The 141,815-nt window shown below is 44.4% G+C and overlaps 3 protein-coding genes and 4 non-coding genes across 7 annotated transcripts; 2 read left to right on the top strand and 5 right to left on the bottom strand.

The window, feature by feature from the left end:
• Positions 1 to 4,927: 4,927 nt before the first annotated feature.
• NKAP (NFKB activating protein) lies at positions 4,928 to 24,438 on the bottom strand. Its single transcript, XM_060003048.1, has 9 exons — positions 23,923 to 24,438; positions 20,880 to 20,960; positions 16,330 to 16,400; positions 16,011 to 16,148; positions 13,475 to 13,538; positions 11,422 to 11,531; positions 11,249 to 11,324; positions 9,741 to 9,890; positions 4,928 to 6,692 (listed from the first exon to the last, which is right to left on the bottom strand). The coding sequence occupies exons 1-9, from the start codon at positions 24,309 to 24,311 to the stop codon at positions 6,518 to 6,520; spliced, it is 1,254 nt and encodes a 417-aa protein (XP_059859031.1). The 5' UTR covers positions 24,312 to 24,438; the 3' UTR covers positions 4,928 to 6,517.
• Positions 24,439 to 69,557: 45,119 nt separating this feature from the next.
• TRNAC-ACA (transfer RNA cysteine (anticodon ACA)) lies at positions 69,558 to 69,630 on the bottom strand. The gene has a single exon. It is a non-coding gene; the product is annotated as a tRNA-Cys (tRNA).
• A 4,733-nt stretch (positions 69,631 to 74,363) lies between these two features.
• On the bottom strand, positions 74,364 to 84,786 carry LOC132418469 (homeobox protein ESX1-like). The gene is made up of 4 exons (XM_060002339.1): positions 84,681 to 84,786; positions 84,150 to 84,525; positions 78,062 to 78,107; positions 74,364 to 74,906 (listed from the first exon to the last, which is right to left on the bottom strand). The coding sequence occupies exons 1-4, from the start codon at positions 84,784 to 84,786 to the stop codon at positions 74,364 to 74,366; spliced, it is 1,071 nt and encodes a 356-aa protein (XP_059858322.1).
• A 7,991-nt stretch (positions 84,787 to 92,777) lies between these two features.
• On the bottom strand, positions 92,778 to 92,922 carry LOC132419090 (small Cajal body-specific RNA 20). The gene has a single exon (XR_009518103.1). It is a non-coding gene; the product is annotated as a small Cajal body-specific RNA 20 (non-coding RNA).
• Positions 92,923 to 100,686: 7,764 nt separating this feature from the next.
• LOC132418860 (homeobox protein ESX1-like) lies at positions 100,687 to 137,021 on the bottom strand. Its single transcript, XM_060002917.1, has 4 exons — positions 136,916 to 137,021; positions 136,424 to 136,760; positions 135,384 to 135,429; positions 100,687 to 101,130 (listed from the first exon to the last, which is right to left on the bottom strand). Exons 1-4 carry the CDS (start codon positions 137,019 to 137,021, stop codon positions 100,687 to 100,689), a joined length of 933 nt encoding a protein of 310 aa, XP_059858900.1.
• Positions 103,617 to 103,761, top strand: LOC132419089 (small Cajal body-specific RNA 20). Its single transcript, XR_009518102.1, has one exon. It is a non-coding gene; the product is annotated as a small Cajal body-specific RNA 20 (non-coding RNA).
• LOC132419092 (small Cajal body-specific RNA 20) lies at positions 133,782 to 133,926 on the top strand. Its single transcript, XR_009518104.1, has one exon. It is a non-coding gene; the product is annotated as a small Cajal body-specific RNA 20 (non-coding RNA).
• Positions 137,022 to 141,815: the final 4,794 nt, after the last annotated feature.

The following is a 141,815-nucleotide window of genomic DNA, read 5'->3' as shown; positions in this document are numbered from 1 at the left end:
CCTAGGCAGTGAAAAACGCCGAGTCCTAACCACTGGACCACCAGGGAATTCCTAAGAAAATTTTTTTTTTTTTTTTGGCAGTATGCGGGCCTCTCACTGTTGTGGCCTCTCCCGTTGGGGAGCACAGGCTCCGGACGCGCAGGCGTAGCAGCCATGGCTCACGGGCCCAGACGCTCCACGGCATGTGGAATCTTCTTGGACTGGGGCACGAACCCGTATCCCCTGCATCGGCAGGCGGACTCTCAACCACTGCGCCACCAGGGAAGCCCTGGGTCTTCTTTTTGTATCCATTCAGCCAATCTGTGTGTTTTGGTGGGAGCATTTAGTTCATTTACATTTAAGGTAATTATCGGTATGTATGTTCCTATTCCCATTTTCTTAATTGTTTTGGGTTCGTTATTGTAGGTCTTTTCCTTCTCTTGTGTTTCTTGCCTAGAGAAGTTCTTTTAGCAGTTGTTGTAAAGCTGGTTTGGTGGTGCTGAACTCTCTCAGCTTTTGCTTATCTGTAAAGCTTTTAATTTCTCTGTCAAATCTGAATGAGATCCTTGCTGGGTAGAGGAATCTTGGTTGCAGGCTTTTCTCCTTCATCACTTTAAGTATGCCCTGCCACTCCCTTCTGGCTTGCAGAGTTTTGGCTGAAAGATCAGCTGTTAACCTTATGGGGATTCCCTTGTGTGTTATTTGCTGTTTTTTCCTTGCTGCTTTTAATATGTTTTCTTTGTATTTAATTTTTGACAGTTTGATTAATATGTGTCTTGGCGTATTTCTCCTTGGATTTATCCTGTATGGGACTCTCTGTGCTTCCTGGACTTGAATAACTATTTCCTTTCCCATATTAGGGAAGTTTTCAACTATAATCTCTTCAAATATTTTCTCAGTCCCTTTCTTTTTCTCTTCTTCTGGAACCCCTATAATTCGAATGTTGGTGCGTTTAATGTTGTCCCAGAGGTCTCTGAGACTGTCCTCAGTTCTTTTCATTCTTTTTTCTTTATTCTGCTCTGCAGTAGTTATTTCCACTATTTTATCTTCCAGGTCACTTATCCATTCTTCTGCCTCAGTGATTCTGCTATTGATCCCATCTAGAGTATTTTTCATTTCATTTATTGTGTTGTTCATCATTGTTTGTTTCATCTTTAGTTCTTCTAGGTCCTTGTTAAATGTTTCTTGCATTTTGCCTATTCTATTTCCAAGATTTTGCACCATCTTTACTATCATTATTCTCAATTCTTTTTCAGGTAGACTGCCTATTTCCTCTTCATTTCTTAGGTCTGGTGGGATTTTATCTTGCTCCTTCATCTGCGGTGTGTTTTTCTGTCTTCTCATTTTGCTTATCTTACTGTGTTTGGGGTCTCCTTTTTGCAGGTTGCAGGTTCGTAGTTCCCGTTGTTTTTGATGTCTGTCCCCAGTGGCTAAGGTTGGTTCAGTGGGTTGTGTAGGCTTCCTAGTGGAGGGGACTAGTGCCTGTGTTCCAGTGGATGAGGCTGGATCTTGTCTTTCTGGTGGGCAGGTCCATGTCTGGTGGTGTGTTTTGGGGTGTCTGTGGACTTATGATTTTAGGCAGCGTCTCTGCTAATGGGTGGGGTTGTGTTCCTGTCTTGCTAGTTGTTTGGCATAGGGTGTCCAGCACTGTAGCCTGCTGGTCGTTGAGTGAAGCTGGGTGCTGGTGTTGAGATGGAGATCTCTGGGAGATTTTCACCGTTTGATATTATGTGGAGCCGGGAGGTCTCTTGTGGACCAGTGTCCTGAAGTTGGCTCTCCCACCCCAGAGGCACAGCACTGACTCCTGACTGCAGCACCAAGAGTCTTTCATCCACACGGCTCAGAATAAAAGGGAGAAAAAGTAGAAGGAAAGAATTAATAGAAGTAGAATAGAAAGAAAGAAAGAAAGAAAGAAAGAAAGAAAGAAAGAAAGAAAGAAAGAAAGAAAGGAGGGAGGGAGGGAGGGAGGAAGGAAGGAAGGAAGGAAGGAGGGATGGAAGGGAAAAAAGGAAAAAAGAAAGAAGTAAAATAAAATAAGATAAAAATAATAAAGTTATTAAAATAAAAAATAATTTTTAAGAAAAAAAACGGATAGAACCCTTGGACAAATGGTGGAAGCAAAGGTATACAGACAAAATCTCTCACAGAAGCATACACATACACACTCACAAAAAGAGGAAAAGGGGAAAAAATCATAAATCTTGCTCTCAAAGCCCACCTCCTCAATTTGGGATGACTCGTTGTCTATTCACGTATTCCACAGATGCAGGGTGCATCAAGTTGATTGTGGAGCTTTAATCCGCTGCTCCTGAGGCTGCTGGGAGAGATTTCCCTTTCTCTTCTTTGTTCTCACAGCTCCCAGGGGCTGAGCTTTGGATTTGGCCCTGCCTCAGCGTGTACGTCGCCGGAGGGCGTCTGTTCTTCGCTCAGACAGGACGGGGTTAAAGGAGCAGCTGTTTCAGGGATGCTGGCTCACTCAGGCTGGGGGGGATGGAGGGGCACGGAGTGCGGGGCGAGCCTGTGGCGGCAGAGGCCGGATTGACGTTGCCCCAGCCTGAGGCGCGCCATGCGTTCTCCCGGGGAAGTTGTCCCTGGATCCCGGGACCCTGGCAGTGGCGGGCTGCCCAGGCTCCCCGGAAGCGGGGTGTGGATAGTGATCTGTGCTCGCACACAGGCTTCTTGGTGGCAGCAGCAGCAGCCTTGGCGTCTCATGCCCGTGTCTGGGGTCCGCGTTTTTTTTAAAAAATTAATTTATTTTATTTATTTCTGGCTGCATTGGGTTTTTGTTGCTGCACGTGGGCTTTCCTCTAGTTGCGGTGAGCAGGGCTACTCTTCGTTGTGGTGTGCGGGCTTACTGCTGTGGCTTCTCTTGTTGCAGAGCACGGGCTCTAGGCACACGGGCTTCAGTAGTTGTGGCACGCAGGCTCAGTAGTTGTGGTTCCTAGGCTCTAGAGCACAGGCTCAGTAGTTGTGGCACAGGGGCTTAGTTGCTCCATGATATGTGGGATCTTCCCGGACCAGGTCTTGAACCCGTGTCTCTGGAGGCCACGGATGCTGTCACCACGGAGACACCCTAGCTCCCACCGAAAGCCAACTTCTAGCAAACCCCTCACCCAGGCTCTAACCCGCTAGCTCCGTCCTAGTCACAACTGAACCCATGGAACCCCGAGGCCATTGAGGAGCAGCCGACTCCTTCAATCGCTGGCTAGAAGTGGGATGGGTGTCTGCGCTTTTAGCCGCGGCTCGCGCCCATCACTGGAGCTCCTTTAAGCAGCGCTCTTAATCCCCCTCTCCTCGCGCACCAGGAAACAAAGAGGGAAGAAAAAGTCTCTTGCCTCTTCGGCAGGTCCAGACTTTTCCCCGGACTCCCTCCTGGCTAGCCGTGGTGCACTAACCCCCTGCAGGCTGTGTTGACGCAGCCAACCCCAGTCCTCTCCCTGCACTCCGAGGGAAGCCGGAGCCTCAGCTCCCAGCCCCCGCCCACCCCGGCGGGGGAGCAGACAAGCCTCTCGGGCTGGTGAGTGCCAGTCGGCACTGATCCTCTGTGTGGCAATCTCTCCGCTTTGCCCTCCGCACCCCTGTTGCTGTGCTCTTCTCCGCGGCTCTGAAGCTTTCCCCCTCCGCCACCCGCAGTCTCTGCCCTAGAAGGGGCTTCCTAGTGTGCGGAAACCTTTCCTCCTTCACAGCTCCCTCCCACTGGTGCAGGTCCCATCCCTATCCTTTTGTCTCTGTTTATTCTTTTTTCTTTTGCCCTACCCAGGTACGTGGGGAGTTTCTTGCCTTTTGGGAGGTCTGAGGTCTTCTGCCAGCGTTCAGTAGGTGTTCTGTAGGAGTTGTTCCACGTGTAGATGTATTTCTGGTGTATCTGTGGGGAGGAAGGTGATCTCCGCGTCTTACTCTTCCACCATCTTCCCCGTGTCCACTAAGAACTCCTTTATGGCTCTTCATCTTTCGAAAGGACGTCTGGTCTTTGCACTGGGCGCAGGAAGGAAAAAACTGAAGCTCAAAAGCAAAGTGCAGTGATGGGAAGTGGCACACGGTGGCATTTGGGCAAGATGGAGAAAGGGGGCGCTTGGTTGTGGATGGTCTGAGGGCCCGGGAGGGAAGTTTGCCCGGAAAATCCACCATCAGCCTCAGAGCACCAGTTTACCTGGGATCGTCTCCATCAGGAAAACCAAAGACCCTCCCCCAAAACAGCTTTGTGGGATGCCTGAGGAACTTTCAGTTGGATTTGAAACCCCTGGACACCGCTTCTGCAAGCTTTGGGGTGTCTCCCTGCTTGGATGGCTCTTTGGAGAAAGGCATCTATTTTTCTCAAGAAGGAGGTCATGTCATCCTAGCTAACTCCGTGCTTTTGGGGCCAGAATTTAAGCTTGTTTTCAGCATTCGCTCGAAAAGTCTCACTGGAATTCTATTTCACATCGGAAGTCAACCCAGGGAGCTCTTATGTGTTTATATGGAGGCAGGAAAGGTCATGGCCTCTGTGGGCAGTGAGGCAGGTGGGATCCTGACATCGGTCACACCAAAGCAATCTCTGTGTGACAGACAGTGGCACTCAGTGACAGTCACCATAAAACAGCACATCCTGCACCTGAAACTGGACGCAGACTATAGTTCCACCGCTGGACGGCACCCCCCATCCCCACTGCCCACACGCAGGAGCATCTGCACATTGGAGGTGTCCCAGCTAATTTGAAAACCCTGAAGCTTCCTGCGTGGAAATCTTTTTGGCTGCCTGAAGAATGTTCAAGTCAACCACGTTCCTGTCCCTGTCACTGAAGCCGCAGAAGTTTGAGGGACTGTCAGTCTGAATGACTGTCCTGACCACTAACTCAAACCTATCACAAGGCAAGGAAGTTCACCTCCGGAAGCACTGATTACCCAATGCCCCTCCCTCTCCCCTCTCAAGGTCGTTCTTGACTTAAGACACCATCCCGATAGGTTTATTAACAAGTCTCATTTTTAATTCCAATAACACATACCCATCATTTTGGCATTCAGTGCTACATATATATTTTACATAAAAATCCCATTTCTTGAAGAGGATGAACAAATCCTTACATGCTTCTGGTAATATCATTTTCCACTAAAAGTTTGATGTATTTTAAAGAACATTATTTTCCACTTGTTAAAAAAAATATATATCTTTCAAAGCACTTTACAAAAATTTTACATGTGTTAAGATGTTATAATTTATGGGGTTAAATAAACGCAGTGTACTCTTCAAAAGAAAAAACTTTTTTTAAAAAAAAACTTTAAACTATTATAAGGAGAGAGGGCATTTTATAACAGCAAAGTCAGAAATTCCCCATCACTCGGATAATTTAAATTTATCCTAGGCACATAATAATGCAGCTCAAAACAACCTTAACAAAAACAGTCAAAACTTCTACTATCCCCTCCCCCTTCGCTCGTATGTCCTAACAACTAAACTTTAACAAAAGGAGGGAAGGAAAAAGATCAGGATCTCACAGTCCCAGAATTTTCCATTTCCTCCAAACTTAAAAGCCAACAGTAGCCATAAAAAAGTGAGAAAGTGAGGGGTTCTATATGAAGTTACAGATTAAACTGAATGACAGATGTAAAAAATAAACTGAAAAGTTTAACAATGCTTAAAATGAAATCTGCTTATTACAAAGGACAGACTTTAAAAACGTTTAACATCATTTTAGCTTCATCCTTATGAAGCAATCAAGTTAAAACAATGAAAACAATGACTCATTATATTTTTCCTTATTAAACTCCTGATCATTGTTGACTCCCATCCATTTCTAGTATTCAAATAATGATCTAAACACAGCTCAGATGGAAATAATGTATACTTACACTGGCACAACAGGAGACTTCCCAATATTTTATATTTGAAATAACCATTTTTAATTAGCCTATTAAGAATTTTAAAACTAATGTTCACGTTTTCAATTCAACAAGTCTGTGGGTTAGTTTGCTTTTTGGTTTGTTGGTTTTGGGGTGGAGGTAGGGACTAAAATCAAAACACATTACTTCCAGAGCTGACAATAATATTGTAATATACAAGTCAACCTTCAAATTCCAGATTTGCTTTTTTCAGCCATGCCTTCATTTTGTTAACAAAAGTGGCCTCCTGTGTGTTTCTATCAAGTCCATTTATAACACCTTCAACATAGAGGAATGATAATTTCTCCCAAGTTCAGTTGGTACGGGTTGGGGAGTGGGCACCATGTAGAGCTAATGGGAGCACTGTCCCGTGGTGTGAGAGTGCAGTTTCTCACCTCACCAGCACCTTCTCTCAATGCCACCTCCCCCAACACAGCAGAGTTTCATTCATAATTTGGATTTTTAAACCAGAAGGTTGTTCTGGTCAATCCAAAATAACCCAAAGAGCTTGCTAAAGTTACATCAATAAGCAGCTTTTTATAGAAGGACTGAAAGAATTAAATAGAAGGCACAGTAGCACTGTAAAGCTTTTTCAGATCATGATAATCTTTTTGTGTGTATATATGGAACCCAAACTTTCTTTTTTGTTGTTAAAAATGTCTGATGAACAATCAGAAAATCCTTATTTGTCCTCTTTCCCTTTAGTTTTTCTGTATACCATCTCTCGAAAGCTGGCCAGAATCTTGTTTTCTCTCTTTCGTCTCTCTTCTTGGTTAAAGGATGCAAGGGCTCTCTTCTCATCAGCACTATAGATCTGGTTCTCTTTTCGCAGTCGCACAGCCTCCATTCGGCGATGCCTGGAGATAATTTTTTTTTTTGGCTTAATTTCTCAGTAATTATTTTCATAGTGCTTCCTCACTAATCCTTTCTTAATACAGAGTAGTCTATTTAAAAAGCCGACAAATAGAATCTGTTTCTGTAATGGGTTAGATTTTCAAAAGATCATTCATTTTATCTGCTGACATGTCCTTTGATTCATTTCTAGTATTCAAATAATGATCTCTGCGGTTCTGTCAATAGGGTGAATGTTATTAATTTCAAATACTAAGGGCCTAAGTCTGGTTCTGTTATTTCCAGTAAAACAACTAGGAACAGGCAAATTATTAAACTTCCTAAGTGATATGTAGACTTGATAGTAGGATAAGATTTAAGTTGTCATCTAGCAGGTGGAACTTCTCCAAAGTTCTAATTTATCATACAACCAAAAGAACCAGGTTTAAATTTACAACTGAATTTTTGGGTGAGTTTTGTGGGTGGATTTAACTTCCTTAGAATTCAGTTGCAGCTCAAAGAAAAGAAAGAAGGGATTTTAGCACAAGGACCAAATCAGTAAAGTATAGGGGTCAAGGCAGAGGGAAACTTTTACATCATCTTCAAAAGATCTGCCTATTTAGAAGGAAAACTTCATGAAAACCTGCCTCTTTTATGTATATGTACCCAATCCTGCACAATCAATTCAAGATGAAGCTTCAACTATGCCTAGAAAAACAGAGCAAACTGAGTAAGGAAAAGAGGGGAGAATCATTCAGGTTAGTGTGAAGGTGGAGGAGTGGCAGGTGGTAAGTCAAGGAGATGACAATGTATTTAGGTTGCTCAGGGTATAGTGAGTAGTTTATCTGGAACGGAAAGTGCCATGTGAATGATGCTGTAATAAACATCAATGTCCACATCTCTTAGTACATGGGAAAGATTCTCTTGGGTATGTAGGTATGGAGTTGCTGGGTCATAAAATATGTGAATGCTCAACTTTCCAAGATAATGTCAGAATGTTTTCCAAAATGGTTGTACCGATTTATACCACCACTGGCAACACTTAAGAGAGCCTGTGGATCCACATCCTCTCAAATGCTTGGAATTGTTAGAACTTTGAACTTTTCTCTATCAAATGGCTGTAAAATGGTATTTCCATATGTTGATTTCCATTTCCAATGATAACAAACATCTTTTTTGTATGTGTAGGCCATATATTTTTTCCTTCTGACAAATGCCTGTTTGTGTCATTTTCCCACTTTTCTTTTGGATTGTTTATAGATATTCTTTAAATACTCTCAATACTAACTATCAGTTGTGTGTATTACAAGATCTTATCCCAGCTTGGAACTTGTCTTTTTTACTTATTTTAAGATGTCTTTTGATGAACAAAAGTTCTTATTTTTAACTCAGGCAAATTTATCAATATATTATTTTATTGTTAGTGCATTTTTTTGGTCTTCTTTAAGAAATGCTTCCCCACCCCAAGATCTAATAGAAATCTCATTATTTTATACTAAGAGTATTAAAGTTGTTTTTGATGTTTAACTCCTGATCTAGCTGTAATGATTTTTAAATATGGTGATACGGGGTTCTACTTTCAGCTTCTTCCATACAGATAACCATTTTCTTCCTGCTCCATTTATTGCCTAGTTCATTCTTTCCCCACTGATCTGACATACCAGCTCTTTCATATAACGAAGTTCCATACATGTATGGCTCTGCCCCTGGGCTCTGTATTTTATTCCGTTGAACAGTTCATTTGTTATGCCACTCTTTCCAAAGTGCTGCAAGCTTCATAATAAGCCCTCATATATGGTAGGGCAAATCACCTTCCTGCTCTTCTTCAGAGAAGTAAGATGGCTATTCTTGGCCCGCTAGTCTTAACATATAAATTTTAGAACCATCTTATTACGTTTCATGAAAATCTCAGTTGTGATTTTGATTGGAACTGCACTGAATCTACAGATTAATTTTGGAAGAACTGACAACTTTACAATATTGCCTTCCTATTCATGAACATGATACCTCTCCATTTATTTAGGTCTTCTTTAATGTCTCTTAATAATGTCTTATAGTTTTCCCTGTAAAGGTCTTGGACATCTTTTGTGAAGATTTATTCCTAAGTCCTTCATATTCTCTGATACTATTATAAATGTTTTCTTTTTATTTAACTACACTTTCTAGTTCTTTGTTGCTGGTACATAGAAATGCAATTGATTTTTGGGTGTTAACATTATATCCAACTATTCGTTAAACCTTCCTATTATCTGTAATTCATCTGAAGAGTCTTTAGGATTTTCTATGTAAAAAATCATATCATTCACAAAAAATGACAGTGTTATATCCTCTGTTCTAATTCTTATGCCTCTAATTTCTTTTTCTTGTCTTACTGGTCCTTAGATATAATGTTTTCAAATATCAGTCCTCAGAATTCCAAGATTCTGGAGATGCTTCAGGGGTTCCACAAATATTTGCCTCCAATTTCACTTAAAAATGTTTACCCACTTTTAAAAGTTTATGAAGTTTTAAAAAATCCAAAATTCAGTTTGATCTTGGTACTGATACCCTATTAGTTCACTCTCCTTGTTCTTCCTGGGACTTTGCTTTCTCTTCCCAATTTTGTATTCCTTTTCTCATGCTAAAACTGATCTCTGTCATAATCCTTTTCTGCTCTTCATTCTCAGAGTCCAGAGAACTAGAGAGTCCAAGTTCTCTGACTCCACAGAGAACTAGAGGCAAACTCAGAAAACAGGAAACACTGTCTTATGTAAATGCTTTCCTAACTACCAGAATGCCACATTCCTCGTGGGGCAGTGATAAATAGCTGAATTTAACTATATTCTCCGGAGGATAAACTATCTGTACCAAAATATGGATTAGGACACTGAAAAGACTGATTCTTTGAAGTTGGAGACACAGCCGAGTTGCATACCTACTTGGAATTTTAGACAACTACATTTATACTAACAAAACCAATATTAAGCCTATATTTATACTTTTCTTTTCATTAGGAATGGTCACTTAATGAAAATGTCACCAAAATATAATTTTGGTAGTGAGAAAGGAAACTGACCTCAATGCCAAGAACATACCTGCTACCACTCATTACGTAACCCGAGCATTCAAATGATGCAATTTCTTCACTTGTCAAGCCAATTTCACCTCTTCGTGGGATACGTTTTCCAGCTTTTACATATTCAGCCATAGCTGCACCTTCACCAGGTAACAGAGCATGGCCATAGCTACGAAGTAATATAGAATTCAGAAAAGGTTCATTATAAAAAGTTCATCATCTAAAGAGAGCACAAAAAACCATTTCTCTCAGAGAACAGTAGGAATAACAGTTGCTGGGCAGCATGCTGGGAAGTCCAATGTAAATTACTTCAACTTAACTAGGGAACACTGCACTGTGACCTATATCACTAACCCAGAAATGCAGAGATACTTTGGAAGAATAAAAGAACTGATGTTAGTGAGCATATATTCATGGTTTACAATTATGGATCAATTTTCCCCACAGGTATTGCCTTTATTGCTTCTGCCTCCAGCGAACTCCTTTTACCTTTTTCCCTTTAAAAAAAAAGTAAAGAAATAATATATCTCAAATTAACATATTTATTAGACTTATAACCAATAATAATGCTATACAGTAACGGTTCTCAAATAACTTTCATTCAAGGGGACTTTGAAAACTACCATCGCTTCATTCAATTCATTGAATTCTTCTTGAATAGCTATTAAACTCAAAGCTTGTAATATAAAAATAATCTCTGTTCTTATGGCACTTACATATTAATAAGGATATAACACTAATACAATGTAGAATATGTAACACATTGCACAAAAGAAAGAAAACGCTATGAGGACTAAAGGATTAAAGAGGGGTAGGAGGACTTCCCTGGTGGTGCAGTGGTTAAGAATCCACCTGCCAATGCAGGGGACATGGGTTCGATCCCTGGTCCGGGAAGATCCCACATGCCGTGGAGCAACTAAGCCCATGCGCCACAACTACTGAGTCTATACTCTAGAGCCCACGAGCCACAACTACTGAGCCTGCGTGCCACAACTACTGAAGCCAGTGCACCTAGAGCCTGTACTCTGCAACAAGGGAAACCACCGCAATGAGAAGCCCGTGCACAGCAATGAAGAGTGGCCCCCGCTCGCTGCAACTAGAGAAAGCCTGCGTGCAGCAATGAAGACCCAATGCAGCCAAAACAAACAAACAAACAAATAAATAAAACAAAGTAAAAAATAAAGAAATAAAAAATAAAGAGGGGTAGGAATCACACCTACCTGTGGAGGGACGATATCAGCAATCAGCATATGCCCCCTCCTTTTGAAAAGGGCTTTGAAGAATGTTAAGCATTTTAACAGGAAGAAATTGGGGGTAGTAAAGAAATCAGGACTGGGGAAAGAAGGGAAGGCACATTGGGGGAAGAAATAAGGTGAAAGTGCACAGTGAATACAGGGAAGTTTTAGTTCAGCTCAGTTGGAACCTGGCGTCTAAATAAGGGAGTAGAGGAAGATAAGCTTGGAAGAGGACGTTAGGACCATACATTTGGGAAGGTACTTTAGAGATTATAAACACACTCTTACTTACTTCAAAGGTTTATCATCTTGAGAGGCAAGTGTTTTGGGAGCCTCTGGGCCAATCAAATCTGAGGGTTCTTCAGGCTCTGCACAAAAGATGTTCAGAAACATATTCACATTTTGACTAATCAGTTAATTTAATGTTTTATCTGTTCTGAGTCGAAGTCTAGCAGAAGAACCTACTTGATCGATCCTTCCAGGGATTCTCCAGAAACTCTTCTTGGGACTCTTTAGAACTTGAATCACTGGAATCTTTTCTGCTCTTCTTAGACTTCTTTTTCTTATATTTCTTCCTGTAATGATTATAATTTGATATAAATTGATTTAATATTCCCATGCTAAAGGGCATCTTATTTTTTTCAAGGCAATGAAGGACTGACTGAAATGATCTTGATGCTCAGCTAATTCAAACTTATTAGAGAAGAACTTTAATTAAAAAAATCTAACTTATTTAACCAAATCATGTTTCACTATAAAAAAAAGATCCTGGGGCTTCCCTGGTGGCACAGTGGTTAAGAATCTGCCTGCCAATGCAGGGGACACGGGTTTGAGCCCTGGTCCAGGAAGATCCCACATGCCACAGGGCAAGTAAGCCCGTGCGCCACAACTACTGAGCCTGCACTCTAGCGCCCATGCGCCAAAACTACTGAGCCTGTGCTCTAGAGCCTGTGCGCCGCAACGAGAGAAGCCACCGCAATAAGCCCGCAGGCATTGCAACGAAGAGTAGCCCCTGCTCACCAAAACTAGAGAAAGCCCGCGCGCAGCAACGAAGACCCAATGCAGCCAAAAATAAATAAATTTATTAAAAAAAAAAAGAAGATCCCTAAGGGAACAATAAAATACAGTTCTCATGTTGTAGAAAGATAGCAGAAATAAAGCAGTTTAAAAAATAGCTCTTGGGTTTCCCTGGTGGCGCAGTGGTTAAGAATCCGCCTGCCAATGCAGGGGACATGGGTTCGAGCCCTGGTCTGGGAAGATCCCACATGCCATGGAGCAACTAAGCCCGTGTGCCACATCTAGTGAGCCTGCGCTCTGGAGCCCGTGAAACACAACTACTGAAGCCCGCGTGCCACAGCTACTGAAGCCCGTGCGCCTAGAGACCATGCTCCTCAACAAGAGAAGCCACCACAATGAGAAGCCCGCGCACGGCAACAAAGAGTAGCCCCCGCTCACTGCAACTAGAGAAAGTCCGCGCACAGCAACGAAGACCCAATGCAGCCAAAAATAAATAAATAAAATAAATTTATTTAAAAAATTAAAAAAAAAACAGCTCTTACCAATTTGAACATCAACAATTTTCAGTGTAATGGATTAAAATACATCAAATGTTTGAATTCTTGGGTTCATAATGATACTAAAAAACCCCAACTCATTTATTTGAAAACTCATAAAACGAAAAAAGGAAGCAATTATTCTGCCCTTACTATACCAACTATACTTCAGAGTAACCAAATAGTTAATAAGGGTAGGTTTCTCATATAGAATTATTCTACCTAATACATGAAGAAAGAAAGCCAGAAGTAGACCATCACCATTTGGCAATGATATAAGGGACCTAGACAATGACTAGTGATGCCAGTTAATATAACAAAAAGAGACAACCAGACATTATCTGCCTCCTGCTGCAAGTACACAGCACCGCCTATGAAGTATTCCTGCCAGAAACTCAAATCTGAACCTTATCAAGTGTCTAGACCTAACTGTCAATCTATAGGAAATACAAAGGACAGAAAACATGTGAAAAGAACACTGTAAGAATACAACCAGCAAAATCCATACCGCAGGAAACCCTCCAGGACAAATGATTTTGTTTCTGCTACAAAAAAACTGCAGGAACAAAAAGGGAAGGGGAAGCTACCTATTTCAGGAGATGTAAGAGACATATCAACCAATCACAATTTATGTACATTGTCTGGATCCTAATTTGAATAAACTACACCAAAAACTACTGAGAATTGAATGAACAATTACTGTTAAACATTTTAGGCGGATTAACAGTATTGTACTTTTTTTTTTTTTTAAAGAATGCCTATCTTTTAGAGAAACTCGCAGCTTTATGGATGAAATGATATCTGGTATTGGTTTCAAATAGTGGGGGGGTAGGCAGCAGAGACTGCCAATGAGTTGATAATTGTTCAAGCTGGGTGATGGTTACATGGAGGTCCATTACACTATTTTATATAATTTTCTATATTTTTGAACTTTTCCATAATAAAAATTAAAGAAAAAAACAGACGATCTGCGTTTCTTCTTCTTTTCCTTTTTCTTGGCTTTCTTTGCTCTCCTTTTTGTATCTTCATCTGCAAATTAAAGCACATTATAATTTAAAAAATTTTTAACTCTAAAACCCCAATACTCTTGAGTAGATAAATATCTTATTACTCTTCCATTTGTTGTTACAGAGAAATTAATTCATTCAAATTCATTCAAACATTTATTTCTACTTGTTAGGAAATGTGCTAGGCACGGGGGACATAGAAATTAAAGTTGCATTTGGTTATATAGGGTATTATTATTAACCTTATTGCATGAGATAATAGTATTGTGGTTAGATACAAAAATGTCCTTATTGTTTAGAGGTGTATACAGAAATATTTAGGGTGGCAGTGTGATATTTGTAATTTGCCTTGACTATCTCAACAAAAAAATCCCTATCTGAAGCAAGTATGTCAAAATGCTAACAAATGTTAAACCTGAGTGACAAGTACTGTACATGGCATTAATTATACTACTCCCTTTAGTTTTCTCAATGTTTGAGTATTTTCATGATGTGTGTGTTTGGGGGTTTGCTTTCCAGGAGCTCATTCTAGTGGAGGAGACACAGGGAAAGAGGCGAATCTGAGTGAGAGGGAAGCATGGGGTGCTCTGGGCATACAGAGGAGTCTCAAAATCAGGCTGATTTGGGGATAGTGGTTGAGGAATGGTTGACCAGGAAAAGGTGACTCTTAAGCTAGTTATTTTTAAAATCAGTTTCATTACAAACGTAATGCATGCCCATCATAGCAATGAGTAAGCCAAGCCACGTGCAGGGAGAGACCAACATTGTAGGCAGACGGACTCTCTGTATCAAGCGACAGAGTCAAGAGAAAGGATGTGCAGTATCAAGGAGATGGAAAGTCATCCTTAGGCCAAAGAGGGCGCTGCAGGAGAGCCACAGGGTACGTGTGATGTGAGAGATCAATTGGGATCTGACTTTACCCTGAAGGCCATGGAGAACTGCAGAAGGATTTTAAGTAGGGACCACCATGCTCAGATTTGTGCTTCAAGAAAGCTCAGGCTTCTAGCAGTGAGGAAGAAAGGTGACAGTGAGGGCCAGGAAACCCAGGTGACATCAGAGGAAGGGGTGCCTTAATGTAACGTGTCCCCAGAGGAGGCACCCTCTGTCAGTCATCAGCCAGGCATTGTAGGCAGACGGACTCTCTGTATCAAGCGACAGAGTCAAGAGAAAGGACGTGCAGTATCAAGGAGATGGAAAGTCATCCTTAGGTCAAAGAGGACGCTGCAGGAGAGCCACAGGGTACGTGATGCGAGAGATCAATTGGTGTTGCAGTTTTCTTATGACAGGGCTGAAAGTAAGCTCATCACACGAGATGAACTGTGCAGAAGCACAGCAGTAGAGGGCTGCTGCTCGCTCAGGCAATACAGCGCCGTCTCATCCTGCTGTGGTGACTTTTATTTAAGCATTATCTATGTTTACATCTTAAGACTTAAAATTTTAACATTCCAGAAATGCCAAAGCAGCAATATATGCTTGTATTGATTAGACAAGCAACAGTGGGCTTTCTTGAAGACATGCCGTGCTTCATCCTTGAGCTCACAAGCAGCACAAGGACATCTCCTTGTGTTCCCATCATTCTGATTATACTGAGGTCATTTCATGGATCAGCGCCCAAAGTATCCAGGACTGCCTGCAGTTCTGGCTTACTCGCTAACCCTCGGTCTGCCGAGGGGTTCATGGGTCACGTCTCCTTTCCATGTCCTCAGTTATTCCTCTACAATTGGGATCTGACTTTACCCTGAAGGCCATGGAGAACTGTGGAAGGATTTTAAGTAGGGACCGCCATGCTCAGATCTGCGCTTCAAGAAAGCTCAGGCTTCTAGCAGTGAGGAAGAAAGGTGACAGTGAGGGCCAGGAAACCCAGGTGACATCAGAGGAAGGGGTGCCTTAGTGTAACGTGTCCCCAGAGGAGGCACCCTCTGTCAGTCATCAGCCAGGAGAGGGCACAAAAAGGTGACTTTTTTGTGATGTGCCGCCCCACAGGAAGTGTGATACATAAATCAGCTGCTGGCCAGAGGGAGTCCCCTATGGTGCACCTTTTTGAAAATTGCACAAAGGTGCCCACTAAGTGTGAGAATCTCACAAAAGAGCTGCTCCACTGGGCTGAGGCAGCCCCCTGTGGCTTGGTTTAGCACCACACGTCTCACAGACTAACCCCAACATGGTTCGGTGCCACATGCCTTGTACAGCTACACACAACCAATCTGGAGTCACACGGCTTAGGTCTGAATCCCAACTGTGTGGCCTTGGGTGCGGTACTTATAACCTGCTCTGGGCCTCCATTTCTCCATCTCTAAGATGTGTCCTACAGTGACTGTGTGGATTAAATAGCAATAATGCATATCAAGCACTTAGCAGGGTGCCCAACACAAAGTCAGTGAGTGTTCAAAACTCTTGGCTATTATTGTTTTTAAGAACCTGCTTCTAAAATAAGCTTTCAAGAAGTACAACTAGTTTTGAAGTAAGGCTCACAGAAGGATGTTGGCTTTCTTACCACTGGAGTCTGTTTCAGAATCAGAGTCACTGTCACTATCATCAGAATACTTCTTGTGTTTTCTTTTAGATGATTTTTTCTTCCTCTTTTTCTTGGACCTTTCTTTTGAATGACTAGACTTCTTCTTCTTCTTTTCTTCTACATAAAATACAAATAAAAAACTAACTTCTAAAGAAGTATTTCTGAGCATCAATTTTATTGTATTAAAAATACTGAAAAGGAATTGATGACAGGCGATTTGAGTAAAGTCTAATGTTCAACTATTTATAAACGTATTTTTTAAACTTCTCAATAAAAAAGTCCTATATTTAAAAAATACCTTCTGAAGTAGAAGCTGAAGTGGTACTTTTCTTTGGCTCTTCGTCCTCTACTGGTGTATGTTCATCAGAGCTGAATTTAAAGAAAACTGTAGTAAGAATCAGGAAAGTGATAAAATATGGACCACAGAGTATAAAAATACATACTTAAAATTTTTCAGTAACAAATTGATTGTCCAAGAACCATTCAAAGCCAGCACCGGACTGCTTTTGTAACAGTACAGCTTATCGGCCAACCACCTTCATAATAGTAGAATAATCATTTACATTTGCATAAAGCTTTAACAAAATGCTATTCACACTGAAAGCAGCATGAAGGATTTATATTTTCGAAGAAACCACAAGGCAAATGCAGGGAAACAGGAACCATAAGGAAAGAGGAGAGAAACTGGAGATAAGAAGGCTGAGGGAAGACTTCATAATTTCATTCTACTTGTGGAACAGACATACGGTAGAGCAGCAACTGTTCTGTCTCCCCAGAGCAAGAATCTAACACACTACAGCTACAGAGATTTCATCCTGTTGTAAGAGAATTCTGAAAATGAGTGTTATTAACATTCTACAATAGCTTAAAAAGGGAATTTCCATATCACAGTCTCTTCCTCTGAAGATCACATCTGGAATAATTTAGAAATTGCCTAGAAAATTATTTTTAGGATTCCTTTCAACTCTAATTCTTTGAGTATTCTTTTAAAATAAATAAATTTATTTATTTATTTTTATTTTTGGCTGCGTTGGGTCTTTGTTGCTGCGCGCGGGCTTTCTCTAGTTGCGGCGAGCAGGGGCTACTCTCTGTTGTGGTGCGCGGGCTTCTCATTGCGATGGTTCCCCTTGTTGCAGAGCACAGGCTCTAGGCACGCAGGCTTCAGTAGTTGTGGCTCATGGGCTCTAGAGTGCAGGCTCAGTAGTTGTGGCACACGGGCTTAGTTGCTCTGCGGCACATGGGATCTTCTCGGTCCAGGGCTCGAGCCCATGTCCCCTGTATTGGCAGGGAGATTCTTAACCACTGCGCCACCAGGAAGCCCTCTTTGAGTATTTTAAAGGCATCTGTTAGAACAAGTTTCAGTATCTCAACATAATAAAGACAATATATGAACAGCCCACAGTTAACATCACACTCAATGGTGAAAAGCTAAACAAGACAAGGATGCCCACTCTCACCACTTTTATTCAACATAGTATTGGAAGTCCTAGCCAGAGCAATTAGGCAAGAACAAGAAATAAAAGGCACCCAAATTGGAAAGGAAGAAGTAAAACTGTCCTTACTTGCAGATGACATGATATTATATATAGAAAATCCCAAAGACTCCACCAAAAGACTGTCAGCATCAATAAATGAATTCAGTAAAGTTGCAGGATACAAAATCAATACACAGAAATTCGTTGCATTTCTATACACTAATAACGAATTATCAGAAAATGAAACTAAGAATACAATTCCATCAAAAAGAATAAAATACCTAGAAATAAATTTAACCAAGGAGGTGGAAGACTTGTACACTGAAAACTATAAGACATTGATGAAATAAATTGAAGAAGACACAAAGAAATGGATTTTCTATGCTCACAGATTGGAAGAATTAATATTGTTAAAATATCCATACTACCCAAAGCAATCTACAGATTCAATGAAATCCCTACCAAAATTCCAATGGTATTTTTTCACAGAAATAGAACAAACAGTCCTAAAATCTGCATGAAACCACAAAAGACCCTGAATAGCCAAAGCAATCTCGAGCAAGAAGAACAAAGCTCGAGGCATCATGCGCCCTGATTTCAAACTATACTACAAGGCTACAGAAATCAGAACAGCATGGTACTGCCATAAAAACAGACATATAGATCAATGGAACAAAACAGACAGCCCAGAAATAAATCCATGTATATATGGTCAATTAATTTATGATAAAGGAGCCAATAATATACAATGAGGAAAGGACAGTCGGTTCAATAAATGGTGCTGGGAAAACTGGATAGCTACATGCAAAAGAATGAAATGGACCACTATCTTACACCATTACACAAAAATTAACTCAAAATGGATTAAAGACTTGAATGTAAAACCTGAAACCATAAAACTCCTAGAAGAAAACATAGGTGGTAAGCTCCCTGACATAGGTCTTGGCAATGATTTTTTGGATTTGACACCAAAAGCAATGGTAACAAAAGCAAAAATCAGTAAGTGTGACTATATCAAACTAAAAAGCTTCTGCACAGCAAAGGAAACCATCAACAAAATGAAAAGGCAACCTACTGAATGGGAGAAAATATTTGCAAATCACATCTGATGAGGGGTTAATATCCAAAATATATAAAGAATTCATACAACTCAATAGCAAACAAACAAACAATGTGATTTAAAAATAGGCAGAGGATCTGAATAGACATTTTTCCAAAGAAGACACACAGATGGCCAATAGGTACATAAAAAGATGCTCAACATCACTAGTGATCAGGGAAATGCAAATCAAAACCAAAATGAAATATCACTTCACACCTGTTAGGATGAATATTATCAAAGAGACAGGAGATAACAAGTGTTGGTGAGGATGTGGAGAAGAGGGAACACTTGTACCCTGTTAGTGGGAATATAAATTGGTACAGCCATTATAGAATCCAGTATGGAGGTTCTTCAAAAAATTAAAAATTGAACTACCATATAATCCAACAATCCCACTTCTGGATATATATCTGAAGGAAATGAAATCAGTATCTCAAAGAAATATCTGCATTCTCATGCTCATTGCAGCATTATTTAAAATAGCTAAGATATAGAAACAACCAAATATCCATGAACAGATGAATGGATAAAAAAGAACTGTGAGAAATACACACACACACACACACACACACACACACACACACCACAGTAGAATATTATTCATCCTTAAAAAGGAAAGAATCTTGCCATTTTAGACAACATGGATGGACTGTGAGGGCATTTGCTAAATGAAATAAGTCAGACAGAGAAAGACAAATATCATATAATCTCACTTATATGTGAACTCTAAAAAACAAAAAACCAGCAAGCTCACAGATACAGAGAACAGAAGATGGTTGCCAGTGGGTGGGGCATGGGTAAAATGTGTGAAGGGTATAAAAAAGTACAAACTTCTAGTTATAAAATAAATAAGTCCTGGGGATGTAATGTATAGCATGGCAACTACAGTTAATAATGCTGGGGCTTCCCTGGTGGTGCAGTGGTCAAGAATCCGTCTGCCAATGCAGAGGATACGGGTACGAGCCTGGTCCGAGAAGCACGTGCCGCGGAGCAACTAAGCCCATGCGCCACAACTACTAAGCCTGCGCTCTAGAACCCGCGAGCCGCAACTACTGAAGCCTGCACGCCTAGAGCCTGTGCTCTGCAACAAGAGAAGCCACCGCAAAGAGAAGCCTGCGCACCGCAACGAAGAGTAGCCCCCGCTCGCCGCAACTAGAGAAAGCCCATGCATAGCAAAAAAGACCCAACTCAGCCAAAAATTAAAATAAAATAATAATAATACTGTATTGCATATTTGAAAGTTGCTAAGAAAGTAAATCTTAGAAGTTCTCATCACAAGAAAAAAAAATTTATAACTATGTATGGTAATGGATGTTAACTAGACTTATTGTGGTGATTGTTTTGCAATATATACAAATATCAAATCATTATGTTGTATGCCTGAAACTAATACTGTATGTCAATTATACCTCAATAAAAAAAATAACAGGTGGGCTTCCCTGGTGGCGCAGTGGTTGAGAGTCCGCCTGCCGATGCAGGGGACATGGGTTCGTGCCCCGCTCCGGGAAGATCCCACATGCCGCGGAGCGGCTGGGCCCGTGAGCCATGGCCGCTGAGCCTGCGCGGCCGGGGCCTGTGCTCCGCAACAGGAGAGGCCACAACAGTGAGAGGCCCGCGTACAGCAAAAAAAAAAAAAAAACAAAAAAAAACAGGTGGTGGGAAAAATAATTTTTTTAAGAAGAAAAAAGAACTTTCAGATAATAATGCTTTATCACCCTGTTACAAATAACAGGTTTACCTGTCAAGCACATTGTCTCAACTCAATCTAAAGAAAACACAGAAATAAAGGAGAGGGAAGAAGCAGCTTATGAACAACACCAAAGAGAAAAAAAAATAGGCAAAAAGAAAAAGCATTAGGCCTTCAACAATACTGTATGCAGGAAACTAAACAAACCCATATCAGTATGTTCATTAAAAAAAAACGCTTTGTAATGCTAATGTCTGACATGCAATCAGTTACGGGATTGAGAAAAAATAATTCAAAATAATATAAATGTATTTGTTTCAACACTGAACCCTTCTATGAATAGGAAATTAGCACCTCATGAATTACAACTTAAAGAGAACAATTAGCATGCTAAAATCCACTAGGAGCATGTTTTAATCCTTAGGTATGTTCAACTTTTTTAAAACTTAACGAGTAGAAGAGCATAAATCACAAGAAAGAGGGAAAAAAAGAGCTGTAGTTAAAGTTCTTAACAAAAAATTTGACAATAGACTCTGGATTTAAACAAATGTTGCATTTAAAAAATATATTTTTAAATCACTTACTCTGGTTCTGGATTCTTTGGAGAAAGTCCCCATACTTCAGGAGCTCCCAATTCTCCAATCCTCTCTCTCTCACTTAATCTCCTAGAAGAGATAAGCAGGTAAATTATAACACCATGGCTAAACTGTTTCCTAAATATATAATAAAAGTCAAAGGAGTCCAGTTAAGTTCCATTTTCCCTTTACAGTTTAAACTTTAAACTAATAAAAACTTGGTTTAAATGTAAACTCAACACTTAGGATCTGATGTTCTGACGGTACTATCAAATGGTACAGACTACAGACAGCCTGACAGGCCAGGCCAGAAATTCAGCCTGGGAGGCTGTCCTTCCACCGCATGCATGACATAGCTCCTAATTGCTCCTTTCACCTTCTGCAATATGTGACAGAGACAGTCTTACATTTGGAAATAACTTCATTTGTTTATGTATCCTTATGAAAGTAAAGAGAATTCTCTACTTTTGATAAGGTCAAAACTTCTGTTTTCAGAAACTCAGGAATTAATGAAGAAAATAACAACAAAGCATTAGAAGTAGAAAATAAAAGGAGCTCTGAAAGTGAAAGAAAAGTTTTATTTGACAAAAACTGTACTCAATAAGATACAGCACTTGTTTTCTCTGATTTCCCTTTAATTCCTTTTTCAAAAAGGAGTAAATCCTCTATCTACTCTTGGAAGACACAAAATTTTTTGTTTTGTCTTATGTTTGTGATTTCTTCTCTTAATTTTTGATATTACTTATAAACACACACACAAAACACAAAAAAACTAAGGCTTAATTCCTCAAAGTTTAGCTGCTGTGATGCTACTTGTTTAAAAAAAAAAACCTTACAAAATAAATATAATTGGTTTGATTTTTAAAAAATAAATTATTTTTCTTCTTTATTCAGGGTAAAAGGTGTAATCAGGCAGAGTCAGATTCAGGTTTCCCACTTGAAGTAACATGGACCTGGAGTCTGTCATAGAGTGAAGTAAGTCAGAAAGAGAAAAACAAATACCTTATGCTAACACATATATATGGAGTCTAAAAAAAACAAAAAAAGAATGGTCATGAAGAACCTAAGGGCAGGACGGGAATAAAGAAGCAGACCTACTGGAGAATGGACTTGAGGACACGGGGACAGGGAAGGGTAAGCTGGGACGAAGTGAGAGAGTGGCATGGACATATACACACTACCATATGTAAAACAGATAGCTAGTGGGAAGCAGCCGCATAGCACAGGGAGATCAGCTGGGTGCTTTGTGACCACCTAGAGGGATGGGATGGGGGGGTGGGATAGGGAGGGTGGGAGGGAGACGCAAGAGGGAGGAGATATGGGGATATATGTATATGTATAGCTGATTCACTTTGTTATAAAGCAGAAACTAACACACCATTGTAAAGCAATTATACTCCAATAAAGATTAAAAAAAATCTAATAAGGGACATACTTACAGCCAAATTTTGAATATATACATATAGGACAAAGAATGCTTGACAGGCTGAAAAAAACAAGCAGTCAAGTTCTTATCCCTCCCACCACCTGACTTCATCTGTACTCTTAAGATAAATTATTTATCTTCTAAATGTACAAATGCGAATTTCATCCAAGGAATTCTGACATCTTTTGGTGAAGAATGTCTAATAAGAAAACTGGATGCTTTTTGATCGACACAGCCTGGGGGTAACTTTCTGGAAATTCTAATTTGGAAAAGTAGGTCTCCAACCTAACTCAGGACTGTTTGTACTGTTTCTGCTCCCATGCCCAGAACACTAACAGCTAACACTTAAGGACTATTTATTATGTTCCAGGCACTAAGTCATTACAACTCTTAAAAAGCTTTCGTGCTATTTTATCCCCTTTTAAATGGTGAAGAAATGAAACCCAGAGAGGTTAAGTGACTTGCCCAAGGTCACACAACTATTAAGCAGCAAAGGATGGCTTCAAACTCAGGCAGTCTGATTCTGGAGCCTGTCCTCTTCATCACTACATTTTATTACCTCCCACTCCTGGAAGAAAAAGATTCATGAAGACATCTCTCACCTGTTGGAACCTTAACCTGCTCCTAAATGCCTGTTATACTTTTTAATTTCTTGGTTTTTAAAAAACACATACAGTGTGGTAAAGCACTCAGTACAGTAAGTGATACACAATTTAACAACCAATAAGTGTTAGATATTAAGACTTACAAAGCATATAATAACTATATATGAAGTATAACCTTTAAAAATTGTGAATCACTATATTGTACACCTGTAACTTAAAACACTGTACATCAACTATAAATCAATTTTTAAAAAGTAAAAAAAATTTTTAAACTTACAAAGCAATAATTATAACCCTTTTCCTTTCTCCTCCTTAAACTATTCATTTTCCACTCCAATACTCAGTCTCATTAGAGATCTGATCTCACCCTGACCTAATTTTTCATGCTCAAGATTGAGACCACTTAACAAGATCTTTCTTAGTGTAGTCCAATCTACAGTTTAGCAGATCACTTTTCCTACATTTATTCAAACATCTTGTTTCAGAGGTTTTCCTCCCCTCCAATTTAAGCCTTAATCTCAACCCTTCCCAAATCGCTACAAAACAATTCCACTCACTTACCCTATCATCTCAAACCTGTTTGATCATTCAACAAGCAAAAGTTGCGCGCCTACAAAGTGCTAGGCACGGTGAATTTTGTGATCAATAAAACCGGGCTCCTACTTTCCATGAGCTCAGTCTAGTGGGGAATAAAACATGCTCACGAATGATAACGACACACCAAGTAAATGCTATAATTCCGGGACGTCTGAGGCTCTTGGCCATGTCCGCTACAAGCCAGGAGGCAGGAGGGGGTTGCGGGAGGCCAGCGCACTAGATGAAGGGGCCCGGGGAGGAGTGAAAACCTAGAGTAGAAAAGGCGAATAAGCTGTTATCGTGGGTGGACTGAAGGAAGGGATGAAAATGGGCGCAAGTCAGGGAGAGAGAGCGAAATGGGTATAGTCGGGAGCAAGATGAACGATAAATCGGACACTGAAGGCTGGTGGGCTCACGAAAGATAAGGTACGTTCGTCTCACTCACTTCTGCCGCAGGCTCTCTTCCCTCTCCTTGTCCAGGAGGCTAGGCCATGGCTTGTCGCTCCCGTAGGGGCGTGAGTAGCCGCCATAATAGGCGGACGAGGAGGCAGAAGCGAAAGGGGCGCCCCGCGGCGCGGAGGGCCGCTCTCGAGAGCGTGACCGCGAGCGGGAGCGGTAGGACTGGTTTCGGGAGCCTTGGTTGGGGCCACTCAGTTGATGGCTAAGGCCATTCCGGTCCCCGGACCGAGAGCAAGAGTGCGAGCGAGAGCGGCGGCCCCGCGGGGAGCGAGAGGATTTGCTGGGCTTAGGGCTCTTCGAAGAACTGCGACGCTTCTTCCCCCCGGAGCCCGAGGCCTCCCACTCCGGGCTGCGGGAGCCAGACACCGGAGCCATAGCTGTTGCTGGGTCCCCGAAGCCGTGGGAGAAGGGGGCGCTCTCGCGACCTGGGAAGATATCCGTTGCCTTGGCTCCCAGGACCAGCAACCGCGACACCACCCGAGCCCGAGAAAACCTTGGAAACAGTTCCGAGTACGTCGGCAAATTCCTTCCCCGGACGTAGGCGGTCCTGCCAATGGGACGGGATGTGTGTATCCGTATAAAGAAGCCGTGGGGCAACTAGATCGGCTCATCCTTCGGGTTCCGACTGAGGCTGCTCAAATCTAAGCTCTACTGGAGACCTTGTACTTTTTTTTTTTTTTTTTTTTTTGGCGGTACGCGGGCCTGTCACTGCTGCGGCCAGTGAGAGGCGCTCCGGACGCGCAGGCTCAGCTGCCATGGCTCACGGGCCCAGCCGCTCCGCGGCACGTGGGATCCTCTCAGACCGGGGCACGAACTCGTGTCCCCTGCATCGACAGGCGGACCCTCAACCACTGCGCCACCAGGGAAGCCCGAGACCTTGTACTTTTTTCAGCTTTGAGTTGAAATAGTTGAAGGGAAGGACGACAGACCACAGGACACATGTCACTGAGCGGCCGTATGAACAATAAGTACGTTGTAACTAAATAAGTAAATAAATAAATGTGTCTATGTATGTATGTATAAGTGCGCGTGCACGCGCGCGTGCACACACACACACACTTTTTTTTTCTTTACAATTCCAAGCAAATTAAAGGGGGTTTATCTAAATTGGTGGAGAGCTACAATGTCTAAGCCCCATATTGGCCAGTTAGCTTAGAGGTCACAAATTCTGTATTACTGATTTGAGCCTGTTAACATTCCAGTTAGGTTCGCAGCACAGAGGAAAACTGCATATTTACCCCTCAGCCACCCATCGCCACCAATGTGCTCCAGCAAAAGGAATTTATAATCCTCTCCTTGTCTAGCTCCTTAAACTAGTCCCATCATATGTGAGGACAAAAAAAAAAAAAGTGTTGCCTGCCATACCAATAAACTAGGAATGTTGCCCTCCCTCAAGCCACCAGCCACTGCAGCCGCCTTGACCCCCACACCCTAACCCTGAGGGGAATTCAGGGTGTTGAAAAAACAGGATAGTGGCCCTAGATAGGGAAGATGCATATCTAAGGAATAATTGCAATGAGCCCAGACTTTGGCATCTTCCCATACAGAGAAAAGCACTAAAGTCATTAACTTGAGATGTCTGGTTGTTTTTTGATTAGCAGTAATCTTTTGATGTTCAACTACAGGTTTTTTGTTTTTGTTTTTCAGCAAAAACTCCTATATATCGTGGGTCTTCCCTTACCACTTCGGAACAGTTCCTCAGAGCTCTCCGAGAGGCTGTCTCCCAGGCTATAGTCCTCAGTAAGGTCCCCAAATGAAACATAACTGGCAACTTTTAGGTTGTGTGTTTTTCTTCAGTCGATATATACTAGCTCAGCAATACATGATTAATGGTCATTATTTCTATTCATTTTATACTGTTTTAAATGAAAGAGCATTAAGACACTAATTATACTAATTTTTTTTTTTTTTTTTTTTTTTTGCGGTACGCGGGCCTCTCACTGCTGTGGCCTCTCCCATTGCGGAGCAGCGGCTCCGGACGCGCAGGCTCAGCGGCCATGGCTCACGGGCCCAGCCGCTCCGCGGCATGTGGTATCCTCCCGGACCGGGGCATGAACCCGTGTCCCCTGCATCGGCAGGCGGACTCTCAACCACTGTGCCACCAGGGAAGCCCCTATACTAATTTTTAAAATTTATTTTTAAAAATTTTATTGACATATAGTTGATTTACAATATTATATTAGTTGTATCTCATGGTTTTGATTTGCATTTCTCTGATGATTATCGATGTTGAGAATCTTTTCATGTGTCTGTTGGCCATCTGTAGGTGTTCTTTGGAAAAATGTCTGTTCAGGTCCTCTGCCCATTTTCCAAAATATTTATTTATTTATTTTTGGCTGCATTGGGTCCTCATTGCTGCGCAGGCTTTGTCTAGTTGTGGTGAGCGGGGGCTACTCTTCGTTGCGGTGCCCATGCTTCTCACTGCAGTGGCTTCTCTTGTTGCAGAGCACGGGCTCTAGGTGCGCGGGCTTCAGTAGTTGTGGCACATGGACTTCAGTAGTTGTGGCGCACGGGCTTCAGTAATTGTGGTGCACAGGCGTAGTTGCTTGGCAGCATGTGGGGTCTTCCCGGACCAGGGCTCGAACCCGTGTCCCCTGCATTGGCAGGCAGATTCTTAACAACTGCGCCACCAGGGAAGCCCCCCTCTGCCCATTTTAAAATCAGGTTGTTTGTTTCTTTGATATTGAGTTGTATGTGCTGTTTGTATATTTTGGATATTAACCCCTTATTGGTCATATAATTTGCAAATGTTTTCTTCCATTCAGTAGGTTGTCTTTTCACTTTGTTGATGGTTTCCTTTCTATTGACCTTAATTTTTGAAGGCACAATGAGTTTGCTCTGGAAATTATTTTTTTAAAATTATTTCCAGTTGTAAAGTACATTTAATGGTAGGAAATCAATAATGATGATAGTAATGGACACCATTATATTGAGCACATTCTACGTGCACAGCACTTTACATGTATTATTTGTATTCCGTATAACAACCAGGGTTAATATTCTACATTTCAAATGTTTTTAAAAAATTAGTCTCAGAGAGACAAATGTGCCATAAATCAAGTAAATGGCAGAGCTGAGGTGCAAACCAAGATATCTAAAAAGCCCAGATTCTTAGAGGTCAATGAAAGGTGGTAGAACATTTTTCCCCTTTCTAATCTCAATCAATCTCTCTTCCACCCTCCCTGTCTTCTTCCGTCCTATACTCAGTTCCCTGCCCTGCCCCTCACCTGCCACTGCTGTGGAAATTCTGAATCCAGTCTATCAGTAGTTAGATGGCCTCTGGGGTTTTCCTCTTAAGAAGTAACCTATCAGACCAGGAAAACTAACGCCATTGATTATTGGAAATCTCCTTTTTTTGGAATTTAAGAGAAAGATGTACAATATAATGTTAAATGGAAAAAGCAGACCACACTACTGGATATCTTCTATGTAACTACAATTAGCCATGGGGTGAGGACCAATAACTGAATTGAGTAAGAGAAGTTATGTTATTTGGGATGGGGATTTAGGGAAATTTCTAATAAGACAGTTTTCAGTGGAAAACCTATGCCTAACTTTTGTGACACCTGGCTGTACACTTTCACATCAATTGCCTGTAAAAGCCAACTTCGGAACAGTGCTTGGTCTACCTGCCCAACGGCTGGTAGGCATGCATTTTAGTTCCAATGAGAAATCCTACCCCTACACCTCTGATTTGCATGTTACGCTTATTGTTCAGCTTCCTTGGAGCAGCCTGTGTTTTTTGACTAGGAAGTGAGGAGGAAGCCAGAGCACACAGGCAGGTGTAGGTAGTGAATGGAGTCAGGCAGATGTTGAGTCCTGTGGAAGCCCAGCCCAGCCAAGACAAGGAATCATTCACACTCACATTGATTCGTTCTTTACAGGAGTTAAATCATTTGTGTGTTATGGGCTATGAGGGCATTCGGCTTTCGCTAACTACTTCTCTTCGTAATCTGAGTTGCCTGGACAGGTTCATGACTACCACCCAGAGCACTAAGGCTGGGATCTGGGTTGTGGAAATGGGGGTTGAGGTGGTACACGTTAGGGGGACTCTTTTGTAGTCTGCGTCCATTTGAATTTGTAGGTGCTTTCCAATTATACCAACGATTGTTTAAGAAGTTCCCAGACTAAAACAAAGTTTTAAATTACTAATCTGTTTTGAAAGGATTTACAGGCTCAAAAGCTGAACTACATACTTAAAAATTTTTTTCTTCCCAAATACTTCTTGGTTGATACATACTTGTGGTCTCTAGTAACTCTGCTATGGTGCCAGCTTTGTCAGTCCCTCTAACACCAGGATTTCTTCTCTGATAATGAATTGATGCTCCATTTATAGGAAGGAGTTTGACGATATTAGGCCTCTAGATGTATGGTAAATTTATCAAACTCTTGGGTCAGCCAATATAAATTTCATATTGGAAAACTGTGCCGTAAATGGACAATTATCTCTAGCTTACCCTCACTGGGAGGAGCTATGTCTGCCAACAGGTAGAAAAGCAGCTGGAGCTTATGGGAGTGTTCTGATGGCCCAAATTAACACAGGATGAAATGGAATGATGTGACCATTGCAGGATATATTTGAGCTAAAGTGTCTGTGTGTGTGTATGCAAAAGATAGAGGAAAGAATGAATAATACACTGCACAGAGCATGGCTTGGATGGAGAATCTGAGTGTTTTGCTGCCCACCAGGCCCCTAGGGGAATAGGATGTTGACCAGCTTTGCTAGAGGCTAGTGTTGAGCGTGGGAAAGCTCATCCTCCATGTCTGAGAAGGGTGGAGACTGAGGAAGCCGCAAAACTTGGCAAATAACTCAGATCCTGAAGCACAGCCAATGGTTGTGGTATCACAGATTCCAAATAAAATTAAACAACTATCAATTCACATCTCTGTGTGAAAGAGGAGAAAAGGGAAAGACGGTTGAATACAGAGGCAAAGAAGATACAGCCCTCCACTCCTGCATTGCTTAATTCCAATTCACTGATGTCTTTATTTGTGGCATTTAAGGTATAAAACTTTGGTTGTGATGATATTAAAAGATAAATGTGCTGCACATTTGCTATTCCTTTAAGGGCAAATGTTAAATATGGTATTTGATTTCCTCGGGCTGCCGTCTTCTTTTCTTCTTTCCTTCTCCTTCTCCACATCTCCCTTCCTCCTTCCTTTGCTTTAAAAATGAAAGAACACGAGTTTCCCAGAATGAGGTTTTGCAAAATTTAACCAACACCACACGAAGTACTTTTATATCTATTATCAGATAAACTACACCAAGAAACCGAAAATCCAAAATAGGCACATCTTGAAAACATTGGATTCAAACAAGCGGAGATGCTAGCAATATTCACGCTTTGATCTTGTCTTGCTTTTTAAAAAAATTAGTAGACTTTATTTTTTTTAAACGGTTTGCAGCAAAATTGAGCAGAAAGTACTGACAGTTCTCATACACTCCCACTCCACCCTAGCTAGCTCCCGGCCCCCCACAGTTTCCTCTATTATTAACATTTTGCATTGGTACATTTGTTACAGTTGATGAACCACATTCATGCATTGTAATTAACAAACACCTGTTGTTTACATTAGGGTTCAGTTCTTTGTGTCCTGATTCCTATGGATTTTGTCAAATGCTTAACGTCATGTATCTACCATTACAGTATCATACAGAATAGTTTCACTGCCCTAAAAACCCCCTGTGCTCCACCTATTCATTCTTACTCTTTTGCTCTCTTCCCCTTCCCCCATCCCTGGCAACCTCTGAAATTTTTACTGCCCCTACAGTTGTACCTTTTCCAGATTGTCATATTGTTGGAATCAGACTGGCTTCTTCCACTTAGCAATATGTATTTAAACTTCTTCCATGTCGGGACTTCCCTGGTGGTCCAATGGTTAAGACTCCGTGCTCCCAATGCAGGGGGCCCGGGTTCGATCCCTGATCAGGGAACTAGATCCCGCATGCTGCAACCAAGAGCCTGCATGCTGCAACTAAAAGATCCTGCGTGCCAGAACTAAGACCCGGCGTAGCCAAATAAATAAATATTAAAAAAAATAAAGTTCCTCCATGTCTTTTCATGGCTTGGTAGCTCTTTTCTTTTTTTAAAATTTAATTTACTTTTTTTAAAATTAATTTTTATTGGAGTATAGTTGATTTACAATGTTGTGTTAGTTTCTGCTGTACAGCAAAGTGAATCACTTATATTGATACGTATACATATATCCACTCTTTTTTAGATTCTTTTCCCATATAGATCATTACAGAGTATTGAGTAGAGTTCCCTGTGCTATACAGTAGGTCCTTGTTGGTTATCTATTTTATATATAGTAGTGTGTATATGTCAATCCCAATCTCCCAATTTATCCCTCCCCCACTTTCCCCATTTGGTAACCATAAGTTTGTTTTCTACATCTGTGACTCTATTTATGTTTTGTAATAAGTTCATCTGTACCATTTTTTTTAGATTCCACATATAAGCAATATTATATGATATTTGTCTGCCTTATTTCACTCAGTACGATAATCTCTAGGTCCATCCATGTCGCTGCAAATGGCATTATTTCTTTCTTTTTTATGGCTAAAATAGTCCACTGTATATATGTACCACATCTTCTTTATCCATTCATCCGTCGAAGGACATTTAGGTTGATTCCATGTCCTGGCTATTGTAAACAGTGCTGCAATGAACATTGGGGTGCATGCATTTTTCGAATTATGGTTTTCTCTGTATATATGACCAGGAGTGGGATTGCTGGATCATATGGTAGCTCTATTTTTAGTTTTTTAGGGAACCTCCATACTGTTCTCCATAGTGGCTGTACCAATTTACATTCCCACCAACAGTGTAGGAGGGTAGCTCATTTCATTTTATCACTGAATAATATCCCATTGTATGAATGTATCATAGTTTATCTACTCACCTATTGAAGGACATCTTGGTTGCTTCCAGGTTTTGGTGATTATGAATAGCTACTACACACATTCAAGAGAAATTTTTTTTGTGTAGACATTACTTGTCAACTTACTTGGGTAAATATCTAGGGGTGGGATTGTTGGATCGTATGGTAAGAGTATGTTTAGTTTTGTAAGAAACTGCCAAATTGTCTTCCAATGTAGCTGAACCATTTTGCATTCCCACCAGCAATGAATTAGAGTTCCTGTTGCTGCACATCTTTGCCAGCATTTGGTGTTGTCAGTGTTTTGGATTTTAGCCATTCTAATAGGTGTGTAGTGAAATTTTGTTTTAATTTTCAATTTCCAAATTACTAATGATATTGAGCATCTTTTCATATTATTTGCCAACTTTTTATATTCTTTGGTGAGTTATCTGTTCAAACATTTTGCCCACTTTTAAATAGCATTGTTTGTTTTGTTGAGTTTTAAGAGTTCTTTATATATTGTGAATACAAGTCTCTTATCTGATATGTGTTTTGCAAACATGTTCTTCCTGTCTGTGGCTTGTCTTTTCATTCTCTTAACAACGTTTGCAGGGCACACATTTTTTATTCTAATGAAGTGCAAGTTATCAGTTTTTCTTCATGGATTGTGCTGTTTGTGTTGTATCTAAAAACCCATTGCCAAACCTGAGGTTACCTAGATTTTTCTCCTATATTATCTTCTAGAAGTGAAAGATGTGAGATTTGTTTTTTTGTTTGTTTGAAATGTGAATGTCTAGTTGTTCCAGCACCAGTTGTTTCTTTCTCCATTGTAATATCTTTGTTCTTTTGTCAAAGATCAGTTGACTATATTTATGTGAGTCTATTTCTGAACTCTATTCTGTTTCATTCATCTATTTGTTTATGCATTTGGCAGTACCACACTGTCTTGATTACAGTAGCTTTATAGTGAGTCTTGAAGTTGGTAGTGTCAGTCTTCTGGCTTTGTTCTTCTTCAGCATTAATTTGACTATTCTGGGTCTTTTGCCTTTACATATAAACTTTAGGATCAGTTTGTCAATTTCCACAAAGTAACTTGCTGGAATTTTGATTGGGATTATGTTCAATCTATAGATCTAGTTGGGGAGAACTGACATCTTAGCAATATCAGGTCTTCCTATCCATGAACATAGAATATCTCTCCATTTATTCAGATCTTTTGATTTGTTACATCAGAGTTTTATAGTTTTCCATATATAGATATTGAGATATTGCACATATTTTGTTAGGTTTATACATAAGTATCTCAGTTTTGGCATGCTAATATAAATGGTGTGTCTTTAATTTCAAATTCCAATTGCTAATTGCTGGTATATAGGAAAATGATTGAATGTGTCCTGCAATCTTGCTATAATCATTTATTGGTTCCAGGAGGGTTTTTTGGTGTTTTTTTTTTTTGTCAATTCCTTGGGAATTTCTACCTAGACAGTCATGTCATCTGAGAACAAAGACAGTTTTATTTCTTCCTTCCCTGTCCCTATACCTGTTTTTTTTAAATAACAGTGAACTTTTAAAAATAATTAATTAATTAATTAATGGCCGCGTTGGTTCTTCATTGCTGTGCGCGGGCTTTCTCTAGTTGCAGTGAGTGGGGGCTACTCTTCGTTGCGGTGCGTGGGCTTCTCATTGCGGTGGCTTCTCTTGTTGCGGAGCACGGGCTCTAGGCACGCAGGCCTCAGTAGTTGTGGCACGTGGGCTCTAGGGCGCAGGCTCAGTAGTTGTGGCACACAGACTTACTTGCTCCATGGGATGTGGGATCTTCCCGGACCAGGGCTTGAACCCCTGTCCCCTGCATTGGCAGGTGGATTCTTAACCACTGTGGCACCAGGGAAGCCCCCTATACCTTTTATTTCACTTTGTCTTAGCGCATTACCTAGGACTTCCAGTATGTTCTTCAATAGGAGTGGTTAGAGGGGACATTCTTGCTTTGTTTCTGATCTCAAGGTGAAAGCATCTAGTTTCTCACCATTATGATGATAGCTGTTAGTTTTTTATAGATGTCCTTTATTGTGTTAAGGAACTTCCCCTCTATTCCTAGTTTGTTGAGAGTATTTTTTTTTCTTGGCTGCCCCGCGCAGCTTGTGAGATCTTATTTCCCTGACCAGGGATCGAACCCAGGCCCACGGCAGTGAAAGCACCAAGTCCTAACCACTGAACAGCCAGGGAATTCCCTGTTGAGAGTATTTAGCATGAATTGGTGTTGGATTTTGTCAAATGCTTTTTCTGCATCTGTTGATATGAATATGTGATTTTTCTTCTTTAGCCTCAAAAGTCAACAATTGACTTTTGAGTGTGAAACAGCTTTGCATACCTGGGATAAATCCCACTTGGTCATCATGTATTGAATATAAATCTTTTCATACATTGTTGAATTTGATCTGCTGATATTTTGTTGAATATTTTTGCATCTATGTTCATGAGAGATATTGGTCTTCAGTTTTCCTTTCTTGTAATGTATTGTCTGGTTTTGGTATTAGGGTAATGCTTACCTCATAGAATGAGTTAGGAAACTTTGCCTCTCCTTCTATTTTGTAGACCAGATTGAAGAGAATTGGTATCATTTCTTCCTTAAATGTTTGGTAGAATTTCCTAGTGAACCCATCCATGCCTAGTGCTTTCTGTTTTGGAAGGTTATTAATTATTGATTCAATTTAAAAAATAGATTTAGGTTTATCAGATAGTCTATTTCTCCTTGTAGGAGTATTGGTAGATTGTATGTTTCAAGGACTTGGTCCATTGCTTCTAAGTTAGCAAATTGTGGCCATAGAGTTGTTCATAATATTCTTTTATTGTCCTTTTAATATCCATGGGATCATTAGTGATGGCCCCCTTTTTATTTTTTTTTGTAAGAGTACTTGATAGCACCTCCCCTTTTATTTATTTATTTATTTATTTATTTTTTGGCCGCACCATGCGACATGCAGGATCTTAGTTCCCTGACCAGGGATTAAACCTGTGCCCCCTGCATTGGGAGCACGGAGTCTTAACCACTGGCTGCCAAGGAAGTCCCCCATTTTCATTTCTGATATTAGCCATTTATACTTTCTCTCTTTTTATCTTCATTAGCCTGAATAGAGATTTGTCACTTTTATTAATATTTTCAAAGAACCAACTTTTTGTTTCATTGATTATCTCTATTGTTTTCCTGTTTTCAATTTTATTAATTTTTGCTCTGGTTTTTATATCTTTCCTTCTGCTTACTTTAGATTTAATTTGCTCTTCTTTCTCTGTTTCCTAAGGTGGAAACTTAGATTATTAATTTTAGATCTTCTTTTCTAAAAATATATGCATTCAATATGATGAATGTTCCTTTATGCACTGATTTCATTGCATCCCACAAATTTTGACAAGTTGCACTTCATTTCCATTTAGTTCAAAATATTTTTTCAAATTCTCTTGAGATTTCCTCTTTGACCCATGTGTTACTTAGAGGTCTGTTTTATGGCCTTGAATGTCGTCTATCTTAGTGGATGTTCCATGTGAGCTTGAGAGGAATGTGCATTCTGCCATTGTTGGATGAAGTAGTCTATAAATGTCAATTAGATTCAGTTTACTGATGGTGCAATTAGTTCAACTATATCTTTACTGATTTTCTACCTGCTGTATTTGTTAACTACTAATAGAGGGGTGTTGATGTCTTCAAGTACAATAGTAATTTGTCTGTTTCTCCTTGAGGTTCTGTCAGGTTTTGCTTCATGTATTTTGACCGTGTTGTTAAACACGTATATATTAAGGATTATTATGTCTTCTTGGAAAATTGAGGTCCTTTATTGTTATGCTATGCCCCTCTTTATCCCTGATAATTTTCCTTGTCCTGAAGTGTGCTTTGTCTGAAATCAATATGGCTATTCCAACTTTATTTGTTTAGTGTTAGCATGGTATATTTTTCTCTGTCTCTTTTAATCTATCTGTGTCTTTATATTTCAAGTGGGTTTCTTATAGACAACATATAGTTGGGTCTTGTTTTTTTAAATCCAATCTGACATTCTATGTCTTTTAATTAGCATGTTTACATCACTCCCTTTTAAAATTATTATTGATATATTTGGATTAATAGCTACCATTTTTGTAACTGTTTCCTATTCATTGTCACTGTTCTTGGTTTCCGTTTTGTCTTCCACTCTTTTTCTGCCTTCTTTGGTTTTGTTTTGTTTTGTTTTGTTTTGTTTGGCCACGAGGCTGGTGGGATCTTAATTCCCCAACCAGGGATTGAACCCAGGCTCTCAGCAGTGAAAGCCTGGAGTCCTAACCACTGGACCGCCAGGGAATTCCCATGCCTTCTTTGGTTTTAATTGAGCTTTTTATTATGATTCAATTTTCTCTCCTCTCTTAACGTATCAGTTATACTTAAGGAAATTTTTTAGTGGTTGCCCTACAATTTGAAAAATACATTTACAATGAGCCTAAGTCCATTTTCAAATAACACTATATCACTTCACTGGTAGTGCAAGTACCTTATACACAGTATTCCCAATTCCTCTCTCCTGTACTTTATAACGTTGCTGTCATTCATTTCACTTATCCATATGCTATGATCACTGAATACAGTTTTGTTAATATTATTTTGAGCAAACTGTATCTGTTAGATCAATTAAGACTATGAAAAATAAATTATTTTATTTTACCTTCATTTATTATTTCTCTAACACTCTTCCTTTCTTTATGTAGATCTGAATTTCTGACCCTTATCATTTTCCTTCTCTCTGAAGCATTTTAACATAAATGCTTTAACATAAATGCTTTTAACATAAATGCTTTAACATAAATGCCTCATTTTTAACATAAATGCTTCTCTCTGAAGCATTTTTAACATTTCTTGCAAGGCAAGTATACGGGTGACAAATTGCCTCAATTGCTGTTTGTCTGAGAAAGTCTTTATTTCTCCTCACTTTTGAAGGATAATTTTGATGGATACAGAGTTCTAGTTGGTGGTATTTTTCTTCCAACACTTTAAATATTTCACTTCACTCCCTTCTTGCTTGCATATTTTCAGAAGAGAAGTCTGATGTGGCTCTTCTCCTTGCTCCTCCATAGGAATATTTTTTTCATCTGGTTTCTTTCTGGGTTTTCTCTTCGCCTTTGATTTTCTACAGTTTGAATATGAAATTCCTCAGTGTAGTTTTTGGATATTTATCCTCCTTGATGTTCTTAGAACTTCATGGATCTGTTGTTCGGTGTCTGCCATTAACTTGGAAAAATTCTCTGCCAGTATTAAAGTATTTCTTTCACTCCTTTCTCACTTGCTTCTCCTTCTGGTATTCCCATTACACTAGGTTATACCGTTTAAATTGTCTACGGTTCTTGCATATTCTGTTCTGTTTTATTTCTTTATGAATTTATTTATTTATTTTTGGCTGTGTTGGCTCTTTGTTTCTGTGGGAGGGCTTTCTCTAGTTGTGGCAAGCAGGAGCCACTCTTCATCGCAGTGCACGGGCCTCTCACTGTCGTGGCCTCTCTTACTGCGAAGCACAGGCTCCAGACGCATAGGCTCAGTAGTTGTCGCACACAAGCCCAGTCGCTCCGCGGCATGTGGGATCTTCCCGGACCGGGGCTCAAACCAGTGTCTGCTGCATTGGCAGGCAGACTCTCAACCACTGCGCCACCAGGGAAGCCCTCTGTTCTGTTTTTTAAAAAATTCTTTTTTCTCTTTGCTTTTCATTTTGGGATGTTTCTATTGTCTTATTGGGATGTTTCTATTGTCATATCTTTTACCTCACTGATTTTTTTTTTTTTGGGGTACGTGGGCCTCTCACTGTTGTGGCCTCTCCCGTTGCGGAGCACAGACACCGGACGCGCAGGCTCAGCGGCCATGGCTTACGGGCCCAGCCGCTCCGCGGCATGTGGAATCCTCCCGGACCGGGGCGCGAACCCGCGTCCCCTGCATCGGCAGGCGGACCCTCAACCACTGCGCCACCAGGGAAGCCCTGCCTCACTGATTCTTACCTGTCTTGTCCAGTCTATTGATAAGCCCATCAAAGGCATTCTTCATTTCTGTCACAGTGTTTTTGATTTCTAACATTTCCTTTCGATTCTTCCTTAGAGTTTTTATCTCTTAGCTTACATTACTCACCTGTTCTTGAATTTGTCCACATTTTTCATTACAGCCTTTAGTATATTAATCATAGTTATTTTAAATCCTAGATCAGGGAATTCCCTGGTGGTCCAGTGGTTAGTACTCTGCACGTTCGCTGCCAAAGGCGCAGGTTGGATGCCAGGTCGGGGAAGATTCCACAAGCTGCATGGCGCGGCCAAAAAAAAAAAAAATTAAAAAAAAACTCTAGATCAAATAATTCCAAATATCTATGCCATATTTGAGTTTGGTTCTGATGCTTGTTTTAGCTCTTCAGAATATGTTTTTTTAAATTTTTAGCATGCATTATAATTTTTTGTTGAAAGCCAGACATGATGTATTGGATAAAAGAACTGAAGAAGAACTGAAGTAGATGGTCTTTTGGTGTGAGGTTTTGTGTTTATCTGGCTAGGAATTAGGCTGTGTTTACTGTTAGTAGTAGGTGTCAGAGGCTAAAATTTCCACTAGTGTCCTTTTTTGTTTCCCGTCATCTTTGAGTTTCCTTAGAGGCTTATTCTTTTTTTTCTTTAAGAGTTATTTATTTATTTGGTTGCACCAGGTCTTACTTGCGGCAGGTGGGCTTCTTAGTTGCAGCAGACAGGCTCTTCAGTTGCAGAACGCACGTGGGATCTAGTTCCCCGACCAGGGATCGAACCGGGTCCGCTGCATTGGGAGCACTGAGTCTTAACCAGTACACCACCAGGGAAGTCCCGAGGCTTATTCTTTTTTTTTTAATTAATTAATTTAATGTATGTAATTTTGGCTGCGTTGGGTTTTCGTTGCTGCACGCGGGCTTTCTCTAGTTGTGGCAAGCGGGGGCTACTCTTTCTTGCGGCGCACGGGCTTCTCCTTGCGGTGGCTTCTCTCGTTGCAGAGCATGGGCTCTAGGCGTGGGGTTCAGTAGTTGTGGCACACGGGCTCAGTAGTTGTGGCTCGCAGGCTCTAGAGCGCAGGCTCAGTAGTTGTGGTACGTGGGCTTAGTTGCTCCGCAGCATGTGGGATCTTCCGGGACCAGGGCTCGAACCCGTGTCCCCTGCATTGGCAGGTGGATTCTTAACCACTGCGCCACCAGGGAGGCCCTCAAGGCTAATTCTTAAATAGAGTCTGATGCTTGCAGATTATTTCAGCTACCATCCACTGTTATACAGGAGCACTGTTGATGTGGTGGTAAGGTTGTGGAGAGGGGAAGCAGTCTATAGTCCTATGATTAGATCTCAGTCTTTTAGTGAGCCTATCTCCCTGGGCTGTGACCTTTACAGGTGCTTCTCAGCTTTCCCACCCTTCCCTTTAGCTGAGACAGGAAGGCTAGAAGGAGCTGGAATTGGGTATTTCCTTGCCCCCTGGTCAGCTGGGCTTTGGTGAAACGCAAGTCACTTAGGCTCTGGTAAAATAACTTCCCTTCAGGGGCAAGTCTTTGTTGAAGAAAACAGAGCTCTGGACATGTTTCAAAATTGTTAATTTTCAGGAGTTCCCTGGTGGTCCAGCTGTTAACCTTTACAAGTGCTTCTCAGCTTTCCCACCCTTCCCTTTAGCTGAGACAGGAAGGCTAGAAGGAGCTGGAATTGGGTATTTCCTTGCCCCCTGGTCAGCTGGGCTTTGGTGAAACGCAAGTCACTTAGGCTCTGGTAAAATAACTTCCCTTCGGGGCAAGTCTTTGTTGAAGAAAACAGAGCTCTGGACATATTTCAAAATGCTTACCTTTCAGGAATTCCCTGGCGGTCCAGTGGTTAGAATTACTTGCTTTCACTGCAGAGAGCCTGGGTTCAATCCCTGGTCGGGTAACTGAAATCTCACAAGCCAAGGGGTGCAGCAAAAAAAAAAAAACAGAAGGTTAGATTTCCTCTCCCCTTGCTGTAAGCCAGAGGGGATTTTTCTCCAATCCTTACAGTGACCACTTGGTGGCGCTTCCTAGAGGTAAAAGTCATGAGAGTGTGGAGTTCCCTTAAGGAACTCTGCCCTCAGTGTTAGCTCTCAAGGTAGTCCATACTGAGCTTCTAGAAATTCCTCAATTACAGTGTACTGTGTCCCTACTCATACTGGCTCCAACTGTGGGTTTCTGCTCTTGGGCTTCTGTTCCTGGTAAACTGTGTTTCTCTTTATCCGTCTGTCTCTCAAGTTTTCAGGGCAGCAGTGCCCTGTGACTTCAATTCTCTGATCTAAGAAGAGTTGTTTTTAGTTTGTTCACTTTTTTCTTGTTGTGAAGATGAGAATGACTTCCATACCCTTTACATTTGGGGCTGGACACTGGAAGTTCTTATCTTGCTTTTTGAAGTGTGAGAGTTCTATATTTCCATAATATTGTGTGTTCACACACTGCTTACCGTTGACATAGGGAAAGGGACATTGTGTTTTCTTTGAAAAATAACAGCTTAATCCACTAACTTAAAAAAACCACCACTTTTCATTTTCCTTTTCTTATTGTATGTATGTCTTATATGTTGCCTTAAATCCTAAGACAGAGAATAAATGGATGAATGAATGAATAACAAAAAAAGATAGTTGAAAGTAAAGGGAACTCATTTAATTGATGCAGGTACAAGAATAAATGAGAAATACCTGGTTCATGCCCAATGGTTTAATCTGCTTAATTTTTGTCCAGAAGGATTGCATGGTGACATATGAAAGTGAATCCTTAATTCAGCAGAATGGCTAAGGTATGGGGTTATTCTGGTCAATGAAATGTTATGATGAACTGAGAATGAACACAGAACCTATGTTTGTTGTTTATTTCCATCTGTCCTATTGAAAAGAAATGTGAAGGGCTTCCCTGGTGGCACAGTGGTTAAGAATCCGCCTGCCAGTGCCGGCGACACGGGTTCGAGCCCTGGTCCGGGAAGATCCCATGCCGCACAGCAGCTAAGCCTGTGTGCCACAACTACTGAGCCTGCGCTCTAGAGCCCACGAGCCACAACTACCGAGCCCGCGTGCCACAACTGCTGAAGCCCGCGCGCCTAGAGCCCATGCTCCGCAGCAAGAGAAGCCACTGCAATGAGAAGCCCGCGCACCGCAACAGAGAGTAGCCCCCGCTCGCCGCAACTAGGGAAAGCCTGTGCGCAGCAACAAACCCAACTCAGCCAAAAATGAAGACGTTAATTAATCAAAAAAAAAAGAAATGTGAAAACATTCACTAGTGCAGGAGACCCAACCCCCGGGGCCATGGACTGGTACTGGTAGGTCCGAGGCCTGTTAGGAACGGGGCCACACAGCACGAGGTGAGCGAGGGGCAAGCGAGTGAAGCTTCATTTGCAGCTCCCCAGCCTCCCCCATCGCTCCCATCGCTCCCCATTGCTCGCATTACCGCCTGAACCATCCCCCCTTCCCCATCCATGGAAAAATTGTCTTCCATGAAACTGGTCCCTGGTGCCAAAAAGGTTGGGGACCGCTGCCCTAGTGCATTTTCTCTCAAATTCAAAGGATTTAATGAATTGAATATTTGATTAAATGAATTCTGTTGTAGCCACTTGTCAGCTGTGTGACTTTAGGCATATTATTTAACCCAGGGGTCCCCTACCCCTGAGCCGAGGACAGTACTGGCCCGAGGCCTGTTAGGAACCAGGCCCACAGCAAGAAGTGAGCAGCAAGTGAGCTAGGGAAGTTTCATCTGCCACTCCCCATCCCCGCCATGGCTCCCATTACCACCTGAATCATCGCCCACCCCCCCCATCCCCCAGTCCACGGAAAAATTGTCTTCCACAGGACCAGTCCCTGGTGCGAAAAAGGTTGGGGACTGCTGATTTAACCTCTCTCTGCGTTAGTTTTCTCCTCTGCAAAACAGAACAATGAGAATTCATGCATATTGCTTAGCACAGTACTTTGTACACATGAAGCCCTCAGAAAATTGTAGCTGTTTTTTTTTGTTTTTGTTTTTGTTTTTGCAGTACGCGCGCCTCTCACTGTTGTGGCCTCTCCCGTTGCGGAGCACAGGCAGCGGACGCGCAGGCTCAGCGGCCATGGCTTACGGGCCCAGCCGCTCCGTGGCATGTGGAATCCTCCCGGACCGGGGCACGAACCCACATCCCCTGCATGGCTAAGCGGACCCTCAACCACTGCGCCACCAGGGAAGCCTGTGTAGCTGTTTTAATTGTCATTATTCATGATTGTAAAGCACCACCTAGCCAGCTGTATTGAGGGAAACAAAAAAGCTAAAGACTCAGTGGGTACTTCAGGTACTTTCTGTGCAGGTAAGGGACACAGGATTTATATCACAAAACAGTTAAGTTTCATTGGGAGGCCGTTGTTTATGACCTTTCTTGCCAAATGAGTGATCCACACTTCAGGTTTTTCAGGAGTTCAGGTAGGGGAGACACCAGGTGCGCAGGCTAGGATGAAAAAGGAAGGAGGAAGAACGAAAGGAGAATAAGGCAAGACCTGAATGAATTGTCTAGATGAAAAAGCGGGAAGAGGAACAGAACAAGCAAACTGTAGGGTCAGAAATGAGCGACATGTTCTGGGGATCCGCTGTGAGGTTGCAGTGTCCCAGAGTCATCGTTCTGGAGATCAGATTTCATTGTCAGAAGACTACAGCTAGAAAATTTGACAGAATGTGTGCTGAACCCTGGGACTTTTCTCTGAATGGTTACAATGGAAACAGTAAGAAAAATAAAAAAGATTAAAACTCAGCAAAAGAAAAAAAAGACTCTTTCCTGGCAATTTGCCTTTTCCTGCAGTAAATATGCAATCCTATGAACCAAAATTACCTCCTAGTATGTTTCTATGTAATTGAGATATTGCTGTACAATATTACAGGACTACCAGTGGTGAGGGAGAGCAAGCCGTGCTTGTGCAAAAGGCCCTGAAATGGCAAGGGAGTGTTAAGAGCTATTGAAAGTACCATTGGTCTGTTTCCTGTGGATTGAAGTCTTCTTATGGCTCTCAGGGGAAGGAATGGTGAGAAGGAGCAGGGTGAGGCTCATGGATTTCAATTTCTGGCCTTGGATTTGGTTACTATTCTTGGACGGCTGCCTCATGACTATGAGCTCTCTTTCCTTATCTCTTCACACTCCCATCTTGGTGTGGTCAGCCTTCTTTTTTTCTTTTTCTTTTTTTGTTAATTGAAGTATAGTTGATTTACAATATTGTGTAAGTTTCAGGTGTACAGTATAGTGATATGTTTTTCTTTTTTGCAGATTATATTCCATTATAGGTTATTATAAGATATTGAGTATAGTTCCCTGTGCTATATAGTAAGTCCTTGTTGGTTATCTATTTCATGTATAGTAGTTTGTATCTGTTAATCCCATACTCCTGATTTATCCCTCCCCCTTCCCTCTCCCCTTTGGTAACCATAAGTTTGTTTTCTATGTCTGTGAGTCTATTTCTGTTTTGTATATAGGTTCATTTGTATTATTTTTTAGATTCCACATGTTAGTGATATCATATAGTATTTGTCTTTCTCCATCTGACTTATTTTGCTAAGCATAATATTCTCTAGGTTCATGCATGTTGTTGCAAATGGCAGAATTTCATTCTTTTTTATGGCTGAGTAATATTCCATTGTGTATATATACCACATCTTCTTAATCCATTTGTCAGTTGATGGACATTTCAGTTGCTTCCATGTCTTGGCTATTGTAAATAAATAGTGCTGCTATGAACACTGGGGTGCATGTACCTTTTCAAATTAGAGTTTTTGTTTTTTTCAGATATATAACCAGGAGTGGAATTGCTGGGTCATATGGTAGTTCTATTTTTAGTTTTTTAAGGAACCTCCATACTGTTTTCCATAGTGGCTACACCAATTTACACCCCATCAACAGTGTATGAGGAATCTCCCTGGTGGTCCAGTGGCTAAGACTCTGCGCTCCCAATTCAGGGGGCCCACGTTCAATCCCTGGTCAGGGAACTAGATCCCACATGCCACAACTGAGAGTTCACATGCCTCAACTAAAGATCTCACATGCAGCAATGAAGATCCCGCATACCGCAACTAAGACCTTTATTTATTTGGTGCAGCCAAATAAATAAATAAAATATTTTTTATTTAAATAAATAAATAAAATTTATTAATTAATAAATAAATAAATATTTTTGAAAAACCCAAAAAACAGTGTACGAGATGAACACTCTTTTATTTTTTATTTTATTTTTTGTTTGTTTGTTTTGTTTTTTGCGGTACGCGGGCCTCTCACTGTTGTGGCCTCTCCCGTTGCGGAGCACAGGCTCTGGACACGCAGGCTCAGCGGCCATGGCTCACGGGCCCAGCCGCTCCACGGCATGTGGGATCTTCCTGGACTGGGCCCTGCATCAGCAGGCGGACTCTCAACCACTGTGCCACCAGGGAAGCCCAACACTCTGTTAAACTGAGTGTTAAGCAGAGTTTTGAAACTATAGAATGCATTCATCTAATGGAAGGCCAGGTTTGGTCACAGAGACCCCTGAAGTCTAAGTTTCTATGTTAAGTAAGTAACAGAGCCAATTTAGCACCTGGCAATATTTCTGTCTGACTCTCTGTTGGAGTTAAGGTTTTGATGTGGTGGGTGGGCCCACAGAATTAATTGGATATTCTTTATTTTTTATTTTTTTTTAATTTTTGGCCACGCCAGGTGGCTTACAAGATCTTAGTTCCCCGATCAGGGATTGAACCCAGGCCCCAGAAGTCAAAGTGCAGAGTCCTAACCATTGGACCGCCAGGGACTTCCCTAATTGGACATTCTTAGGAATTTCTTCTTGTTAAAATGAAGAAATAGGACCATTCTGGACGTTTTTTGAGGTGCTGGGGTTGGGGACCTGGGCTAGGGCCAGTCACAGTGAGCGCCCCCCCAGCCCCCCCCGTTTTGACTTTCCCTCCTTCCTTATGAATATTTCAGTCCTGGTGAAATCCCTTAAGGTGACCAGTTGCGTTAAAAGGAAGGTAGGCAAGAGAGAAAAAAAGAAAAAAGAGCTCTGTTGCTTGACCTCGTGATGGGGGCTGTGGAAGGGGATGTAAGGAACTCATCTGCACATGAACCTGAGTCCTGTTTTTCCTTTCTCTTAGAAAGCCCAGCCAGCCAGAGCCATCTCCTTGTACACCCCCGACTACTATCCAGAGGACATGCTGAGCTGCCAGCCCCCCTCAATACCCAGCTCCCTAAACTGGATCGAGAGCTCTGGGCCCAGCTGTTGACATCGATTTCCTTTTCCCCTAGAGCCTCCTTTCCACTTACTATGAAAAAATATCCTTTGTTTCACCCTTTGTCTCTCTTGTTCAAGGGAGAGGTGGACAGAGACTTTTCTTTGGTCTCTACCTTGTCTCCATTTTTTTTCCCTAAACAAAGATTCTTGGGCCTGGAATAGGAGGAGGTGGTGCTCCAAACCTGCAATTCTCAATAGCAGCTCTCATTTTGTCTGGGGGCCGTGCTTCAAATGGGTCTAGGCATATCAATTACATACCCGTGCCTGAATGCCACCACTTCAGTGTCTTGTGTCCCTTGATTTTGAAAGCAAGCTTGTGGGTAGGAGACGTGTTTTGTACGTCTGGAGTCTAAAATATTGGCATGTAACTGTTAGGAATTCAGACATTTACCTTAAGACCTACCCTTGGCATGGTGGGGGGGGGGGCGTGGGTAGGTGGAGACAGCTCACTGCAGTTGAAAATTATATTTACACCATCGCACCCAGGGTCCCCCCCCCCATAGCTTCATGCTGATATCTGAGAAGAAGCAAGTGTGACATTGATCAAGGCAAACCATAAATTATCAACTTCAAAGTGAGTATTAATTGCCTAGTGACAGTTTCCATTATCCTCCTTTCCTAAAACAGCGGATTCAGCACAAGCTTAGGGCTGGGTCTTGATCATGGGTCATGCCGCTAGTTGGCAGACTTGGCAGGCTTGGCATTGCAAGGACATTGGGAGAAATGAGGGCTGTTGTAATGGAAGCACACTAAGCCTTTTGTGAGGAGGGTATAAATTTCATCACTCTCAGGGCCTGAAACTGTGGACATCAGGAGGCCGAATGCCTCTGCAGGGGAGGTTGATGCCTTTTCCTACAGGTAAAATGGCTCAGTGATCAGGCTTTGGTGGGAGCTTTGAGTCTTCAGTCCTTTGAAGGAAAGAGTTCTTGGGCAGGATGGAGGGTTAAGTGCTGAGGAGCTGAACCTGGGCTGATGTTCACTGCCCGTAGCTGGATGATACAAGGCCCAGTGGAAGGCATGGCCACCAAAAGCCTGGTCTTCTCTGGGATGAACTCTGTGTGCTTTTTTGGGCTGGCCACTCCACTGCTCTGAGCCTATGTCCCAAATCTGTAAAATGAAGGGTGTGAAGTGGATGACCCCAAAAGTCCCTTGCAGTGTGGAGACCACCGTGGTCTCTTCCTTTAAGCTAGGTACAGAAAACAAAGGCACTTTGCCTAGAAGAGCCACATGACCCAATGGGACTGGTTCTCTGTGGCTGCCAGCCTTTTCCTGCAGGGTCTGTGAACATTTGTCTCTTTTGCCGAATGAAGGTATCTTGTGTAAGGGTTCCACAAAGGAAAATGAGAATATGCCTGCTAAGAAAGATGATCTGGCGAAGGTAAGGATTCACTCTCACTGGGACACCCTACTGCTTTGGCTTAATGGGAGGGAGTGGAAAGTCTCAAATGAATCCCCAAATAAAAGTAATGTCTTACAGCATTCTTAGGATGAGGGGTACGTCATGAGGTTTATGTTATCATAGCAACTGACTCCTGAGGTGTCCACTCAAGGTTTTGGGAACCCCAGTCCATGTCATGGGCTACGGGAAGTCAAATGAGACCAACTTGGGCTTACCAGTCAGGAAATCCAGTGAAGAACTCTATTTTAGCTCCACTATCTCACGTCCAGGATTCCTACAAGTAAACTAAAGATGACTGTGATAGGTGGAATAGTTAGTTGAATCCAGGAAGTTGAAAAACATATTCTTCTCAGCTCTACCTGCTTATTTCTTGTTGGGAAAGTCAGATAACGCTACAGATAACTGAGTGTCCCTAGGGTGCTAGATAACTAGAAACAGGTAGAGATAAGTAGAAAAACTTATAGATGTCCAGAACCTGGAAAACACATCTTTTTTTCTAATTTAAATACAAATTACTTGTGGAAAAATGAGCAAAGAGTATGGTTATCTAGTGGTACCTAGGTAATTAGTTAAATGAAGGTAACTAGAAACAAGCGGAATAAATACTTTAGATGAGGCTGTTAAGAAAAACATTATTCTGGGACTTCCCCTGGCGGTCTAGTCGTTAGCACTCGCACTTCCACCATGGGGAGCACGGGTTCGATCCCTGGTGGGGGAACTAAGATCCCACATGCTGCATGGCCAAAACAAGAAAAAAAGAAAAAGAAAAACATTATTCTGAAATATAACTTTTATTTCTTGTGATAATAATGGGTATTATCAGTGAGTAGTGGTACCTATCTATTTATTTAATTAGGGGAAACTAGATATTCCTTAGAAGAATAATTTGAAGCCACGAAGCTGAAATCCATTTCTCTCAAAACTAAATATTAATTCTTGTTGCAGTACTGAGTTAGACTATAGATAACTATTGGTACCTAGGTAATTTGTCTACTATGGATAGCTAGAGAAAACCAGGAATCTGTATAAATCTGGACGTTGAAAACCACTCCTCACAGCACAGTCTTATCTCTTGTGGGAATAAAGATTTAGTACTATGGATAACTACTGGTAACGAGGTAACTACCTAACTACAGACAACTACAGATAAGTACTTGTAGCCAGAATGTGGAAAACACAATCTTCTCAACCCAAACTTCTCATTTCTCATTGAAATGCTGCATCAGTAATAAGATAACTATTAGTAACCAGGTAAGTAATATACCAGATATCTAGAACAGTTTGAATCTAGGATGCTAGAAAGCACTCTGCTCAATTCTTATGTTTTGAATATTCAGTTAGTAATGTAGAAAATGACAGTTGCTTAGGTAAGATTTAAATAGAGATAATCATATAAAAACAGAATAAAAATTTGAAGCCAGAAAGCTAAAAACATTCTTCTTAACTGTTAGTGCTTATCAAAACCACAATGCGATACCACTTCACACCCAGTAGGATAGCTGTTACCAACAAAACAGAAAATAAGTGTTGGTGAAGATGTGGAGAAGTTGAAACCCTGTGTATTACTGGTTGGAATATAAATGGTGCAGCCACTATGAGAAAAGGTATAGTGGTTCCTCAAAAAAATTAAAGATAGAATTACCACATGATCCAGCAATTCCACAGCGGTTCCCTAAGAACTGAAAGCAAGGACTTGAATACACATTCGTAGCAGCATTAATCACAATAGCCAAAAGATGGAAACAACCCAAATGTCCATCGACAGATGAATGGGCAAACAAAATGTGATGTATACATACAATAGAATAGTATTCAGCCTTAAAAAGGAATGAAATTCTGACACGTGCTACAACATGGATGAAGCTTGAAGACGTTAAGCTAAACGAAATAAGCCGGACACAAAAGGACAAATATTGTATGATTCCATTTATGTGAGATACCCAGAGTAGTCAAATTTATAGAGACAGAAAGTAGAACAATAGTCCCCAAAGGCTGGGAGAAGTGGTATTTGGGAGTTTTTGTATGGAGTTTGGGAAGGTGAAAAAATTCTGGAGATGGATGGTGGTGATGGCTGCACAACAATGTCAATGTACTTCATGCCCCTGAACTGTACCCTTAAAACTGGTTAAGATGGTAAGTTTTATTTATGTGTATTTTATTGCAGTAGAATAAGATTAGTCTTAATTTTTGTTGCAGTAATGATTTCGTACTATAGACATTGGCACTAGGTGTCTAGTTACTTAGAGCTATCTAGAATAAGTAGTTGAAGTCAGGAGCTTAAATGTACGTTCTTCTGGACCCTAAGTTCTTTTTCTCCTGGTAGATTAATGAGTTAATAATATAGCTAAATAATAGAACTTAGGTTACTAATTACCTAAACAGTATTAGTATATGGAGTTGAAGCCCTGAATTGGAAAACATATCCTTCTCAATCTAACTTTATGTTTCGTGTTGAAAGAACTCCTAAGTCTGAGATAAATAGTGGTACATAGATAACTAGTTTACAGGAGATATCTAGAGATAACTACTAATACTCATTGATGTCAGAAAGCTGAAAAATACATTCTGCTAAAATGTAAATTCTTATTTTCTTTTGGAATAATGAGTTAGTACTGTCGACTGAAAAAAATGCACAACCTAAAAGTTGAGAATTATGTTTTATTTGGTAGACAAAACTGAGGACTTCAGCCCAGAAGACAGCTTCTCAGACTGCTCTGAGGGACTGACTCCAAAGAGGTAAGGGAGGAGCCAGGATATACAGGGGTTTTTGCAACAAAAACCAGGTAGTCAGAACATCAAAAGATTACTGTTAATTAAAGAAACCATACATCGCAAGTTATGGAGACGCGCTTCTCTCTGTATGGGAAGATGTAAAAGTCTGGGCTCCTTGAAGTCATTCCTTTGATAGGCGCCTTAGCGATCTAGGGCCAGTTTCCTGCTTTTCTCCATCCTGAATCCCCTCAGGGTGCACCGCTGTGGGGGGCTGTAGTGGCTGCTGGCTTGGTGGCTGCAACATCCCTTGTTGACTGATATGGCAGGCGACAGTTTTCATCCACAGTACCATAGATATGTAAGGGGACCTAGATGATTTGTTAGCTATAGATAACTAGTGATAACTAGAATAACCAGTCCAAACCAGTAAGGTGAAGAGCACAATCTTCTGTCTAAATTCTTATTCCTTGTTCTAATAACGAGTTGAGTGTACAGATATCCAGTGGAATCTAGGTAATCTGTTAACTAGAGCTACCTAGACTAAACCAGAAAGATGACTTGTAGATGTTGTTTTGCAGCACCGTAGAGAGTATCTGGGTCAGAGAGCACCAAAGGGCAGCAGTGGCCTGTGGTCTTATTGGCCCAGGGCTCATCTTACTGATAGCTAGCAGATGTTAGGCACAATTTCATGGGGAAGGTAAAACAGCCAGGCTCTAAATGGATAAAAATGTGGTTAATTTGGATATGTTTTAAACAATTGGATGTGTAAAAATTTGTTTGGCTCCAGCAGGCTTTTGAGGTGATGGGTCTCAGCCTCCAGTGAAGAAATAAACACCTAGCGGCCAATAGACCGAGGCCATTTTTGGCTCATTTGTATAATGTAAGTTAAAGTCCCCAAGCTGAAAGACACCATCCTCTCAACCCTAAATTCATATTTCTTGTTGGAATGAAATATTAGTACTAGAGATAACTAGTAATACCTAGACAACTACTTTACTAGAGTTAAGTAGAGGTGACTAAGAAAACTGATGAATCCAGGAAGTTGTAAAATCATTCAACACTAGCTTCTTTGCATCTAAATGCAAAACAAATGCAATGCATGAAACAGATACCTATTCTAAAAATAGCTATAAAATACATGTGGGACAATTGCGGAAGTTGGAATATGGACTAGACATATGCTAATATTATTACATTATTGTTAATTTTATTAAGATGTAATAGCATTGTGGTTATGTAGGAACATCTCCTTTTTTAAGGAGATGTATAGTGGAATTTTTTAGAGTTATAAATGTCATGACAACTGTAACTATTTTTGCAAGGTTCAGGAGACAGACAGAGAAAGCAAATATGACAACATATAACAATTTTTGAAATACAGGTGAAAGTTGTGCCGGGGCGTTGTTGTTCCTGTGTGTTTGAAATGACTTGACATCCAACCCTGTTATTTGTTCAGCTTCCTCCTAGTTTAAAGAACTAGTGTAGGAAGAGTCATCTGCAACTTATGACCATTTTCTCCTTCCGTCCTCCTTGGACCTGATGAGGGGTGTGGTGACTTGCTCCCGGCTGTGGTAGGAGACCAGGCTCCACTGTGGGAATGTGTGCCAGCTGTGATTACATGGAGATTCTCTCCTTATAAGATGTTGGGATGTGTGAACTTGACAGACCAGGATAAAAGCCTCTTCATTTTAATGGTAATTTTATTTCAACAGAGATTCATATGCCAGGCACTCTTCTAGGCTCTGGGGATACAACAGTGTACAAAAGACACAAAAACCTCTGTCTGCATGGAGTTTCATTCTGCTGGTGGGGATACAGGCAGGGAATACGCAAAATAAATAAGGACATTATGAAGTGAGGAGAGCTAAAGAGAAGAAATGGAGCAGGGACATGGTGTAAAAGGTTTCCAGGAAGGGGGTAGGGGATGAAATTTTAGTTGGGGTGGGCAGAAAAGGCCCCCTGGTGAATTGTTTTTGAGGAAAGTCCTGAAGAGGGCGAGAGAGCAAGCCGTTGCAGATATCTGGGGGGAAGGCGTTGCAGGCAGAAGGAATAGCTAGGTGACTTCTACCCCTGAGCAGAGCATGGAGATCATGGGTCACAGATGGAGACCGTATAGGTCACCTCTCTCTTGTTTCCCTGGCGCATATCTTTGATCAGTCATTGAGCACTTCCCCACAGTACCCAGATACAGCCTCAGAATCTTCCTGAACACTGTGTATTAATTTGCTATTGCTGCCATAGCAAATTACCACAAACGTAGTCACTTAAAGTAACACAAATTTATTCTCTCCCAGTTCTGTGTGGGTTGGCAGCCCAGGTAAAATGTAGCTCAGCTAGATCCTCTGTTGGGTGTCACAAGGCTGAAATCAAGGTGTCAGCTGCGTTCCTTCCTGGAGGCTTTGGGGATAAATTTACTCCCAAGGTCATTCAGATTGTTAGCCAGATTCAGTTCCTTGTGGTGTGGGACTGAGGACCTTGTTTCCTTGTTGTCTGTCAATTGGGAGTCAGTTTTTGCTACTAGACACTGCCCTCATTCCTTCTCATGCTTTTCTTTCCTTTTTTTTTTTTTTAATATTTATTTACTTATTTGGTTGCACTGGGTCTTAGTTGTGGCATGCGAACTCTTTAGTTGCATCATGCATGTGGGATCTAGTTCCCTGACCAGGGATCGAACCTGGGCCCCCTGCATTGGGAGCACAGCGTCTTAACCACTGTGCCACCAGGGAAGTCCCCCTTCTCATGCTTTTCATGTGGCCTTCCTTCAACAAGAGCTGGCCAAGTTCCTCTTACATTTTGACTCTCCAACTGCTCTATCTGCTACACCTCTCTTGCCTCCAGCCAGAGAAAGTTCTTGACTTTGAAGAACTCGTGTGGTTAGATTAGCCCCATCCAGCTAATCCAGGATAATTTCCCTATGTTAAGGTTCATAACCTTAATTATATGTGCAAAGTCCCTCTTTGCAGATGGCATATAAGATAACGTATTCGCAGGATACAGGGATTCGGGCATGAACATCTCTGGTCAGCTATTCCATCTACCACATTGCAATCCAGAAAGTCATCACTTGTTGGCATAGGAAGAGGAGATGAAACTTGTTTGATCTAGGTAATGATAGGGCAACTTAGGCCTTTTACATCCATATATCTGGACTTTGACTCAGCCCACTGCAACCTATGTGTTAGTTTTCTATTGCTGTACCACAAACTTAGCTGCTTAGACCAACACAAATGTATTATACCGTAGTTTCCTTGTGTCAGGAGTTTGGGCATGGCTCAACTGGATCCTCTGCTCAGGGTCTCACAGCCCGTAATCAGAGTGTCAGTCAGGCCAGGAACTCTTACAATTTTCACATTTTGGTGTGTTTTGGTAAAAGGCAAAAGAGAAGGAAAATTCTTTATAGAATAAATCCAAAGCTGTGTTCGTATTGTCTTTCATCGTTAAGTGTTTCTTTGGTATATTTTTGTCTCGTGGTGTTGGCTGTAATATAGTCCCTCGCCTCTGGAGGCTCATGTTCTTGGAAGAGCCAAATGATTTCTTTTGGGATTTCCACAAATCTTGGTTCAGGATTAAATACCAAATTGTTCTTTTTTTAGCGTCGCACTGAGAAGATGACCAGGCAGATCTTATTGGTGAATTCAATTGTGGTAACTCACGTACCTGTTGTTTTATCAGTCTGAGCTTATTTTGTACCATCTGTTGTTTTGTATCTTGGCAGGAACCTTCATTACTTTCAGAAAACACAGAGAGCCCAATTATTAAACTTGGTTTACAGAGTGATCAGATAAGACATTTAAAGTAATAATGTGATTTCTATTGCTGGGGCTCAGAGCAGGCCACCCCAAAACATGCCACAGTGGCATATTGATGATTTTGAATTAAAGTCACTTGAGAAACAGCTGATGTGAGAACACTTTGACCCTCCTCTTCTCTGTCCTCCTTGAAAGCAGGAAATAATTCTCCCATGCAAAATTTACTCTCTGTGTACCAGGAGAGAGACATCTTTATCACCAGAGACAGGGAATTCAGGGCTGAGAAGCCTGTACAAACAAACGCTGTTACTTCTTTGCTAGTTTACTACCCCCAAACCCAAACTCTGCTTATAGTCTTCCCCAATTAAGCATTCAAGCCTAAGTTTCTTTGTCCTGTCAATTCCTCACAGATTTATTCTTTCTTTGTCTGAAAAGGTAAAAGCTGCCTGCCTTGGTTGCTTCTTGGGTCCTATTTGCATGACACCTCTGTACATACGAATTAAATTTGTTTTTTTTTCTCCTGTTAATCTGTCTTCTGTCAAGTTTTAATTATTAGACTAGCCAGAAGAACCCAGAAGGTCACTATTATGACTCTAATGAACTGCATTCCGAAGGCAGTAGGTGAAAGGTAGTGAATACAATGAGAACATGGAGTATTACTTCCACAAGAAAAATAATGTGATTTTTCATGTGTTTAAGTTTCTTCAATATATTGTGTGTATCCTGCTGTGTGGTACCTACCACACGGCTGTCTGGGGGAGAGTTTTATTCAGCATATACCTTTTCCTTCCAGGCCTGATATGTTTGTTTCTGGAGGCCAGAAAACAGCCCCACACCCCAGAAGCCCACTATTTTCTCTTACTTATAAGAACTTGTATTTGGGGGTGGGGTTGGTTAGGACTCTCAGGCAACTCTGGTGTTTTCAGCCTGAGCCTGTAAGAGCAGCCCACCGTACACATGACGGTGGACCTGACTGGAAGAAGAGAACAACACCAAGGTATCGGCACCGGGTATTTGGTCAACAGAGGGACAGCTTTCCCACAGTACACGGCACTGTTCAGTGAGGCGCCCAGCTGTGTGGCAGAGTCCCCCCTCCGCCCCATGCTCAAGGGTGACTGGAGTGTTCTGAACAGTCATTTTGACATCATGACTCTCAAGGATCCACCCACCTGGGAGTGACCAGCATGATACTCAGGATGTATGGCCCTTAATGTTGGAGGATGGACCTCAGCTTGGGAAATGCCCTGGGACCACTTCTTCCCATTTTGGGGGTCAATCTGGCTGCCTTTTAGTCTTGCATAGAACCTACCTAACCCTAACTTTGCCTGGAGTTTTTTTTTTTTCCACATCTTTATTGGAGTATAATTGCTTTACAGTGTCGTGTTGGTTTCTGCTGTATAACACAGTGAATCAGCTATATGTATGCATATATCCCCATATCCCCTCCCTCTTGCGTCTCCCTCCCACCCTCCCTAACCCACCCCTCTAGGTGGTCACAAAGCACCGAGCTGATCTCCCTGTGCTATGCGGCTGCTTCCCACTAGCTAGCTATTTTACGTTTGATAGTGTATATGCGTGCAGCAGGCTGTTGTTCATGAGCTGTGCTGCCAGGTGGCAGGCTTGGCTTTGCAAGGAGATTGGAGGAAATGGGGGCTGTTGTCCTGGAATCGCACTCAGCTTTTGTGAGCCGGGTGCACGTTGCGTCACTCTCTCAACGCTCTCGTGTTTGCTGTTCAAGGGGGAACCCCAGGATACTGCATGCCTTAAGGGTGGAGAGTGGGGGCCTTAGTGCTGAGGCTGAGTGAGAAACCTTAAGCCAGCAGCCCTTTGAAGGAACGAGTTCTGTGCAGGATGGAGGTGGTAAGCGCTGAAGAGCTGAACCTGCGTGTGCACTGCCCATAGCTGGATGAATCTGGGCCCAGGGAAGGGCATGGTCATCCAGAGACTGACATTCTCTGAGACGAACTCCACATGCTCTCTCTCTTGCAGGCCACCCCACTGAACTGGACTTGCATTCACTCCTCTGTAGTATGAAGGGAATGGGCTGGATGCCCACAGAGGTCCATTCCCTGCGATGCAGAGAGACTACCGTGGTTTCTTCCTTTAACCTGGGTGTCCCCCAGAAGACAAAAAGGTACTTTGCTTGGAAGAGCATCATGAAATGATGAGACTGGTTTCTCTGTTATTGCCGACCTTTTACTACAGGGCTGGTGAACATTCGTCTCGTTTGTCAAAGATGATCTTGTGTGAGTTCCACAAAGGAAAAAAGAGTGTGTGGTCTGCTAAAATGATCTGGCTGAGGCAAGGATTCGCTTTCCATGAGACACCCTACTGTATTGGTTTAATGGGAGGGAGTGGAAGGAAAGTCTCAAATGAATCCCAACACAAAAGTAATGTCTTGCAGCATTCTTAGGATGAGGGGTATGTGATGAGGGTTATGTTGTCATAGCAACTGACTCCTGAGGTGTCCACTCAAGGTTTTTTGTTTTGTTTTTGTTCTGTTTTGTTTTTTTGCCACGCCGTGCAGCATGCGGGATCTTAGTTCCCTGACCAGGGATCGAACCCATGCCCTCTGCAGTGGAAGCGTGGGAGTCCTAACTGCCACTGGAGTGTCAGGGAAGTCCTTGCTCAAGGTTTTGAGAACCCCAGTCTGTGTTGTAGACCAAGCTGAACTTACCAATCAGGAAATCCAGTGAAGTGTTCTATTTAGCTTCATTATTTCCTCATTATTTCAGTTCCAGGGTCTGACATTTCCTAGGGGAGCCACATCAGCACCAAATGACTGCACGGTAGATCAGTATGTGTGCTCAGAGCACGCCCCGTGGTAAGCACAGCACCCCATGATCAGAATTCAGGCACATGTAGTTTTGTTCCTTTGACGACAACTCAAAACAAACTTCATTGCCCTGTTTTGTATACATTTATTAATTTTAAAAGTCACTTTTCACATCTATTTGGAGGGACCACACTCTCGTATTGCCTGATAAAGAATTGTTTCTGGTTCCTTCCTTTCCTGCTGCCCTTTGTTTCTAAGTACTTGTAGTTAAAATAGGAGCTTGGAATTTTGACTGTCAGGCACTTCCGAGTTAGATCTCCAGGGTTCTCGGTATATTATATTCGTTTGAATCAAGATCCAGTCTACATAAATCTAGTTTTTTAAAAAAGTTTTTCCCTCAAACAGTTCATACCGTGGATGAAAACTGTCGCCTGCCATATCAGTCAACAAGGGATGTTGCAGCCACCAAGCCAGCAGCCACTACAGCCCCCCACAACGGTGCACCCTGAGGGGATTCAGGATGGAGAAAAGCAGGAAACTGGCCCTAGATCGCTAAGGTGCCTATCAAAGGAATGATTTCAATGAGCGCAGACTCTTGCATCTTCTCAGACATAGAAAAGCACGCTAAATTCAGTAACTTGAGATGTCTGGTTTTCTTTAATTAACAGTAATCTTTTGATGTTCCGACTACCTGGGTTTTGTTGCAAAACTCCTATATATCGTGGCTTCTCCCTTACCTCTTTGGAGCAGTCCCTCGGAGCTCTCTGAGAGGCTGTCTTCCGGGCTGAAGTCCTCAGTTTTGTTCGCCAGATGAAGCATAATTCTCAACTTTTAGGTTGCGCATTTTTTTTAGTCGGCAATACCTTCTTCCTACTTAATTTGATCACCAACCTTACTATTTTGAAAGTTCACTAGCATGTGTTCTTCATTGTGAAAAACTTTAGAAAGCAAGACTACATCCAGAACTATTAGATTATTGTAATAGGCTGAATCTACTGTACTCCTTCCAAGATTGTGCTTATAACTTTTTAGCCAAAACTAACTTCTTCAAAGACAACCTCCCTCAGGTCTCTGTATTTGTTGGTAGCTAGTTTCTAAAGATTTTTTTTTTATAAATCAAAGTTATTTCATTATGTCAGAATAATTAATTTCTGATCTATGTCTGGGATATTTGAAATGTACATTGAGAGAAATTCTCTTTGGGGCACTAATTAATTTGGGGGATTAATTTTAGAAGACCTATCTATCTCTTTGCAAACCTAGACTAAGGGTAAATTATCATCTACAGCAATGTTTTGCTTATTTCTTATGCCTCATGCCACCACTCTGCCTTAATATACCTGGCATCTGAAAGAAGTAGAGACATGTTTAAAAAAAAGAGTGTATATGATGAAGACACCAGCCACTTACAGGAAAGATACTCACTTGTTTGTTTGTTTGTTTCTCCCAGGCAGCCTGAGCATGAAAAAAGAATGTTGTTAGAGTGTGCCAGACTGGATGTGAGGGTTAACTGGGGGATTTGTGCTGAGCATTCTCTGACTTTCAGTCTCAGGTTGGAAAGGTTGAATGTGGTCCTTTCCGCTGTGGCCAAAACAGAGAAGGGGTCAGGACTGGGTCTGATGGTGTCCTGGAGCTTATTTGTACAGGCCCTGTAGTTCTGAGGGTCCTTAAAGCACCGAGAAACCTAATGTTTAAAAAAGGATAGTGGGGCTTCCCTGGTGGTGCAGTGGTTGAGAGTCCGCCTGCCGATGCCTGCAGGGGACACAGGTTCGTGCCCCGGTCCGGGAAGATCCCACATGCCGCGGAGTGGCTGGGCCCGTGAGCCATGGCCACTGCGCGCCTGGAGCCTGTGCACCGCAAAAAAATAAATAAAATAAAATATAAGCGGATAGTGGTCAACATTAGGAAATAAGAATTTTTGGTTTCAGAATCATCTGGTAAGAATGACAGTGGGCATACACGGGAACATCCTCGAATTTCTCCCACTCCCCATAAGGTCCGGCATCTCTGTGTAGCAGTAACATCCTTCTCTCTGTGGAAGCCTGACATTACAACCGCTTGGCTGACATTTGACACCCACAAGTGAGAAAGGTGGGGAGAAGGAATAAAAATTAGTGGACACCATGGCAAAGAGTGTAAGCTTTCCTGAGAAAACAGAGCCTCCTTCACACTGGGAACATAGAAGTGCTGTGAGACTGGTCTTTGATTAACTCCTCTGAGAGGAAAATCCGATGTAACCAAGGCACCTTATCTGTAGTCATTGAAATATTTAATCGCTTTTAACATCAAACCCCACTTGAGGAGCCTCACATTGCTAAAGATTACTCAACACCAAAGGTTCAACTGAGAAGAACATAGTGCTTTTTAAAAAGTGGGCCTGGCTTTTCACTCTCCTAAACTTCTTTTTTTCCCTACCCTGGTCGTTTCACACAAAGAAGACAACATGAATAAAGCAAAAGTATGACTGCTTCTTTGCAACGAGGGATTATTCGGGAGCACTGCTTGGGAGAACATCTCCTTATTCTTGCTTTGAGCACCATTAAACCAAAAGTTTCCCTTTCAGTGTTTAACAGCAGAAATTGGGGTTCTCTCAAGGATGTTGAAGGTGACAAAATACATCTGAAGGTGTGATAGTCAGCTTCTCAGCTGGGGAAGGAGCGATGAACATGCTTTCCTGGGCTGGTGGGGGGAGGGCAGAAAAGTGAGAAGGGAACAGAATTTGGAGCATACTGGATGCTTGCTCTGCTGCCACCTTCCCATGAATCTTTGTGAGCAGCCTCTTAAGGAAGATTCCCTTAGGGTCCAGTGTTCAGCCTGAACTTGTCAGCATGAACGGAGCTCATCCCTGTCTGGAAACACACTGTTCTCACACTAGGGACTCACCCCGCCCAATCGTGCATATGCACGTGGTCCCAAAGGGGCAGGGCGGGGTTAGGGATGGAGTGATGGGGGAGAGACGGAGGAGAATATATGGGTCAGTGCAAACTCACCAGTGGGCACTTGGGAAACTTCTGTGAGGTACAGGACCTACTGATAGTGATTCAGGGGTGTCACCTCATGAAAGGAGGCCTCCTTGCCATTCTGTTTAAATGGCATTTCCTTAACCATTTTCATACATACCCCGCTTGCCGCATTTGACACACAAAGACAAACATATGGAGGATTTGCCTCTTCATTGATAATACAAGTACAGAGGAGGTACGGCTGGCATGGGCAGCACAGGCAGCCCAGGTGTCAGTGGTAGCAGAAGAACCCATCTCCAATCTGGCTCCTGAACGAGGATGGTATTTTAGGGCCCATCCAACATTATGACGGCAAGGTGGTCCAGGGAAACAGGTGGTGCATCTCGAAGCATTGATGCTCTCTCATTTCTCCTGCCCTTGGCCCTCCTATTCTTAAACCAGACCTACAATCAGAGCGGGAAAAGGATTGGTTTAGTATATTGAACAGTTAATGTCATAATACAAACAGCATAGCACGCAACTTTATATGCCATTGAGATCTTAAGCTGCATCAGGAGAAATATTTCCTTCTTGCTAAAATACCTCAGGAAAGTTACCACCACACTCCCTCCCTTCCACTTACCCTTCGTGAGCTCCCCCGTCTGTGTGCCAAGTTCTGGCTTAGGCTTATTATTTTGTCTCCTCGCAATTTTAATTTTTAATTGTTTTTCTTATTTTTTGGCCGTGCCACGCGGCATGTGGGATCTCAGCTCCCCAACCAGGGATCGAACCTGTTCCCCTTGCAGTGGAAGCTCAGAGTCAACCACTGGACCGCCGGGGAAGTCCCTCTCCTCTCAAGTTTAATATTCTAATTTTTTTCCAGGTATTGGATGCAGGTTTAGCTTATGAATTGTTGTACCAGGTTCTTGCTGTTGATACAATGTCTGGTAACAGGATAAAAATAGTCTGTACCCTGGCAGCTGATCATCAGCCATCTGGCCGCCTCCTGCCCCCTCCTCACCTTGTTGTGGGGGTGGATTTGGGCATGGTAAATAGTGGGCCCCACGTACAGTCATATTGAGGGGAACGGCTCCCTATTTGAAACGCCTACATTCAGTGTGAAGTAAATAATTAATAGGAAGGAACATGTTAGGTTTTTTTTTTTTTTTTTTTTTTTTTTTTTGGCTGTGCTGGGTCTCAGTTGGGGCGCACAGAATCTTCATTGCGGTATGCGGGCTCCTAGTTGCAGCAGGTGGGATCTAGTTCCCCCACCAGGGATCGAACCGGGGCCCCCTGCATTGGGAGCACAGAGTCCCACCCACTGGGCCACCAGGGAAGTCCTGGAACATGTTGGATTTTTAGACAGAAGGTCTCCTTCAAGGATGTCCAAGGGGTCATTAATCCTTTGAAATGTCTTGAGAGTTAGAATGGTGGTCTGGCAAGGGGGCCCAGGGGGGTTGTGACTTGTCTTACTGGGACGTGAGAGTTGCTGAAGCTCTGGACACTGCGTTGATATTTTAGCCTGTAGTGTTAAGGAAAGTTGAGATCATCTCGACCCAAGTTAACAAAGACTGTCAAAAATCTTAGGCCACCCAAGAGTTTAGGGGAAAGAGGCATACCATTGTCACCACTGTCAATTCTGCACGCTCCAACCTGCCCCACCCTCCAAACCTTCCTGGGCTCAGGACCAGGTCAGCTCACTCTGCTCTGGCTACGGTTCCAGGATCCTGGACCGGAGCCGCTGTTGTCCGCCATGGCAGGTTATCCTAGGTGCTGCTATTCAACCAGGAGGTCCCAATCCCATCCCTTATTCTTAAGACAAGAAGGTGCAACAGGCATTTTAGTAAGACAGTCAACAACAATGAGGGTAAAGGTCATAAAATAGCTCCTCCCTAAATATCTGCCTACTATTTTTGCAAACAAAACTGTGGATTAGACTTCACTGTCTTCTCAATATCCTAGTTAATGGGGTTTAACACTGTATTTAAATCCTGTTGAAAGTTTCCAAACTGTAAATTTTAAGTGACACAAAAGGCCTTCTCTCCCTGCCTGAGACCTCATTTTCATTCTCCCATCTTAGGACTTGCAGTCTTTCTGCTGCATGCATAGATAGTTTAAGCCAGGCCGGTGTAACAGGGCTCATTTTGGGGGGTAAATGAGTTATTTACGCACACATGCTCACTGCAGCATTATTCACAATAGCCAAAAGGTAGAAGCAACCCAAGTGCTCATTAATAAAGGAACAGATAAACAAATGGCAGTATTTACATATAATGGAATATTATTCAGCCCTAAAAAGGAAGGAAATTCTGACACATGCTACAACATGGATGGATACTGAGGACATTATACTAAGCGAAATAAGCCAGTTACAAAAAGACAAACACTGTACAACTCCACTAATATGATGCGCCCACAGTAGTCAAATTCATAAAAAGAGAAAATAGAAAGGTGGTTCCCAGGGGCTTGGGGTGGGGTGCATAGTGACTTGTCTTCCCCGTACAGAGTTTTAGTTTTGCAAGACAAAAAAATTCTGGAGATTGCTTGCCTGACAACATTAATATCCTTAACAGTACTGAACGGAACACTTTAAAGTGTTAAAATAGTAAATCTTACGTTTACGTACATTTTACCACAATTTACAAAAAACACCACCAAACGACCACAAACCAGTTTCCAGACTTGATCCACGTAACTACTGTATGAAAATATTCCCTTTAATGTGCAGAAGGCATTCTCCTCCCCCCATCCTGGGGCACAGGTGGCTTTAATGGCTTCGGAGGGGAAGGAGGAGGCCCAGCAGAGGGACGAAGGTGCCTGGAAATGAGCCCGAACCACCCGGAGCCCGCCACATACCTGGTGAGTACGTCCGGGCACCGAGTGTTCTGGAAGAGGCCCTCCAGTTCCTGCAGCTGCAACGGTGTGAACTTATTGCACAGGACGCAACGTCAAGGCCGGTTTCTGGGCTGCTGGGCCTGAGCAGCCGTCGCCACATGGCCTGGCTCCTCAGGTGGCTGCTTCCCGGGCTCCTGGCCGCCATCGCCGCCCTCGTGGTTCCCGTCGCCTTCTTGGCTCATGTCGCCCACATGGTTCATGCCGTCCGCAAGGCCCGGACCTCCTTCCTCCACATAGAGTTCTCTGGCTTCTGGCGCTGGACCCTGCACAGATTCAGATCTTATTTCCACTTCGTACCCTCCCAGGATGTACTACCCGGGGTCATAGTGGTGGCCCCGGGGCGGAGGCTCCATGGCTGGCGCGCCATGGAAGCCCTGTGCCTCCATGAGCTCTGCTAGGTGCGAACAGCGGCTGAGGCTGGTGCTCTTTCTGATGCCTGGTACGGGTTACAACGGTCTCGGCTGGGTTCACCGCTTACTCACTCTGCTTTGGACGATTGCTATTGGCTTTTTTTTTACCGCCAGTCGCCGGGGGTGGCACTTGCTTAAGTGCGGCAGCGGCTGGGGCGTGGGCCCAAAATGGGGGCACCCTGGATAAGCAGGGTGCTGGTGGGGGCATGGGCATCTGCGGAATCGGGGCTCTGGTTTACAGTTCAGCTCACTACTGCCCACGCGAGCAGAGTGTCTGCCCTGAGGAAGGGGCTGTACTGGGTTATGCAAGCTCTTTTTTGGGGGGAGGGGAGGGGAGGGGGCATGAGCTCACAGTAACCACAGGAACCCTCGCGGAAATGTTTGGAGACCGTTGCAGAGTCCAGCCTTTCATATTTGGCAGCCTGCCCATGCCACGGGCTAGTAATTAAGCTGAAATGACTAACTAGGTTGCTCCTTGCTCTGAGCTTCTGCAGAGCCCGCTGTGCACCCTGGAGTGCTGGGAGCGTGATCTTGGAGCTGCATTTGCAAAGGATTCTGGGTCAGATAAGTTCTGCAGGAAACTTACTGCACCCCTTGAGAAAGTTCAAGCACTCCAGATTCTTGGTAATGAATCCACATCATAGTGGAAGTGTGGACTACAGCCCAAGGCTTAGTGCATCCAAGTGCACGCTTGCATTGCATGGGCTCGGGACCGCAGAATGGAGTATGCATCCTCTACTGTGCTCCACCCCAGCATCTCTAGTTGCAGGTCTTCTGCACAAGTTCAGGCTGTCCTGTGCTGAGCTCCTGCTGTGAACCCAGGTGAATTTACTCTTCCCCCTTCCACCTCCCCCCTCCCTTTCTCTATAAATAGCATCCTGATCTCTTGCTTGCTTAGGAAAAAGTTAAATTGTATTTGTTTATCTATTTTTGGCTGAGTTGGGTCTTCGTTGCTGGGCGCCGTCTTCCTCTGGTTGCCGCGAGCGGGGGGGGGGGCTACTCTTGTTGTGGTGCGCGGGCTTCTCATTGCGGTGGCTTCTCTTGTTGCAGAGCACGGGGCTCTAGGCACACGGGTTTCAGTAGTTGTGGCACGTGGGCTCCAGAGCGCAGGCTAAGTAGTTATGGCGCACAGGCTTAGTTGCTCCATGTTATGTGGGCTCTTCCCGGACCAGGGATCGAGCCTGTGTCCACTGCATTGGCAGGTGGATTCTTAACCACTGCGCCACCAGGGAAGTCCGTGGGATAGGTATTTAAAAGCAAGCATGGGGACTTCCCTGGCGGTCCAGTGGTTAAGACTCCAGGCTTCCACTGCAGGGGGTGCGGGTTCAATCCCTGGTCCGGGAACTAAGATTTAAAAAAAAAAAAAAAAAAAAAGCAAGCACGAACAGAACATGGTGTATTTCATTTCACCTTCAACTCCAAACACTGAATATTTGTGGTTTTCTCCCTTCAGAAAGGAGCTTACAAGATGCATGTGTGTGACTGAAGCCAGAATATAGGTCAGTAAACCTGAAAAAATTGTGGAGGCAACCATTCTAAAACCTGCTTCAGGACTTACACACCTTTGTCCTAGATATTCTTAAGTTGTGTGTTTTGTTGCCTTTTCCATGTTTGGAGAATAAGTTTTGAACTTTGGGTCTTTGTGAGTGGAAACTGGGATATGTAAACCCCAGCTTCTGGGAATTCCCTATTACCACCAGAAACATGATTTCCTAAAGGAAAAAACCAATAGAACTGAACCACTTCTTTTAGTCTCTGTATACAATTAAATATATATATGGATAATTTATAAGTAACATAAAATCTGGCAACCACCTGTTCTCTGTATCTATAACTCTGTTCTGTTTGTTCATTTCTTTTTAGATTCCACATATAAATGAAATCATACAGTATTCGTCTTACTGTCTGACTTATTTCACTTAGCATAACACCTTCTAAGTTCATCCATGTTGTTGCACATGGCAAGATTTCATTCTTTTTTATGGCTGAGTAATGTCCCATTGTGTATATATACCACATCTTCTTTATCTATTCATCTATTGATGGGCATTTAGGTTGCTTCCACATCTTGACTATTGTGAATAATGCTGCAATGAACTTAGGGGTGCATATATCTCTTCAATGAACTTAGGGGTGCATATATCTCTTCTAATTAGTGTTTTTGCTTTCTTTGCATAAATACCCAGGAGTAAAATTGCTGGGTCATATGGTAGTTCTATTTTTAAGTTTTTGAGGAATATCCATACTGTTTTCCATAGCGGCTGCACCGATTTACATTCCCACCAGCAGTGAACGAGGATTCCCTTTTCTCTACATTCACTACATGTTTTTTATTTATTTATTTGCGGTATGTGGGCCTCTCACTGTTGTGGCCTCTCCCGTTGCGGAGCACAGGCTCCCGACGCGCAGGCTCAGCGGCCATGGCTCACGGGCCCAGTCGCTCCGTGGCATGTGGGATCTTCCCGGACCGGGGCATGAACCCGTGTCCCCTGCATCGGCAGGCGGACTCTCAACCACTGCGCCACCAGGGAAGCCCCACTACATGTTTTTTAAAAATTAGAATCAGATCTGAGTAACATAAGCGTAATCCTCTGAAATGTAGCCTGTCCAGCTATGCTTTCTGTCCAATCGATCTGCTAGATTCTAGCAATCTATGAAATGCTACCAGAAATTTGTTTCTTTCACTCAAACCATAGTACCAGATTGACAGACCATTGATGACATAATTGCCTGAGAGTTGCAGTAGTGAAATGTTGGAAATATTTCTACTAAAAGGCATATATATCTAAGTTGACTCTCGGATATCACCAAATTTTGAGCACTTTCTCTAGCTAGCCCAAAAATTGAGCCTAAGCATCCTTAAATTTGGTGGACAATGAACTTAAGACATAATTTACTTAGGGACTTCCCTGGTGGTGCAGTGGTTAAGACTCCACGCTCCCAATGCAGGGGGCCTGGGTTCTATCCCTGGTCCGGGAACTAGATCCCACGTGCATGCCTCAACTAAGAGTTCGCATGCCACAACTAAGGAGCCCTCGAGCCGCAGCTAAGGAGCCTGCCTGCCGCAACTAAGACCCGATGCAACCAAATAAATAAATAAATATTAAAAAAAACCTTCCTATTAAAAAAACCCCCAGAAAACATAAGTTACTTATATTTTACAATGAAAAAAAAAACTAAAATGGAAATCAAAGACATCTGGGAGATCTATAACAAGTCATTAAATCTTCTTTCATGACATAACATACACAAGTACGTAGCACAATGTCTAGCCACAGAAGAAGCCCTCAGAAATGTTCACTACTGTTACTCCATAATATATCCTTATCATCACGGTGTATTACCTGTGGCATATTTGGCATAATGGGAAGAGGCCTGATTAGGAACCACACATTCTGGTTCTTTAAGAGACACACACTGAAATATTTACAGATGAGATGATGTCTAGATTTGCATCTAAATAATCAAGGGGCAGATGCAAGTGTGTTGGAGAACTGGTTAGGGTGTTGATGAAACAACGTTGGTGATGGATAATTGTTGATACCGTGTGAGGAGTACATGGAGTTTATCCTAAGATTCTCTCTGCTATTATTTTGAATAATAAAAAAACATGTTTTTAAATGATCAGGGTTACAAACAAATGCTGACAAAGGCAGGCCGATAATTTAATAGCAAGGAGTGTGGGGACTGGCAAATTGGGGAAGAATATGTCTCTTCCAAAGAAGATGGCCAGTACTCAGCTCCAGCTCAGTGTTGCTGGGCAGGAATGTTGGGCCAGGACTGCCAGATTTTCCCAGTTTTTCAAGACTGGCCCCAAATCAAAATGTTTATATGAAACCTTCCATTCTTTAAATGTTGGCAACTAACTGAAATATGTTTTATTGAAAAGCATGCTGCCTATCTAAAACAGGTCTGTGGAATAGACTCAGTCTGCAGCTGCCAATTTGCAGCCTCTGCCTGAGAAGCTAATAACATTAAACAATTTTCATTTTCTGGAGCAGAAGAATGTAACTGAAAGCACACCTAAAGCTAACAATCATAGGATGCCACTGTTCTGCCCTGTTGTTTCTCATTATAAGTCCCGCTCCCATACATGCTTTGGTCTCTCCCCTCCATCCCTGCCTGTGAGTTTCTCTAACTCGATCCTTCACTCTGGTTACCTAGTTCTGATCTCAAATTTCTGACCACTGAGGACTAAGACATCATGAGTGTCCAGGACAGGAAGTCCCATGGTAATGAACCAGGTCCCACTTGTCCTAGTCATCCTTGCTGACAAATTTTGTAGCTGTTATTAGTGATAAGCATGCATCTTGGGAGAGTCTTTTTTTCAAATAAATTTATTTATTCATTTATTTATTTTTGGCCACGTTGGATCTTCGTTGCTGTGCAATGGCTTTCTTCAGTTGCGGCGAGTGGGGGCTTCTCTTCGTTGCAGTGCGCGGGCTTCTCATTGCGGTGGTTTCTCTTGTTGTGGAGCACGGGCTCTAGGCGCATGGGCTTCAGTAGTTGTGGCGCACAGGCTCAGTAGTTGTGGTGCACGGGCGTAGTTGCTCCGCGGCATGTGGGATCTTCTCGGACCAGGGATCGAACCCGTGTCCCCTGCATTGGCAGGCAGATTCTTAACCACTGCACCACCAGGGAGGCCCCTTGGGAGAGTATTAAGAAACATTATGCCTCAGGGACAAGGTAACAGGCTGGGAAGGTCAGAGTACCCTGGAGAAGAAAAAGGGGATTTTATGAATCCCCTTTTTTCCCTCATGTGGTCAAGAACATTTTCCTGAAGTTCAGCAGTTTTTTTCAATCTCCTTTGTTTCTTTTCCTTCTGTTAAATGAAGTAAAATTTGAACATAATACTCTATATTTTAAGTGTATGTGGTATGATTCCAGTCTTATTAGATTCTCCTGCTGCACACACGCCCCCATTCACCCTCTCTTCTTCATCCTTGTGTGTATAGGGATGTCGGTGGGAAGGTACATCAATATCATCAACCCTGATTATTTCATCTTCATCAGATGTGAGTAGATTTGTTCTTTTTACTTTGGACTTTTATGAAGCCCTTGTATTTTCATAATGCCAATTATCAGTTTATGACTAAAATGAAGTATTACATAAAAGAACAAATGTATAGAAATTTGAAAATTTAAAACTGCATCAACATTTTAATCTTGTTGATTTTGAAGAATAGGAAATAAACTTGCATTGGCAGATAAAATGCAGGACCCTGACTTATATTTGAATTTCAAATAAACAACAATGTTTTAATATAAGTATGTCTCGAATATTGCATGGGACATTCTTATCCAGAAATATATTTGTTGTTTATCAGAATTAAAACGTAACTCAGCCTCCTGTATTCTTTGTGCTAAATATTGCAACTGTAATACAAACATATTGTCATTTCCGTAGGAAATATTTTCATTACTTTGTACTTTTCTCCCCATTCCATTTATATTTTTTAATTCAGGGGAGATTTAAAAAATATGTACTTTGATTTGAGCCATTCCTGTATTATACACACATATATACATAGAGATATATGACACAGTACACACCCATATTATATAATATATATGTAGTGTGTATATGTGTGTATACGTATATACATATACACACATACCCCAGACACAAGATGAATTCACTGTATTGTTGAAATGGCCTCCGTGAAATATGTCCTGTGTCCCATCGCCCTTCCCTTCAGTTATTTCAAATACGGGGCTGAGAAAGGACACGGTCTCCTGTTCAGCTTAGACTCGGAGAGTCTCCTGAGGAACAGGAAGACCGGGAGGAGGTGAGTGATGCGGCCGCACCTTCGCTCTGAGGAGCCCACCTGCCTTCAGCGTTCGCTTCATCTCTCATCCCGCTTCTGAATGGTCCCAGTTAAGCATTTTCTACCTTCCTTGTGCGCATCTTCATCCTTTAATTCAATCCATCCGCAACCACCTCTTATAAATCCTACTCCCTCAACATTCTCATTCTTCCTCAGGTTCTTTCACAAGGTGCCCTGGTCTCCCACTCTCCCTTCCATCTCCCGTCTTGGAACAGACGTGGCCAAGTACCTAATACCTGTAACGGAGCAGGAGGCCTTCCCCCATGTCCGCTGCTTTAGCTCCTCTCTGAAGTACATAGATAACAGTATCTGATGCACAGCTCCTGAGTTGTTTTACTGATTTGAAAGCCCCCCCACAGAATGGAAGATGTTAACTACTTGATGACCCTGACCGCATAGCCCCCAGGCCTACTGGAGCCTGAGGATTGATAATGTTAACCCCTGAGACAGCGCCCTGTTACCTCACCGTCAACCAATCAGAGAATTGTGCGCCAGCTGATCACATACCCTGTGACACCCCCCTCCTTCACCTGGCTTTTAAAAAAAGTGCTTTGCTGAAACGCTTCAGGGAGTTTGGGGGGGTTTTGGGGCATGAACCAATCATATCTCCTTGCATGGCCCTGCAATAAACCTTTCTCTGCTCCAAATTCTGACTTTCAGTAGTGTTTGGCCTCACTGTGCATGGGGCACACGAATTTGTATTCGGTAGCGTACCTACTGGAATTTACTTGTCTTTATGTTTTTATTCCCTACTAGTCTGAACTCATGGAAGAAAGAAGCCCTGTTTGATTCATCAGAGAATTCGCAGTGCCTGACACTAAGCTGGCGCTCAACTATTGCTTCTTGAATGGTGAACAGACATTTTTGGTTTAAGATGATAACAGGATATGTAAGTGAAAATTCTTTGTTGGGAGTTGGGAAGGGTGGAGAATGAAAGCTAAAGTAGGAGAGGAGAAAAAAGCCTTCCTAAGCTCTCTCTATAATGGTTAGGTATTGTTCCTATTATTATAATAAATAATAATATAATATAAATGTCCCTACGTGGTGCTGTGTATCATTTTCTTCTTCCCTCTCCTCTATTTCTGTGTCTATTTTATTTTCCTTTATTTTTTCCAGTTTTATTGTATAATTGACAAAAATTATATTCAATGTGTACAACTTGCTATTTTGATATATATTTACATTGTGAAATGATAGCCACAATCAAGCTAATTAACATATCTAGCACCTCACATAGTTGCCCCTCTCCCCCTTTTTGTGGTAAGAACACTTAAGATCTACCCTCTTAGCACATTTCAAGTATCAGTCCAGAAGTGTTAACTGTAGTCATCGTGCTGTATATTAGATCTCCAGAACTTATTCATCTTGCCTAATTGAATCTTTGTGCCCTTTGACCAACATTGCCCCATTTTCCCCAAACCCCAACCCCTGGCAACCACCATGCTACTCTATTCTTCTATGACTTTGAACTCTTTTAGATTACACATGTAAGTGAGATCACACAGTATTTGTCTTTCTGTGTCTGGCTTATTTCACTTAGCATAATGTCCTCTGGGTTCAATTTCATTTCCTTTGGTTATATAGCCAGAAGGGAGACTGCTGGATCATAGGGTAGTTCTATTTTTAATTTTCTTGAGAAACCTTCATACTGTTTTCCATAATGATTGTATCAATTTACACTCCCACCAACAGTGTACATGGATTCCCTTTTCTCCATATCCTCACCAATACTTGTTACCTCTTGTGTTCTTGATAGTAGCCATTCTAACAGGTGTGAGGTGATATCTCATTGTGGTTTTGATTTGCATTTCCCTGATGATTAGTGATGGTGAGCACCTTTTCATATACCTGTTGGCCATTTGTATGTCTTCTTTTGAGAAATATCTATTCAGATCCTTTGCCCATTTTAAAATTAATTAATTAACTTTTATTGAAGTATAGTTGATGTACCTTTGCCCATTTAAAAAATTTGTTTTAAATTGCTATTTTATACTGAAGTATAGTTAGTTAACAGTGTTGTGTTAGTTTCAGGTGTACAGCAAAGTGATTCAGTTATACATATACATGTATCTATTCTTTTTCAAATTCTTTTCCCATTTAAGTTATTACAGAATACTGAGCAGAGTTCCCTGCCACTATACAGTAGGACCTTGTTGGGCTATACAGTAGGTCCTTGTTGGTTATCTATTTTATTTTATTAAAAAATTTTTTTTGATGTGGACCATTTTTAAAGTCTTTATTGAATTTGTTAAATATTGCTTCTTTTTGAAAAAAATATTTATTTTTGGCTGCATTGGGTCTTCATTGCTGCATGTGGGCCTTCTCTAGTTGTGGTGAACGGAGGCCACTCTTTGTTGCACTGCACAGGCCTCTCACTGCAGTGGCCTCTCTTTGTTGCAGAGCAAGGGCTCTAGGTGTGCGAGCTTCAGTAGTTGTGGCACATGGGCTCAGTAGTTGTGGCACACAGGCCTAGCTGCTCCACGGCATGTGGGATCCTTCCGGACCAGAGCTTGAACCCATGTCCCCTGCATTGGCAGGCGGACTCTCAACCACTGCACCACCAGGGAAGTCCCGGCTTCTGTTTTGTGTTTTGGTTTTTGGCCGCAAAGCATGTGGGATCTTAGCTCCCTGACCAGGGATCAAACCTGCACCCCTTGCATCGGAAGGCAAAGTCTTAACCATTGGACCGCCAGGGAAGTCCCGGTTATCTTTTTTAAAAAATATATTTAGTTATTTATTTATTTTGGCTGCGCCGGGTCTTAGTTGCGGCTGGTGGGCTTCTTAGTTGCGGCATGCATGTGGGATCTAGTTCCCTGACCAGGGATCGAACCTGGGCCCCCTGCATTGTGAGCGTGGAGTCTTACCCACTGGACCACCAGGGAAGTCCCCTGGTTATCTGTTTTAAATATAGCAATATATACATGTCAATCCCAAACTCCCAATCTATCCCTCCACCCCCACCTTTGCCCATTTTTCAATTGCGTTATTTTGTGCTTTGTTGTCGTGTTTTGTTTTGTGTTTTGCTATTGAGTTGTTCAAGTTCCTTGTGTATTTTGGTTATTAACCTCTCATCAGATATATGGTTTGCAAATATTTTCTCCCATTCCATAGCTTGCCATTTCACTCTGGCAATTGTTTCCTTTGCTGTGCAGAAAGCTTTTTAGTTTGATGCAGTCTTATTTGTCTACTTTTACTTTCGTTGCCTGTGCTTTTGGCATCATGACCAAAAAATCATTGCCATGACCAATGTCAAGAAACTTTTCCCATATGTTTTCTTCTAGTTTTACTGTTTCAGGTTTTATGTTAATTTAAAAAATTGGCACTTTATCCTTACCCTGACTTCTTTTTCTTTTCTTTTACTTTTTAACCTCTTTTATTGTATAATATTACATAAGTTACAGGTTTACAACATAGTGATTCACAATTTTTAAAGCTTATAGTACATTTATAGTTATTGTAAAACATTGGCTATATTCCCTGTGTTGTACAATATATCCTTGTAGCTTATTTATTTTATACATAATTGTTTGTACCTCTTAATCCCCTACCCCTATCTTGCCTCTCCCACCCTCTCTCTTCCCACTGGTAACCACTAGTTTGTTCTCTATATCTGTGAACAAATTTATCGGGGGCTGTTGATCCATACTTGGATGATACTGATGATGAGATGGACCCAGAATTAGAAGAGCCTTATGAAAAGTTTTGTTTGTAATCAGAGAGTAAGCAAAAACAGTAAAATTAAATTTCAGCATATACCTTTTATAAAGCAGTTTAGGTTGTGGTGATTTAGCACAACACAGGAAAGCAAGAAAATGTCACACTTCTACCAAATTAAGGATATGCAGTTATGTTACTAACGTATGCAGCATTAATTTTGTTTAACACTCTCTGCCAAAGTAAACTTTATTCCCTAAAATTTAAAATGTATATGTATATGTATATATATAATAGTTTATTGTGTACAGTTAATTCCATTGTTTTGGCTGCAATAAAATCAATTTTGAAATAAATGAAATGTTAAAAGTAAATTTTTCCAGCTGGTTAGAAGTTTATCCTTTAAATTCTATTCATGGGCTTCCCTGGTGGCACAGTGGTTGGGGGTCCGCCTGCCGATGCAGGGGACACGGGTTCATGCCCCGGTCCGGGAGGATCCCGCATGCCGCGGAGCGGCTGGGCCCGTGAGCCATGGCCGCTGGGCCTGCACGTCTGGAGCCTGTGCTCCGCAACGGGAGAGGCCACAACGGTGAGAGGCCCGCGTACCGCAAAAAAAAAAAAAAAAAAAAAAATTCTATTCATACTTTTCTTGAGGGAAACAGTCTTAGCCTAGAAATACATATTACTGCAAAATGCAGCATCCTTAAGATATGAATATTATAGCTTTCATTTGGTTTTACATTTAGTGTCTCAGTGACTTGAGTTTCAAATATGAATCACGATCATGAATATCTTTAGCAGTGAAGTCTTAGAATATATCCTTAATGACTGATTATCCAGATGATATTTGATACCAAGGGCTTTCAAAATGGGGTTAAAAAAAAGACTTAGACTCTGTAATGGCCTATATGGAAAAGAATCTAAAGAAAGAGTGAATATATATATATATATATATATATATATATATATATATATATGATTCACTTTGCTGTACACCCGAAACTAACACAACATTGTAAATCAACTATACTCCAATAAAAATTTAAAAAAGACAACAACTTAGAACTCCCAACTAAACAACCAAGATTCTTCACTGAGGATTTATTGCAATTTTAGAATTGTTCATTTTTTTCACCTAACCTCATTACCCTAAAGCCTATAACAAGGACTTCCCTGGTGGTGCAGTGGTTGAGAATCCGCCTGCCAATGCGGTGGACACAGTTTCGATCTCTGGTCTGGGAAGATCCCACATGCCACGGAGCAACTAAGCCCATGCACCACAACTACTGAGCCTGCGCTCTAGAGCCCACGAGCCACAACTACTGAGCCCGTGTGCCACAACTTCTGAAGCCTGCATGCCCCAACTACTGAAGCCTGCACACCTAGAGCCCGTGCTCCGCAACAATAGAAGCCACCACAATGAGAAGCCAGCGCACCGCAACGAAGGGTAGCCCCCGCTCGCGCAACTAGAGGAAGACCGCACCCAGCAACAAAGACCCAATGCAGCCAAAAATAAATAAATAAATAAAATAAATTTATTTTATTTTTTTAAACATCTTTAATGGAGTATAACTGCTTTACAATGGTGTGTTAGTTTCTGCTTTATGACGAAGCGAATCAGTTATACGTATACATATATCCCCATATCTCTTCCCTCTTGCATCTCCCTCCCTCCCACCCTCCCTATCCCACCCCTCTAGGTGGTCACAAAGAACCGAGCTGATCTCCCTGTACTATGCAGCTGCTTCTACTAGCTATCTATTTTACGTTTGATAGTGTATATGTGTCCATGTCACTCTCTCACTTCGTCCCAGCTTACCCTTCCCGCTCCCCGTGTCCTCAAATCCATTCTCTAGTAGGTCGGTGTCTATAGTCCCATCTTGCCCCTAGGTTCTTCATGACCATTTTTTTTTTTTAGATTCCATATATATGTGTGAGCATATGGTATTTGTTTTTCTCTTTCTGACTTACTTCACTCTGTATGACAGACTCTAGGTCCATCCACCTCACTACAAATAACTCAATTTTGTTTCTTTTTATGGCTAATATTCCATTGTATATATGCGCCACATCTTCTTTACCCATTCATCTGTTGATGGACACTTAGGTTGCTTCCATGTCCTGGCTATTGTAAATAGAGCTGCAGTGAACATTTTGGTACATGACTCTTTTTAAATTATGGTTTAAATTTATTAAAAAATAAAGCCTATAACAGTATTCTGCTTTATTTATATGACTTTACCACTTTCATTTTATAGCATGAGTTGCATTGACTTTTCTACTAGAAAATTTTACTAGATCTTTGTCACTCAAGTTTTCATCTGCTTTATTATTGATACACCTTGAGAATCACTTTTCTAATACTTTACTATAATGTGGTACCACCTCAACCCTATTTTAGTAATATTTTTACCTAATGTCAAAAATCTTTTTCCAACTAACTAAAAGTAAAACTTATGTACAAAAGGACTGCTTGTAAATATGCATGTAAATAATTCTGTTAATAACATAACAAACTGTTTAACATTTGGAACATCTTTGCTAATACAGTTAGCTTTCAGTTTGTTCAGTCTGGATTAAAATTAGAATCTGAGGTGGGGCTTCTGTTGCTTTCATTTTATTTATTTATTTCCTTTTTTAACATCTTTATTGGAGTATAATTGCTTTACAACGGTGTGTTAGTTTTGCTTCATAACAAAGTGGATCCGTTTTACATATACATATGTTCCCATACCTGCTGCTTTTATTTATTTTTATTTTTAAAATGAATTTATTTTATCATTGGCTGTGTTGGGTCTTTGTGGCTTGCACGGGCTTTCTGTAGTTGCGGCGCTTCACATTGCAGTGGCTGCTCTTGTGGTGGAGCACGGGCTCTAGGTGTGCGGCCTTCAGTAGTTGTGGCACACAGGCTCAGTAGTTGTGGCTCACGGGCTTAGTTGCTCCGCGGCATGTGGGATCTTCCCGCAGGCAGACTCTTAACCACTGCGTCACCAGGGAAGCCCTACCTGCTTCTTTTAAATGAAGTGATTATCCTGGATCAGTGCTCAGGGACCACCACCTCCTGGCTTCAGGCAACACTCACCCAAGAGGCTCCCTTTCAGTGTTGAATTAGCTGGAACCAGAGTTCTCCCAAGGATGTTGAAGGTGACAAAATACACTTGAAGGCCACATCATCCGTCAGCTCTGAGCTGCGGAAGGAGCTATGATATGCTTTCCGCATCTTGGGGTCGGGGAGAGGGTGTGAGAAGAGCCCCATGCGGGCCTGGACAGTCTCCTCTTGTGTTACCTTCGCAGAGGTAGGCCCCTCCCCCTCCGCTAGCGTGGTTTCTGTCCCCAGGTGCCCTCCACAACAGGGAAGGCGGTGAACAGAACTGGGAGAGAAGCCGACGGTGCCCCGCTCCCTCTCCTCCATAAAGCCCTATGAGTAGTCACTGCAGAAGTGTCCCTTGGAGTCCTCCTTGTACCTGAGCTGGTCACCATGAATGGGCCTCAGGCCTGCTTTGAAACACACTGTTCTCCCATTCGAGACTCACACCACCCGTCTTGCACATCTAGGTGGTCCCAATGGGGCAGCGTGCGGGGAGCATGGGTGCTGAGGGAGAGGGTGGAAGAGAACAGGTGGGTCTGTGTAAACCCCTCATGGGCACCTGGCAAACTTCTGAGATGTGCATGGCCTATGATGGTGACTCAGGGCTGTTACTGCATGAAAGGAGGCCTCCTGGGCATTCGGTCTGAATGGAGTTGGCTTAGCCATTTCCATCAAATTTACTAACCCCATGTGACACAGAGAACAAATATGCAGAGGACTCACAACTTTATTGAAAATACAAAACATGCCCTAAAACAGTGGGTCAAGGCCTCTACTTCTATTTAATATACTTTGCAGGCATTTGGGGAACTGCTCTTGGTGGTGAGGTATGCAGAATTTGAAACTGGCTCAAAGGCCCTTTGGAAAAAACCGTTACAGACACAATTCAATGGAAAGTTCGGGCAGCTGAAGGATCTCCAATGGAAAGGAACGACGCGATGCCACATGAGGGCACCAACAGTGAAGCACGTGTGGAAGATGACAGGGCGGAGGTGGCAACAGCATAGGAGGAAAGGGTGGCATGGGCGGCCTGGGCGGCATGGGTGGCACGGGTGGCTCAGGCGGCACGGGCAGGTTGGGTGGCATGGGGGGCATGGGTGGGACGGGCGGCATGGGTGGCATGGGTGGCACGGGCAGGTTGGGTGGCATGGGGGGCATGGGTGGGACGGGCGGCATGGGCGGCATGTGTGGCACGGGCAGGTTGGGTGGCATGGGCGGCACGGGCAGCAGAGGGAGCTCCAGTGGCACTTGCTCCAGAAAAACGTGGACCCAATCCAGCTCCTGAAGCAGAATGGCACGGCAGGGTTCACACACGCTAACGACAGCACGGAGGACCGGGGGCACGTGGGGCACGTTTCTGAGCATTACTGCCCTCTGATGTCTCCGACACTTGGCCCTTCTACTCTTAAACCAAACCTTCAAGCAGAGAGAAGAAGGGATTGATTAGTATATTGAGCATTTCATGTCAGACATGAAAAATTGCAGCAGGGAGCTCTCGGTGCCTTGAAGATTTGGAAGTGCATCAGGAGAAGCTATTTCCTTCTTGCTAAAGTATCTTAGGATATGTAGCTGAAGGCGCTCCCTTCAGCCGCCCTCCCCCCCAAGAGCGAGCACCGACTATGTGCCAGGCTCTGGATTGGCATATGGCTTTGTCTCTCCCCTCCCACCTTTTCTATTATTTCCCCCACTCTTACACGCAGGTGGAGCTGACCAACTGCACTCTGTCCCTGCTGTTATTACTGTGCCTGGGAGGCCTGCGTCCTGACAACTGACCGTCAGCTCCAGCTGCCACTAATCCCTACTCATTGGGCAGGTGTCACCTTAGTTATGGGGGAAGTTGAGCATAGGAAAAAGCGGGTGCCTTTTAAAATCATACTGAGGGGAACGGTCCCCATTTTGAAAAACCCATCTTTGGTTACAGTAAATAATCAATAGGAGTGGGTTGGATTTTTAAACAAAAGCTTTCCCCAAGGATGACTAAAAAGGGTCATTCATCCTCTGGAGCCTTGGGATGGTTATAAAGAAGGAGATGGTATTGTGAGGGAGGTTTGGTCATGGGGGGCCCAGGGACTTTGTGGCTCGTCTTGCTGGACACCGGCGGAACTGAAGCCCTGGACACTGCCTTAATATTAGACTATAGGGGTAACGAATGCTTAGACGAACTCACCCAAATTTACTAAAACTCTTAAAATCTTTGCCCAGACAAGAGTTTGGGGGGAAAGAGGCATACCATTGTCACCTCTGTCAATTCTGCACTCTCCAACCTGCCCCACCCTCCAAACCTTCCTGGGCTCAGGACCAGGTCAGCTCACTCCGCTCTGGCTACAGTTGCAGGGCCTTGGAGCAGAGCCTCTGGTGCCCAGCAAGGTTGCGCCCTCTAGGAGCTGCTAATCAACCAGGAGATCCCCATCCTGTCCCTTATGCTTAAGTCAAGAGGGTGCAACCTGCATTTTAGGAAGACAGCCGACAACCACGTGAGTGAGGGGTCACAAAACGGCTCCCCCCTAAATATCTGCCAACTATTAACAACTGAAAGTAAAACCTGTCCTGTGGACTCCACTGCTCCCTCAGCATCTCAGTTAATGGAATTGTGCCATATTTAGTATTTTTGGATGTTTCCACTCGGCAAATTTTACATGAGACCAAGGGCCTCCTCTCTCTGTCGCCCCATCTTCCCTCTCCCATCTTAGTATTTGGGTCCTTCTGCTGCATGAATATGTAGTCGAGAAAAGCCAGTGTAATAGAGCTCATTTTGGGGGGTTCGAGTGTACCAATGGTCAAATCTGCATAAATATAAGCAATGTGCAAAGCTGGCTATGTGAGGTTCAGGCTGACACTACTTCCATATTTCCAATACTGGTTTCATAAAACAGCTCCTACTGTCCTTGCAAACCAAGGGAGGGTGTCCATTAAATGTTTCTTTGGGACGCTCATGCTGTAGAGTTTGGAAATAGATGAAAACATTCTCCCGTCTTCTTCATTTGTTTCTTGTTGCTCCTTTTCCCTTCAGAACTCCATTAAGAGACCACTACGTAAACCCAGGAGAAGCAAGCCACCAAAACTTCAGTTTCTCTTTTCCTCTGAGCTTGCTTTGCCTGCTTGAGAAAGCAGAGGCCTGCGCCTCCCAAGCCCTGGCCAGACCTGACTGTGAGCCCAGCCCGTGGCCTTAGGCCGCCAGCACTGCTTTCCAGACCCCACCACCAGCTCTGCAGCCCGTGTCCATCACTGCCCTCACACACGCTCTCTGCAGCAAAGCTAGTGAACCCATCCTGATTCTTCTTTCCTTCCTTCCTACTTTCTTCCTTTCTATCAATCTTGTGTTTTAAAATATATTCCTCTTCCACAACAAGTGAAGCCACTGCCCTGAGAAGACCGCGCACCACAACGAAGAGTAACCCCGGCTCTCCTCAACTAGAGAAGAGCCCACGCACAGCAACGAAGACCCAACGCAGCCAAATATAAATAAATAAATATATTAAATATATATATATATATATATATATACTCCTTCGATACAACTTACTGTGTTCTATGGACAAATAATCAGCTTCTGTGCCATGAGCTACCAACTAGTAACCACTACCTGAATGAATGAGCAAGTATTTCAAATTAACACAGGTAAGCGACTAGCTGAGAGCCAACCACTGACCATCACAAACAAATTCTTCGAAACCAATCCCTCATAATAGTATGAAAACGGAAGAAAAAAATTCTTAGACATTAGAAATTGCTGAAAATAATATTCACTGATACATTCGGTAGTTTCATAATGTTGAATTTACGCAGTATCTCCAAGACATATATCGATAGTATCCAATTATTCTCAAACCCGTCCACCTTTTGAGGTCAGTGGAAATTTATTCAAATTTGTTCTTTTTGTTTGTTTTATTGTTTTATATGTTTAGACAAATTCCTAAAGGTTGCAAACCTTTCCCCCCTCTCCATCATACTGCACAACCTACTATGTTAGCAATGTTTTCAGGCTGCACATCAAAAAATTTCAGAAAATTAAAATTTACGGCTGAAACTCTCTACACTGCTCTACCAAACACATAAAAACAACAGCAAGAGGACCAGGCACTTGGAATTTTAAGCTATTCGCCTCCCCATCAGTCTCACCTAAACTAAACATATATTAGTTGCTCACATGTTGTGTTCCGAGGTGAGTTATTTATTCCCTTACCCAATTGCCTGAATACTTGTAAATTCACTCCTTATACAAAGAGCTTAGGCCTGGCTTTAAAACTTTTAAATAATTTAGTATACTTGAACCCTCTTCTAACCCAGCTATTTGGTGCATTAATTTGAATAACTGCCAAGTCAGAATCAGCCCCAACATGATTCCACAGAGACTTGTCCCCTAAGGGATACCAGTTTTGGAAGGAGTTTAACTTTACTGAAGATACATATATTCTGGCCCCAAAGCCCCAGAAGTCCAAACCTTATTTCCAAAACATCGACAAGTGTACAAAAACACACCAACTTGAGAATGTCTAGGACAAGGTATCCAATTCCTAAAGCAGGTTTTAGATTGGCTGCCCTGCCAAGTTGCTTTTTTCAGGTTTACTGACCCACACTCTGGCTTCAGTCACTCCCAGGCGTCTTGCAAGCTCCTTTCTGAGGGGAAAAATGTTGAAAATATTCAGCATTTGATATATGGATGAAATGAAATATACAATGCACATTTCATGCTATGTTAAAATGTTTATTCAGAGACTAACCAAGATGGTGACATAGGAAAAACCCCGAGCTTACCTCCTTCCATGGGTACACCAAAATTACAGCTGTTTACAGAGCAACTTTTTTTTTTTTTTTTTTTGCGGTACGCGGGCCTCTCACTGTTGTGGCCTCTCCCGTTGCGGAGCACAGGCTCCGGACGCGCAGGCTCAGCGGTCATGGTTCACGGGCCCAGCCGCTCCGCGGCATGTGGGATCTTCCCGGACCGGGGCACGAACCCGTGTCCCCTGCATCGGCAGGCGGACCCTCAACCACCGCGCCACCAGGGAAGCCTACAGAGCAGCTATTGATGAGAATGACCTGAAGACTAGCAGACAAGAGCTTCCACAACTTCCACAACTCTCACCACTATTATTATTCAACATAGTTTTGGAAGTCCTAGCCACGGCAATCGGAGAAGAAAGAGAAATAAAAGGAATACAAATTGGAATAGAAGAAGTAAAGCTGTCACTGTTTGCAGATGGCATGATACTATACATAGAGAATCCTACAGATGCCACCAGAATACTACTGGAGCTAACCAATGAATTTGGTAAAGTTGCAGGATACAAAATTAATGCACAGAAATCTCTTGCATTCTTATACACTAATGATGAAAAATCTGAAAGAGAAATTAAGGAAACACTCCCATTTACCATGGCAACAAAAAGAATAAAATACCTAGGAATAAACCTACCTAGAGAGACAAAAGACCTGTATGCAGAAAACTATAAGACACTGATGAAAGAAATTAAAGATGATACCAACAGATGGAGAGATATACCATGTTCTTGGATTGGAAGAATCAACATTGTGAAAATGGCAATACTACCCAAAGCAATCTACAGATTCAATGCAATCCCTATCAAATTACCAATGGCGTGTTTTACAGAACTAGAACAAAAAAATCTTAAAATTTGTATGGAGACACAAAAGACCCCGAATATCCAAAGCAGTCTTGAGGGAAAAAAATGGAGCTGGAGGAATCAGACTCGCAGACTTCAGAATATACTGCAAAGCTACAGTAATCAAGACAATAGGGTACTGGCACAAAAACAGAAATACAGATCAATGGAACAGGATAGAAAGCCCAGACATAAACCCACGCACCTATGGTCAACTAATCTATGACAAAGGAGGCAGGGACGTACAATGGAGAAAAAGACAGTCTCTTCAATAAGTGGTGCTTGGAAAACTGGACAGCTCCATGTAAAAGAATGCAATTAGAACACTCCCTAACACCATACACAAATATAAACTCAAAATGGATTAGAAACCTAAATGTAAGACCGAGCACTATAAAACTCTTAGAGGAAAACATAGGAAGAACACTCTTTGAGATAAATTTCCGCAAGATCTTTTTTGTTCCACCTCCTAGAGTAATGAAAATAAAAACAAAAATAAACCAATGGGACCTAATGAAACTTAAAAGCTTTTGCATAACAAAGGAAACCATAAACACGGCCAAAAGACAATCCTCAGAATGGGAGAAAATATTTGCAAATGAAGCAAGTGACAAAGGATTAATCTCCAAAATTTACAAGCAGCTCATGCAGCTCAATAGCAAAAAAACAAACAACCCAATCCAAAAATGGGCAGAAGACCTAAATAGACATTTCTCCAAAGAAGACATACAGATGGCCAAGAAGCACATGACAAGCTGCTCAACAGCACTAATTATTAGAGAAACGCAAATCAAAACTACAATGAGGTATCACCGCACACCAGTTAGAATGGGCATCATCCGAAAATCTACAAACAACAATGCTGGAGAGGGTGTGGAGAAAAGGGAACCCTGTTGCCCTGTTGGTGGGAATGTAAATTGATATAGCCACTATGGAGAACAGTATGGAGGTTCCTTTAAAAACTAAAAATAGAATTACCATATGACCCAGTAATCCCACTTCTGGGCATATACCCAGAGAAAACCATAATTCAAAACGACACATGCACCCCAATGTTCATTACAGCACTATTTACAATAGCCAGGTCATGGAAGCAACCTAAATGCCCATCGTCAGATGAATGGATAAAGAAGATGTGGTACATATGTACAATGGAATATTACTCAGCCATAAAAAGGAACAAAATTGGGTCATTTGTAGAGATGTGGGTGGATCTAGAGACTGTCATACAGAGTGAAGTAAGTCAGAAAGAGAAAAACAAATATCCTATATTAATGCATATATGTGGAACCTAGAAGAATGGTACAGATGAACCAGTTTGCAGGGCAGAAATAGAGACGCACATGTACAGAACAAACAAACATATGGAAACCAAGGGGGGACAGTGGGGTGGTGCTGGTGGTGGGATGAACTGGGAGACTGGGATTGACATATATACACTAATATGTATAAAATGGATAACTAATAAGAACCCACTGTATAAAAAAATAAATAAAATTCAAAAAAATAAATATATAAAAAAATAAAAACGGACATCACTAATCATCAGAGTAATGCAAACCACAACTACAATGAGATATCACCTTAGAATAGCTACCGTCCAAAAGACTACAGGGACTTCCCTGGTGGCGCAGTGGTTAAGAATCCACCTGCCAGTGCAGGGGACACGGGTTTGAGCCCTGGTCCAGGAAGATCCTACATGCCACAGAGCAACTAAGCCCGTGCACCACAACTACTGAGCCTGCGCTCTAGAGCCCTCGAGCCACAACTACTGAGCCCGTGTGCCACAGCTACTGAAGCCTGCGCACCTGCAGCCTGTGATCCACCACAAGAGAAGCCACCGCAATGAGAAGCCCGTGCACCGCAACAAAGAGCAGCTCTGGCTCACCTGCAACTAGAGTAAGCTCGCGCACAGCATTGAAGACCCAATGCAGCCAAAACTTAGTAAATTAATTAATTCTTAAAAAGACTACAAATAACAAATATTGGTGAGGATGTGGAGAAAGAGGAACCCTTGTACACTGTTGGTGGGAATGTAAATTGGTGCAGCCACTGTGGCAAACAGTATGGAGGTTTCTCAAAAAACTAAAAATAGAACTACCATAGGACCCAGCAATTTCAATCCTGGGTATATATCTGAAAAAAACAAAAACACTAATTCAAAAAGATACATGCACCCCAATGTTCATAGCAGCATCATTTACAATAGCCAAGATATGGGAGCAACCTGAGTGTCCATCAATAGAGGAACGGATAAAGAAGATGTGGTATGTATATACAATGGAGGTTAAAAAGAATAAAACTTTGCCATTTGCAACAACATGGATGGACTTGGAGGGTATTATGCTTAGTGAAATAAGTAGGACAGAGAAAGACAAATGATCTCACTGATATGTGGAATCTAAAAATTAAAGCAAACTATTGAATACAACGAAAAAGAAACAGTCTCATAGATATAGAGAACAAACTAGTGGTTACCAGTGGGAAGATACAGGGGAGAAGGACGAGATAGGGGCAGTGGATTAATAGGTACAAACTACTATGTATAAAATAAATAAGCTACAAGGATATACTGTACAGCATGGGGAATATAGCCAATATTTTATAATAACTATAATGGAGTATAACCTTTAAAAATTGTGAATCACTATGTTGTACACCTGAAACTTATATAATATTGTACATCAACTGTAACTCAATTAAAAACAAACCCGATAACCCTAAAGTCTCCACCAAAAAACTGCTACAACTAATAAGTGAATTCAGTAAAGTTTCAGGATTCAAATTAATATACAGAAATCTGCTGCTTTTCTCTACACTATAATACACTATACTCTCAGAGAGAAAGCAAGAAAACAATCCCATTTAAAATAGCTTCAAGGGCTTCCCTGGTGGCGCAGTAGTTAAGAATCCACCTGCCAATGCAGGGGCCACGGGTTCAAGCCCTGGTCTGGAAAGATCCCACATGCCGCGGAGCAACTAAGCCTGTGGGACACAACTACTGAGCCTGCGCTCTGGAGCCTGCGAGCCACAGCTACTGAGCCCGTGTGCCACAACTACTAAAGCCCGCGTGCCTAGAGCCTGTGCTCTGCAACAAGAGAAGCCACCGCAATGAGAAGGCCCCACTTGCCGCAACTAAAGAAAGCCCACGTGCAGCAACAAAGACCCAACGCAGCCAAAAATAAAAGTAATTAATTAATTAAATAAGTTAAAAATGGATGGAGGGCCTGAATGTAAGGCCAGAAGCTGTCGGGCTCTTAGAGGAAAGCATAGGCAGAACACTCTATGACATAAATCACAGCAAGATCCTTTTTGACCCACCTCCTAGAGAAATGGAAATAGAGACAAGGGTGAATAGAAACAAGTACCTTATACAGTACTGAATGTTAATTATATCATAATAAACTGGAAGAAAAAATATTTATCAGGCAGCTCTAGACATCCAAATCAAGGGGCATCTTGAGTTTGACACTTTTGAGAAAGGGAGAAATTGGGCTGATCCAATTATCACACCACAGCAAAAAGCAACCGAACTTGGAGTAATCGAGTTGAACAGAAAATCCTGAACTGAAGTTGATGCTAGTTGCCTTCCCTTCTTGTTGAATCGTCTCCTACCGCCATCCAGGTTTCCACGATACGGTTTGCCTACAAACAGCCTCTCCAAACACTCCTCCTCTGTCTCTTGCAAGCTTCTTTTATTGTCTTTCAATATTCCCTAGCTCACTGAATATACCAGCAGCCATTCATTTGGGCAAATCAGAAATTTATACATTTTTCTTAAACATTTCCTTTTACCCCCGTGTTCAAATTACCATGAATTGCTATCAATTTTACCTGCTAAATATCTCTTTAATCTGTTCACTTCTCTCCATCGCCACTACCCTGGACCAACACACCATCACCTCTGGCCTTGCCTACTGAACAGCCTCCTAGGCTGTTCAGTCCTCCTAGGACTCCTAGGACTGAATCCCAGCTCTGCCACATTCCAGCTGTGCCATCTTGGGCAAGTCTCATCACTTCTCTGAGCTTCAGTTTTTTCACAGTTGTAAGTGGGGATAATAACAGTGGCTACCACATTCACAAGGGGTTGTGAAGATTCAATGACAGTATGTAGAAAAACCCTTTAAAACAAGTGCTTAACACACAGTAAGCACAATGTAAATGATAGCTTTTTAAATTTTAGCCGCATTCACAGGTACTCAGCAACCCATTCATTCTCCACACAGAAGCTTGCTTTAGGGAACAATTCTGCCTCAGGCACAAACTTCAGGGGTAACTAAAAATTCAGTAATCGGGCTTCCCTGGTGGCGCAGGGGTTAAGAATCCACCTGCCGATGCAGGGGACACGGGTCCGAGCCCTGGTCCGGGAAGATCCCACATGCCGCGGGGCAACTAAGCCCGTGTGCCACCACTACCGAGACTGCGCTCTAGAGCCCGCGAGCCACAACTACTGAGCCCACGTGCCACAACTACTACGGAAGCCCACCCGCCTAGAGCCCGCGCTCTGCAACAAGAGAAGCCACCACAGTGCGCGCACCGCAACTTAGGGTAGCCCCCGCTCGCCGCAACTAGAGAAAGCCCGTGCCCAGAGCCCGAGAGCAGCAACAAAGACCCAATGCAGCCATAAATAAATAAATTGATGGATTTTTTTAAAATTCAGTAATCAAGATAAAGGATGTTTTCATGTAGTGTTTAAACTAATGCAAATATAATCCATGAATAACTGATGATCAAAATTTCAGATAAAAGTAGACTCCAACTCTGCATTTGCTCCACCACGTCTCGGGCGACTCATTATTTATGTGAACCGGCGGCCCACAAAGCTCCCCAACGTGACTTACTCAAACACCGCACGGAAATATCGACCTCGATTCCCGCCAGGCAGAGTCCCCGCCCCCGTCCTAGGCCTCGAGTGTGCCGGAAGGGCGGGCCGCCGCCAGGCCCCGGGGCTTTCAGATCCGGAGCCGAGGAGAGGGACTCGCGAGAGCGCCGCCCACCACCCGCGCGGCAGCCCGCGCCACCCGAGACGCCTGCTTACCGCATGAGCACGTTGGGGTACTGAGTGCGCTGGAAAACGTGCTCCAGGTCCTGCACCTGCGCTTGCGTGAACCTGGCGCGGGGGCCCCGCCGCCGCCCTTCTGTGGCCTCGGGACCCTCGACGGCGGCCCGCGGGGGCTGCTCCTCGCCGCCCTGCTCTCCGCCTTCGCCGCCGCCCGCCTCGGCCTCGGCCTCGGCCTTGCGGCTTTCGCCATCCGCGGGGCCGGCGGCTCCGACGCTGACCTCGCAGCCTTCCTTTCCTTCTCCTTCATCTCCCGCCTCTTTCCCATCCGCGGCTGCTCCCTGTTCCGGTTCGGACTGAACCTTCTGCTCCTCTCCCCCTTCTCCGGGAGGCGACATCTCCGCAGGCTTCACCTCTGCAAGGGAGGAAACCCAAAGAGAAAGATCAGGCCGTCGAGTGAGCCCGGCTCTGGGGAGGGCCTGCGTCCGAGGGGGGTCCTGCCGTTCGCCCCACCCTGGGAAAGTACCTTTCCTGGAATCCGTTAAAGCGAGTGCCCCACCCGCCACTGACCTTTCGCTTCTTCCCGCTCCTTTTCGACCCGCAGCTTGAAGAAGCGGGCAATGGCTGCATCTGTGACGTCATAGGCATCGTGGCTGCTCTGCGGCTGACGCTCCATGTCCCGACTGCTGTCGAGGAGGCTGTGAGCTTCAGCAGAGGCTGCTCCGGATCTCCTGAGACCCCCGGCTCACGACTCAAGGCTAGAGCGGTGGCCCACGATCTGGCACGTTAAGGCTCCTCTGGAGGCTGGTCCGGTTTCAGAGATTCTGGTATGACGCCCGCTGTGGGTTTACCACAGCCTGCTGGGGGTTGGGTTAGCTGATGTGCGCATGCGGCAGGGCGTCGGCCGTCTAGGGGCCGTCTAAGGGGGCGCGGGCAGGGCGCGGAGGATGTTGCGCGCCGCCCAGGCGCTGGCAGGGAGCATGCGTGAGAGCAGAATTCCGGGTGGCAGGTTGCAACCTAGCTGACTAAGTACTCCGCACTTGGTCGGGCACCTTCCCAGGCCAAGGGGCTGTGCCCGTTTTGTGGAGGGTAAGAGAGAGACCTCACTCAAGCTCCATAGACCTTGGAGAAGCGTTTGGGGACTATCTCTTGACCGAGCCCTCCATATCCGGCAGCCAGTACCAAGAAGGGAACAGTAATCAAAGTAATACGGTCGCCCCTCGGTATCCGCGGGGGATTGGTTCCAGGACCCGCCGCGGATACCAAAATCGGCGGATGCTCAAGTCCCAGAGTCGGCCCTCCGCATCTGCTGATGCGAAACCCATGGCTGTGGAGGGCCGCCTGTATATTTATTGAAATTTTTTTTAAAAACACCAAAAATCTGTGTTTAAGTGGACTTGCAAGTTCAAAAGCTGTGTATTTGAAGGGTCAACCGTATTATTAGCTAGGAGTTTGCTTGCTCTGAATTTTTGCAATGAGGTTGAAGTCAGAGTCCGCCATACTCCCCGGGTCTCCAGGAGCAGGAGTTCAGGGCTGGGTTTTCTGAGCATGCCTGGTGCTCAGATGCACTATGCAAACAAAACAAAAGAAAGCGAAAGCCAGCGCCCCCCCCCCCCCGATTAGCCTATAGATTTTTAGTAATGAATCAACATCAGATTGCAGGTGTAGAAACCTGCACAGTGTTTCAAGCACTCAAGAATGCTTGCCGGGTACAGGTTTCCTGCCTTTTTTCTTTTTCTTTTTTTTGGTCCTTGTTGCAGCTCTGGACTATGCTACATCTTTGTGCACAGCTCCTAAGCTCCTATTGCTTCTGGCTGTGGATCCTCTACAAAAGCATACATGTCCCTTGTGGTGGGCCCCTGTGGACATGGGTAAATTTACCCACTTTCTTGCCGCTGCCTATCCCCCCATCTCATCTCCTCACGTTTTCTCGAAATATTCTCCTGAGCCCTTGCTGAGGAGTAAATAAATTTTATTTATTGTCAAATAAAAGAGGGCCAGGCCAGATTTACAGCTCTATGGTTTTTCCTTGGAGAAGTGTTTTATAGATGCCCCAAGACTTAATATCCTAAATATTGAAAATAGCTTATAATAATGGGCCCTATACTTGACAATGTACTTGATTTAGCCTGTGTTTCCTTGGACAACCATTTTCATCAACCCCATCGGGGATCAGAAGCCAAATCATTTTTGTGGGCTCCTAAACATATCATGGGACCTAGTCCCCTCACCTACAGTGCCTAAGGGATAAGTGCCCCTGCCTCACGTCTGTGGAGGGTGGTCCAGAAACTAAAAAAGGTTTGTTGACCAATTCTCTTTCAAAAACTGGTAAGACATGGCAATATGAGTACCTCCTCCTGATTTTAACCAAGACATTTCCTCCTCAGGTTGGCCCTTGGTGAGTTTGGCAGGCCTGTCCCTCTCTTGGCTGGATACCCTGTACACAATTTTGGCTCCATATCAGTTATCACATGCGAGACCTATGAGGGTTTTTATCATGATTTGCATTAGACAAGCTAGGAGGTCTGTGACAGCTCAGGAGGTGTGTCCTTCCGCATCTCAGATTTCCACAGTGAATTTGTGTTTTCTCAACTTTAGTCACCCATGTGACGCTTGACAAATGTTGCCCTACCTTGGCATCAGTCATGGTCGTATTTATTTAAAAGTTTTACTTAACTTCACACTTTGAAAACCTTAAATACTGAACGGAGCTTCATCCTAAGCAGTAACAGCCATGAATCGTAGTCGATGTAGCAGATTTATGGGAGCAGGGGCCCTGGAGCCAGATTGCTGGCATCTAAATCCTGGCTTTGCTCAAAGCTTGCTAGCTGGCTAAACTGTTAGGTTGCTTATTCTCACTTAGTCGTGGTTTCCACATCTGTAAAATGAGGCTAGCAATAGTAACTACCTCACCAGGTTATCATGAGGATTAACTGAGATGGTGAAAACATAGTGTTACCAACGGCCATACCATGCTGTCTCACATTTCCAATTTTCATCAATTTTGTGGTTTATTTATTCACAAAGGTCCATGAGAGAAGAAAGATGATGGCTATTCTCTGGCAGTTGGCAATGAGGACAGAAAGTTTTCTTGTGAATATGTCGCTACCATGTTTTTGTGTCCCTATACAGGCTTCAGTCAGTAATCCTCTGTTGGCTGCTCTGTTTACAAGGCCCTGCCTCAGGCAGTGTGGAGAGTGTCATGATTCCAGACGCAGCTATTGTGCCATGGGTTCTCACAGTCTGGGGAGAGAGATCAGCCCATGTGAGAGAAAGAAGCTGAAAATTCTGGAGACAGAGTGCCCAGCCCCACCGCCACTAACTTGCTGTGTGGCCAGAGCTAAATTAGCTGACCTCTCTGTGCCTCAGGTGCCACATCTGTAGGATGGGGATCATGATGGTACCTGCTGTACCGTGTTGTGAAATTTACATGAAGGAATACAAATAAGGCCCATGGTGAGGGCTCAGATAACTTTAGCTGATGCTAGAGTTAAGGGGTCGGGACTGACTGCGGTCATTCTGCACAGGGGCCTGCACTGTGACTGAGGATGCTGGACACGGAGTGTCGCCCCTGCCCCTGAGTGGATATGAGAGTCTGTGGAGTGGCACAGAGCTGTGCTTGCTCAGGCTGGTGACACCATGTGGGTACTCACTGTGCACCAGGGCCTGGCTAATCGATCTTATAGCCGTCCCCTGAGGAGGGGGCCATCACTCTCTTTAGTTCCTAAGGGAAGAAGTGGAGGCTCGGAGAGGTCCAGTGACTTCCCTAAGGTTACATAGGTCAGTGGAAGAGGGCCAGGATTCAAACCGTTGAAGAGACTTTGTTCTTAGCAGCCCGTGGTAGAAGCAGATTTGGCTTTTTTTGCAGGGTGGAGGGGTTTCCCTTACACCTCACAGAGTGAGTCAAATTTTGGTAAATGCTAAGCAGGCCGTGCATGGAACTTCAGTTCAGGGAGGTAGTATGAGCAGCCCCAGGAGTGATCAAGTGTAAAGCTTGGCTTAGGGAACACCAACCCAAACAGGATGGCCAGGAGAATGAATGCATATGAGGTGCTGACCTTGAGAGGGAGCTGGAGGGGGAGCCTGGAGACAACTCTGTACTGGGTGGGAAGTGAAGTTTAAAAGTTAGGTTGGGGTCCAATTTATGGAAGGAGTTAGAATGTCTGCATTTGGGATCATGGAAAACTGTAAGAGTTTTGTGCCGGGGGAGTGCCTTAATGAAAGCAGTGTTTTAGGATGTGTTTATAGGAAGGGAATCTCTAGGCTGGCTCTTGGTTCAGTTCATTGCAGTTACTGGGCCTGCGGAACAAGGTACAGATCCGGAGGGCTTACTTGGAGGCCACAGCTGGCTGTCAGCGGGATTGGGAGTCCCCTTGAATTTGAATGTAAAGTTCCGTGTGTATGGTGGCATTAGAATAGTGTGTGCACTTTTCATCAGAAAAAGTGGGACACAATGCCCCTAACCACCCCCTCCCACCCAAAATAATAAGAAGAATAAATAATAACTAATGATAATAATCGGAAAGACCAAGGAATTGAGTAACGGAAGCAGTCTCTGGAGTTGCAGCATATGCATCTGGTTTTAGGGCACTTCTACTTTCCTGCTCATAGCAAGAGCTTTGGCCCTGAATTCTCACTACACGACACTGACAAGCCTTACTGTCCCTGAGCCTTAGTTTCCCGAACTATAAACAACTATTACTCTTACTACTACTATTTGCTAAAATAAAGATAATCATCTCACGGAATTCTTATGAAGTCAGAATGAAGTATGGAAAGATACTCTATTAACTTTAATTGTGTATAAACATAAGGGGTGATTTATGTAATGGTTTATTTTTATTGAAGTATAGTTGAATTATAATGCTTTGTTGATTACTGCTGTACAGCAGAGTGACTCAGTTATACATACATATATATATATATATATATATATATATATATATATATACACATTCTTTTTCATATTCTTTTCCATTATGGTTTATCATAGGATATTGAATATAGTTCCCTGTGCTATACAGTAGTACCTTGTTGTTTATCCATTTTATATATACTAGCTTGCATCTGCTAATCCCAAACTCCCAATCCATCCCTGTCCCACCCCACCTTCCCCCTTGGCAACCACCGGTCTTTTTTTTTTTTTAATGTTTAATTTTATTTATTTTTGGCTGAGTTGGGTTTTCGTTGCTGCGCACGGGCTTTCTCCAGTTGCCTTGAGCGGGGGCTACTCTTCGTTGTGGTGCACGGGCTTCTCACTGCGGTGGATTTTCTTGTTGTGGAGCATGGGCTCTAGGCATGCGGGCTTCAGTAGTTGTGGCACGCGGGCTCTAGAGCGCAGGCTCGGTCGTTGTGGCGCAGGGGCTTATTTTCTCTGCGGCATGTGGGATCTTCCTGGACCAGGGCTTGAACCCGTGACCCCTGCACTGGCAGGCAGATTCTTAACCACCGTGCCACCAGGGAAGCCCAAGCTATTTCCTTTTACTCTACTCGATGGTAAAAGAAATGCAATGTGCTAATTCCTGTCAACACTCAGATTTTTCAAGTTCTAGCTCAATCCCCATCTCTTGGAGGAAGCCACAGTACTCTCATCTTCTGAGCTCTTACTGCTCTTGAAATGGGACCAATTCATTGGATCCCTATCACACATTGCTTGCATTGCGAGTCAGTCTTAAATGTATGGAAGCATGAACGGTGTATGTATGTGTGTGTGTGTGTCCATGGGTGAATGTAATACGTAGGTATACGTATGTGTATTTTGTGACTTCTCACTTACGGTGTAATCTGGCACTTGACACACTTCTTAGCATTCCCCATGCAGTACCCCAGAGCAGTGCTGTGTACGTAGCAGGCATTCAGTAAGGACTTGTTGATTGGTTGAAAGTGAATATAGAAGAAGGGTGGATGGCCTTGACTAAGGCCACTGAGCCTGGGGACTTTTACTAGCTGAGCTTGTCCAGTGTTGGCTCCATTCTCTTATTTTCCTCCCAGCCCATCTGGCAGTCCTGAGCGACAGACTCTGAGGTAGCAAAGATCTTCCCAGAAAGGCTCTAGCACTTAGCTGGTGGCCTTCCATGGGGGTGGAGAAACAGATCAGCAACGTGCTCTCCTCTGTGTCTGAAGCACTGTGTGTGGAGCTGCCCTGGAAGTCTGAATTGCAAAGGCTCTTCTCTCCTGTTTCTCTCTCCTTCTTCATAGTTATCATCCTTTTCCTCCCTATCATTAGTGTGTGTATGTGTCTGTGTGTGTGTATAATTTTTTAATTCATTGTCCATGTACTATAAATGAGGGCCAAAGAAAGACATAAGCAAGTCATGGAGAGAAAGAAAATACATGAGTTAAAGTCACATATATTCTGGAACAAGACAAATGCCACAGGTGAGTAACAAAGCAATAATATGGGAGTTCAAAGAAGGTAGATGTTACTTTCAATACAAATCTGGAAGCATACTTGAAGAAGTGGACTTAAAGATGACTCAGGTGTGCGTGGGAGTTCTTCTTTGCCTTCCCCAAAGAAACACTCAAGAACAAAAGTAACAGATTATCATTGTAATTTACATGGAGATGATGAAGAAAGCAAAACTAAAACAAATTAAACTGAACTATAACCTTGTCTAACATGCAAGGGTGATAATGAAAACTACCTTTTCAGTTTCTTATCCTATAATTTCTTTTACAAGTACTATATTCCACATACTGTAGATAGTGTGCAGAGTCCTGCTCTTTGTGTAATTTGAATTCATGCTAGATTATCTTGGCACTCAAAGGTTTAATTTCTAGGACACCAAAACTTCACAGACAGTAACTATACCCACCACTTAGCTCAATAGCTGATGGCGTGCAGGGGCAAAGCCTTTGTAGCCTGGTTTCCCAGGCCCTGGGCAGCAATTACATAAATGTTGATGCAAATGAATATGAAGAAGGCATACAGACAATGAACTTAAAATGTTTGTACACCTTTTAAGGACCTATTCTTTTTTTTTTTTTTGCCTTGTACACTTTTTTTAACGTTTTTATTGGAGTATAATTGCTTTACAATGGTGTGTTAGTTTCTGCTTTATGACGAAGCGAATCAGTTATACGTATACATATATCCCCATATCTCCTCCCTCTCGCATCTCCCTCCCTCCCACCCTCCCTACCCCACCCCTCCAGGCAGTCACAAAGCACCCAGCTGATCTCCGTGTGCTATGCGGCTGCTTCGCACTAGCTATCTATTTTACATTTGGTAGTGTGTATATGTCCATGCCACTCTCTCGCTTTGTCCCAGCTTACCCTTCCCCCTCCCCGTATCCTCAAGTCCATTCTCTAGTAGGTCTGCATCTTTAGTCCCGTAAGAACCTATTCTTGAGGAATTGACTTCATATGTGCTTGAGTAGATGGATAGAGATCCATAATCAAATATATGTATATAGGTATAGTTTACACAAAGGTGTATACATATATATACAAACAGATATATATATGTGTGTGTGTATATATGTATACATATATCTATATATCTCTCTGTTTAGACTCTACCTATATAAACTTATATATTATATGTCTCTGAATTCTACACACACACGTCCAATTCCTTCTAACACTGGCATCCTTTAGGTACCACTTCTGTGTGGAGTCACACTGAGGTTAAGTCTGAAGTGGCAATTATTCAAATTAATGCACCGAGGAGCCCAACTATATTAAATTATTTAAAACCAGGCATAAATGCTTTGCATAAGGAGTGAATATATGAATACTTAGGCATCGGAGTGAGGGGATAATTCACACTCAGCACACAACAGACGAGCAACTGATGTATGTTTCGTTACGCTGACGCTGATGCGGAGGGGAGAGCGTAGAGTCCAAGTCTGCTCCTCCCGCAGCTGTTCTTTTGTTATCTTTTCCACAGAGAGTGGTTTCTTGCTTTCAGAACAAACTAAGATGCTCTCAGAACTTTGGTTAGCGAAGAAAATACTTTTAGGACTTTAGAATCTTTTAGAACTTTTGTAAAACACCATTTTGTCAGCGGATGAAGGAGGCACTTGGATGTCGAACACTTTCCAGAGGCGAGGGCCCGGGCTGGGTGGCACAGCTCATAGGCTTTGGGTCCCCGAGCTGTCCCACTGGAGGCAGCTCGCTGCCTAGGGCAGGGCTTGAGCTGCTGCCAGTGTGCTGAGGGGCAGGTCTGGCTTCCTTGCCCTGACGCCCGGGGTGCCCTTCTTCTCCAGCACCCACTCAGGGCTCCTCCTCGCCACCCCCGCCTCACAATCCTGCACGGGACCCTGTGCAGGAGACACAGCTGGGGGCTGAGGGCTGGAGCGGCCTGGCTGGCGCCCAGGTCAGTCCAGGCGGGGAAAACGGTGAGCTTCCCCCCAACTGAGGTGGCCTCAGAAGCCCTTGTACAACAGCCTCCGTGCCTGGACCCCGTTCCAGGTGACATCCGCTGGGAACAAGCAGGTGCGTCTAGGAGGGCAGGAGGTGAGAGGCCCCCTCACTGGCGGGTGTCTGTACAGTAGGTGGTCACTTGTTGGGGGTGCATACGTCCTTGCCTGGGGACAGCCTAGGCCAGGATCAGCCCATGAGAGCCTGGCAGTGTCCTGGGAAAGAAAGCCAGAGGCCCCGTGCCCAGTGCTGCCACGTAAGGCCCAGCCTGGTGTAGACCAAGTAGGGGCTCCCAGCAACTACAAACGTCTGAGGTAGGAAAACAAGGGTGCCCAGCTCATGGCAGCCCCGACAGGGATCCCCCAGGGCTGATCTGCGCTTCCAGCCCAAGGGCTGAGGAGAAGAGGTCCCCTCCCCCCGACACACACAGCCCCATGGGAGAGAGGCCCTCTCCTGCTGGAGTTTCTAAGTGTTTGGTAAAGTAGTGGAGAGAGTGGCAGCCCTAAATCCTCATTTTCTGGAATTCTTTGCTATGCCAGCCTGAAAGCGTTGCTAACATAGTAGGTTTTGCATTATAGTGGAGGTGGGAGGGCGAGTTGCAACCTTTGACATATGTCTAAAGAACAAAACAAACTAAAACAACAATTTCAAACAAAGTTCCACCGACCTGAGAAAGGTGGAAGTTAGGCAAGAGTTATACAGAGTGGAACGTACGCCGTGAGGATTCCTCACACGTTCAAAGTTTTGAGACTACCGAATGCATTCGTGAATAGTCTCTTGAGGAATTTCTGACACCTGAGGCTTTTCTTCCTTTTCGTGGTACTGTTACGAAGAGATGGGGTGTGTGGAATTTGTTGGCAGTGGAGGATGACTCTTAGTTCAGGCAGGATTCTTACCTGCGGTAAGGTGAAATACATATGCTCTTCCAGTGATGACTAGTTTGTGAGTCAAAGGATCAGGAGTGATTATTTGAGACTATAGAAAAGCCTAAGTTAAATCCAAGGAGTATTTGTGGGGGGAAAGAAGAAGAAAAGAAAGAAAGAGAGAAACAGAAGAATCAGGACGGGTTCACTAGCTTTGCTGCAGAGAGCGTGTGTGAGGGCAGTGATGGACACGGGCTGCAGAGCTGGTGGTGGGGTCTGGAAAGCAGTGCTGGCGGCCTAAGGCCACGGGCTGGGCTCACAGTCAGGTCTGGCCAGGGCTTGGGAGGCGCAGGCCTCTGCTTTCTCAAGCAGGCAAAGCAAGCTCAGAGGAAAAGAGGAACTGAAGTTTTGGTGGCTTGCTTCTCCTGGGTTTACGTAGTGGTCTCTTAATGGAGTTCTGAAGGGAAAAGGAGCAACAAGAAACAAATGAAGAAGACGGGAGAATGTTTTCATCTATTTCCAAACTCTACAGCATGAGCGTCCCAAAGAAACATTTAATGGACACCCTCCCTTGGTTTGCAAGGACAGTAGGAGCTGTTTTATGAAACCAGTATTGGAAATATGGAAGTAGTGTCAGCCTGAACCTCACATAGCCAGCTTTGCACATTGCTTATATTTATGCAGATTTGACCATTGGTACGCTCGAACCCTCCAAAATGAGCTCTATTACACTGGCTTTTCTCGACTACATATTCATGCAGCAGAAGGACCCAAATACTAAGATGGGAGAGGGAGGATGGGGCGACAGAGAGAGGAGGCCCTTGGTCTCATGTAAAATTTGCCGAGTGGAAACATCCAAAAATACTAAATATGGCACAATTCCATTAACAGATGCTGAGGGAGCAGTGGAGTCCACAGGACAGGTTTTACTTTCAGTTGTTAATAGTTGGCAGATATTTAGGGGGGAGCCGTTTTGTGACCCCTCACTCACGTGGTTGTCGGCTGTCTTCCTAAAATGCAGGTTGCACCCTCTTGACTTAAGCATAAGGGACAGGATGGGGATCTCCTGGTTGATTAGCAGCTCCTAGAGGGCGCAACCTTGCTGGGCACCAGAGGCTCTGCTCCAAGGCCCTGCAACTGTAGCCAGAGCGGAGTGAGCTGACCTGGTCCTGAGCCCAGGAAGGTTTGGAGGGTGGGGCAGGTTGGAGAGTGCAGAATTGACAGAGGTGACAATGGTATGCCTCTTTCCCCCCAAACTCTTGTCTGGGCAAAGATTTTAAGAGTTTTAGTAAATTTGGGTGAGTTCGTCTAAGCATTCGTTACCCCTATAGTCTAATATTAAGGCAGTGTCCAGGGCTTCAGTTCCGCCGGTGTCCAGCAAGACAAGCCACAAAGTCCCTGGGCCCCCCATGACCAAACCTCCCTCACAATACCATCTCCTTCTTTATAACCATCCCAAGGCTCCAGAGGATGAATGACCCTTTTTAGTCATCCTTGGGGAAAGCTTTTGTTTAAAAATCCAACCCACTCCTATTGATTATTTACTGTAACCAAAGATGGGTTTTTCAAAATGGGGACCGTTCCCCTCAGTATGATTTTAAAAGGCACCCGCTTTTTCCTATGCTCAACTTCCCCCATAACTAAGGTGACACCTGCCCAATGAGTAGGGATTAGTGGCAGCTGGAGCTGACGGTCAGTTGTCAGGACGCAGGCCTCCCAGGCACAGTAATAACAGCAGGGACAGAGTGCAGTTGGTCAGCTCCACCTGCGTGTAAGAGTGGGGGAAATAATAGAAAAGGTGGGAGGGGAGAGACAAAGCCATATGCCAATCCAGAGCCTGGCACATAGTCGGTGCTCGCTCTTGGGGGGGAGGGTGGCTGAAGGGAGCGCCTTCAGCTACATATCCTAAGATACTTTAGCAAGAAGGAAATAGCTTCTCCTGATGCACTTCCAAATCTTCAAGGCACCGAGAGCTCCCTGCTGCAATTTTTCATGTCTGACATGAAATGCTCAATATACTAATCAATCCCTTCTTCTCTCTGCTTGAAGGTTTGGTTTAAGAGTAGAAGGGCCAAGTGTCGGAGACATCAGAGGGCAGTAATGCTCAGAAACGTGCCCCACGTGCCCCCGGTCCTCCCTGCTGTCGTCAGCGTGTGTCGACCCTGCAGTGCCATTCTGCTTCAGGAACTAGATTGGGTCCACGTTTTTCTGGAGCAAGTGCCGCTGGAGCTGCCTCTGCTGCCCGGGGCGCCCATGCCACCCATACCGTGTGGGCCACCCATGCCGCCCGTGCCACCTAACCTGCCCGTGCCACCCGTGCCACCTGAGCCACCTGTGCCACCCTTGCCACCCTTTCCTCCTATGCTGTTGCCGCCTCCGCCCTGTCATCTTCCACACGTGCTTCACTGTAGGTGCCCTCATGTGGCATGGCGTCGTTCCTTTCCATTGGAGATCCTTCAGCTGCCCCGACTTTCTATTGAATTGTGTCTGTGACGGTTTTTTCCAAAGTGCCTTTGAGCCAGTTTCAAATTCTGCATACCTCACCACCAAGAGCAGTTCCCCAAATGCCTGCCAAGTATATTAATTAGAAGTAGAGGCCTTGACCCACTGTTTTAGGGCATGTTTTGTATTTTCAATAAAGTTGTGAGTCCTCTGCAAATTTGTTCTCTGTGTCACATGGGGTTAGTAAATTTGATGGAAACGGCTAAGCCAACTCCATTCAGACCGAATGCCCAGGAGGCCTCCTTTCATGCAGTAACAGCCCTGAGTCACCATCATAGGCCATGCACATCTCAGAAGTTTGCCAGGTGCCCGTGAGGGGTTTACACAGACCCACCTGTTCTCTTCCACCCTCTCCCCCAGCACCCATGCTCCCCGCACGCTGCCCCATTGGGACCACCTAGATGTGCAAGACGGGTGGTGTGAGTCTCGAATGGGAGAACAATGTGTTTCAAAGCAGGCCTGAGGCCCATTCATGGTGACCAGCTCAGGTACAAGGAGGACTCCAAGGGACACTTCTGCAGTGACTACTCATAGGGCTTTATGGAGGAGAGGGAGCAGGGCACCGTCGGCTTCTCTCCCAGTTCTGTTCACCGCCTTCCCTGTTGTGGAGGGCACGTGGGGACAGAAACCACGCTAGCGGAGGGGGAGGGGCCTACCTCTGCGAAGGTAACACAAGAGGAGACTGTCCAGGCCCGCATGGGGCTCTTCTCACACCCTCTCCCCCACCCCCAGATACGGAAAGCATATCATAGCTCCTTCCGCAGCTCAGAGCTGACGGATGATGTGGCCTTCAAGTGTATTTTGTCACCTTCAACATCCTTGGGAGAACTCTGGTTCCAGCTAATTCAACACTGAAAGGGAGCCTCTTGGGTGAGTGTTGCCTGAAGCCAGGAGGTGGTGGTCCCTGAGCACTGATCCAGGATAATCACTTTATTTAAAAGAAGCAGGTAGGGCTTCCCTGGTGACGCAGTGGTTAAGAGTCTGCCTGCGGGAAGATCCCACATGCCGCGGAGCAACTAAGCCCGTGCGCCACAACTACTGAGCCTGTGTGCCACAACTACTGAAGGCCACACACCTAGAGCCCGTGCTCCACCACAAGAGAAGCCACTGCAAAGAGAAGCGCCGCAACTACAGAAAGCCCGTGCAAGCCACAAAGACCCAACACAGCCAATAATAAAATAAATTCATTTTAAAAATAAAAATAAATAAAAGCAGCAGGTATGGGAACATATGTATATGAAAAACGGATTCACTTTGTTATAAAGCAGAAACTAACACACCATTGTAAGGCAATTATACTCCAATAAAGATGTTAAAAAAATAAAAATGAAAAATAAAATAAGAGCAGCAGGTAGACCTTACGTTTGTTCACGGGACCTTCTTCCAATGGAACTGCCAGGTAGAAAACACACACGCACACACACACATACTACACAGGTGTGCACCCTATAGCACATGTCTGTGACAGAAGCACAGACATACCCGGAAAATACCCGGAACACAAGCAGAATTGGCTTGTGTTGTTAACATAACCCTTCTGAAATGTATCTAGTGGCCTGTTGTCCTTGCCTTCGGTTATTTCAAGTTCGATGCTGAGAAAGAACGTGTGTCCTTGTAGCTGACTTTGGGACCTGCTGGGTGGGAAGACTTGCCGTGTTGCCTTCAGATGTCGTCTCTTTACCTGATGCTTCAGATGCTTTAGCAGCCTTTTCAAGCTGTCCCTCACTCTGGGCTGCCTTTTCTAAGTCCTTGGGATAGTTAAGCTGGTATTCCAGATAGCTTATGTTCCTGGTCTGTTGATCCAGGAACGTTTTCATGAAGCGTGAGAGTTTGGTTTCTGTATTTTTAGAAGCCGAGGCCTTCAGGTGTTGCAGGAGGTTGTTTAATGCGTTCTCCAACTGCGGAGCAGACTCTACGGCTTGTTTGCCAGTTCCCTTGTGTTGTGTGGCCATTTTAACAATATTATAAGTGTCTGCTTATTTAGGCTATATTTACACCAGTTGGATAGGTACCTTTGAGCTAACGGGTCCCGGTCTGCTGTGAAGAAGTAAACAATATAGAAGCAATATACAGAGTTTATCTTTGGCTCACTTGTATTACACCATAAAGAATCATGTAACATTATGCTCTATCTAGAAATAGATTATAGCTAGTTAGGAGAAATGATAGTATCATTTTAATTCCTAACAGTAACCATCCGTTATAGGTACTTGTTTGATGATTAAATCATGAGTACAAGCAGCCACCTGTCCAAATCTGTTTTAGCTCCTTACAAAGTGATAGCTTAGATTTGTTTTGTGGCCCACTATCTACAAAGTGTATTCGAGAAGCTGAATTAGCTTTTTTTTATTACATAATTAATTCATCAGTACATCTTATTTTTTTCTATTTATTTATGTATTTAATGAGATGATGGATGTTCACTAAACTTGTGCAAATAATCTCGTGATGTATGTAAGTCAAAATTTTACAGTGTTGTATGTCAATTCTATCTCAATAAAACTGGGGGGAGGAAGGAAATGCTACATTTCTTTACGAGGTAGTCCAAAATAAAGGTGTCATTATCCCACCCAAATAAAATAAATAAATGAAAATAGCCAGTTTCCCTCTAGCACCTGACTATTAAAATGCACAAAGAAAAAGAATAGCAAGACCTCCATCAAGGAACGTACCAAGAGGCAGTTTCAAAACTTGCCATTTGCACAGAAGTGTCCTGGAGTCACGAGGGAAGATGGTGCCCAGGACAGCTCTTGAGAGTGACACCTTGAGCAGGAGCTGTAGGATTGGTTTCGGGAGCCTGGGCTGAAGCCTCGACAGCTGATGGCTGAGGCCATTCAGGTCTCGGGACTGAGGTTAGAATGGGAGCGAGAGTGGTGGCTAAGCGTGGAGCCTGCGGCTTTGCTGGGCTTGGGGAACCGCAAAGAAAGGCTGTGTTTTTCTTCATCCGGAGGCAGGATGCTGAAACCATCGCTACTGCGTAAGAAGGAGGCGATTCCGATCTCAGAGAAGATCTCAGGTGTCCAGGTCCAAGAACCCTCTGCAGTGCTACCGCCCAAACCTGACTAGCCGTGGAAACGGTTTTTGGTCCGTCAGCAAAACTCTTCCTCAGGCTGGGGTCATCCTACCAACAAGAAGGGTTGTGTGTGCCTGTGTAAATAAAGTGGCGATGCAGCATGGACACGGCTTCAGTTCCGCATGAGCCCCTCCCCGTCCCCAAGACCAGGGTGGACAAGGACACACGTTCTTTCCCAGCATCGAACCTGAAAAAACCGAAGGCAAGGACAACAGGCCATTAGATACGTTTCAGAAGGGTTATTTTAATAACACAAGCCAGTTCTGCTTGTGTTCCGGGTATTTTCTGGGTATGTCTGTGCTTCTATCACAGACATGTGCTATAGGGTGCACACCTGTGTAGTATGTGTGTGTGTGCGTGTGTGTTTTCTACCTGGCAGTTCCATTGGAAGAAGCCCCATGAACAAAGGTAAGGTGTGCCTGTTGCTTTCATTTTATTTATTTCCTTTTTTTTAACATCTTTATTGGAGTATAATTGCTTTACAATGGTGTGTTAGTTTCTGCTTTATAACAAAGTGAATCCGTTTTTCATATACATATGTTCCCATACCTGCTGCTTTTATTTATTTTTATTTTTAAAATGAATTTATTTTATTATTGGTTGTGTTGGGTTTTTGTGGCTTGCACGGGCTTTCTGTAGTTGCGGCGCTTCTCTTTGCAGTGGCTGCTCTTGTGGTGGAGCACGGGCTCTATGTGTGCGGCCTTCAGTAGTTGTGGCACACAGGCTCAGTAGTTGTGGTGCACGGGCTTAGTTGCTCCGCGGCATGTGGGATCTTCCCGCAGGCAGACTCTTAACCACTGCGTCACCAGGGAAGCCCTACCTGCTTCTTTTAAATAAAGTGATTATCCTGGATCAGTGCTCAGGGACCACCACCTCCTGGCTTCAGGCAACACTCACCCAAGAGGCTCCCTTTCAGTGTTGAATTAGCTGGAACCAGGGTTCTCCCAAGGATGTTGAAGGTGACAAAATACACTTGAAGGCCACATCATCCGTCAGCTCTGAGCTGTGGAAGGAGCTATGATATGCTTTCCGCATCTGGGGGTAGGGGAGAGGGGGTGAGAAGAGCCGCATGCGGGCCTGGACAGTCTCCTCTTGTGTTATCTTCGCAGAGGTAGGCCCCTCCCCCTCCGCTAGCGTGGTTTCTGTCCCCAGGTGCCCTCCACAACAGGGAAGGCGGTGAACAGAACTGGGAGAGAAGCCGACGGTGCTCTGCTCCCTCTCCTCCATAAAGCCCTATGAGTAGTCACTGCAGAAGTGTCCCTTGGAGTCCTCCTTGTACCTGAGCTGGTCACCATGAATGGGCCTCAGGCCTGCTTTGAATCACACTGTTCTCCCATTCGAGACTCACACCACCCGTCTTGCACATCTAGGTGGTCCCAATGGGGCAGCGTGCGGGGAGCATGGGTGCTGGGGGAGAGGGTGGAAGAGAACAGGTGGGTCTGTGTAAACCCCTCACGGGCACCTGGCAAACTTCTGAGATGTGCATGGCCTATGATGGTGACTCAGGGCTGTTACTGCATGAAAGGAGGCCTCCTGGGCATTCGGTGTGAATGGAGTTGGCTTAGCCATTTCCATCAAATTTACTAACCCCATGTGACACAGAGAACAAATTTGCAGAGGACTCACAACTTTATTGAAAATACAAAACATGCCCTAAAACAGTGGGTCAAGGCCTCTACTTCTATTTAATATACTTTGCAGGCATTTGGGGAACTGCTCTTGGTGGTGAGGTATGCAGAATTTGAAACTGGCTCAGGCACTTTGGAAAAAACCGTCACAGACACAATTCAATAGAAAGTTCGGGCAGCTGAAGGATCTCCAATGGAAAGGAACGACGCGATGCCACATGAGGGCACCAACAGTGAAGCACGTGTGGAAGATGACAGGGCGGAGGTGGCAACAGCATAGGAGGAAAGGGTGGCAAGGGTGGCACAGGTGGCTCAGGTGGCACGGGTGGCACGGGCAGGTTAGGTGGCACGGGCGGCATGGGTGGCCCACACGGTATGGGTGGCATGGGCGCCCCGGGCAGCAGAGGCAGCTCCAGCGGCACTTGCTCCAGAAAAACGTGGACCCAATCCAGCTCCTGAAGCAGAATGGCACTGCAGGGTCGACACACGCTGACGACAGCAGGGAGGACCGGGGGCACGTGGGGCACGTTTCTGAGCATTACTGCCCTCTGATGTCTTCGACACTTGGCCCTTCTACTCCTAAACCAAACCTTCAAGCAGAGAGAAAAAGAGATTGATTAGTATATTGAGCATTTCATGTCAGACATGAAAAATTGCAGCAGGGAGCTCTCGGTGCCTTGAAGATTTGGAAGTGCATCAGGAGAAGCTATTTCCTTCTTGCTAAAGTATCTTAGGATATGTAGCTGAAGGCGCTCCCTTCAGCCGCCCTCCCCCCCAAGAGCGAGCACCGACTATGTGCCAGGCTCTGGATTGGCATATGGCTTTGTCTCTCCCCTCCCACCTTTTCTATTATTTCCCCCACTCTTACACGCAGGTGGAGCTGACCAACTGCACTCTGTCCCTGCTGTTATTACTGTGCCTGGGAGGCCTGCGTCCTGACAACTGACCGTCAGCTCCAGCTGCCACTAATCCCTACTCATTGGGCAGGTGTCACCTTAGTTATGGGGGAAGTTGAGCATAGGAAAAAGCGGGTGCCTTTTAAAATCATACTGAGGGGAACGGTCCCCATTTTGAAAAACCCATCTTTGGTTACAGTAAATAATCAATAGGAGTGGGTTGGATTTTTAAACAAAAGCTTTCCCCAAGGATGACTAAAAAGGGTCATTCATCCTCTGGAGCCTTGGGATGGTTATAAAGAAGGAGATGGTATTGTGAGGGAGGTTTGGTCATGGGGGGCCCAGGGACTTTGTGGCTTGTCTTGCTGGACACCGGCGGAACTGAAGCCCTGGACACTGCCTTAATATTAGACTATAGGGGTAACGAATGCTTAGACGAACTCACCCAAATTTACTAAAACTCTTAAAATCTTTGCCCAGACAAGAGTTTGGGGGGAAAGAGGCATACCATTGTCACCTCTGTCAATTCTGCACTCTCCAACCTGCCCCACCCTCCAAACCTTCCTGGGCTCAGGACCAGGTCAGCTCACTCCGCTCTGGCTACAGTTGCAGGGCCTTGGCTACAGTTGCAGGGCCTTGGAGCAGAGCCTCTGGTGCCCAGCAAGGTTGCGCCCTCTAGGAGCTGCTAATCAACCAGGAGATCCCCATCCTGTCCCTTATGCTTAAGTCAAGAGGGTGCAACCTGCATTTTAGGAAGACAGCCGACAACCACATGAGTGAGGGGTCACAAAACGGCTCCCCCCTAAATATCTGCCAACTATTAACAACTGAAAGTAAAACCTGTCCTGTGGACTCCACTGCTCCCTCAGCATCTCAGTTAATGGAATTGTGCCATATTTAGTATTTTTGGATGTTTCCACTCGGCAAATTTTACATGAGACCAAGGGCCTCCTCTCTCTGTCGCCCCATCTTCCCTCTCCCATCTTAGTATTTGGGTCCTTCTGCTGCATGAATATGTAGTCGAGAAAAGCCAGTGTAATAGAGCTCATTTTGGGGGGTTCGAGTGTACCAATGGTCAAATCTGCATAAATATAAGCAATGTGCAAAGCTGGCTATGTGAGGTTCAGGCTGACACTACTTCCATATTTCCAATACTGGTTTCATAAAACAGCTCCTACTGTCCTTGCAAACCAAGGGAGGGTGTCCATTAAATGTTTCTTTGGGACGCTCATGCTGTAGAGTTTGGAAATAGATGAAAACATTCTCCCGTCTTCTTCATTTGTTTCTTGTTGCTCCTTTTCCCTTCAGAACTCCATTAAGAGACCACTACGTAAACCCAGGAGAAGCAAGCCACCAAAACTTCAGTTTCTCTTTTCCTCTGAGCTTGCTTTGCCTGCTTGAGAAAGCAGAGGCCTGCGCCTCCCAAGCCCTGGCCAGACCTGACTGTGAGCCCAGCCCGTGGCCTTAGGCCGCCAGCACTGCTTTCCAGACCCCACCACCAGCTCTGCAGCCCGTGTCCATCACTGCCCTCACACACGCTCTCTGCAGCAAAGCTAGTGAACCCGTCCTGATTCTTCTGTTTCTCTCTTTCTTTCTTTTCTTCTTCTTTCCCCCCACAAATACTCCTTGGATTTAACTTAGGCTTTTCTATAGTCTCAAATAATCACTCCTGATCCTTTGACTCACAAACTAGTCATCACTGGAAGAGCATATGTATTTCACCTTACCGCAGGTAAGAATCCTGCCTGAACTAAGAGTCATCCTCCACTGCCAACAAATTCCACACACCCCATCTCTTCGTAACAGTACCACGAAAAGGAAGAAAAGCCTCAGGTGTCAGAAATTCCTCAAGAGACTATTCACGAATGCATTCGGTAGTCTCAAAACTTTGAACGTGTGAGGAATCCTCACGGCGTACGTTCCACTCTGTATAACTCTTGCCTAACTTCCACCTTTCTCAGGTCGGTGGAACTTTGTTTGAAATTGTTGTTTTAGTTTGTTTTGTTCTTTAGACATATGTCAAAGGTTGCAACTCGCCCTCCCACCTCCACTATAATGCAAAACCTACTATGTTAGCAACGCTTTCAGGCTGGCATAGCAAAGAATTCCAGAAAATGAGGATTTAGGGCTGCCACTCTCTCCACTACTTTACCAAACACTTAGAAACTCCAGCAGGAGAGGGCCTCTCTCCCATGGGGCTGTGTGTGTCGGGGGGAGGGGACCTCTTCTCCTCAGCCCTTGGGCTGGAAGCGCAGATCAGCCCTGGGGGATCCCTGTCGGGGCTGCCATGAGCTGGGCACCCTTGTTTTCCTACCTCAGACGTTTGTAGTTGCTGGGAGCCCCTACTTGGTCTACACCAGGCTGGGCCTTACGTGGCAGCACTGGGCACGGGGCCTCTGGCTTTCTTTCCCAGGACACTGCCAGGCTCTCATGGGCTGATCCTGGCCTAGGCTGTCCCCAGGCAAGGACGTATGCACCCCCAACAAGTGACCACCTACTGTACAGACACCCGCCAGTGAGGGGGCCTCTCACCTCCTGCCCTCCTAGACGCACCTGCTTGTTCCCAGCGGATGTCACCTGGAACGGGGTCCAGGCACGGAGGCTGTTGTACAAGGGCTTCTGAGGCCACCTCAGTTGGGGGGAAGCTCACCGTTTTCCCCGCCTGGACTGACCTGGGCGCCAGCCAGGCCGCTCCAGCCCTCAGCCCCCAGCTGTGTCTCCTGCACAGGGTCCCGTGCAGGATTGTGAGGCGGGGGTGGCGAGGAGGAGCCCTGAGTGGGTGCTGGAGAAGAAGGGCACCCCGGGCGTCAGGGCAAGGAAGCCAGACCTGCCCCTCAGCACACTGGCAGCAGCTCAAGCCCTGCCCTAGGCAGCGAGCTGCCTCCAGTGGGACAGCTCGGGGACCCAAAGCCTATGAGCTGTGCCACCCAGCCCGGGCCCTCGCCTCTGGAAAGTGTTCGACATCCAAGTGCCTCCTTCATCCGCTGACAAAATGGTGTTTTACAAAAGTTCTAAAAGATTCTAAAGTCCTAAAAGTATTTTCTTCGCTAACCAAAGTTCTGAGAGCATCTTAGTTTGTTCTGAAAGCAAGAAACCACTCTCTGTGGAAAAGATAACAAAAGAACAGCTGCGGGAGGAGCAGACTTGGACTCTACGCTCTCCCCTCCGCATCAGCGTCAGCGTAACGAAACATACATCAGTTGCTCGTCTGTTGTGTGCTGAGTGTGAATTATCCCCTCACTCCGATGCCTAAGTATTCATATATTCACTCCTTATGCAAAGCATTTATGCCTGGTTTTAAATAATTTAATATAGTTGGGCTCCTCGGTGCATTAATTTGAATAATTGCCACTTCAGACTTAACCTCAGTGTGACTCCACACAGAAGTGGTACCTAAAGGATGCCAGTGTTAGAAGGAATTGGACGTGTGTGTGTAGAATTCAGAGACATATAATATATAAGTTTATATAGGTAGAGTCTAAACAGAGAGATATATAGATATATGTATACATATATACACACACACATATATATATCTGTTTGTATATATATGTATACACCTTTGTGTAAACTATACCTATATACATATATTTGATTATGGATCTCTATCCATCTACTCAAGCACATATGAAGTCAATTCCTCAAGAATAGGTTCTTACGGGACTAAAGATGCAGACCTACTAGAGAATGGACTTGAGGATACGGGGAGGGGGAAGGGTAAGCTGGGACAAAGCGAGAGAGTGGCATGGACATATACACACTACCAAATGTAAAATAGATAGCTAGTGCGAAGCAGCCGCATAGCACACGGAGATCAGCTGGGTGCTTTGTGACTGCCTGGAGGGGTGGGGTAGGGAGGGTGGGAGGGAGGGAGATGCGAGAGGGAGGAGATATGGGGATATATGTATACGTATAACTGATTCGCTTCGTCATAAAGCAGAAACTAACACACCATTGTAAAGCAATTATACTCCAATAAAAACGTTAAAAAAAGTGTACAAGGCAAAAAAAAAAAAAGAATAGGTCCTTAAAAGGTGTACAAACATTTTAAGTTCATTGTCTGTATGCCTTCTTCATATTCATTTGCATCAACATTTATGTAATTGCTGCCCAGGGCCTGGGAAACCAGGCTACAAAGGCTTTGCCCCTGCACGCCATCAGCTATTGAGCTAAGTGGTGGGTATAGTTACTGTCTGTGAAGTTTTGGTGTCCTAGAAATTAAACCTTTGAGTGCCAAGATAATCTAGCATGAATTCAAATTACACAAAGAGCAGGACTCTGCACACTATCTACAGTATGTGGAATATAGTACTTGTAAAAGAAATTATAGGATAAGAAACTGAAAAGGTAGTTTTCATTATCACCCTTGCATGTTAGACAAGGTTATAGTTCAGTTTAATTTGTTTTAGTTTTGCTTTCTTCATCATCTCCATGTAAATTACAATGATAATCTGTTACTTTTGTTCTTGAGTGTTTCTTTGGGGAAGGCAAAGAAGAACTCCCACGCACACCTGAGTCATCTTTAAGTCCACTTCTTCAAGTATGCTTCCAGATTTGTATTGAAAGTAACATCTACCTTCTTTGAACTCCCATATTATTGCTTTGTTACTCACCTGTGGCATTTGTCTTGTTCCAGAATATATGTGACTTTAACTCATGTATTTTCTTTCTCTCCATGACTTGCTTATGTCTTTCTTTGGCCCTCATTTATAGTACATGGACAATGAATTAAAAAATTATACACACACACAGACACATACACACACTAATGATAGGGAGGAAAAGGATGATAACTATGAAGAAGGAGAGAGAAACAGGAGAGAAGAGCCTTTGCAATTCAGACTTCCAGGGCAGCTCCACACACAGTGCTTCAGACACAGAGGAGAGCACGTTGCTGATCTGTTTCTCCACCCCCATGGAAGGCCACCAGCTAAGTGCTAGAGGCTTTCTGGGAAGATCTTTGCTACCTCAGAGTCTGTCGCTCAGGACTGCCAGATGGGCTGGGAGGAAAATAAGAGAATGGAGCCAACACTGGACAAGCTCAGCTAGTAAAAGTCCCCAGGCTCAGTGGCCTTAGTCAAGGCCATCCACCCTTCTTCTATATTCACTTTCAACCAATCAACAAGTCCTTACTGAATGCCTGCTACGTACACAGCACTGCTCTGGGGTACTGCATGGGGAATGCTAAGAAGTGTGTCAAGTGCCAGATTACACCATAACTGAGAAGTCACAAAATACACATACGTATACATACATATTACATTCGCCCATGGACACACACACACACATACATACACCATTCATGCTTCCATACATTTAAGACTGACTCGCAATGCAAGCAATGTGTGATAGGGATCCAATGAATTGGTCCCATTTCAAGAGCAGTAAGAGCTCAGAAGATGAGAGTACTGTGGCTTCCTCCAAGAGATGGGGATTGAGCTAGAACTTGAAAAATCTGAGTGTTGACAGGAATTAGCACATTGCATTTCTTTTACCATCGAGTAGAGTAAAAGCAAATAGCTTGGGCTTCCCTGGTGGCACGGTGGTTAAGAATCTGCCTGCCAGTGCAGGGGTCACGGGTTCAAGCCCTGGTCCAGGAAGATCCCACATGCCGCAGAGAAAATAAGCCCCTGCGCCACAACGACCGAGCCTGCGCTCTAGAGCCCGCGTGCCACAACTACTGAAGCCCGCATGCCTAGAGCCCATGCTCCACAACAAGAAAATCCACCGCAGTGAGAAGCCCGTGCACCACAACGAAGAGTAGCCCCCGCTCAAGGCAACTGGAGAAAGCCCGTGCGCAGCAACGAAAACCCAACTCAGCCAAAAATAAATAAAATTAAACATTAAAAAAAAAAAAAGACCGGTGGTTGCCAAGGGGGAAGGTGGGGTGGGACAGGGATGGATTGGGAGTTTGGGATTAGCAGATGCAAGCTAGTATATATAAAATGGATAAACAACAAGGTACTACTGTATAGCACAGGGAACTATATTCAATATCCTATGATAAACCATAATGGAAAAGAATATGAAAAAGAATGTGTATATATATATATATATATATATATATATATATATATATGTATGTATAACTGAGTCACTCTGCTGTACAGCAGTAATCAACAAAGCATTATAATTCAACTATACTTCAATAAAAATAAACCATTACATAAATCACCCCTTATGTTTATACACAATTAAAGTTAATAGAGTATCTTTCCATACTTCATTCTGACTTCATAAGAATTCCGTGAGATGATTATCTTTATTTTAGCAAATAGTAGTAGTAAGAGTAATAGTTGTTTATAGTTCGGGAAACTAAGGCTCAGGGACAGTAAGGCTTGTCAGTGTCGTGTAGTGAGAATTCAGGGCCAAAGCTCTTGCTATGAGCAGGAAAGTAGAAGTGCCCTAAAACCAGATGCATATGCTGCAACTCCAGAGACTGCTTCCGTTACTCAATTCCTTGGTCTTTCCGATTATTATCATTAGTTATTATTTATTCTTCTTATTATTTTGGGTGGGAGGGGGTGGTTAGGGGCATTGTGTCCCACTTTTTCTGATGAAAAGTGCACACACTATTCTAATGCCACCATACACACGGAACTTTACATTCAAATTCAAGGGGACTCCCAATCCCGCTGACAGCCAGCTGTGGCCTCCAAGTAAGCCCTCCGGATCTGTACCTTGTTCCGCAGGCCCAGTAACTGCAATGAACTGAACCAAGAGCCAGCCTAGAGATTCCCTTCCTATAAACACATCCTAAAACACTGCTTTCATTAAGGCACTCCCCCGGCACAAAACTCTTACAGTTTTCCATGATCCCAAATGCAGACATTCTAACTCCTTCCATAAATTGGACCCCAACCTAACTTTTAAACTTCACTTCCCACCCAGTACAGAGTTGTCTCCAGGCTCCCCCTCCAGCTCCCTCTCAAGGTCAGCACCTCATATGCATTCATTCTCCTGGCCATCCTGTTTGGGTTGGTGTTCCCTAAGCCAAGCTTTACACTTGATCACTCCTGGGGCTGCTCATACTACCTCCCTGAACTGAAGTTCCATGCACGGCCTGCTTAGCATTTACCAAAATTTGACTCACTCTGTGAGGTGTAAGGGAAACCCCTCCACCCTGCAAAAAAAGCCAAATCTGCTTCTACCACGGGCTGCTAAGAACAAAGTCTCTTCAACGGTTTGAATCCTGGCCCTCTTCCACTGACCTATGTAACCTTAGGGAAGTCACTGGACCTCTCCGAGCCTCCACTTCTTCCCTTAGGAACTAAAGAGAGTGATGGCCCCCTCCTCAGGGGACGGCTATAAGATCGATTAGCCAGGCCCTGGTGCACAGTGAGTACCCACATGGTGTCACCAGCCTGAGCAAGCACAGCTCTGTGCCACTCCACAGACTCTCATATCCACTCAGGGGCAGGGGCGACACTCCGTGTCCAGCATCCTCAGTCACAGTGCAGGCCCCTGTGCAGAATGACCGCAGTCAGTCCCGACCCCTTAACTCTAGCATCAGCTAAAGTTATCTGAGCCCTCACCATGGGCCTTATTTGTATTCCTTCATGTAAATTTCACAACACGGTACAGCAGGTACCATCATGATCCCCATCCTACAGATGTGGCACCTGAGGCACAGAGAGGTCAGCTAATTTAGCTCTGGCCACACAGCAAGTTAGTGGCGGTGGGGCTGGGCACTCTGTCTCCAGAATTTTCAGCTTCTTTCTCTCACATGGGCTGATCTCTCTCCCCAGACTGTGAGAACCCATGGCACAATAGCTGCGTCTGGAATCATGACACTCTCCACACTGCCTGAGGCAGGGCCTTGTAAACAGAGCAGCCAACAGAGGATTACTGACTGAAGCCTGTATAGGGACACAAAAACATGGTAGCGACATATTCACAAGAAAACTTTCTGTCCTCATTGCCAACTGCCAGAGAATAGCCATCATCTTTCTTCTCTCATGGACCTTTGTGAATAAATAAACCACAAAATTGATGAAAATTGGAAATGTGAGACAGCATGGTATGGCCGTTGGTAACACTATGTTTTCACCATCTCAGTTAATCCTCATGATAACCTGGTGAGGTAGTTACTATTGCTAGCCTCATTTTACAGATGTGGAAACCACGACTAAGTGAGAATAAGCAACCTAACAGTTTAGCCAGCTAGCAAGCTTTGAGCAAAGCCAGGATTTAGATGCCAGCAATCTGGCTCCAGGGCCCCTGCTCCCATAAATCTGCTACATCGACTACGATTCATGGCTGTTACTGCTTAGGATGAAGCTCCGTTCAGTATTTAAGGTTTTCAAAGTGTGAAGTTAAGTAAAACTTTTAAATAAATACGACCATGACTGATGCCAAGGTAGGGCAACATTTGTCAAGCGTCACATGGGTGACTAAAGTTGAGAAAACACAAATTCACTGTGGAAATCTGAGATGCGGAAGGACACACCTCCTGAGCTGTCACAGACCTCCTAGCTTGTCTAATGCAAATCATGATAAAAACCCTCATAGGTCTCGCATGTGATAACTGATATGGAGCCAAAATTGTGTACAGGGTATCCAGCCAAGAGAGGGACAGGCCTGCCAAACTCACCAAGGGCCAACCTGAGGAGGAAATGTCTTGGTTAAAATCAGGAGGAGGTACTCATATTGCCATGTCTTACCAGTTTTTGAAAGAGAATTGGTCAACAAACCTTTTTTAGTTTCTGGACCACCCTCCACAGACGTGAGGCAGGGGCACTTATCCCTTAGGCACTGTAGGTGAGGGGACTAGGTCCCATGATATGTTTAGGAGCCCACAAAAATGATTTGGCTTCTGATCCCCGATGGGGTTGATGAAAATGGTTGTCCAAGGAAACACAGGCTAAATCAAGTACATTGTCAAGTATAGGGCCCATTATTATAAGCTATTTTCAATATTTAGGATATTAAGTCTTGGGGCATCTATAAAACACTTCTCCAAGGAAAAACCATAGAGCTGTAAATCTGGCCTGGCCCTCTTTTATTTGACAATAAATAAAATTTATTTACTCCTCAGCAAGGGCTCAGGAGAATATTTCGAGAAAACGTGAGGAGATGAGATGGGGGGATAGGCAGCGGCAAGAAAGTGGGTAAATTTACCCATGTCCACAGGGGCCCACCACAAGGGACATGTATGCTTTTGTAGAGGATCCACAGCCAGAAGCAATAGGAGCTTAGGAGCTGTGCACAAAGATGTAGCATAGTCCAGAGCTGCAACAAGGACCAAAAAAAAGAAAAAGAAAAAAGGCAGGAAACCTGTACCCGGCAAGCATTCTTGAGTGCTTGAAACACTGTGCAGGTTTCTACACCTGCAATCTGATGTTGATTCATTACTAAAAATCTATAGGCTAATCGGGGCGGGGGGGGCGCTGGCTTTCGCTTTCTTTTGTTTTGTTTCCATAGTGCATCTGAGCACCAGGCATGCTCAGAAAACCCAGCCCTGAACTCCTGCTCCTGGAGACCCGGGGAGTATGGCGGACTCTGACTTCAACCTCATTGCAAAAATTCAGAGCAAGCAAACTCCTAGCTAATAATACGGTTGACCCTTCAAATACACAGCTTTTGAACTTGCAAGTCCATTTAAACACAGGTTTTTGGTGTTTTTTAAAAAAATTTCAATAAATATACAGGCGGCCCTCCATAGCCATGGGTTTCGCATCAGCAGATGCGGAGGGCCGACTCTGGGACTTGAGCATCCGCCGATTTTGGTATCCGCGGCGGGTCCTGGAACCAATCCCCCGCGGATACCGAGGGGCGACCGTATTACTTTGATTACTGTTCCCTTCTTGGTACTGGCTGCCGGATATGGAGGGCTCGGTCAAGAGATAGTCCCCAAACGCTTCTCCAAGGTCTATGGAGCTTGGGTGAGGTCTCTCTCTTACCCTCCACAAAACGGGCACAGCCCCTTGGCCTGGGAAGGTGCCCGACCAAGTGCGGAGTACTTAGTCAGCTAGGTTGCAACCTGCCACCCGGAATTCTGCTCTCACGCATGCTCCCTGCCAGCGCCTGGGCGGCGCGCAACATCCTCCGCGCCCTGCCCGCGCCCCCTTAGACGGCCCCTAGACGGCCGACGCCCTGCCGCATGCGCACATCAGCTAACCCAACCCCCAGCAGGCTGTGGTAAACCCACAGCGGGCGTCATACCAGAATCTCTGAAACCGGACCAGCCTCCAGAGGAGCCTTAACGTGCCAGATCGTGGGCCACCGCTCTAGCCTTGAGTCGTGAGCCGGGGGTCTCAGGAGATCCGGAGCAGCCTCTGCTGAAGCTCACAGCCTCCTCGACAGCAGTCGGGACATGGAGCGTCAGCCGCAGAGCAGCCACGATGCCTATGACGTCACGGATGCAGCCGTTGCCCCCTTCTTCAAGCTGGGGGTCAAAGAGCAAAGGGAAGAAGCGAAAGGTCAGTGGCGGGTGGGGCACTCGCTTTAACGGATTCCAGGAAAGGTACTTTCCCAGGGTGGGGCGAACGGCAGGACCCCCCTCGGACGCAGGCCCTCCCCAGAGCCGGGCTCACTCGACGGCCTGATCTTTCTCTTTGGGTTTCCTCCCTTGCAGAGGTGAAGCCTGCGGAGATGTCGCCTCCCGGAGAAGGGGGAGAGGAGCAGAAGGTTCAGTCCGAACCGGAGCAGGGAGCAGCCGCGGATGGGAAAGAGGCGGGAGATGAAGGAGAAGGAAAGGAAGGCTGCGAGGTCAGCGTCGGAGCCGCCGGCCCCGCGGATGGCGAAAGCCGCGAGGCCGAGGCCGAGGCCGAGGCGGGCGGCGGCGAAGGCGGAGAGCAGGGCGGCGAGGAGCAGCCCCCGCGGGCCGCCGTCGAGGGTCCCGAGGCCACAGAAGGGCGGCGGCGGGGCCCCCGCGCCAGGTTCACGCAAGCGCAGGTGCAGGACCTGGAGCACGTTTTCCAGCGCACTCAGTACCCCAACGTGCTCATGCGGTAAGCAGGCGTCTCGGGTGGCGCGGGCTGCCGCGCGGGTGGTGGGCGGCGCTCTCGCGAGTCCCTCTCCTCGGCTCCGGATCTGAAAGCCCCGGGGCCTGGCGGCGGCCCGCCCTTCCGGCACACTCGAGGCCTAGGACGGGGGCGGGGACTCTGCCTGGCGGGAATCGAGGTCGATATTTCCGTGCGGTGTTTGAGTAAGTCACGTTGGGGAGCTTTGTGGGCCGCCGGTTCACATAAATAATGAGTCGCCCGAGACGTGGTGGAGCAAATGCAGAGTTGGAGTCTACTTTTATCTGAAATTTTGATCATCAGTTATTCATGGATTATATTTGCATTAGTTTAAACACTACATGAAAACATCCTTTATCTTGATTACTGAATTTTAAAAAAATCCATCAATTTATTTATTTATGGCTGCATTGGGTCTTTGTTGCTGCTCTCGGGCTCTGGGCACGGGCTTTCTCTAGTTGCGGCGAGCGGGGGCTACCCTAAGTTGCGGTGCGCGCACTGTGGTGGCTTCTCTTGTTGCAGAGCGCGGGCTCTAGGCGGGTGGGCTTCCGTAGTAGTTGTGGCACGTGGGCTCAGTAGTTGTGGCTCGCGGGCTCTAGAGCGCAGTCTCGGTAGTGGTGGCACACGGGCTTAGTTGCCCCGCGGCATGTGGGATCTTCCCGGACCAGGGCTCGGACCCGTGTCCCCTGCATCGGCAGGTGGATTCTTAACCCCTGCGCCACCAGAGAAGCCCGATTACTGAATTTTTAGTTACCCCTGAAGTTTGTGCCTGAGGCAGAATTGTTCCCTAAAGCAAGCTTCTGTGTGGAGAATGAATGGGTTGCTGAGTACCTGTGAATGCGGCTAAAATTTAAAAAGCTATCATTTACATTGTGCTTACTGTGTGTTAAGCACTTGTTTTAAAGGGTTTTTCTACATACTGTCATTGAATCTTCACAACCCCTTGTGAATGTGGTAGCCACTGTTATTATCCCCACTTATAACTGTGAAAAAACTGAAGCTCAGAGAAGTGATGAGACTTGCCCAAGATGGCACAGCTGGAATGTGGCAGAGCTGGGATTCAGTCCTAGGAGTCCTAGGAGGACTGAACAGCCTAGGAGGCTGTTCAGTAGGCAAGGCCAGAGGTGATGGTGTGTTGGTCCAGGGTAGTGGCGATGGAGAGAAGTGAACAGATTAAAGAGATATTTAGCAGGTAAAATTGATAGCAATTCATGGTAATTTGAACACGGGGGTAAAAGGAAATGTTTAAGAAAAATGTATAAATTTCTGATTTGCCCAAATGAATGGCTGCTGGTATATTCAGTGAGCTAGGGAATATTGAAAGACAATAAAAGAAGCTTGCAAGAGACAGAGGAGGAGTGTTTGGAGAGGCTGTTTGTAGGCAAACCGTATCGTGGAAACCTGGATGGCGGTAGGAGACGATTCAACAAGAAGGGAAGGCAACTAGCATCAACTTCAGTTCAGGATTTTCTGTTCAACTCGATTACTCCAAGTTCGGTTGCTTTTTGCTGTGGTGTGATAATTGGATCAGCCCAATTTCTCCCTTTCTCAAAAGTGTCAAACTCAAGATGCCCCTTGATTTGGATGTCTAGAGCTGCCTGATAAATATTTTTTCTTCCAGTTTATTATGATATAATTAACATTCAGTACTGTATAAGGTACTTGTTTCTATTCACCCTTGTTTCTATTTCCATTTCTCTAGGAGGTGGGTCAAAAAGGATCTTGCTGTGATTTATGTCATAGAGTGTTCTGCCTATGCTTTCCTCTAAGAGCCCGACAGCTTCTGGCCTTACATTCAGGCCCTCCATCCATTTTGAACTTATTTAATTAATTAATTACTTTTATTTTTGGCTGCGTTGGGTCTTTGTTGCTGCACGTGGGCTTTCTTTAGTTGCGGCAAGTGGGGCCTTCTCATTGCGGTGGCTTCTCTTGTTGCAGAGCACAGGCTCTAGGCACGCGGGCTTTAGTAGTTGTGGCACACGGGCTCAGTAGCTGTGGCTCGCAGGCTCCAGAGCGCAGGCTCAGTAGTTGTGTCCCACAGGCTTAGTTGCTCCGCGGCATGTGGGATCTTTCCAGACCAGGGCTTGAACCCGTGGCCCCTGCATTGGCAGGTGGATTCTTAACTACTGCGCCACCAGGGAAGCCCTTGAAGCTATTTTAAATGGGATTGTTTTCTTGCTTTCTCTCTGAGAGTATAGTGTATTATAGTGTAGAGAAAAGCAGCAGATTTCTGTATATTAATTTGAATCCTGAAACTTTACTGAATTCACTTATTAGTTGTAGCAGTTTTTTGGTGGAGACTTTAGGGTTATCGGGTTTGTTTTTAATTGAGTTACAGTTGATGTACAATATTATATAAGTTTCAGGTGTACAACATAGTGATTCACAATTTTTAAAGGTTATACTCCATTATAGTTATTATAAAATATTGGCTATATTCCCCATGCTGTACAGTATATCCTTGTAGCTTATTTATTTTATACATAGTAGTTTGTACCTATTAATCCACTGCCCCTATCTCGTCCTTCTCCCCTGTATCTTCCCACTGGTAACCACTAGTTTGTTCTCTATATCTATGAGACTGTTTCTTTTTCGTTGTATTCAATAGTTTGCTTTAATTTTTAGATTCCACATATCAGTGAGATCATTTGTCTTTCTCTGTCCTACTTATTTCACTAAGCATAATACCCTCCAAGTCCATCCATGTTGTTGCAAATGGCAAAGTTTTATTCTTTTTAACCTCCATTGTATATACATACCACATCTTCTTTATCCGTTCCTCTATTGATGGACACTCAGGTTGCTCCCATATCTTGGCTATTGTAAATGATGCTGCTATGAACATTGGGGTGCATGTATCTTTTTGAATTAGTGTTTTTGTTTTTTTCAGATATATACCCAGGATTGAAATTGCTGGGTCCTATGGTAGTTCTATTTTTAGTTTTTTGAGAAACCTCCATACTGTTTGCCACAGTGGCTGCACCAATTTACATTCCCACCAACAGTGTACAAGGGTTCCCCTTTCTCCACATCCTCACCAATATTTGTTATTTGTAGCCTTTTTAAGAATTAATTAATTTACTAAGTTTTGGCTGCATTGGGTCTTCAATGCTGTGCGCGAGCTTACTCTAGTTGCAGGTGAGCCAGAGCTGCTCTTTGTTGCGGTGCACGGGCTTCTCATTGCGGTGGCTTCTCTTGTGGTGGATCACAGGCTGCAGGTGCGCAGGCTTCAGTAGCTGTGGCACACGGGCTCAGTAGTTGTGGCTCGAGGGCTCTAGAGCGCAGGCTCAGTAGTTGTGGTGCACGGGCTTTGTTGCTCTGTGGCATGTAGGATCTTCCTGGACCAGGGCTCAAACCCGTGTCCCCTGCACTGGCAGGTGGATTCTTAACCACTGCGCCACCAGGGAAGTCCCTGTAGTCTTTTGGACGGTAGCTATTCTAAGGTGATATCTCATTGTAGTTGTGGTTTGCATTACTCTGATGATTAGTGATGTCCGTTTTTATTTTTTTATATATTTATTTTTTTATACAGTGGGTTCTTATTAGTTATCCATTTTATACATATTAGTGTATATATGTCAATCCCAGTCTCCCAGTTCATCCCACCACCAGCACCACCCCACTGTCCCCCCTTGGTTTCCATATGTTTGTTTGTTCTGTACATGTGCGTCTCTATTTCTGCCCTGCAAACTGGTTCATCTGTACCATTCTTCTAGGTTCCACATATATGCATTAATATAGGATATTTGTTTTTCTCTTTCTGACTTACTTCACTCTGTATGACAGTCTCTAGATCCACCCACATCTCTACAAATGACCCAATTTTGTTCCTTTTTATGGCTGAGTAATATTCCATTGTACATATGTACCACATCTTCTTTATCCATTCATCTGACGATGGGCATTTAGGTTGCTTCCATGACCTGGCTATTGTAAATAGTGCTGTAATGAACATTGGGGTGCATGTGTCGTTTTGAATTATGGTTTTCTCTGGGTATATGCCCAGAAGTGGGATTACTGGGTCATATGGTAATTCTATTTTTAGTTTTTAAAGGAACCTCCATACTGTTCTCCATAGTGGCTATATCAATTTACATTCCCACCAACAGGGCAACAGGGTTCCCTTTTCTCCACACCCTCTCCAGCATTGTTGTTTGTAGATTTTCGGATGATGCCCATTCTAACTGGTGTGCGGTGATACCTCATTGTAGTTTTGATTTGCGTTTCTCTAATAATTAGTGCTGTTGAGCAGCTTGTCATGTGCTTCTTGGCCATCTGTATGTCTTCTTTGGAGAAATGTCTATTTAGGTCTTCTGCCCATTTTTGGATTGGGTTGTTTGTTTTTTTGCTATTGAGCTGCATGAGCTGCTTGTAAATTTTGGAGATTAATCCTTTGTCACTTGCTTCATTTGCAAATATTTTCTCCCATTCTGAGGATTGTCTTTTGGCCGTGTTTATGGTTTCCTTTGTTATGCAAAAGCTTTTAAGTTTCATTAGGTCCCATTGGTTTATTTTTGTTTTTATTTTCATTACTCTAGGAGGTGGAACAAAAAAGATCTTGCGGAAATTTATCTCAAAGAGTGTTCTTCCTATGTTTTCCTCTAAGAGTTTTATAGTGCTCGGTCTTACATTTAGGTTTCTAATCCATTTTGAGTTTATATTTGTGTATGGTGTTAGAGAGTGTTCTAATTGCATTCTTTTACATGGAGCTGTCCAGTTTTCCAAGCACCACTTATTGAAGAGACTGTCTTTTTCTCCATTGTACGTCCCTGCCTCCTTTGTCATAGATTAGTTGACCATAGGTGCGTGGGTTTATGTCTGGGCTTTCTATCCTGTTCCATTGATCTGTATTTCTGTTTTTGTGCCAGTACCCTATTGTCTTGATTACTGTAGCTTTGCAGTATATTCTGAAGTCTGCGAGTCTGATTCCTCCAGCTCCATTTTTTTCCCTCAAGACTGCTTTGGATATTCGGGGTCTTTTGTGTCTCCATACAAATTTTAAGATTTTTTTGTTCTAGTTCTGTAAAACACGCCATTGGTAATTTGATAGGGATTGCATTGAATCTGTAGATTGCTTTGGGTAGTATTGCCATTTTCACAATGTTGATTCTTCCAATCCAAGAACATGGTATATCTCTCCATCTGTTGGTATCATCTTTAATTTCTTTCATCAGTGTCTTATAGTTTTCTGCATACAGGTCTTTTGTCTCTCTAGGTAGGTTTATTCCTAGGTATTTTATTCTTTTTGTTGCCATGGTAAATGGGAGTGTTTCCTTAATTTCTCTTTCAGATTTTTCATCATTAGTGTATAAGAATGCAAGAGATTTCTGTGCATTAATTTTGTATCCTGCAACTTTACCAAATTCATTGGTTAGCTCCAGTAGTATTCTGGTGGCATCTGTAGGATTCTCTATGTATAGTATCATGCCATCTGCAAACAGTGACAGCTTTACTTCTTCTATTCCAATTTGTATTCCTTTTATTTCTCTTTCTTCTCCGATTGCCGTGGCTAGGACTTCCAAAACTATGTTGAATAATAATAGTGGTGAGAGTTGTGGAAGTTGTGGAAGCTCTTGTCTGCTAGTCTTCAGGTCATTCTCATCAATAGCTGCTCTGTAGGCTTCCCTGGTGGCGCGGTGGTTGAGGGTCCGCCTGCCGATGCAGGGGACACGGGTTCGTGCCCCGGTCCGGGAAGATCCCACATGCCGCGGAGCGGCTGGGCCCGTGAACCATGACCGCTGAGCCTGCGCGTCCGGAGCCTGTGCTCCGCAACGGGAGAGGCCACAACAGTGAGAGGCCCGCGTACCGCAAAAAAAAAAAAAAAAAAAGTTGCTCTGTAAACAGCTGTAATTTTGGTGTACCCATGGAAGGAGGTAAGCTCGGGGTTTTTCCTATGTCACCATCTTGGTTAGTCTCTGAATAAACATTTTAACATAGCATGAAATGTGCATTGTATATTTCATTTCATCCATATATCAAATGCTGAATATTTTCAACATTTTTCCCCTCAGAAAGGAGCTTGCAAGACGCCTGGGAGTGACTGAAGCCAGAGTGTGGGTCAGTAAACCTGAAAAAAGCAACTTGGCAGGGCAGCCAATCTAAAACCTGCTTTAGGAATTGGATACCTTGTCCTAGACATTCTCAAGTTGGTGTGTTTTTGTACACTTGTCGATGTTTTGGAAATAAGGTTTGGACTTCTGGGGCTTTGGGGCCAGAATATATGTATCTTCAGTAAAGTTAAACTCCTTCCAAAACTGGTATCCCTTAGGGGACAAGTCTCTGTGGAATCATGTTGGGGCTGATTCTGACTTGGCAGTTATTCAAATTAATGCACCAAATAGCTGGGTTAGAAGAGGGTTCAAGTATACTAAATTATTTAAAAGTTTTAAAGCCAGGCCTAAGCTCTTTGTATAAGGAGTGAATTTACAAGTATTCAGGCAATTGGGTAAGGGAATAAATAACTCACCTCGGAACACAACATGTGAGCAACTAATATATGTTTAGTTTAGGTGAGACTGATGGGGAGGCGAATAGCTTAAAATTCCAAGTGCCTGGTCCTCTTGCTGTTGTTTTTATGTGTTTGGTAGAGCAGTGTAGAGAGTTTCAGCCGTAAATTTTAATTTTCTGAAATTTTTTGATGTGCAGCCTGAAAACATTGCTAACATAGTAGGTTGTGCAGTATGATGGAGAGGGGGGAAAGGTTTGCAACCTTTAGGAATTTGTCTAAACATATAAAACAATAAAACAAACAAAAAGAACAAATTTGAATAAATTTCCACTGACCTCAAAAGGTGGACGGGTTTGAGAATAATTGGATACTATCGATATATGTCTTGGAGATACTGCGTAAATTCAACATTATGAAACTACCGAATGTATCAGTGAATATTATTTTCAGCAATTTCTAATGTCTAAGAATTTTTTTCTTCCGTTTTCATACTATTATGAGGGATTGGTTTCGAAGAATTTGTTTGTGATGGTCAGTGGTTGGCTCTCAGCTAGTCGCTTACCTGTGTTAATTTGAAATACTTGCTCATTCATTCAGGTAGTGGTTACTAGTTGGTAGCTCATGGCACAGAAGCTGATTATTTGTCCATAGAACACAGTAAGTTGTATCAAAGGAGTATATATATATATATATATATATATTTAATATATTTATTTATTTATATTTGGCTGCGTTGGGTCTTCGTTGCTGTGCGTGGGCTCTTCTCTAGTTGAGGAGAGCCGGGGTTACTCTTCGTTGTGGTGCGCGGTCTTCTCAGGGCAGTGGCTTCACTTGTTGTGGAAGAGGAATATATTTTAAAACACAAGATTGATAGAAAGGAAGAAAGTAGGAAGGAAGGAAAGAAGAATCAGGATGGGTTCACTAGCTTTGCTGCAGAGAGCGTGTGTGAGGGCAGTGATGGACACGGGCTGCAGAGCTGGTGGTGGGGTCTGGAAAGCAGTGCTGGCGGCCTAAGGCCACGGGCTGGGCTCACAGTCAGGTCTGGCCAGGGCTTGGGAGGCGCAGGCCTCTGCTTTCTCAAGCAGGCAAAGCAAGCTCAGAGGAAAAGAGAAACTGAAGTTTTGGTGGCTTGCTTCTCCTGGGTTTACGTAGTGGTCTCTTAATGGAGTTCTGAAGGGAAAAGGAGCAACAAGAAACAAATGAAGAAGACGGGAGAATGTTTTCATCTATTTCCAAACTCTACAGCATGAGCGTCCCAAAGAAACATTTAATGGACACCCTCCCTTGGTTTGCAAGGACAGTAGGAGCTGTTTTATGAAACCAGCATTGGAAATATGGAAGTAGTGTCAGCCTGAACCTCACATAGCCAGCTTTGCACATTGCTTATATTTATGCAGATTTGACCATTGGTACACTCGAACCCCCCAAAATGAGCTCTATTACACTGGCTTTTCTCGACTACATATTCATGCAGCAGAAGGACCCAAATACTAAGATGGGAGAGGGAAGATGGGGCGACAGAGAGAGGAGGCCCTTGGTCTCATGTAAAATTTGCCGAGTGGAAACATCCAAAAATACTAAATATGGCACAATTCCATTAACTGAGATGCTGAGGGAGCAGTGCAGTCCACAGGACAGGTTTTACTTTCAGTTGTTAATAGTTGGCAGATATTTAGGGGGGAGCCGTTTTGTGACCCCTCACTCACGTGGTTGTCGGCTGTCTTCCTAAAATGCAGGTTGCACCCTCTTGACTTAAGCATAAGGGACAGGATGGGGATCTCCTGGTTGATTAGCAGCTCCTAGAGGGCGCAACCTTGCTGGGCACCAGAGGCTCTGCTCCAAGGCCCTGCAACTGTAGCCAGAGCGGAGTGAGCTGACCTGGTCCTGAGCCCAGGAAGGTTTGGAGGGTGGGGCAGGTTGGAGAGTGCAGAATTGACAGAGGTGACAATGGTATGCCTCTTTCCCCCCAAACTCTTGTCTGGGCAAAGATTTTAAGAGTTTTAGTAAATTTGGGTGAGTTCGTCTAAGCATTCGTTACCCCTATAGTCTAATATTAAGGCAGTGTCCAGGGCTTCAGTTCCGCCGGTGTCCAGCAAGACAAGCCACAAAGTCCCTGGGCCCCCCATGACCAAACCTCCCTCACAATACCATCTCCTTCTTTATAACCATCCCAAGGCTCCAGAGGATGAATGACCCTTTTTAGTCATCCTTGGGGAAAGCTTTTGTTTAAAAATCCAACCCACTCCTATTGATTATTTACTGTAACCAAAGATGGGTTTTTCAAAATGGGGACCGTTCCCCTCAGTATGATTTTAAAAGGCACCCGCTTTTTCCTATGCTCAACTTCCCCCATAACTAAGGTGACACCTGCCCAATGAGTAGGGATTAGTGGCAGCTGGAGCTGACGGTCAGTTGTCAGGACGCAGGCCTCCCAGGCACAGTAATAACAGCAGGGACAGAGTGCAGTTGGTCAGCTCCACCTGCGTGTAAGAGTGGGGGAAATAATAGAAAAGGTGGGAGGGGAGAGACAAAGCCATATGCCAATCCAGAGCCTGGCACATAGTCGGTGCTCGCTCTTGGGGGGGAGGGCGGCTGAAGGGAGCGCCTTCAGCTACATATCCTAAGATACTTTAGCAAGAAGGAAATAGCTTCTCCTGATGCACTTTCAAATCTTCAAGGCACCGGGAGCTTCCTGCTGCAATTTTTCATGTCTGACTTGAAATGCTCAATATACTAATCAATCTCTTTTTCTCTCTGCTTGAAGGCTTGGTTTAAGAGTAGAAGGGCCAAGTGTCGGAGACATCAGAGGGCACTAATGCTCAGTAACGTGCCCCACGTGTCCGTGGTCCCCCTTGCTGTCGTCAGCGTGTGTGAACCCTGCAGTGCCATTCTGCTTCAGGAGCTGGATTGGGTCCACGTTCTTCTGGAGCAAGTGCCACTGGAGCAGCCTCTGCTGCCCGGGGCACCCATGCCACCCATACCACAGGTGCCACCCGTGCCACCCGTGCCACGCGTGCCACCCGTGCCACCCATGCTACCCTTTACTCCTTTGCTGTTGCCTCCTCCGCCCTGTCGTCTTCCACTCGTGTTTCATTGTAGGTGCCTTCATGTGGCATGGCGTCCCTCCTTTCCTTTGGAGATCCTTCAGCTGCCGCGACATTCTATTGAATTGTGTCTGGGACAGTTTTTTCCAAAGGGCCTTTGAGCCAGTTTCAAATTCTGCATACCTCACCACCAAGAGCAGTTCCCCAAATGCCTGCAAAGTATATTAAATAGAAGTAGAGGCCTTGACCCACTGTTTTAGGGCATGTTTTGTATTTTCAATAAAGTTGTGAGTCCTCTGCATATTTGTTCTCTGTGTCACATGGGGTTAGTCAATTTGATAGAAACGGCTAAGCCAACTCCATTCAGACCGAATGCCCAGGAGGCCTCCTTTCATGCAGTAACAGCCCTGAGTCACCATCATAGGCCATGCACATCTCAGAAGTTTGCCAGGTGCCCGTGTGGGGTTTACACAGACCCACCTGTTCTCTTCCACCCTCTCCCCCAGCACCCATGCTCCCCGCACGCTGCCCCATTGGGACCACCTAGATGTGCAAGTCGGGTGGTGTGAGTCTCGAATGGGAAAACAGTGTGTTTCAAAGCAGGCCTGAGGCCCATTCATGGTGACCAGCTCAGGTACAAGGAGGACTCCAAGGGACACTTCTGCAGTGACTACTCATAGGCCTTTATGGAGGAGAGGGAGCGGGGCACCGTCGGCTTCTCTCCCAGTTCTGTTCACCGCCTTCCCTGTTGTGGAGGGCACCTGGGGACAGAAACCATGCTAGCGGAGGGGGAGGGGCCTACCTCTGCGAAGGTAACACAAGAGGAGACTGTCCAGGCCCGCATGGGGCTCTTCTCACACCCTCTCCCCCACCCCAAGATGCGGAAAGCATATCATAGCTCCTTCCGCAGCTCAGAGCTGACGGATGATGTGGCCTTCAAGTGTATTTTGTCACCTTCAACATCCTTGGGAGAACCCTGGTTCCAGCTAATTCAACACTGAAAGGGAGCCTCTTGGGTGAGTGTTGCCTGAAGCCAGGAGGTGGTGGTCCCTGAGCACTGATCCAGGATAATCACTTTATTTAAAAGAAGCAGGTAGGGCTTCCCTGGTGACGCAGTGGTTAAGAGTCTGCCTGCGGGAAGATCCCACATGCCGCGGAGCAACTAAGCCCAAGAGCCACAACTACTGAGCCTGTGTGCCACAACTACTGAAGGCCGCACACCTAGAGCCCGTGCTCCACCACAAGAGCAGCCACTGCAATGTGAAGCGCCGCAACTACAGAAAGCCCATGCAAGCCACAAAGACCCAACACAGCCAATAATAAAATAAATTCATTTTAAAAATAAAAATAAATAAAAGCAGCAGGTATGGGAACATATGTATATGTAAAACGGATTCACTTTGTTATAAAGCAGGAACTAACACACCATTGTAAAGCAATTATACTCCAGTAAAGATGTAAAAAGAATAAAAATGAAAAATAAAATAAAAGCAGCAGGTAGGCCTTACCTTTGTTCATGGGGCTTCTTCCAATGGAACTGCCAGGTAGAAAACACACACGCACACACACACATACTACACAGGCGTGCACCCTATAGCACATGTCTGTGATAGAAGCACAGACATACCCGGAAAATACCCAGAACACAAGCAGAACTGGCTTGTGTTGTTAAAATAACCCTTCTGAAATGTATCTAGTGGCCTGTTGTCCTTGCCTTCGGTTTTTTCAGGTTCGATGCTGGGAAAGAACGTGTGTCCTTGTCCACCCTGGTCTTGGGGACGGGGAGGGGCTCATGCGGAACTGAAGCCGTGTCCATGCTGCATCACCAGTTTATTTACACAGGCACACACAACCCTTCTTGTTGGTAGGATGACTCCAGCCTGAGGAAGAGTTTTGCTGACGGACCAAAAACCGTTTCCACGGCTAGTCAGGTTTGGGTGGTAGCACTGCAGAGGGTTCTTGGAACCTGGACACCTGAGATCTTCTCTGCGATCGGAATCGCCTCCTTCTTACGCAGTAGCGATGGTTTCAGCATCCTGCCTCCGGATGAAGAAAAACACAGCCTTTCTTTGTGGTTCCCCAAGCCCAGCAAAGCCGCAGGCTCCACGCTTAGCCACCACTCTTGCTCCCATTCTAACCTCAGTCCCGAGACCTGAATGGCCTCAGCCATCAGCTGTCGAGGCTTCAGCCCAGGCTCCCGAAACCAATCCTACAGCTCCTGCTCAAGGTGTCACTCTCAAGAGCTGTCCTGGGCACCATCTTCCCTCGTGACTCCAGGACACTTCTGTGCAAATGGCAAGTTTTGAAACTGCCTCTTGGTACGTTCCTTGATGGAGGTCTTGCTATTCTTTTCCTTTGTGCATTTTAATAGTCAGTTGCTAGAGGGAAACAGGCTATTTTCATTTATTTATTTTATTTGGGTGGGATAATGACACCTTTATTTTGGACTACCTCGTAAAGAAATGTAGCATTTCCTTCCTCCCCCCAGTTTTATTGAGATAGAATTGAGATACAACACCGTAAAAGTTTAAGGTGTATAGTATAATGTTTTGACTTACATACATCACGAGATTATTAGCACAAGTTTAGTGAATATCCATCATCTCATATAGATACATAAATAAATAGAAAAAAACTTTTGTGTGTGATGAGAACTCTCAGGATTTACTCTCTTAACTTTCATATGTAACATACAGTTGTGTTAATTATATTTATCGTGTTGTGCATTACATCCCCAGTACTTATTTGGCTTATAACTGGAAGTTTGTGTCATTTGACTGCCTTCATCCGTTCCCCACCCCACCACAAATCAGATCTCTTTTTCTATGAGTTTGTGTGTTTCTTTTTGAAGTATAATTGACCTACAACACTCAGTTAGTTCCTATTACATAGTGAGTGGGTATTTCTATCTATTTCAAAATGATTTCCACGATAAGTCTAGTTATGATATGTCACCAGAGATATCACATAGGTATTGATTATATTCCCCACACTGTACATTTCATACCTGTGACTCATTTATTTTGCAAGTGGAAATTTGTACCTCTTAATTTCCCCCACCTATTTCTTTCCTTCTTCCACCCCCCTCCCCCTCTGGCAACCACATGTTTGTTCTCTGTATCTGTGACTTTGTTTCTGTTTTGTAATGCTTATTCACTTGTTTTGAACCCAAGTCCCCTGCGTTGAAAGGCAGATTCTTTACCACTGGACCACCAGGGAAGTCCCCAGTATTCTCTCTTTATCTTTAAGTTTTGCCATTTTTATGACAATGTGTCTTGCTGTGGTCCTGTTTGGGTTGATCCTGTTTGGGACTCTATGTGCTCTCTGGACCTAGATGTGTGTTTCCTTTCCCAGGTTAGGGATGTTTTCTGCTATTATGTCTTCAGATATGTTCTCTGCCCCTTTCTTTCTCTCTCTTTTCCGTCTGTGACTCCTATAATGTGAATATTAGTATGCTGGACATCTCTTAAACTGTCCTCATTTATTTATATTCTTTTTTCTTTGTTCTGTTCAACTTCAGTGATTTCCACTACCCTGTCTTTGCATTCACTGATCTGGAATGTAAAGACAGGGTAGACTGTTGATTTCTTCTAGTGTATTTTTCATTTCAGTTATTATAGTCTTCATCTCTGTTTTGTTCCTCTTTATATTTTCTAACTCTGTTCAAAAACTTCTAATTTCTCGCAAACTGGCTATTTTGAATTGTAACAACTGGCTTCATTGGTCCTCTGGCTTTGATTGTCTCATGACTATCCTAAGGGATTTAACTACTGTGAGACCTCAGATGGAATGCTGCCATGACATAGGTCACGTTTTTCGTGCCCATTTAAATTCTTACTTTATCCTCTGCATTAATTTCAGTATAAAAACGTAAGTCCAAATGTAGCATATGGTTTTAAGCTCTTACCTGACCTTGAACTCTGGGCATTAGATCTCATTTTTCCATAGATAAAAATATCATCAAGCATCTCACAATTCAAAAGTTGACACAAATTTCTGAAAGAATTAAAAATATAAAAGGACTGGGCTTCCCTGGTGGCGCAGTGGTTAAGAATCTGCCTGCCAATGCAGGGGACACGGGTTCAAGCCCTGGTCTGGGAAGATCCCACATGCCGCGGAGCGGCTAAGCCCATGAGCCACAACTACTGAGCCTGCGCGTCTGGAGCCTGTGCTCCGCAACGGGAGAGGCCGTGACAGTGAGAGGCCCGCGCACCGCGATGAAGAGTGGTCCCCGCTCGCCGCAACTGGAGAAAGCCCTCGCACAGAAACGAAGACCCAACACAGCCAAAAATAAATAAATAAATTTATTAAAAAAAAAATATATATATAAAAGGACTAATTACCTAATTTTAGATGTAGCCCCTTTATACCTGAAGGCTTCTCTTCTCAATATTTGTTCTGCTATCACCAGGTGCATCCAAGAGGACAACAAGAGGTGCCCAAACAAGCAAACAAAACTAAGATTTAATGAGAGTGGGATTGGGTTAGGGGAACACCAATACCTAAAAGAGGCTTAGGACAGTCAAATTGACGCCTTGTCCCACGTCTTATTCCACTCATACCCTTTATCACAGTCTATCCACAACAATTATTTTCCTCTTATATCATTTTTTAAAATTGTGGTAAAATTCAAATAATATATAATTACCCATTTTAAAGTGTATGGTTCAGTGGTATTTAGAACATTCACAATGTTCTGCCACCATCACCACCGTCTAGTTTCAAAACATATTCATCGGGACTTCCCTGGTGGTCCAGCGGTTAAGCCTCTGCACTCTAATGCAGGGGGCCTGTGTTCAATCTCTGGTCAGGGAACTAGATCCCACATGCCCCAATTAAAGATCCTACACGCGGCAGCAAAGATCCCGCATGCCGCAACTAAGACCTGGTGCAGCCACATAAAAGCAGACAAACGTATTCATCACCCCAAAATGACACCCCTATTTATTCAGCAGTCATTCCCCAGTCCTCCCTCCTCCAGCCCCTGGCAACCACTAATCTGCTTTCTGTCTCTGGATTTGCCCACTCTGGATATTTAATACTCGTGGAATCATACAATATGTGACCTTTGCTGCCAGCTTCTTTCACTTGGCATAATGCTTTTGAGGTTCACCCACACTGTAGGAGGTGTTAGTACCTCATTCTTTTTTTCTCTATGTGCCATTATATGTTAAGATTTATAGGTGACAAAAGAACGGGGCCCTGGGGATTTACAAAGTTACAAAATATACATGTAAAAAGTCTAATAAAATATTTAAGCTTAAAAGCAAACCAAGCCAAATCATTCTAAAAGGAAGAGAAGAAAGTGCTTTCAAATCTCAGATTTCTCTTACTAGATCAATAAACTGGACTTGATTTTATAATCACTAATGTTAAAAGAATAATATGGATGTATAATTTTTCATTTTCTGATAACATACCACTTTAAATGAAAGAACTGTACCCTACACCCAGGAGACTAGGGTCAAGCGATAATCATCTGGATCATTATATAAAGTACCTTCAGTGAGTCAGAGAACAATAAAGTCAAGTCCTTTTTATAAAATAGCCAACATGCGATAGAAACTATTTTTCTCGTTCCACAGATGAGGAAGTTGAGTCTCAGGTGTTTAAAGCCATTTGCTGGGAATTCCCTGGCGGTCCAGTGGTTAGGACTCGGGCTTTCACTGCCAGGGGCCCTGGATCAATCCCTGGTCGGGAAACTAAGATCCCGCAAGCTGCACGGTGTGGCCAGAAAACGAAACCAAACCAAAACAAAACACTCACTTGCTTAAATCAGTAGGGGAGCAGAAAAACCAAGGGTAGGATTGCAGGCTTGCCTCTGCCTCTTCTGGGTGTTGGGGTTTGGAGAAGTGGAACTTTGGGGTTTTTCTGTGTATTATCAAACTTTTGAAATAAGATGTACTGATGAATTAATTATGTAATAAAAAAAAGCTAATTCAGCTTCTCAAATACACTTTGTAGATAGTGGGCCACAAACAAATCTAAGCTATCACTTTGTAAGGAGCCAAAACAGATTTGGACAGGTGGCTGCTTGTACTCATGATTTAATCATCACACAAGTACCTACAACGCGTGGTTACTGTTAGGAATTAAAATGATACTATCATTTCTCCTAACTAGCTATAATCTATTTCTAGATAGAGCATAATGTTACATGATTCTTTATGGTGTAATACAAGTGAGCCAAAGATAAACTCTGTATATTGCTTCTATATTGTTTACTTCTTCACAGCAGACCGGGACCCATTAGCTCAAAGGTACCTATCCAACACGATAAATATAATTAACACAACTGTATGTTACATATGAAAGTTAAGAGAGTAAATCCTGAGAGTTCTCATCACACACAAAAATTTTTTTCTATTTATTTATGTATCTATATGAGATGATGGATGTTCACTAAACTTGTGCAAATAATCTCATGATGTATGTAAGTCAAATCATTATACTGTACACCTTAAACTTTTAGTGTTGTATGTCAATTCTATCTCAATAAAACTGGGGGGAGGAAGGAAATGCTACATTACTTTATGAGGTAGTCCAAAATAAAGGTGTCATTATCCCACCCAAATAAAATAAATAAATGAAAATAGCCCGTTTCCTTCTAGCACCTGACTATTAAAATGCACAAAGGAAAAGAATAGCAAGACCTCCATCAAGGAACGTACCAAGAGGCAGTTTCAAAACTTGCCATTTGCACAGAAGTGTTCTGGAGTCACGAGGGAAGATGGTGCCCAGGACAGCTCTTGAGAGTGACACCTTGAGCAGGAGCTGTAGGATTGGTTTCGGGAGCCTGGGCTGAAGCCTCGACAGCTGATGGCTGAGGCCATTCAGGTCTCGGGACTGAGGTTAGAATGGAAGCAAGAGTGGTGGCTAAGCGGGGAGCCTGCGGCTTTGCTGGGCTTGGGGAAGTTCAAAGAAAGGCTGTGTTTTCTCCATCCTGAGGCATGATGCTGAAACCATCGCTACTGCGTAAGAAGGAGGCAATTCCAATCTCAGAGAAGATCTCAGGTGTCCAGGTTCCAAGAACCCTCTGCAGTGCTACCGCCCAAACCTGACTAGCCGTGGAAACGGTTTTTGGTCCGTCAGCAAAACTCTTCCTCAGGCTGGGGACGTCCTACCAACAAGAAGGGTTGTGTGTGCCTGTGTAAATAAAGTGGCGATGCAGCATGGACACCGGCTTCAGTTCCGCATGAGCCCCTCCCCGTCCCCAAGACCAGGGTGGACAAGGACACACGTTCTTTCCCAGCATCGAACCTGAAAAAACCGAAGGCAAGGACAACAGGCCACTAGATACATTTCAGAAGGGTTACTTTAACAACACAAGCCAGTTCTGCTTGTGTTCCGGGTATTTTCCGGGTATGTCTGTGCTTCTATCACAGACATGTGCTATAGGGTGCACACCTGTGTAGTATGTGTGTGTGTGCGTGTGTGTTTTCTACCTGGCAGTTCCATTGGAAGAAGCCCCATGAACAAAGGTAAGTGTGCCTGTTGCTTTCATTTTATTTATTTATTTCCTTTTTTTTAACATCTTTATTGGAGTATAATTGCTTTACAATGGTGTGTTAGTTTCTGCTTCATAACAAAGTGAATCCTTTTTTCATATACATATGTTCCCATACCTGCTGCTTTTATTTATTTTTATTTTTAAAATGAATTTATTTTATTATTGGCTGTGTTGGGTCTTTGTGGCTTGCATGGGCTTTCTGTAGTTGCGGCGCTTCACATTGCAGTGGCTGCTCTTGTGGTGGAGCACGGGCTCTAGGTGTGCGGCCTTCAGTAGTTGTGGCACACAGGCTCAGTAGTTGTGGCTCTTGGGCTTAGTTGCTCCGCGGCATGTGGGATCTTCCCGCAGGCAGACTCTTAACCACTGCGTCACCAGGGAAGCCCTACCTGCTTCTTTTAAATAAAGTGATTATCCTGGATCAGTGCTCAGGGACCACCACCTCCTGGCTTCAGGCAACACTCACCCAAGAGGCTCCCTTTCAGTGTTGAATTAGCTGGAACCAGAGTTCTCCCAAGGATGTTGAAGGTGACAAAATACACTTGAAGGCCACATCATCCGTCAGCTCTGAGCTGCGGAAGGAGCTATGATATGCTTTCCGCATCTTGGGGTGGGGGAGAGGGTGTGAGAAGAGCCCCATGCGGGCCTGGACAGTCTCCTCTTGTGTTACCTTCGCAGAGGTAGGCCCCTCCCCCTCCGCTAGCGTGTTTTCTGTCCCCAGGTGCCCTCCACAACAGGGAAGGCGGTGAACAGAACTGGGAGAGAAGCCGACGGTGCCCCGCTCCCTCTCCTCCATAAAGGCCTATGAGTAGTCACTGCAGAAGTGTCCCTTGGAGTCCTCCTTGTACCTGAGCTGGTCACCATGAATGGGCCTCAGTTCTGCTTTGAAACACACTGTTCTCCCATTCGAGACTCACACCACCCGTCTTGCACATCTAGGTGGTCCCAATGGGGCAGTGTGCGGGGAGCATGGGTGCTGGGGGAGAGGGTGGAAGAGAACAGGTGGGTCTGTGTAAACCCCTCACGGGCACCTGGCAAACTTCTGAGATGTGCATGGCCTATGATGGTGACTCAGGGCTGTTACTGCATGAAAGGAGGCCTCCTGGGCATTCGGTTTGAATGGAGTTGGCTTAGCCGTTTCCATCAAATTTACTAAACCCATGTGACACAGAGAACAAATATGCAGAGGACTCACAACTTTATTGAAAATACAAAACATGCCCTAAAACAGTGGGTCAAGGCCTCTACTTCTATTTAATATACTTTGCAGGCATTTGGGGAACTGTTCTTGGTGGTGAGGTATGCAGAATTTGAAACTGGCTCAAAGGACCTTTGAAAAAAACTGTCATGGACACCATTTAAGAGGAAACTAGGGCTCCCGTAGGATCACCGATGGTTAGGGACCAGGCCATGCCGCATGAGGGCACCTACAGGGAAGCAAGTGTGGAAGAAGCCTGGGTGGAGAAAGCAACAGCATAGGAGGTAACGGCTGCATGGGCGTCATGTGTAGCATGGGTTGCACGTACCACAGGGGCAGCTCGGGCAGCATGGGCGGCACGGGAAGCATTGCTGGCATGGGGTGTACGGGCCACAAGAGCTGCACGGGTGGCATGGGTTGCACGGGTGGCATTGGTGGCATGGGGTGCACAGGCCACATAAGGTGTATGGGCGGCATGGGTGGCACGGGCGGCATGGGCGGCAAGGGCGGCATTGGTGGCACGGGCGGTCTGGGCAGCAGGGACAGGTCCATCAGCAGTGGCTCCAGAAGATCGCATAACGAATTCAGCTCCTGACGCGAGACGGCAGGGAAGGGCTCACAGAAGCTGACGACAACAGGGGGCACGGGGGGCACGTTACTGAGCATTAGTGCCCTCTGATGTCTCCTCCACTTGGCCCTTTTACTCTTAAACCAAGCCTTCAAGCAGAGAGAAAAAGAGATTGATTAGTATATTGAGCATTTCAAGTCAGACATGAAAAATTGCAGCAGGAAGCTCCCGGTGCCTTGAAGATTCGAAAGTGCATCAGGAGAAGCTATTTCCTTCTTGCTAAAGTATCTTAGGATATGTAGCTGAAGGCGCTCCCTTCAGCCGCCCTCCCCCCCAAGAGCGAGCACCGACTATGTGCCAGGCTCTGGATTGGCATATGGCTTTGTCTCTCCCCTCCCACCTTTTCTATTATTTCCCCCACTCTTACACGCAGGTGGAGCTGACCAACTGCACTCTGTCCCTGCTGTTATTACTGTGCCTGGGAGGCCTGCGTCCTGACAACTGACCGTCAGCTCCAGCTGCCACTAATCCCTACTCATTGGGCAGGTGTCACCTTAGTTATGGGGGAAGTTGAGCATAGGAAAAAGCGGGTGCCTTTTAAAATCATACTGAGGGGAACGGTCCCCATTTTGAAAAACCCATCTTTGGTTACAGTAAATAATCAATAGGAGTGGGTTGGATTTTTAAACAAAAGCTTTCCCCAAGGATGACTAAAAAGGGTCATTCATCCTCTGGAGCCTTGGGATGGTTATAAAGAAGGAGATGGTATTGTGAGGGAGGTTTGGTCATGGGGGGCCCAGGGACTTTGTGGCTTGTCTTGCTGGACACCGGCGGAACTGAAGCCCTGGACACTGCCTTAATATTAGACTATAGGGGTAACGAATGCTTAGACGAACTCACCCAAATTTACTAAAACTCTTAAAATCTTTGCCCAGACAAGAGTTTGGGGGGAAAGAGGCATACCATTGTCACCTCTGTCAATTCTGCACTCTCCAACCTGCCCCACCCTCCAAACCTTCCTGGGCTCAGGACCAGGTCAGCTCACTCCACTCTGGCTACAGTTGCAGGGCCTTGGAGCAGAGCCTCTGGTGCCCAGCAAGGTTGCGCCCTCTAGGAGCTGCTAATCAACCAGGAGATCCCCATCCTGTCCCTTATGCTTAAGTCAAGAGGGTGCAACCTGCATTTTAGGAAGACAGCCGACAACCACGTGAATGAGGGGTCACAAAACGGCTCCCCCCTAAATATCTGCCAACTATTAACAACTGAAAGTAAAACCTGTCCTGTGGACTGCACTGCTCCCTCAGCATCTCAGTTAATGGAATTGCGCCATATTTAGTATTTTTGGATGTTTCCACTCGGCAAATTTTACATGAGACCAAGGGCCTCCTCTCTCTGTCGCCCCATCCTCCCTCTCCCATCTTAGTATTTGGGTCCTTCTGCTGCATGAATATGTAGTCGAGAAAAGCCAGTGTAATAGAGCTCATTTTGGGGGGTTCGAGTGTACCAATGGTCAAATCTGCATAAATATAAGCAATGTGCAAAGCTGGCTATGTGAGGTTCAGGCTGACACTACTTCCATATTTCCAATGCTGGTTTCATAAAACAGCTCCTACTGTCCTTGCAAACCAAGGGAGGGTGTCCATTAAATGTTTCTTTGGGACGCTCATGCTGTAGAGTTTGGAAATAGATGAAAACATTCTCCCGTCTTCTTCATTTGTTTCTTGTTGCTCCTTTTCCCTTCAGAACTCCATTAAGAGACCACTACGTAAACCCAGGAGAAGCAAGCCACCAAAACTTCAGTTTCTCTTTTCCTCTGAGCTTGCTTTGCCTGCTTGAGAAAGCAGAGGCCTGCGCCTCCCAAGCCCTGGCCAGACCTGACTGTGAGCCCAGCCCGTGGCCTTAGGCCGCCAGCACTGCTTTCCAGACCCCACCACCAGCTCTGCAGCCCGTGTCCATCACTGCCCTCACACACGCTCTCTGCAGCAAAGCTAGTGAACCCGTCCTGATTCTTCTGTTTCTCTCTTTCTTTCTTTTCTTCTTCTTTCCCCCCACAAATACTCCTTGGATTTAACTTAGGCTTTTCTATAGTCTCAAATAATCACTCCTGATCCTTTGACTCACAAACTAGTCATCACTGGAAGAGCATATGTATTTCACCTTACCGCAGGTAAGAATCCTGCCTGAACTAAGAGTCATCCTCCACTGCCAACAAATTCCACACACCCCATCTCTTCGTAACAGTACCACGAAAAGGAAGAAAAGCCTCAGGTGTCAGAAATTCCTCAAGAGACTATTCACGAATGCATTCGGTAGTCTCAAAACTTTGAACGTGTGAGGAATCCTCACGGCGTACGTTCCACTCTGTATAACTCTTGCCTGACTTCCACCTTTCTCAGGTCGGTGGAACTTTGTTTGAAATTGTTGTTTTAGTTTGTTTTGTTCTTTAAGACATATGTCAAAGGTTGCAACTCGCCCTCCCACCTGCACTATAATGCAAAACCTACTATGTTAGCAACGCTTTCAGGCTGGCATAGCAAAGAATTCCAGAAAATGAGGATTTAGGGCTGCCACTCTCTCCACTACGTTACCAAACACTTAGAAACTCCAGCAGGAGAGGGCCTCTCTCCCATGGGGCTGTGTGTGTCGCGGGGAGGGGACCTCTTCTCCTCAGTCCTTGGGCTGGAAGCGCAGATCAGCCCTGGGGGATCCCTGTCGGGGCTGCCATGAGCTGGGCACCCTTGTTTTCCTACCTCAGACGTTTGTAGTTGCTGGGAGCCCCTACTTGGTCTACACCAGGCTGGGCCTTACGTGGCAGCACTGGGCACGGGGCCTCTGGCTTTCTTTCCCAGGACACTGCCAGGCTCTCATGGGCTGATCCTGGCCTAGGCTGTCCCCAGGCAAGGACGTATGCACCCCCAACAAGTGACCACCTACTGTACAGACACCCGCCAGTGAGGGGGCCTCTCACCTCCTGCCCTCCTAGACGCACCTGCTTGTTCCCAGCGGATGTCACCTGGAACGGGGTCCAGGCACGGAGGCTGTTGTACAAGGGCTTCTGAGGCCACCTCAGTTGGGGGGAAGCTCACCGTTTTCCCCGCCTGGACTGACCTGGGCGCCAGCCAGGCCGCTCCAGCCCTCAGCCCCCAGCTGTGTCTCCTGCACAGGGTCCCGTGCAGGATTGTGAGGCGGGGGTGGCGAGGAGGAGCCCTGAGTGGGTGCTGGAGAAGAAGGGCACCCCGGGCGTCAGGGCAAGGAAGCCAGACCTGCCCCTCAGCACACTGGCAGCAGCTCAAGCCCTGCCCTAGGCAGCGAGCTGCCTCCAGTGGGACAGCTCGGGGACCCAAAGCCTATGAGCTGTGCCACCCAGCCCGGGCCCTCGCCTCTGGAAAGTGTTCGACATCCAAGTGCCTCCTTCATCCGCTGACAAAATGGTGTTTTACAAAAGTTCTAAAAGATTCTAAAGTCCTAAAAGTATTTTCTTCGCTAACCAAAGTTCTGAGAGCATCTTAGTTTGTTCTGAAAGCAAGAAACCACTCTCTGTGGAAAAGATAACAAAAGAACAGCTGCGGGAGGAGCAGACTTGGACTCTACGCTCTCCCCTCCGCATCAGCGTCAGCGTAACGAAACATACATCAGTTGCTCGTCTGTTGTGTGCTGAGTGTGAATTATCCCCTCACTCCGATGCCTAAGTATTCATATATTCACTCCTTATGCAAAGCATTTATGCCTGGTTTTAAATAATTTAATATAGTTGGGCTCCTCGGTGCATTAATTTGAATAATTGCCACTTCAGACTTAACCTCAGTGTGACTCCACACAGAAGTGGTACCTAAAGGACGCCAGTGTTAGAAGGAATTGAACGTGTGTGTGTAGAATTGAGAGACATATATGTTTATATAGGTATAGTTTATACAAAGGTATATACATATATATATATTTATATATTCACCTGTATATACAAGGAATAATATACTATGGTAGGTTTTTTTTTCTTTTAGGAAATTAAAATCTTCTGGTTATGGGCAATTTCCAAAACCTGGGGTTTACTTTTCCCATTTACCTCCAACCGAGACCCCAAAGTTCAACCCTTATTTCCCAAACGTGGAAACAGCTACAAAAACAAACTGACATGAGAATGTCCAGGACAAAGGTGTCCAAGTCCCAAACCAGGTTTTAGAATGGCTGCCCTGCCAAGGTGCTTTTTTCAGGTTTACTGACCTTCACTTTGTCTTCAGTCACACCCATGCACCTTGTAAGCTCCTGTCTGAGGGGAGAAAATTGGAAGTGTTCAGCATTGGGGGTTGCGGAAGAAACTGAATATAGGATGCTATTTCATCCTTTAAAAAAATTTCTTTTCTGGAAAATGTCAGTCACTTATTTTAAGAACCAATTTCTGCAGTACGAAAACTCACACATTTTCAGGTTATACAGTGAAAATAAGTTGACAAAGCATTTAAGGAAAGCCAAGTCTCATTAGTAAAGGAGGCACAGTTCCCAAAAACACATGAAATTCTAATCCAGTTTCTTTTATTGTTACCAACTTCAAAAATGAATAAAAATCTCTGACAAAATATCTTTACTAACTTTCAATCATTGCTCTTGCCCATTTTATGATTAAATTAGACCTTAAAATAGCTCGCTTGCTGGACCAATCTATCAGTGATGAACAGGTTGGAGTACGTCCTAGTAGATATGAAAGGACGGCACAAAATGCTGTTCATTCGCTGGTTGAGCTTATTTTTAAAAAAAAATTTATCACCAACTCCCCAGTGCCGACCTAGTACACTATTCTGTAATCTGTAGCTTGAGGCTTGCTTTAGAGACAGTTTTCTCACAAGAGCAAAATTTAAGGGAATGCAGAAAAATCACTAGTCAAGATAAATAATTTTCAAAACCACTACTTTAAAATACAAATATCAATGTAAATATAATCCATGAATAACTGATGATCAAAATTTCAGATAAAAGTAGATTCCAACTCTGCATTTGCTCCACCACGTCTTGGGCGACTCATTATTTATGTTAACCGGCGGCCCACAAAGCTCCCCAACGTGACTTATTCAAACACCGCACGGAAATATCGACCTCGATTCCCACCAGGCAGAGCCCCCGCCCCCGTGCTAGGCCCCGAGTGCGTCGGAAGGGCCGGGCCACCGCCAGGCCTTGGGGCTTTCAGATCCGGAGCCGAGGAGAGGGACTCGCGAGAGCGCCGCCTGCCACCCGCGCGGCAGCCCGCGCCACCCGAGACGCCTGCTTACCGCATGCGTGCGCTGGGGTACTGAGTGTACTGGAAAACGCGCTCCAGGTCCTGCACCTGCACGTGCGTGAACCTGGCGCGGGGGCCCCGCCGCTGCCCGTCTGCGGCCTCGGGACCCTCGACGGCGGCCCGCGGGGGCTGCTCCTCACCGCCCTGCTCTCCGCCTTCACCACCGTCCGCGGGGCCGGCGGCTCCGACGCTGACCTCGCAGCCTTCCTTTCCTTCTCCTTCGTCTCCCGCCTCTTTCCCTTCCGCGGCTGCTCCCTGCTCCGGTTCGGACTGAGCCTTCTGCTCCTCTCCCCCCTCTCCGGGAGGCGACATCTCCGCGGGCTTCACCTCTGCAAGGGAGGAAACCCAAAGAGAAAGATCAGGCCGTCGAGTGAGCCCGGCTCTGGGGAGGGCCTGCGTCCGAGGGGGGTCCTGCCGTTCGCCTCGCCCTGGGAAAGTACCTTTCCTGGAATCCGTTAAAGCGAGTGCCCCACCCGCCACTGACCTTTCGCTTCTTCCCGCTCCTCTTCGACCCCCAGCTTGAAGAAGCGGGCAATGGCTGCAAACGTGACGTCATAGGCATCGTGGCTGCTCTGCGGCTGACGCTCCATGTCCCGACTGCTGTCGAGGAGGCTGTGAGCTTCAGCAGAGGCTGCTCCGGATCTCCTGAGACCCCCGGCTCACGACTCAAGGCTAGAGCGGTGGCCCACGATCTGGCACGTTAAGGCTCCTCTGGCGGCTGGTCCGGTTTCAGAGATTCTGGTATGACGCCCGCTGTGGGTTTACCACAGCCTGCTGGGGGTTGGGTTAGCTGATGTGCGCATGCGGCAGGGCGTCGGCCATCTAGGGGCCGTCTAAGGGGGCGCGGGCAGGGTGCGGAGGATGTTGCGCGCCGCCCAGGCGCTGGCAGGGAGCATGCGTGAGAGCAGAACTCCGGGTGGCAGGTTGCAACCTAGCTGACTAAGTACTCCGCACTTGGTCGGGCGCCTTCCCAGACCAAGGGGCTGTGCCCGTTTTGTGGAGGGTAAGAGAGAGACCTCACCCAAGCTCCATAGACCTTGGAGAAGCGTTTGGGGACTATCTCTTGACCGAGCCCTCCATATCCGGCAGCCAGTACCAAGAAGGGAACAGTAATCAAAGTAATACGGTCGCCCCTCGGTATCCGCGGGGGATTGGTTCCAGGACCCGCCGCGGATACCAAAATCGGCGGATGCTCAAGTCCCAGAGTCGGCCCTCCGCATCTGCTGATGCGAAACCCATGGCTATGGAGGGCCGCCTGTATATTTATTGAAATTTTTTTAAAAAAACACCAAAAACCTGTGTTTAAGTGGACCTGCAAGTTCAAAAGCCGTGTATTTGAAGGGTCGACCGTATTATTAGCTAGGAGTTTGCTTGCTCTGAATTTTTGCAATGAGGCTAAAGTTAGAGTCCACCATACTCCCCGGGTCTCCGGGAACAGGAGCTTGTTATGAGTATGCGGGGTGCTCAGATACACTACAGGGGTACAAACCAACCTAGCACACCCCTTAAGAAAGTCCATGGCCTGTAGATTTTTAGTAATGAATCCACATGAGATTGCAGAAGTTGAAACCTGCACAGTGCTTAGAGCATCTGAGAATGCATAAAGTGCAAGGGCTCCTCTTTGTCCTGGTTTTGACTATGGATAATGCAACTTCTGCGATGCGTCTGGCTATAGACCTTCTTCAAAAGCCTACTTGTTCCCTGTGCTGGGCGAGTGCTGTGGACCTGGTCGAATTCCTCCCTTTCCTGCTGCTGCCTCCTCCCCTTTTCCTCTAAACCTCCCTTTTCTAGAAATATCTTCCTGAGCTCTTGCTGTGGAATAAATAAAATTTATTTATTGTCAAATACAGAGAGCCAGACCAGATTGAGGGCCCTGAGATTCTTCCTACAAGGAGTGTTTTGTGGATGCTTCAGGATGTGTTAATATTCTAAATATTAAGACTAGCTTCTAAAAATGGACCCTATGCTTGACAATGTTTGTGAAGTATCTTAATTTTACCTGCACGACCACCATTCTCATTAACCCTATTTTATATCAGAAATTAAACTACGTTCATGGGCCCCAATTGTATCATGGACCCTAGTCACCTCATGTACTATGCCTAATAGATAACTACCCCCTGCCTCATGCTCCCAGAGAATGGGTAAGAAAACAGCTAAAATGTTTGGTTGGAGACTTCCCTGGTGGCACAGTGGTTGAGAATCTGCCTGCCAATGCAGGGGACATGGGTTCGATCCCTAGTCTGGGAAGATCCCACATGCTGTGGAGCAACTAAGCCCGTGAGCCACAACTACTGAGCCAACGTGCCACAACTACTGAAGCCCATGTGCCTAGAGCCCGTGCTCCGCAACAAGAGAAGCCACCACAATGAGAAGCCCACGCACCACAACAAAGAGTAGACCCCACTCACCACAACTAGAGAAAGGCCGCGTGCAGCAACGAAGACCCAACGCAGCCAAAATATAAATTAAAAAAAAATGTTTGGTTGGCCAATTCACTCTCAAAAAGATGGTAAGAGATTACAATCTGACGGCCTCTGTCTTTGACCAAGATATTACCTTCTTAGGATAGCACTTCCTGGAGCCAAACTACTGACATCAGAAACCTTGCTTTCTCCCCACTTGCTACCTGGCTAACCTGAGTTACATATTCTCCCTTAGCCTTAGTTTCCTTATCTCCAAAATCGAGATAACAACAGTACCTAATTCTTGGGGTTGTTGTGAGGATTAATGGAGATAATTTTTGAAATCTTTATAAGTGACCATACCATGTTGCCTCCCATTTCCTTCCATCTTTTTAGTAATTATTTTTCATGAGGGCCCAGGAGAGAAGATAAAGATGGTTATCATCTGAGTGTTGGCAATGAAGAGAGGATATTTTCTTGTGAAAATAATGTCCCTGCCATGTCTTCTTGTACCTATATGTGCTTCAAGCAATAAACCTATATTGGCTGCTGCATGTAAAGGACAGCAATGTGGGAAGGCCTGTGAAAGCCAACCTGGCCATTGTGCTGGAGGTTCTCACAATCTGGGGAGGCAAACTGGCCCACCTAGGAGTAGGAGGACCCACAGTATGGAAGCAGACCTCCAAGCCCCACACCTTACTTACTCTGTGACCCTGGGCAAGGTAGCTGACCTCTTAGAGCTTCGGGTACCACATCTGTAGGATGGGGATCATGATGGTACCTGCTGTACCGTGTTGTGAAATTTACATGAAGGAATACAAATAAGGCCCATGGTGAGGGCTCAGATAACTTTAGCTGATGCTAGAGTTAAGGGGTCGGGACTGACTGCGGTCATTCTGCACAGGGGCCTGCACTGTGACTGAGGATGCTGGACACGGAGTGTCGCCCCTGCCCCTGAGTGGATATGAGAGTCTGTGGAGTGGCACAGAGCTGTGCTTGCTCAGGCTGGTGACACCATGTGGGTACTCACTGTGCACCAGGGCCTGGCTAATCGATCTTATAGCCGTCCCCTGAGGAGGGGGCCATCACTCTCTTTAGTTCCTAAGGGAAGAAGTGGAGGCTCGGAGAGGTCCAGTGACTTCCCTAAGGTTACATAGGTCAGTGGAAGAGGGCCAGGATTCAAACCGTTGAAGAGACTTTGTTCTTAGCAGCCCGTGGTAGAAGCAGATTTGGCTTTTTTTGCAGGGTGGTGGGGTTTCCCTTACACCTCACAGAGTGAGTCAAATTTTGGTAAATGCTAAGCAGGCTGTGCATGGAACTTCAGTTCAGGGAGGTAGTATGAGCAGCCCCAGGAGTGATCAAGTGTAAAGCTTGGCTTAGGGAACACCAACCCAAACAGGATGGCCAGGAGAATGAATGCATATGAGGTGCTGACCTTGAGAGGGAGCTGGAGGGGGAGCCTGGAGACAACTCTGTACTGGGTGGGAACTAAAGTTTAAAAGTTAGGTTGGGGTCCAATTTATGGAAGGAGTTAGAATGTCTGCATTTGGGATCATGGAAAACTGTAAGAGTTTTGTGCCGGGGGAGTGCCTTAATGAAAGCAGTGTTTTAGGATGTGTTTATAGGAAGGGAATCTCTAGGCTGGCTCTTGGTTCAGTTCATTGCAGTTACTGGGCCTGCGGAACAAGGTACAGATCCGGAGGGCTTACTTGGAGGCCACAGCTGGCTGTCAGCGGGATTGGGAGTCCCCTTGAATTTGAATGTAAAGTTCCGTGTGTATGGTGGCATTAGAATAGTGTGTGCACTTTTCATCAGAAAAAGTGGGACACAATGCCCCTAACCACCCCCTCCCACCCAAAATAATAAGAAGAATAAATAATAACTAATGATAATAATCGGAAAGACCAAGGAATTGAGTAACGGAAGCAGTCTCTGGAGTTGCAGCATATGCATCTGGTTTTAGGGCACTTCTACTTTCCTGCTCATAGCAAGAGCTTTGGCCCTGAATTCTCACTACACGACACTGACAAGCCTTACTGTCCCTGAGCCTTAGTTTCCCGAACTATAAACAACTATTACTCTTACTACTACTATTTGCTAAAATAAAGATAATCATCTCACGGAATTCTTATGAAGTCAGAATGAAGTATGGAAAGATACTCTATTAACTTTAATTGTGTATAAACATAAGGGGTGATTTATGTAATGGTTTATTTTTATTGAAGTATAGTTGAATTATAATGCTTTGTTGATTACTGCTGTACAGCAGAGTGACTCAGTTATACATATATATATATATATATATATACATATATACACACATTCTTTTCCATTATGGTTTATCATAGGATATTGAATATAGTTCCCTGTGCTATACAGTAGGACCTTGTTGTTTATCCATTTTATATATACTAGCTTGCATCTGCTAATCGCAAACTCCCAATCCATCCCTGTCCCACCCCACCTTCCCCCTTGGCAGCCACCAGTCTTTTTTTTTTTTTAATGTTTAATTTTATTTATTTTTGGCTGAGTTGGGTTTTCGTTGCTGCACACGGGCTTTCTCCAGTTGCCGCGAGCGGGGGCTACTCTTCGTTGTGGTGCACGGGCTTCTCACTGCGGTGGATTTTCTTGTTGCGGAGCATGGGCTCTAGGCATACGGGCTTCAGTAGTTGTGGCACGCGGGCTCTAGAGCGCAGGCTCGGTAGTTGTGGTGCACGGGCTTAGTTGCTCCAGGGCATGTGGGATCTTCCTGGACCAGGGGTCAAACCCGTGTCCCCTGCATTGGCAGGCAGATTCTCAACCACTGTGCCACCAGGGAAGTCCCACCAGTCTATTGTGTATGTCCCTGATTCTGTTTCTGTTTGATAGATAAGTTCATTTGTGTCATATTTTAGATTCCACATATGAGTGATATCATATGGTATTTGTCTCTCTGACTTACTTCACTTAGGATGATAATCTCTAGTTGCATTGTAATTG

This window comes from Delphinus delphis, chromosome X (assembly GCF_949987515.2).
Source record: "Delphinus delphis chromosome X, mDelDel1.2, whole genome shotgun sequence".
Lineage (NCBI taxonomy): Eukaryota > Metazoa > Chordata > Mammalia > Artiodactyla > Delphinidae > Delphinus > Delphinus delphis.
This window is presented reverse-complemented; position numbering and strand designations above follow the sequence as displayed.

Coding starts and splice junctions, on each gene's coding strand:
- LOC132418860 (XM_060002917.1), bottom strand. CDS start 137,021: ATGGAGCGTCAGCCGCAGAGCAGCCACGATGCCTATGACGTCACGTTT. Junction 135,430..136,423: donor TACCCCAGCGCACGCATGCG/GTAAGCAGGCGT, acceptor TTCTCCCCTCAG/ACAGGAGCTTACAAGGTGCA. Junction 101,131..135,383: donor TGACTGAAGACAAAGTGAAG/GTCAGTAAACCT, acceptor CTCTGCTTGAAG/GTTTGGTTTAGGAGTAGAAG.
- LOC132418469 (XM_060002339.1), bottom strand. CDS start 84,786: ATGGAGCGTCAGCCGCAGAGCAGCCACGATGCCTATGACGTCACAGAT. Junction 84,526..84,680: donor GGAGCGGGAAGAAGCGAAAG/GTCAGTGGCGGG, acceptor CCTCCCTTGCAG/AGGTGAAGCCTGCGGAGATG. Junction 74,907..78,061: donor TGACTGAAGCCAGAGTGTGG/GTCAGTAAACCT, acceptor CTCTGCTTGAAG/GTTTGGTTTAAGAGTAGAAG.
- NKAP (XM_060003048.1), bottom strand. CDS start 24,311: ATGGCTCCGGTGTCTGGCTCCCGCAGCCCGGAGTGGGAGGCCTCGGGC. Junction 20,961..23,922: donor GAAGAGAGCCTGCGGCAGAA/GTGAGTGAGACG, acceptor TATCTCTTCTAG/GAGATTAAGTGAGAGAGAGA. Junction 6,693..9,740: donor TACGTAATGAGTGGTAGCAG/GTATGTTCTTGG, acceptor AATTATCTCCAG/GCATCGCCGAATGGAGGCTG.